A 134003-nucleotide genomic window follows, 5' to 3' on the forward strand; every position below is an offset into this window, starting at 1 on the left:
AAAAATGTTCTGCCTAGAATCTGTAAAATGGACAAATAACCATACTAACAACAGCTTTTAATTAAAATTGTAATGATTGATAACAACAATGTACTGCATTGTATGTGGTAAAACTTCTCTTCTCTTTTGGATTGAAAGCTGCCACAGGTTTTTCTTCTCCAAATAATTACATGAATGAAGAACAACTGAAAAACAGAAGTTAAGACATAAGATAAAATCATGAAAAAAGCAGGGAATTCAGAAGGCATGTGCATTTAAAGGAGATTATTTGGACTTTTATGGTTATGCTTTAAGTTGCAGCATACACACTAAATAACAAAACATAAATTGAAGTTAAAGCTAAATCGCATGTTTTTGCAGTTTATTCTACAGTATGTGTAGCTAGTCCTACAGCTCTCCCAACTGTAGAAAAATGGTATTCTCACCACCACAACTGTTTCAAAACACTGTCAGCATTCATTCAAGCTCATCAACAATGTTCATCCTCGTGCACATCTCACATTCTCCCTGGAAAGTGAAAGAAATTGTCTTGGCTTGCAATGGATCACATTTACATTTTGCAGATGGCAAAGAACTTTTACGGTTAATTATGTGTGTTGGTTACGTGTTTATAAGCATTTGTGTGAGCTTATAAAGCTCATCTTAGGATCAAAAACCTTTTCATACACATTGAAAATAAATAAGTGACTCTGAAACACGTCCGTGTTCTTATCAATATTTACAAGCACATTACTACAAAAAAAGAGTAAAAAGTGTAGTATCTCTTTTGATGATGTAATATAGCCTGGCATCCTCACAAGCAACATCTGGCTGTGTCCCCCAACCACAGCTGACCTTTGCAATAAACAGCAGCATGGTATCCAATACAACGAGAATAAAGTATAATGTAAATATATTTTATTAAACAAGTATTACTTAATTTCTTTTGCCGGTATCTAATGCATTGTGCCTTATGGTTCGGGATCCATTGTTGTAATATCATTTTTGGGTGATCTATCCCTTTAATAGAGCTTTTGAACTCTATACTTCTATAATTCTGTATATTTACTGGTGTATACCAAAATGACAAATGCTACAATATAAATTAAAACACTGTTAAGTTTCTGCATAAAACTAGTGCAAAATCTCTTTGTCTGAAATAACTTTGCCAGAAACTATCTATCAGAAAACACTTCTGTTTATTAATGTACAACTTCTCGTTGGAAACGTCTTACAGGTCTTTTAATTGTAAAAAAAAAAAACTGAAATCAGACCAGTAACTGCTGGAAAACAGAAGAAAGCATTATGCAGAAAATTCATTGGGTAGGCTATACACAGTTGGTAAATATGTCTATGAATTTATTTCACATACAAATACATTTACACCATGCAATTTTCAGCATCACAAAATATCTGTATGGCATACCGTGCCAACCGCAATTCAATATCTTACAAGAGTCCACTGAAATTATTTGAAGGGTTTTGAGATTTTCCAGAACCTTTATCATTCAACTTCGCCGTCCAACAAGTATGAACAGATATGCAGTTACAAATCTGACATAAGCTAACTCTCATTTGGTTTGTTTAAATCATCTAAGTCAAATAAGAAGGGTCGATCATACCCCATGAGGTGGTTGTAGTCATGAGGCAAAGCAAAAAGCATTGGGTTAACCAGCATGGAGCGTTTCTTAGCATAAAAGGTAGTGAACATCCGGCTCACATCAGGAATTTCAATATCACGCTGGTGGAATACAGTCCGTTTCTCCACTAGAAATACATTGTATGTGATGGCCGTGTACATGTCTGTGTCCTTGTTGTGGTACAAGCGTACTACATAGCCTTTGGTGATCAGATGGAGGAGAACAGGAGTCAGAAACGTGAAGACACCTATAAAACCACAAAAGGCCACTTGCAGTGCTAAACTGTTTACACCAATTCCTGTTTTCAAGAGGAGGTATGGCATCACGCAGAGACTGAACATACTGCTGGAATAAGAGAAAAACTTAACACCTAGAAGAAAAGAAGATATTGATTTAAATTAAAGGTTATTATTTTGGACTAATGTAAATAGTTATAAATAATATCTGATATCATATCTGATATGGCTATGCTTATGCATTACATGACATTTGTAAAATGGTAGAGTTATCTACCAATTACAGCCTTGCCCAGGTTGCCTGTGTAGATCAATTGTCCATCTTCAGAATGTACTGGTGTGGATGCATACCATCTAACTGCGCAATATGGTTGAATCTATAAGCAAAATAAATCGTTAATAGTCGTTTTTTTAAGTAAGATCATCCTCTATTCCAGTTGCATAGCAGTGTTATTATATTATATAAGAATATCTAAAGAAAAAGTAGTGTCAAACCTTTATTGTAGATGCATTTAAAAACGACCTTTGCATCCCATGCAGTGAATGACACTTGCTCTTCAAAGCTAACGTTACTGCGTGCGCGTGGGGATCTTTTTTCGTATTTTCATTGCAGTTTGACGTCGGGCGAAAACAGACATGGATGCTTCTAACGATCTGTTGCTGATTTTTTGATAGACGACGAAGTGCATGTAAAACTCCAACCTGATACATTTTTACTTCAGCCTGACACTCCGTTGAAGACCATTCAACCCGGAAACAATTTAGTCCTGCCTCCCACGTGAGGGATGCGAAAAATGTGTAATCTTATGGTTGCCTATAAAAATATTATATTATATTTGCAAGAAACATACATTTCACACACCGTGCTTAAAATAAACTGGAATGCGTTAATTAAAAATATGAATAACATTTTGACACAATTCTTAGATAATTTACGGGAAACGCTGACTTTTAATTTGTAAGATATGTTACGGAAGGGGATTCGCTGATGGACGACTGTTTCCTGTAGGCGACACTGACAACAGAACAGCAGTTGTTCACAGTTCGTCAGAGACAAAACTGGACTAGAAAAACCCAAAACACAACAGACTTGCTCAAGGTGAGTAATTATAGTGTTTAGTTCATTTTGTATATGTGTTTTTGTTCGCAAGAATAGTGTCAGGTGAGACATTTATGGAAGACCGATCTGACCAGAGTGCTTGAGCTAAATAATAGCAGGTAACAGTAACTAATTTTCTTATTTTTTTGTGATGCATCAGCATTACAGAGCTGTTTTCCTCCTGTGTCAAACACCAATTAACCCACTCGAAGATAATTTGTCGTTCCCATTATAATTTGTGTTCACTGCTAATTTTTCCTCTTAAATTACAGTGAGAAGCAGGAGAAATCAGTAAAAATGGGTAAGATCTTTGTGTACCTTGTCATCTAGCAATACGTAACGCACATGAATATGCAGAGTTCAAATAATCTGTATTAAATAATAACATTTGCAAAAATCTATGGTAGTGTTTTGTTAGATGCTACAGATTATTTGGTCTGTCAAAATAAAAAAAAATGTAATAACATAGTGCTTGTTGAAGTGTGACAGTAATACAGTTTCTAAGTGTATAATTCAATTAATTAGAAATGCTTTTCTAGACAGTGAAGAAAAGACCTACGGTGGCTGTGAAGGGCCAGATGCCATGTACGTGAAACTGATCTCCTCTGATGGCCATGAGTTTATCGTGAAGAGAGAACATGCATTGACATCAGGAACAATCAAAGCTATGCTTAGTGGTCCTGGTGAGTATCTGTTACAGAAATTCTGAATAGATGTAATCACATTTATAAATGCAATGTATTATACATTGTTTCCTGTGTTACGGCTGAAGATACTAAAATAATAATGTAGATTTTTTTATTAAAGTCTGGCATTGAGATGTTTTTTATGCCTGGCTCAGATTACAGGATTCTCTGAACGATTTTACCCTGATTTGACCCTCCTGAGAATCTGTGAAAAAATTTAAAGTATTTCGTAATGTGAGGCATTCACAGATCAAATCCTACACCTCCCGATCTGCTCTAAAACAAATTGGGATGGCCCCGATCATATCAAACATGTTTTATATGTACAATTTTCAATCGTGATGATGAAGTAGGTACTTTCACAACGGCCAATATGAGACAAGACGTTAAGGTGACTGACAGAACTTAAAAAATGTCAATCGCAACAGCTGCTGCAGTGCGCTGGATAGCGGAGATGAAGGAATAGTAAATAGATGAAATACGTCCATAATGCGTCCTTCGAGTTGTCATTTTACAATGTCCGTTGTGTTCTGTATTTTCCATAAACGTAAACAGGAGCTGCTGCTTCTTATTCTTGGTTTTAAGGCAGGTAGCACTAAATTCAAGGTGCATTATCGCCACCATATTCCAGCTGCTGCTACTTCTTCACACAATTTTATTAAACTAGTTTTAGAAACAAAATCCCTGCATGACCACCAGTTGACAGAACGCCATACTACCACTAGATGTCCTCATGTCACAAAATATACATTACTTCTTACACTACTTCTAGGTGAGCGGATCACGTTATATGTGACCACCCTTTTTTGAAACAGTCAGTAGAAGCCCTGCACCCGCTCTATTCCTCAATACCAGAAGTAAAGAGAGGTCATTTTGAGGGGAGGGGAGGAGATTAATGGTTTTGATTAAAGAAGATTACGTGCAAATGAATTTGAAAAAATAATTATGTGCATTGATAAATAATTTATAATATATACTGTACCACTTTGTAAAAAGATTAAAATTTACAATTTTTTATTTCATGCCAACTTTTAGATTTAAAAAAAGACAATATGTCAAGATTCCCCTTATGTGTGTGCTTCTACCAGATTTCTTAATCTGTCAGGATTTTTTTAATCCTGTAGTCTGAGCCCATTTTTAGTGTATTGATTAAATTGTATGTGGATTTATTAAAGCAAAGTTATCTCTTTTTTTCAGGCCAGTTTGCAGAGAATGAAACAAATGAAGTCAACTTTCGGGAGATACCATCACATGTTCTTTCTAAAGTGTGCATGTATTTTACTTACAAAGTTCGCTATACTAATAGTTCTACAGAAATCCCAGAATTTCCTATTGCCCCAGAGATAGCACTGGAGCTATTGATGGCTGCAAACTTCTTAGATTGTTGAAAATTCAAACACTTACAGTATTTGACTGCAGAATAAATATTAAGAGAAAACAAAATAGTATTGTTTTGTTGTTTTAAATTTAGGTTCGGCAACAGAAACATTGAACTTAAAAGCAGGGTTAAGTGCATTACCCACTTTAGTATCATGTATTCTGTTAAATTTGCGTATAGATTAAAAAAGATTACATCTGTATTTTTTGTTTGTGTGTTTGTTTATACGTTCAGATTTTTTTAAGCTTTGACCCAGTATTAAATTTATTTCTTATTAACAAAATAAAGGTGCCTGAAAAAAATTCTCCTGTTAACTTAGAGCGCATCAAATCAGACATGATAATTCATTTTATTGTTGATCTTTTTGTGTTAACTTTAAATTTAAATAAAGGTTGTTATAACAGACAGACGAATTGTTATTGTTCTTCACTGGTTAATTTTGCTTGTGATTTTTTCTTATTTGTAATTCAATCTGGATAAAAGTTTCTACCTAACGAATAAATGAAGATTCCAGATTCAAAATCCAAGTCACGAGTTTTCGTTTGAATTACAATTTTTCATCAGGCTCCTACACTTACTTTCAGCAATAGCAGATATTTCAGACCATGCGTAGTGAGGTATTTAGAGGGTTTTGAAGCAAAATCATTAGAGTAACGTGTGGAGAACATTCACTTACAATTTCGTAATTTTTGGAGGGATGTTTCATCTGAATGCAAATGGATTATAGAGCAGATTAGTGCACTGAAACCTCTTCATAACAGACACATTCTGGGTAAACTGTACCTCACACTTATATTGCATCTCGTAAAAATTTGCATAATAAATCCATTTTAACACTGGGCATAAACCCTTAAAAACAAGTCCCCAAATGATAATATCATAATGAAAATGAATAATGAAAATATTTCTCATTTTACTAGACTGGTAATATACATTGTCTAGCATCATTTGAGGCTTTTTGAAAGAATCACATTTATTGATAAAGTCATCTCATCTTTTATTATTTATGGCATGTTTTACTTTATAAATGTACTATCTTATGTTTATATTTCTAAAAAATTAATTATAATACATGTGATTTGCAGTAGGTTTTTATTTACATTTTCTCTCAAGTTAACATAAGCATGGTTTCAGTTTTGTTGGACTAAAATGAAAATCTGTGCATAAAAAAAGATGACAACTAATATATAAAAGTTTTTAACATGTTTAAGCCAAAAGACAAAGCACAAAACTATTAAAAATTCTCCGGTTTGTCAAAAGGACAAGATAAGCCTGGTCACCTATTTCATCTGCCCTTAAATGAAGTGCAAACTGTGCGAATGTTGTTGCATTGCGGCTCGCACAGGGAAGCGGATCAGACGTCACTCGGCCAATCGCCTCTCAGCAGAGGCTTTCCGTCATGGCGTCTATGCAGGTAAGTGTCTCTTAAAACAAAAGCAACTCGTTTAACATCACAGTAAAGATCAATTTAACATCGACTTATTATGACATATTTTGGTTAATCCCGTGTCTCTATTTCTATCTGAACACCAAGCGTTAGTTGTTTTATGCGTACGCACATTTGTTTACTCTGCAAGCTAACGTTCAGTCTGTCTGAAAGCCAACAACTCTGTCCTGTCATCACGTTACGTTACTGCTGTGACAAATAAAGACACGATATTATTATTATTATTATAAACCTGATGTGTCACAGGAACCACAAATAGTTCATATTATTAATGCTGCTCCCTAGTTTCAGCAACGTTATCATTGTAAGGTTAATACATTTGTTTACCAAGCTCGTTGTTAGCAGTCTGCTATGTGTCTGTCTACTTACTAGTTTTATACTGCAGTAAGTTAACGTTACTATTTAAATACGATACTTTAGTTTACGTAAGAGTTCAGATTTGTATCGTAATGCCTGATAACAAATAACCGAAATGTATACATTTAACGCTACTTGACATTGAAGTGCTGCGTTTTAACTTCAGTTACGCTTTTAACTTTTTTCATTTAACAGAAAAGATTACAAAAAGAACTGATGGCGTTGCAAAGTGACCCTCCACCTGGAATGACACTGAATGAAAAAAGCGTGCAGAACACAATCACAGAGTAAGTTGTCAGATGTGTAAATGTGTTTCACGACAGCATCCTTTGACAGAGCAGAACAGTCACTTCCGTAGTGACGGGTTAAGCTTCATTTTGACACGCTTGGCTGTCTGCATTCCGCAAACCTGTTTGCCTTTTGTATATCTTAATTGGGAGCAATTTTATTTATTTGAATAAGCAATGAGTGATGTTATCTCCAGTGCTCTTGTTCTTGTGCAGGTGGTTTATAGATATGGAAGGTGCTTCAGGTACTCTTTATGAGGGGGAGAAGTTTCAGCTGCTCTTCAAATTCAGTAGTAGATATCCTTTTGACTCACCTCAGGTAATTTTTAGGCTAGTTTGTGATTTCTTGATCTGTTTCTTTCTATCAAACCTGTTTTTGATTCAATGCATGATGTATTCACTGTGTTTACTTTTCATGTCAGCATCACAGTTGAAACGGATATACAACAAAGATAACTCAAAGCAATTAGTATAAATACATAATAAAAAATTTAATGTAAAGCATAAAGGCTATTTTAGTTACTTGCCAAATCCGTTATTAAAATGCTGCATGCCATCTGTAGAGGTTCATTGTCTCATATGTTCTGTTCTGCTAGTGATTTCTGTGACTTGATTGTTTCTACCTGTTTACAGGTGATGTTCACTGGAGAGAATATACCCATCCATCCACATGTCTATAGCAATGGTCACATCTGTTTATCTATATTAACGGAAGATTGGTCACCGGCTTTGTCTGTGCAGTCGGTTTGTTTAAGCATTATTAGCATGCTGTCAAGCTGCAAAGAAAAGGTAAACACTTTTTTACCTATTGGTAATTAATGTAATGTGTTTTTATATTGTTGTAATTAACTGTTTTTTTTTATTTCAGCGGCGTCCTCCAGATAATTCATTTTATGTAAAGACATGTAATAAAAATCCAAAGAAAACAAAATGGTGGTATCATGGTGAGTCTTATTCAATTACATTTTATTTTCAGTTTCACGTGAGTTGTCTGATGCTTTTTGTAATAATAGTTATTAGCAATCATAACCTACACAAATATTGTTTGCAACTCTTAATATGCGTATTTGTTTTGATTGTTCTATACAGATGATACATGCTAGTATCCAAGTGCATCATTGTGTTACAGTATATGGACAGACTTTTAAAGTACATCAAGTATTTTATATAAATTGTTGGATTAGAATTGAACCAGCAGACTGTGGCTATTTGTGTGTGGATTGGGCATGCTGACTGGAAAAGATGCATAAAAACTGCAGGAATGTAACCCACCCAGCAAGCATATTTTGATGGATGAAAGATGTGGAGCTCTTTTGTTTCAAATTTTGTAATGTTTGATTCATGTTGTATTATTTCTTTATAAGCCTTTAAGGGTTTTATTGTTTGTGCAATAATAACTTGAGCTTGGGTTTGAAATAAAAGGAAGGACGGTGCAAATCAGAGATCTAACTGCTGTAATGGATCCATCAGCAAAAGCAGAGACAAAAGTCGACCTTCGCCTTGCCTGGTTACGCACTGTGAACTTTAAACAGTGCAACATTTTGAATTAATATTGTAACATATACCCATAGTTTCTTTTATGAAATAAGCCATTTTTAGTTGAATATTGTTGTTGGATGTGGTGTACAGTACAGTATAGGACTATTTTGATAAATGCACAATTTACTGATATGTGCAGATTTGATGAGGGGTGATATATGACCTGAAATGTAATATGGAATTACAGAAAAATGCTTTATGGGATAAGATAAGCTCCGGTTTTATAGACAGACAACTTTTGCGTGGTTAAAACAAAGATAAATTTTAGACATAATCACTTGATCTTTTATGTAAAGCTATATCTAGCTATATTAAAATTGACCGTTTGATTTAATGGTTAAATATGTTGTGGTGGGAGTGTTTCTTTTAAAAAGATAACTTTTCCCTGCACCTAGTTTAGAAACCGTTATGTTTGTTTTCATGGTTTTGATAACTTTATTTATTCCTATTAAAGTAATATATTTTGAAATGCTGTCAATGTGTTTGTATTCTTTTGCTTAATGTACAGAGTGACTTTATGTAAATAATAATGTTATCATCCAAAATATTGACGTTTTAATGGTCTGCCCAATGTGTATGATACAACCCTGGTATTATGGTGATATGACCAAACCACATACTTTAATAGTGAAATGTTTCTGCAGATGACACACCATTAATGCTAGTTTGTGATTATTTTATGATCTGTCCACTAGAGGGAGGTACAGTAATGTCTTTTAAATGCACAATGCATATAGGCAGTGTTTGGATTAAATCGTGTTTATGATAAAAGATATGCATAAATATATATCACGTTTTTAAGGGTTTGCACAGAAAACATATTTTGAAAATTTATACTTTTCAGTCTAAACAATGTTCTATAAGAGAGAAATGTTATTCTTCTTTTAAATGAATTACAGTAGAACTACATAATGAGTGACAAAACAGCAGACCCAAAATGGCAACTAAAAGAAGCAGTTTTGAATATAGGGCCTACATACCTAAAATATACTTATTAAATAAAAAAAAGATTCATATTAAATATATTAATTTAAATATTTAGTTCACCTACGATATCAATCCGCTCAAATTTCAGATTTATCATTATTGTTTCCAAAATCTATTTATCTGAGGTACCCTAACGTCTATTTTATCTCTTAGAGGGGCTCTAAATTCCGTACCCCAGTCCCTCCTTACTTCAAGCACTGCGTATGGGTTTGTTTCAGGTACATTTTGAGTCATCTCAATCTAAAACAGTTACCAATATTCATAACATAATAAGTACTAAAATAGGGATAAAACTTGATAAAATTAGCTGCACTGCAGTTTTTATAGAATGTACAGCTGACATGCTAGACAAGCATTAAGATGACTAAGTAAACAATTTAATGGTATTCTCATAGCAAAATGACATTGTTGAAATTTCTAATGTTTCATTTGATGTGACTTTCCTCTGGTTTGGAGCAGACTGCCAGATAGTTGCCTGTGAGTTGCTTATTGCACAATTGATGGTGATTTTTCAATGTTACGTAACAAGAATTATAGGTTAAAAAACTAACCTTTTTATGCATTTAAGACGCAGGGTGTCTTAAACGCGTAAAGATGATTCTCATTGAATCATCTGTGAAAAGTGAGTTTGTAGCAAGCCTAAACAAAAAAAGTAGTCTGGAATGTTTGAGAAATGATTACACAGTCTGACTGATAATACATTTATCGGAATTGTATCTTCCGTCATGAAATGAATGCTTTAGGATCTTCCTCATGGGATATGTCCCCCTCATAAATGTGTCTGTGACATCATTAGTGTAATGGCATCATCCAACTGAGTGCAGTGGAGCTATAATTTTCCAAGAAATAGGATAACCTTTGTGTCAGAGATCTTCCTTATCTCTGGTATTTGGACATTTTCAAGACAGGCAGCCAAGTCTATCGCTTTTGGGGAGCCCCACAGAGGAAATGTTTGTCTTTCCATGTGTCATTGTTATGAGTTATAGACCAATCATGCTTATGTTAGCTCGGATATAATCTGAAACGCACTTGTTTTTCATTAAATAAAGCAATCATTTGCACATTTAGAGGTAGAAAAGTGTGCTTAAAAGCAAATTTTCTCTGGTGATGTTTCCAAATTCTTATAAAAACGAATTATTCCTGTTAAATAAGGTCAATCCCACTTAATATAATATATAGTAATTAGAAGCAGAACCATACTGACAATTTGTAAATGTCCTAATTTAGTAAAGGTAAAATATGAATGCTGCACAACCAATTGTCTGTCAAACTTAAAACCTCATAAAATTCTAAGTGAAACAAAATAATCTTCTGTTGCATAATGTATACCATGACACGTCATAAACAAATGAGCTGCTTCTCCTGGACCAAGCATTCTTTTACGCTGTTTTCTCTAATGAGGCTCATGCTTGCATACTTTTTGAGTTTGTAATACATGAAGTACTTTATTGTTCTTTTCTGTTTAGCCTGAAAGTGGGGTTATCTAATAAGTGGTCTGACATATTCTGTAGGCTTTTGTTCACTAATCTTACAGCTTTTGGTCTAGAGTTGTTAAGGTTGCGCCAGTTTTCATTATTTTTTTATTTTAGAGAGTAATAATCCTACCACAACTTTCTTAGTTAACATAAGATTAATGATTTAAACTTGTAAAACAAAGTGAGGGAAAAAATATGTACTTTTTATTGTTGCCCACTTCCAGTTAGCCATTATATTCTAATAATCAACAGCCTTATTTGCTACAATTAGCCATTGTCTAAAGCCATTTTCCACTTATTTGCACGCATGCACTCTAAAAGTGTTCATTCCTTATTTGACTATTACTTTTACAGTACTAATGAGATTCTCATTTTGCCTCGGAAAAGAAATAAGTGTGTGATTTTATAATCAATCTGATGGCATTTGAATGCGATTCCCCGTTTTCATTGATAGGAATGTCTGACATTTCAAACCATGATGATTTCCACATGGAATCTTAAAGAGATTACCAAAAACTTAATGTTCTGCCATTATCGTTTATTTAGGCTTTGTGATGTCATTAATGATCTAAACTGTAAAACTTTGCTGTAGTTTTGCAGCAGGTTTACCAGTAACTTACTGTAGATTTAATTACTTTCCTATTTGTCATCAATTTGAGTTAAACTTTAACCTAAATTAAAAAACTTTAACTTTTGAGATTCAAAATGAGACAGAAGAGCACAGCAACACTGTAGAAAAAAATGACATTCTTCCTAAGCATGTTTGTCTTGTTCTTTTAGTTAAATCTTTAACTTGAAACTTCTAAAATTAAAATACATTTACATAAAAGAAAAAAGTGACCTAAGATATTAAGTCTTTTTTCATGATAGAACATATAAGTAATGGGTAAGTTTAAGTTTAAAACAAAATTGTAAATTAAATCTACATTAAGTTACTGACAAAACTCCTACAAAATTACATTAAAGTTTTACAGTGTGTTTTATGACTCTTGTGGAACACAAAAGATGTTTGATGTTTTATTGGTTTTATGTCCATACATTGGAAATCTAGGGGGCAATATTGTTTGGTTTTCAAATATCTAAAATCGCTATTCAAAATATCTTTTTATCCTTATTATTTGTGTGTGTGTGTGAGAGAGGATATAACATTAAAAAATGCTAAAAAATTCAACCCAACATTAGTTAATAAAACAACCATTGCATTGTAAATTAACCTATGCTGGGTTGTTTAAACCCACTGCTAGGTCAACTATACATTTTCTGGAATAATTTAAACCAATGGCTAGGTTTGTCCCTTTTTGTGCCAGAATTTTTTAGAGCGTGCGTATTCTATGCTTGCAGTAGAGTCTAGAATCATCTTTTAATTCTGACATTAAAAGAGGTTATCAAATAAAAAACATTGTAAATAATTCATTTGAAAAGACTATTTATTTATCAATAAAAGCAATTGTGGTAGTTTCTTTTGACAGTCATTTGGACCAGGCAACCAGAATAACTCCGTACACATAGTGCATATCTTAGTGTTAAAAGGAGGACGAAACCTCTAAAGTGACATGGTCATGGAATGTTGACAGAAAAAAAACGATACATGACAAAATATGAACGCATATAAATAGGTGATTGGCCTTATTATGCAATCTTAAAGTAACATGCTGAACTTGTGAAGTTTCCAGCTATATGTTGTTTGGAAAAACGTTTGTAGTGTACAGCTTTCACCGTTCCAATGGAACTACACAGAAAATTAGCATTGTTGTTTGAAGTTGCCACCAGTTAGATCCCAGTCTTTGATTCATTGTTGTTTGTGGACTCCTTACGTTGAGCCAGAAAGGGGTACATACATTTATCAGCACCGATAAATCTGTACATGCATACAGTGGCATCAAATGGCAAAACTCTGTAAAATAGAAATAAAAAATGTTTAATATATAGCAACAAATACATTTTTTACAGAAATACCTGAAGATATTGTTCATGGCATATTATGCATACGTTTTCATGAAGGTGACCATGTACATGACACGTGGCGTGCAGATCATTGGTTGGTCTGTTAATATGGCTCTCATGGCTTGTTGTACACAGTACTCTGGCTTTAGTGGTGGAAAAAAGGGAGCCATTTCTTTCCTGTTTAAATCAACAAGACATCAGTTGAAAAACACAAAAATCGAGAATTCACATTCTTTGTAAAGAGATCATTTCATACACGAGTTATTGAGACCACGAACCTAATTTTACAGCCTTTGAACATATCAGTGTCCACCAAAAAGGGACAGACAAGAGTCATCTTAATTCCGTCCTTATCAGCTGCTTTCAGTTCATGACTCAAAGATTCATGGAAGCCTATGGCACCAAACTTGCTTGCACAATAATCCTACAATAAAGTGGAGAAAAGTTCAGTTCCAAGATACAAAACGTCACAGATCAGAAAGGACCATAAAAAGCTAAACTTACCTCCACACCGGCGGTGGTAAACAAACCCAGTGAGCTGGCTACAGTTACAATGTGTCCATGATTCAACTCCAGCATTGCAGGAAGAAAAGCCTTAGTTGTCTGTGAACACAAAGGCAACGATCAAAACTGAACTCTTCTTCTTAAACATGAATGTAAAAAGCAGAACGTGGAAAAAAATGTGGGAATGGAGCTGATGAAAGCATGTTATATACTGACCCAGAAGTGAGCATGGCAGTTGACCATCATGGTTCTTTCGATGAGCTCGTCTGGGCACTCGAGAAGATGATGTCCTGAGACAACTCCAGCATTATTGATCAATATGTCGATATTACCCACATCTCTGCGCACCTTCTCTGCAGTAGAATATACACTCTCACGTTTACTTACGTCGCAAACATACGCATACACTTTTGGCTGAAACAGGGGCAACTCTTGGGCAATGCCTGAAGACCCTGTGAGAAGAAAACATGTTTAACGTAATTACATACAAGTTAAGAAAAAAAACTGCAATACTAAAAAATACACGGAGTTTACCGTCACAGGGGCTCAACTTTCGGTAGATTTCACGCACCATCTCGGCCGTTTCATCGTTACCCTGCTTGTTGATGTCCCAAAGCACAAGAGTCGCTCGTCTACGAGCAAACTCCAGTGCAAACAGCCGCCCCAGACCACTTCCAGCACCGGTGACAACACACACCTGCCCCCCAACACTCTTCTCGCGCGGACGAACAAACCATTTAGCGCCAGCCAACACAAATGACCACATTATTTTAAAAGTGACCACAAACAATTCGGTAACGATATTCATAGCTGTTCGTGGCGCCTTTCCAACTTGCCAAACTAAACTATTCAGACTGATTTTTGGTGCATTAAGAAGAAAAGCACGCACTCAAAAACCCTCCTCGGACACTAAACACACGCTAGATCCCTTCCCTTCCACAACAAAACTAAATCGGTCCATACTGAGCTCTTTAAATATGATCGGACACACTTCGTAACTTTCCCCCCATGTGGGTCCGCCAGCATTGCAAAACACTAGTGACGTGTGCGTCATGTCCAGCTCCTTTGTTTTCATCCTTTGTTTCAACAAGCATATTTCTTTCATATAAAATATACGGCACAGTTTATGTTGCCAAAGAACGAATGAATAACGCGGAATTACAAAAATAGTTTAAAAGGCAAAAGAACTAGACACCTAACGTTTACCGGAAGTGTGAGGGACCCAACTCATAAGACGCCACTGCGCATGCGTACAAGCCTCTTTTACTGTAGGGATAATGGCGGGTGAAAAGTAAGTTGGATTCCGTGCTGTTTGAATCTTAATCCATCGGTTAAAATATCGCTCATTCAGTGTTGTTAACAGTCTTGATGAGCAGATAGTATGTGTTTACGTATTATGAAATGGATATTGGGACCAAACGAGTGAACGATGAATCAATAAAGTTGACGTCAATGTTTGGTTGCAGCGATATAACAACGTGTAAAGAGCAGTTCATGTAACCGAATGAAAATATGTCCAGACATAGAATTACGTGCGTTAATACAAGACACGGTCGCTAGATAATCATTTTGTTGCGCCCAGGTTTTTAAATTGTCAATAGTCAAGTGTTCGCGTTAGCTGGTTGTGGAAATGCTATCATGGTGCTATGCTAGCGTGGTGCAGTGTTTCTTGCCAGTGTGATTTTATGAACCATTTTTATGAATTATATCTGTAATGAGATTATGCTAGCAAATGTACAGGTTGTACTTACTTAATGTTACATGGTTGTCAAAACAGCCTGGTCTGTAGTCATAACGTGAAAGTGACATGTGCTTCTATGTGATTTCTCAGAGAAAAGGTGGCTCCCTCAGTCCCTGAAAGCCTCTTGAAGAGGCGAAAGCACTTTGCTGCCATCAAGGCCGTGCGTCTGAAGATGCAACAGGCTGAGAAGAAGGTTGGTGGTTTGTTTTCTTTGGCCGTTTTTCCCTTAAATGGATGTTATTGCATGTCTGATATGCCAGTTGCTACATGTTGAAGCATCAATATAATGAGTTCCATCTCCTCTCTCATCCATAGGGCCGCAAAGTCACCAGGAAGCTCATCTTCAAGCGTGCTGAAGCTTACCACAGGGAATACAGGCAGATGTACAGACGTGAGATCCGCATGGGCAGAATGGCTCGCAAGGCCGGCAACTACTATGTCCCAGCTGAGCCCAAACTTGCTTTTGTCATAAGGATCAGAGGGTAATTTTTTTTTAAAAGGGCTGGAGATGTCTTTGCATGTGGTTTATGATGTTGCTCTTTTTTCCCCATCATATCGACCATGGTGATTTCTTTCGAAATAAGCCAAATCTTCTGAAACCACAACCGAGCATTAATAAAATTAGTTTGAACAGTCATTTAAGAGTTTTGATGGGGTACCTCTTCTATCATCAGCATCAATGGTGTCAGCCCCAAAGTCCGCAAGGTGCTTCAGCTGCTTCGTCTCCGCCAGATCTTCAATGGTGTCTTTATCAAACTGAACAAGGCCTCCATCAACATGCTGCGAATTGCAGAGCCCTACATTGCTTGGGGGTATGTAAAGCAGTTATACATTTTGTAAACACGGGGGACCCATGGTCATGGTAAAGCTTTGCGTATGGAATTTAAGTTTGTTTTATCTCAGAACTAGTCATGAAATATCAAAAATTATATTGAGCTATATTCATTTGTTTTACCTTACCTGACCGTATCCATTTGTCTTACAGCTACCCCAACCTTAAATCTGTGCGCGAGCTCGCCTACAAGCGTGGATTTGGCAAGATCAACAAGCAGCGCATTGGTCTTACAGATAACTCCCTTATCGAGAAGTCCCTTGGTAGGCACTTATTCCACAATGCCAAGCAAGTTCAAATACTGATTTTAACAAAATTGTGTTCACTAGGATTCAAGCGAATTCATTTATATCTCTCCAGGTCGTTATGGCATCATCTGCATTGAGGATCTCATCCACGAGATCTACACTGTTGGAAAGAACTTCAAGGCCGCCAGCAACTTCCTCTGGCCATTCAAACTGTCCTCTCCCCGTGGAGGCATGAAGAAGAAGACCACCCACTTTGTAGAGGGAGGTGATGCAGGCAACAGGGAGGACCAGATCAACAGACTTATCAGGAGGATGAACTAAAAGTAATGGTGAGCACCTGACTGGGGTAGATCCCCAGATGTATTCACTTCCCTTTAAAGGCATAGTTCACCCAAAAATGAAATTCTTTCTTTTACCTTGAGTTGTTCCAAATTTGTATAAATGTATTTGTTCTGATGAACACAGTGAAAGATATATGGAAGAATGCTTATAGCCAAACAGTTCTTGGACCCCATTGAAAAAATACTTTTTTTTATCCTGTTGAACACAAAAGATATTTTGAGGCACTTTTGACTACCTCTAATTTTGCATACTATGGTAGTCTATTGTGATCAAGAACTGTTTTGTTTCAAGCATTTGTCCAAATATATTTATATGTTTAACCAAACAACTAGATTTATAATGTTTTGGAACAACTAGAGTAACAAATATTTGCATACTCCAATCTGACTGGGGTTTAATTGATGACAGAATTTTCACTTTTAGGTGAGCTATCCATTTATCTTGTGCCTGCAGGTTGAAATTGTAATTTCTGGTTTTATTTATGGTGTATGTGGTCTGAAATTGTGTTGTTGAATAATATTTGCATTAGTTATCGTACGTCAAGTATTGTTATATCAGCATAATGGGCTTTTGAGGTTCTATGATTTGTTTGTAAACGTTGAAACATGTTTTTACTCCCTTTGACTTAAATGAGGTCTAATTGCATCTCAGAATCATTATCTTTTGGTTTGACTTGGTAGTCGTGTTATTCATGGTTTTGCTGGTTAAAAGCATGTCAAGGAGACATTGAGGATTGTTTAAGGTCTTTTTATTAAATCTGAAATTAATATCTAGGCATCAACAATTCTCAAATTCTTGGACTTCATGAGTCTCACGCTAAATGAATGTATAACAAAGTGTAATTTTCCCCTATGGTTTAAGAAACCGTGTATACTATGTGTTCTGTTAGTGAGAAAATAAGTTTGTACTTTTAAGTGGAAATTACAGCTATTTAACAGATGTCATATGTTTTTGTCTCTACAGGTATTGGGAACGTTTCTGCTGTTGGTCTGAGAAAAAATAAAGTAATTTACACAAACACAGTTTGAGATGTGTTTCTTTGAACTTGGCATCCCTTTATTGAATTGTACACAAGCTGGTCAGCTTTCATGGCGTTTGACAATGCCACTTACTATTGCGTTAGTCCCTGATAATATGATGCATTGTGAAGCATTTCTACTGTAAGAGATGCAACAGCTGTTAAATGGCCCCCTTTCTTAACTAATGGTATCTTTAAGGTTGAGGGCTGCTGAACTTTTCACCTAAAGAATGCGCTCGGTGTTCTTTACAAACATTTATTTCTTTTATGGTCCTCCTAGGTATCTGGAACAATGCCGAAGACTATTTCAAAGTAAAGGATGTACAACTATAAACATCTAATGTCACATGCTGATGTACAAACTAAAAACTGAACTTAATGAAAAACACAAGATTGAGACTGAATGCAGAAATAACAGACATTTGTGTACATAGATGTATTTCTGATGAGTCTGCTTGTGCAAGTAGATGGGATGGTTGTGCGCGGTTATGTATTTTCCCACATCGTTGTTCCTTTGCAAATGTGGTGCGACATCTGCAAAAGATCTAAATATTCAGAAACTGGCATTTGGGCCGTTAAGATTGCATAAAAAACCTGAGAACTTAATTATATTTGCATATCTTACTCTATAAAAGTAGAATTTTCTGTAAAGAATTATAATTATTTGAATAAAATGCCTTAAAGCCTTCTCATAAATGACTGTTTATGAAAAGGCACAGATTTGAGTACTTGGAGCAGGCTGTGTGCTCCTGCCTAACCCATCTTCAAAAAGAAATGTAGGATTGACACCACACAAACGGGTATTTGTCTCTACACTTAATGGATGTAGCCTGTCAAATATACAGTTGATATACAAATCGTACAATTCATTGTGAAGCGCTAAAAGCTCGATTTCAAGCTGTTGACATCCATTGACCTTTTTTGTACAAGAGCCACTCCATTGCACATTACGAAAGGAATCCTATAATAACATTCATTAAATGTACAATATTTCCATCAAGTCCAGCTGATGTATCATAAAGTGCCATTTCCTTCATCCAACAGAGGGCGCAGTTGATTTACAATGGCTATCAGGTAGTGTCTTTCCCTCAGCTTATTCTGAAATAAAGGCAACATAAAACCATCAAAAAAGATCTTTCCATACAGTTTCACAAATTTACTGATGTGGGGTGTTGTCCACAGCAGTAAACATGCTAAACATTTTATACAAAGACTTAATGTATTAATTTACAACTAAAACTGATGCAATTGGAAACACTTACGGAACAGTGAAACCAGCATGCATTTACAGCGATTAAAATGAAATAGTTCTTTGTTGTATGTTTTCTTCTATTACTTGTCGTTTGTAATAAAAGCAGAATTTCATCCACATTTGCAGAGATGACATGTTGAATAACATGTATTGTCAATTACAGCTGCATAGCACTCAGCCAGAAATCATCAAATGAAGGCATGTTTTGGACAAGACAATTTACAGAACCATCAAATAAATCCAACACCTTTTTAAAATGTCCATGTGCTTGCTACATCTCAATAAGTTGTAAATGCTACAATGTGAACAATTTTTTATCTGGATGAGTTTATGCTTCAAAAGCTAAGACACAGCTAACTAATCTTTCACATTAGGGGTCATGCTGTTATTATTATTATTCGAGTACTGTGTGTATTGTTCATTCACGTCCACTTTCTGAATGAATGTCACTAAGCTCTTAAAGTCAGGAGCAGACCTCTTTCAAGATCATAAAGTCAATCTCTGCAAAAAAGCAGTCCCATTAATAATTAACATTGAGACAGAAGAAAATCTTCTTCACTACTTCAGTTTGCCCCTTTCCGTCCACATACATCAGTACATCACATGCTAGTTTCACAAGGCGGCGACCGTCCGCCGTCCCCCGACGACTTGAGAATATCAGGGGAAAGGAGGTGGTTGTCCACCTTTTGTCCACTTTGAATGGTGTCTTCTGCTTCAACAGCACCAACCGTGGGTGAAGTGCAGTTTCCTGCGCTTTTAGGAGAAGTGGGAGTAACACCTGCTCTGTCGACATGGTTTCTCCCTCTTTGGCTTCCAGAAGAGCCCAGGCTGTAACCTGGAGAGCTTGTTGCCGAGCCCCCTTCAAAGCCTTTCCCTGGGGACCTCGGGCTGTGCCGAGGAGAACCTGCCAGCAGCGATGTGTCGCACGCTGTTAGCTTGGGTGTCAGAGTCGCTGTGTCATCTGTCACGACTAAATTCAAGTTGGAAGCGCCCTCGTCTGGAGATTCAGTGAAGTTCACTTTGAGTCCCTTTGCTTTAACTCTCGGAGGGCTCCTCACGGTTTCACCGCTGGGATCAAAGCTTTGGTTCTCCTCGCCCTGTGATGTGGTCTCGGGTTTGCACTGGACGAACTCATATAGGCCTTCCTTGATGATTGTGGGCTGCTTTGCTTTCTTTGCCGAGGGGCTGCTTTGCTGCCACCTGTCCAGAGAGCTAATCTGACTTAGGTCGAGCGGAGGAGGCGCACGTGGATGTCTCACCTGCGTTCCTACAATATTGGGCAGCAGTGCGCTTTTTTCCACTTCGCTGATATCGGTGGCGCAGCTGGTGAAGCTGTCGACACTGGAGATGCTTCTGATGTCTTTCAGAATAGGGTCACTCTGAACCACCTTCATCTCCATCCCATCTTCTTTCTCAACGCTGGCCCCTTTAGAAGCCGAAGGGCCACCGCAGCTTACAGGTGCGGGAGTCGTCATCTGGTTATACATTTGTTCGAGGGATTTCGCGTTCAGGCGTTGAGGGCTTGGACTACGTTTGAATCCTCGATCTGGAGAACTAAGCTGGCCTATTTCTTGATATTTCGCTTCACACGGCTTGGAACTCAAGTCGGAGTTGGAGCTCTTTAAATAGTTCCACCTGCTGGGAGAAATGTGATTGTCTGAGCCTTTCTCCTCGTTCTTTTCTATCACAACATCTATTAGCTCCATGTTGCGAGCAAAGGCATCTTTCAGATTCATGGACACGATGCTTCCGTTCCTCTTGGCCCTCTCAAGCGCCTCTCTGCGTTTGATAGCCTTCTCCTGTCTCTTTTGTTCTTTGTAGAACTCTGAGAAGTTATTCACAATAATAGGGATAGGGAGAGCGATCACCAGCACGCCAGCAATACAACAGAGACCACCCACTATTTTGCCCAGGAGCGTTTGGGGATAGATGTCCCCATAACCCACAGTTGTCATAGTTATTGTTGCCCACCAGAACGAAGCGGGAATACTGGTGAATTTTGTAGCATCTTCATCTTTCTCAGCAAAGAATACCAGACTCGAGAAGATCATGATCCCCATAGCTAAAAACAATATCAACAGCCCGAGTTCATTATAGCTTCTTTTGAGGGTGAACCCAAGAGACTGAAGTCCCGTAGAGTGCCTCGCGAGTTTCAGAATTCGTAAAATTCTCATAATTCGGAAGATCTGAACGACCCTGCGCACGTTCTGGAACTGGAGGACGCTCTTGTTGGATTCAGTTAGGAATATTGTTACATAATAGGGAAGAATGGCCAATAGATCGATGACGTTCAGAGGCCCTTTGAAGAACTTCCACTTGTTGGGGGAAGACAAAAACCGAAGCAGATACTCCATAGTGAACCAGGCGATGCAAATGGCTTCCACGTGGGCTAGGTTTGGATTGTCGTTAGATTGTCCGAATTCATCAATCACTTGTAATTCGGGCAGGGTATTTAGTGACAGTGCAATGGTTGAGAGAACAATAAACAGAATTGATATTATGGCCAGAACCTGCAAAACAAAAGAGAGGAGAGGGGTTAGGCATGAATTGCTAAACGTAAATACAATAACAGCAATCAATATCAATTGAAAGGGCCTTAATTCTAAACCAGATCAGAAATATTATGCGTAGATGAGATCAGTATTTCCAATGAATAAAAATGATTTTTGTGCTGATTTCCTCAGCAGGTGGAAAAGAAAAAAATGTAGCCTCTAGCGCACTATAATCCCCCAGGGTTTGTTCTGTGAAAGTGTAAAAATAGCCCTCTCTTATATTTGAAGTGTAACACAGAAGTTAAAACTTAAAAAGTCAGATATTTCCTGGAATCTGGGCTGCAGAGTAAAGACCTCCTCCATCCCAGCCCTGGAATTAAACAAAAGGCACTTTCTTAACAAAAGTTGACAGACATAAATAAGAGGAAGGAAAAGAGCATGCCCTTATTAGGATAATGTGATCTGTATCGCCTCGCCTGTTGTCTTTTTGTCCTACATCACATTAATTCAAACATGACCTTGCAGTTATTGATCCATTATTCGGTTACAATATGGAATGGGTGTCCAGTGAGGATATCAAGATAATCAAATAATCCTAATCTGACTCTGTTACATACTGTATATCTGGACATCATAAAACAATAACCATTAAAACATTACAAGTGGAGTAAAGTTCAAACAAGAGAACAAACACTAAACAATGCAAATTTGTAATAACATGTTCAATACAAATGTTTGTGAGAACATGGCTTTTTATTAATGAGGACCTTGTAAATTAAGTCAAATGCAAGTTTCCACAACGTTTTCCAAGAGAATATTGACTCGAGTCGACCATGAGGTGCACTTTCTATTTTAAAAATGTGTTTTCAATCAAGGAAAAAGACAGCTTCTTTCAACTGCCTTCAGCAGTTTATCCATTCATTTTCTAGACATCCTCTTTATCTCTCTGTATAGAGAGCAAAAAGGTTTGTGTTTTATACTATCATAACTCCAGCCACCATATTCCAATTGCATCACTCATATACTTTCATTTCTTGTGTATATATGACTTCATTCACAAAATAAAAGAACATAAAAAAAGAATAATTTGCTAAAGAATAAAGAAAACCAAACAACATTGGTCCCGATTGACTTCCATTGAAAGAACATAAAACCATTGAGACAATTCTTGAAAAATACATTTTATGTGTTCCACAGAGGAAAGAGTCAAATACACTTCTCAACGAATAAATGATGACCGAATTTTATTCTTGAGTGAACAAAAAAGGAAAAGTTCTCCCCAAAATTGTTTCATCATTTAATCATAAGTTGTTTCAAATCTGTTTGAAATTCTTTGTTTTGATGAAGATATTTGGAAGAGCCTCCTAAACAAACAGTTCTTGGTCACCATTGACTACCAAAGTAGTAAAAATGAAATTGGTAGTCAAAAGTTTTTTTGGGTGAACTATCCCTTTAAGATTGGATTAATTGAGATCTAATGAAGAATCACACTACTGACCTTCACAAAGCTCTTCCATTCTGAAAAGCGCAAACAACCTTATGAAAAAGTGTTTTAATAATAAACATTCAGCATTTTTATTGTATTACACCTGAGCTGTTTTCACTCCAAGCTGTTATATGTACATCTGAACCGTTAGCTTGTTTTAAAAGTACACAATGTCTAACGTGAAATGAATGCTGTTAACGATAACACACAAATCACAACTGTGACAAAATTTGCCAGCTCACAGTCCTTTAATGAAGTGATTTATATATTTCAATGTTTAAGGAAGACTTAAAGATTACACGTTGATTCTTTCCTTGTGGGGGGAGGGGAAAGACTGACTAACTGCCCCTAACCTTTCCATATCCTTGCTATACATAGAAACTCAATCCTATTACAATTATCCCGAAATGTCCTGCCACACAGTCGGCAATGTGAACATTCTTATCAGGGCCCATACAGTTCTCCAATTTCAACAATAACACTGAAAGAGTAAAATGGGTGAATAACCCAAGGTCTTTGTGGGAAGAACCCTGGGACCACATTGGAGAAATCATCCAGTTTTGTTAGGAAAGCCTACAAACTGGGCAAAACTCTCCTGGATGTTCTTTAGCTCTGGACAACGGAGAAGAATTATAGGAAAATGATCTAACCAACAATAGCCTCACTTTGCTTATCACGCCAATATCATTTGAATAGTAAAACAGAGTCTGACATTGTTGTTGTCAGAGTGCTTTGGGTCACTGAGAACACATCTACAAAATAAAAAAATCAATGCGCTAAAATGACCTAACTAAGTTTAATTGATGCCTTAAATTTTTAGGTAAAATCAAAGTGGTGCCTTTAAGCACAACCTGCATTGATATGTTATATCCACCTTTAAGGTTTATTTTCCACTGTGAATATAATCACTGTCTAAGAAAATTGTGCATAGAATCAAGTAGAAAGTTCACACAAGTTCAAGACTTTTTATAGTGTGTAGTCAGACATTGGTCAAGCAAGCAAATTCAAATGTGACAAACAAATATGTTGGTCAATAGACAGGCACAACAGAAAGCATAAACGCAAGCTTCTTGGCATTATGCAAGGGTTAGGCAGCACAATGAAAGGGATTCTGAATCGCAGGGATTATTCTTGCCAGGTAAGAAAAACATCTGGATGTGACAAAGAGATCGAGCTATCCAACAAAGCTGAGCATAAAAACTGCAGATTTTGATCACTTTTTGGGAGAGGGTTCCTGAGGTAACTCCAAAGAAACGTTTTCTGTTAATGCTACATCTACATCCAAGTCGACAACTATCATATATTAGATATCCTGAAACAGTTTTTTGCTATGTTCATGCTATTACCTTATTACTTGTAATTGAATTACAACTTAACCATTAATAGCTTAACCCTAATGTTTCAGCCCGTCCCTCTACTATGGAGAACATACATGATTCAGTCCGACAAAATAAGTTCAACATTTTGACTTTAAAGTCTGAAGGACATGAATTCCCAGCCCAACGTGGGGCTGTGGCGAGCTCATTAATCACTCGAGGAGAAACATTTGTAGGTATGTCAAACAGGCCTCTGCTGACACAGCGAGTAGAGATCTGTTCTCAGTGCAATAGAGACGGGAACGATAAGTACCAAAGGAGAAAGACAGGAGGATTAGCTAACTGTCCTCATCTGTGGATCTGTACAAACGTGATTACATGCCAGTGATCTCAACACTGGGAGATTTCTGGCATTAGACCAGGGCTTGTGCGTACAGAAGCACCAAGAAAATCCTTCGCGTCACCTAACCCTATTTTAAACAGAGAGGACGGGTACTGTCTCACTGACGTCACTAAGAAATTTGTTTGAAATTTGTTTGTGATACATATTTTTTTTTTGTTAAATATTAAAACCATGCTATCTGAAATTTAGCATTTTGGGACAATTTTCTAATTTACACTTTTGCTTGAGGTTGGTAGTAAAACGGTGACGTGGGGGAGGGTAGAAAGATTGAGGCTGGTTTTAGATCTCTCCTTCAGCATGGGGTGAAGCTGCTCTTGGCTTCAGTCCTAGGGACATCTGGCTTTTAGACAATAACAAAAAGAGTTATTGTCTTGGCACCCACCTGACCTGAGGATCTGAAAATAATCATAAAAAATGTGTATGTAGAAGAACTGTTTCCAGAAGGCAATCTGGCCGAACATGAGGATTTGGCTTTTAATCTGCCCAGTGAGGTGGATTTACCTGTACTGCATAAAGTAGAAGGTTCAAGTGGGAGTCAATGACTAGAACAACCACTAAAACATTTTTCTGAGACGAAAAACCTTGATTTGAATGAATAATGAGTAAACGCTGTTTCATGCATGAAACCAGCACCACGGACAGCTCCTTAATACGGAACAGATCTTCCCAACTGCAATGCATCCTGGGCAGGAATGAAAGTGTTAAATCCATCCGCTTTTATCTGCAAACCTTCCGTGGTGCTCAGATGACTCGGTAATGTGTTCTTTAGAAAACAATTACAACAGGCCAAGCTTTCAGCTCCACTCAGAAAGTGAAGGGTGTTATGCTTTGCACAAACAATATTAGCATCTATTGCCAGACTGGCCATTTTCCTCTGTTTTCTCCTTTAGTAAAGCTATCTTGCTGACATGAAACTAACTGAAACTATAAAAACTATATTACATCATTTTAAAGGTTGAGCATTCAGAATGAATAAAATAGAGTGCTTTGAGGTGCTATCATTTAGTGCTGTGAATTTGCTATAAAATACAGTAGTAACTTTAAAAGTCCAGTCAGTGTATGAAATTTAGCGGCTTCTAGTGGTGAAGTTGTGAATTACAACCAACGGCTCACACCACCCCTTCTTTTTGAAGCACCTGGTGGCCGAAAGAGTTCTTAGATGTCACATTTTCACTTCTTCACCGAAGGAGATAATGTATTAATGAAATGTGCTCTGTAAAGCAGTTTGTCTGTTAGGGTTAGAAACAACATGGTGAATTCCATGTAAGGGGACCCGCGGTGTATGTACATAGAAATAGCTCATTCTAAGGTAATAAAAGAAAAGTCTTTATACACCTCTGAAGACATAGTTATGTAGATTATATTGCATTTCTGTCAAAAGATCCTACAAAAAAATACACACTGCCCCTTCATATGGAGCACTCAACAATCCTAGATCTTCACAAGTCAATGTTCTTCACAAGAGGAAGTGAAGGTTAAATTATTTTTGGAAAACATTGTTATTATGACTGCAAAAGAAGACAAAACTCTGCATGGAAACCCAAGAATGTCTTGATCAATATCGAAGGGTTATTTATATAATGGCGAGAGGAGATCTGTTACCATGTTTGTGTTTTTTATAGGACGGGTTTATGTGGCGCTAACCTCCCACATTTGTCTAGAGGTTTTTGCTGAGTAAGGGATATACTATCCAGTTCCTATATGATGGCTATAGACATTGAAATATCCATGAGCATTGGAAGCTATTGGAGGTTCCAACCAGCGTGAAACAAGCTGCGGCGAGATGTTGAGATGACTCTTTGGTGCCTGACAGTGTTTTTGCATGTGCGGGGGAGGAAGGAAGCGGGGGGTCGTGATTATAGTTATTAGTCAATAATGTAGCCCTGATGACTGCTTTTTGATTTACAGGCTTACCCTCAGGCTACCACTTACAGCCGCATCCTCACATGCAAAATATTCAGCCTCACAAGTGGGGCAGGCGGGCAGCCTCTACTTAAACACAGTGCACAGCCTGTTATTCTGTATGTCCAACTGGCAGTGACTATTTTTAACACATAATCTAAGAAATCTGCCCTCCTGCAAGACCCACCAAATCTGCCAGACATTTGTCCTTGTAAAAGCATTTTAGAGAACCGAAATCACAGCTGGGTTCAAGGTGAAGTTGAGTTCAGAGGATAAGGCTCTAAGTCTTATCCTGCAAGACTGGCAGTGCTCCTGCCCATGGCAAGGCTTTAGCACTTGTGGGTTGGGTAGCTAAAGCAAATAGCATGTATTTTGGTTATGCTGTATGAATAGCACACGGAGTGCTTAAGAAAGTGCAACATCAGCCCAACAGTCGGAAATTATTTTACAAAGCCTAGCTTCCCGCTTCCGGTACTGCTGATATCTTGATCACATTTTTATTTATTTACCAGACACATGCGAATCCATGATACTAGAAAAATGAAATCCCACTTCACGATCATTGTAAACCCTAAAGGTACCAAACGCAAGATGGATGGAATAAATTCTTCGTAAGAGCTTTGTATAGAGCTTTTAGGGCATATTAATATATTTACTACTTTATTAAAATGTCATTGTTCAAGGATTTTTTTTTGCATTGTCATAATCATAAAACTCTTCCAACTAACAAGTAACAATATGATCTTTTGTAGTAACTTCTAGCGTTTACTGAGCAGACATTGAAAACAATATTCGTAAATTGTCAAAAAAAGAAAAATGGCTTTTTCCCAAAAACTTTAAAGAAGCTTTCAGACACCTCATGACTATCACAAAACTAAAGAAATGCCTTATTTATACTTTTAGAAAAGAAAAACTGAGAAAGCAAGATTAAAAAAATATAAGAGACATGAATATGGATTTTATAGTTATAAATGATCAGTCTTATTATGTGACAAAATGTGTGAAACTCAATTAAGCTTCAATTTGAAGATAAGATCATGTCTATAACTCTACAACTCATGTCTATGACAGATTTCAACTAAATGCAATATAAGATTGAACTCTAGCTATTTGGTTTGTTCATTACTTAGATTAAAGTCAAATCCCTTTAGGTTTCTCAGGCTTAACATAATTGTGTGACATTGAGGGGGACAAAATCTTCTCTGAGTCGGCAAAGAGGCCATACGACTTGATCCAATGTCCAACGCCCACGCTGGGCCTATGTACAGCAATTTGCTCCCTTTGTGTCACAGGCTAAGCCCTTCCTTTTCAATGCACTGGATTACATAACAGAACAATTACTATCAATTTAGAGATGCCTATTCTCATCCGAGTACACGTCAACTTTAAATCTCATTGTTTTAACCAAGTTTTGTGTGCTTGCATGAATTTCTGAATTTTAAAATGTTTGACCTTTTCATATAAAAACTAAATACATTTTTTGAATATATCTCTCTTTAATAAACTGAGGTCCGCCACTATTTTGTAAAGTCTATTGTTATGTTTCTCGACACCATTAGATTTTCTTTGAAATACAATCATATCCAGTTTTGGGAAAGTATATATAGTCAAATAGCATATTAAAGGCTTATCTGAGTCCATACATCACATTATGCACATGACTCTTCAGAAAATAGTGCTGGCTAGTCCATAATCTTAAGAGGAGATCAATTTACCAACCGCTCTCTGAAAGTGCATTGAGAAATAACGGCTGTATTGAAGTGCGCGAAGGATGAATTATTCTAAAATGATTAATGTAGTCTCACTGTAGTTAATAAGATCTAACAGGCTCTTAAAGGAGCACTGAATGTAACCTTTACATTCGCTGCATCTGTTGACCTCCATGGCTCTAAAAGTGATGGCTGAGAGGGGAGCCAGGATTCACTCTTACCAGAATAATGTCACAGGTATCTCCTTCCACAGGCAGACCTAGTGTCTCAGCCAAAATCCAAAGCCTCTTTATTCAGTAACAGATCCTTCGCAAAGAAAGATCTTTTCCTCTCTTCTGCCCCTCCGCCATCACTGGGATATGTTAAGAGAGCATCCGCTCCATCCGCGGATATGAGAGTATCATGTCATGAGCAATTACTGTAAATTCACATAAATTATTCACACCTCAGACGCATCAGGAGAACAGCAGGCTCATCAAAACAATCTTCATACAACAAGACATCTGATATCGACACATCATGCATGACTGTTACGATTATGATGTATTTTTTATATTAAATTGAGTTTGAATGTCTTTTCGAATGTGATTCAAGGAATGATTCACTTCCTCTGTGAGCTACATAGAGAAAAATGAAAGGAAGCCTTTGTTGATGTTTCATTAAAAAGATGTTAGTTTCATTGAATTTTGATTAGCAAAAATAAAAAAATCCTATGATTAAGATTCGGAGTAAATTATAGAAGGAATTGTTATGTTTTCTATTTGGTCCGATTATGAAGTCAACACACAATTTCTAAAGATCTTCATCTATATATCCTAATATAATATGTAAATGCCAAAATCCCACACTTTACACTTCTGTGCTACAGTATCTCCGTACATATTTTACTGTTGACTCAGAACGTCGATACATGTAACACATAGATGGCTCTTTTCAATTTCATTGCCAAGAATCACGGTAATTTGAATATAAAGTAGCTCGGCCTGATCATGTTTGGGGTGTTAAAGATCTTTTCAGTTTAAACAAGAAGGAAAGTAAGGAAAAGCACTGGAAACCACACTCACTTCATACTCAGCCAAATTAAATTACTGAGATGTCAAAATTTTTTTTGCTGCGAGTCAGGAAATTGGCTTGTTTGAAAGGATTATATTCATCCTTACAGGCATGCTCGTATCTGTATTCAGAAACAGCAAAATCTCTTTGGGAAATTGTCAAATTGAACATACCTATTATTCAATATAAGTTTAAATAGTAAAAAATGTGTCCACCGATAAATGAACAGCTATGGTGAGCACGTGACCATATTACATAGTCATAAGCCACACAAGCTAGAGTCCTCAGCGGTCTATTTGTAGAAGCAGACTCGGTAAATCACCAAAGGAGATTAAGACTCCATTGCCTCACAGCGATGGCTAAACTGGGTCCTGTTGGTTTTATCTTTTCAACCACCTAGCAACTGTCCAGAGAAAAATATATTACCATATTGGAAAATGAGCAATAGCAGCTTATTTTCCAACACCTGAAATGTCAAACACATTTCAGTTTTACTCAACAAAGACATACTGCTGAAAAAGCAATTCTAGTGTAACAAAGTATAGAAAACTATTATTGGACTTCATATGACTATGCATTGGGGAATACCTCCTCAGTAGTCTGCAGTCATGATCCTGTCCATGTCTCAGATAACCAAACCACCAAACCCACAGAAGAAAAGGTCAAGGTCAAGGTTAGGAGTCATGCAACTGGACCCCTGTAATGTAAAGGGGCTTTGTCTGTTGTCCCTCAAAATCAATCTAAACAACCATAACATTGTTACCAAAATTGAGTTACTTCGTAATGTATTATTCTTCTTTATATGAAGAGTTCATTTGCAAAAACAGATACAAATTTTCCAAAATCATGTTTTTTTATTGTGCATTTCAATTATTATCAATCAATCTGCAGCTGGGTTGTTTTCATTAAGTAATAATAACAACAAAAAATACAGCTAATGAAGACATACATAATAATAATTAATAATTTATTACATTTATTTAACTCTTTTCTGCGCACTCAAAGCCCAGAACATTTATTATAAAATATAAAATTTAATAACATAATTATTATGTTTTTTTATCTGTTTTTGCAAACAAACTCTTCATACAGTATGTTTATCTGCCATACTGCTTAACTGTTGCAATTGTGCCAGATTTTTTGCATTGTCTTAACCTCTCAACATACTACTCCATGGAATAAAGTAGCGATATGATCAACTGAACTCAGGTGAAGGTGATTTCGGTCAATATAAAGCTGTTCCTGAGCTGAGATTATAGGTGTATGCTAAAAGTGAATATATGCTGTTGTTGTGCTGACTCACTCAAACCATTGACTGGCAACAAATCATCCTCTCTAAAGGCACAACGTGCTACTCCACCTGCCCAACAATAATGCTTAAGTAAATCTGTCACACACAATGATAAGAGAGAAATTCTCACATTTGTCGCCTTTTGTGTTTCATGTAGGAAAGCAAGCCTTACATCTTTCAGACAACATGAGGGTGAGTTAATGATAACACAATTTTCATTATTGGGGTGAACTATTCCTTTAAAGGGGTCATATGACGCAGCTTAAACAAATATTTTTGTTTTGGATTTAATGCAATGTGTATAGACGATTTACGGTTCAATAACACTGTATTTTCCAGATACCGTGCATGTTTGTATCTTCTCTTTGCTCAGCCTCTCCGAAATGGGCAGATTTCTTACAAACCTCATCGCTCTGAGCGAGGTTTACTAACATTGGCCAGTTAACCAGTGCGTAGTAATTGGTAGAACACTGCAAGCGTGTGATGGAAATGTAATGCCTCTTACCATATTTGAAGCATCAGGTTCCAAAGCAATTGCATTGACAGTACACCCATCTTACTTGCATTTACATTTGGGCAGTTTTAGTCAAATTATACCACGGACTGACATAGATTTATGGGGGTGTGGTTACACAAGGCTTTTTAGGCAGGTCTGGGTGAGCATTCGCTTTTAGATAGAACGCTTCTTTTGTTTCGACACTCTCATTTTTGCAATTTAACGTGTCTAATACATGCATGGCCAACTTACGTAGACGTACACACCAAAGACACAAGAAACACATATTCGCGCCATATGACCCCTTTAAATGTTTGTGTCTGGTTTATAAATCTAACCAAGGCACATGATCAATTCACAGAATTCCGTATGTTAGTTTTCATAATTGCAATACAGGCAAAACCGGAAGTAAGTGCTCCTCTGGTTTCCTCAACTGAAAGCCATTTTCCCATAGACTTTTGGAAGATCACAAAAAATAAGCTCTGTGATAAACAAAGGTTTAACACAACATTTGTTAAATTTGAAGGCAAAATAAAATCTGCAAAAGTAAAAAGATTACATCATGCTATAAACAGACTACACTTAAGGTCCCTCGATATCAACGTTACCACAACCAAGCCTCCGACAACTCTTACAAACTTTTTAAAAAATTTGTTCCCTGGTAAGTAATTACTCTGTGAATGAATCCCTATCTACGTTTTAAGACATTTGTGCCCATGTTGGACTTTTTGTAAGCTTTATATGCGCAGTGACGTCTAACATCCCCTCCCAAAGGATGTAGTCACTTTTAGCAACTTGTTAGCAACTGCCATTTTTAAGACACAATAAGGCTTTAAAAAATCTGTGTTAACCACAGACCGTATTTTGGAAGATTTACCAAAAAAAAAAAAATCCCATAGACTTTGGAGTCATGGAACCGGAAGTCCTTAAATGCTAACTCCGGGTTTTGCAAACAAAAATACGTCATCTCTGAGCCTCCCTATTAACAGGAGTCTAATCACTGTTGTAAATAATAGTTTTTCCGCTTTATTTATTCAAGATCCTTTACATTTCCTCCTCAGAAAGCTTCTTTTTTCTTAAGAGCCATTGGGTAGAAAAAAATAATGTACACTAAAGTATTTCACTAATGGATCTTCTGACCACTTTCTCTGTCTGTATTCTGGGAAGTTGGCGATCTGTGCCATTGGGACTGGGCACTGAGTGAAGCGAAGGCCTCCGAGGCTGTGAAAAAGCTTTTAAATTTTCTCAACAACCTTCCACCTAGGCATTCTACTAATGTGTAAGACAACACGATTCCTCAAAAACATCCCTAAATGAAAGTACTGATGTATAATAATCTCTTTATAGGTAAAATGATCGCCATGCTGTTATTCTATAAAATAATACTTAGTTAATTTAAATGTAAGCAACGTAGGTGAAAAGAAACGTTGCATATGCATATTGATCTTTCATATAGCATCTCAACACAATCGCAAAATAAAAAGCTCAAACATTTGTGATTGAATTGCCAGCCAGAATAGTTTCAAATGAGATGCCAAGACCATAAATCTTCCCTATAGTGTAGCCATGCAGTGAGCTATGTACCAATAAATAAAAATGCTTCTTCTTTTGTGGCAGAAACCCCTAGGCTAATATGTCAGTCACGACAGCTAAGGAAGTGCATATGGATTATGTTATATTTATAAATTCATCTCTGGGTTTTGGATTTCATCATATTGCTGCTAGCTGCTATTTTAATGTAAACATCGCCCTTCATAAATTGTTGTAGGAGGCTCAGAATCAAGAAAAAATGTGTTGGCATTATCCTTGTGGGATAAATGATTGTGTACATAATTGTGCATTGTGCGTTGTGTTTGGCTTACCTTGGCGGCCATAGAAGAACTTGGTTTCTCCAGCAAATCCCAGAGCTTCTGTCTTTTGTCTGCACAGCATCCCGTGTCCACCTCTTCTCCGTCCTTCTCTCTGAGAGTTTCAGCCTCCCTCCTCAGTTCTTCATTCATCTGTTCCTTCTTCTGATGGTAACGTGCCTGGCAGCATGACTCCAGATAGATCTCATCAATGCCCCAGTAGTCAAGCTCTTGACCAAAAGACAGAGCGCACATCTCTTCCATCATGTGCAGCTTTCCCGTCCGGTAAAAGTTTAAAATGGAGGAAAAAGCACCCGGGTGCCTATCAAAGAAATACTCATTGTCGTTCAGACTGTAGTCATCACAGATCTCCATTAAGGTTTCATGGGTGTTGCAGTCTCTAAGTTTCCCAAGACGGGTTCGTGGCAGTCGGTCCAGGGTTCTCCACAGAACCTCATGGACCAGCCCACCCACATTGATCCGGACTCTTCTGGATCTTGCTTTTGTCCGAATGATGTCGATGGGTTCTGGCGGGAGTGAGCCCTGTGGCCTCGAGACCTTCTGAGCCCCGAAGCTTGCCCTCTCAGCCATAACTGTGCTACTTGAATGTAATGCTAATTAAGATTCTAACAAATGGGTGCTAGGATGAATCCACCTCAGACAAGTCCCTTCATGGTGGCACCTGAAAGTAAATAACATGTAACTCATAACATGTAACTGAGAGCGATTCCAATAGTATTTTAAACAGCTTACTGAAAAAATCAAACAAGAAATTCACTTTTTGAGATCCAAGTGAGACCATACTTCAAAATGTAATAAACACATTTAGAAATCAAGCTTAAGACGTTTCTTGGCCGCACACGCCTGGGGCGAGGTTAAATTCCAGTCTGTGTTTGATTATAATAGAACAAATTATTTTATATTCAGTTGATTCGTTTTATTGCATAAGATTAAATTAAAACTACTCAACAGTTATTGATTTTTTGCAGGAAGTTAAAGCCCCACTGCAATGCTTCTGACATGTTGACGTAATTTCACATTTTCAACTGAAAAATGCATAGAGCGCGAGACATATCGAGAGACCCCGCCCCCTTGTAAAATATACAATAGTGTTTTGTTTACGGCACACATTGGTGTAAAAGTATATCGAAAAGAATACGAAGATCAGTGATACCAGTGATGTGTCATTTGAAGTTTTTATTTAGGATACTTTGGTGAGTGCCAGACAAAGTCAGTTTTAAACCCTTATATCTTCTAAATGGGAATAAATACTTTTGTCAGCTCGTAGGACCATATCAGTTTATAGACGTCCTAAAGGCCAAGTTATTTTTACAAAAATAAAAAACTTTCATTTTGATTTCACTGGGGCTTTAAGCTTGAGTCAAATTACAATTATTATTTTTCCGCTATAAATATCGTATTATGTTCAAAAATAATGTTTTAAAAAAAGGGGTAATTTGGAGGTTGTTATTTGGGACCCTTTAAAATATAGGCTACTGATTTTTCAAATCATGATGTATCTCAAATTAACAAAGTGATATCCAATAGAATGACCATTAGGCCTACAATGTGCCTCTCACGGAGCGTTTAAATGTCAAGCAGGCTATCCTTTTGGCTCTGAGGACAGACGATAATGCGATTGAGTATTTAAGAATGTCTTGATGATAAATCCCGGCAGGACTATTTAGCGGGCTTCTATTTCCTGCTCTTAAAAGTCTTCGGAACAGCCTGCTTTTTAAAACTTAAAACCAGAGACAAAACTATATAGGCCAACATTTCATAATGGTGCAGCAATACGATGATTCAAAAATGACGATTGTCCCGTCGTGAAGTTTCAACGCTTTAACACTGTCACATCCAATTTATCCGCAGCTTTACGCGTTATCCCCACAAGGTTAAGTTGCTGTGTCCTTATATTGCAACTTAGACAGAAATTCTCATTATCATTATAAAAATCTACTGAAATCGGTTCTCACAAGTTAAACGTGAGAAAGTGATTTAACAGAAACACCTGATGAGAACTGATCATTCTCGTTTTATGACTCCATTAGCTGCGCCAAAGGTCGTGGGTTCGGATCCCTCAGACCTCACACTTCTACCAAAATATGTGTGTATTCAAAAAAAGTGCATTCAAAAGTGCACCTCATACGTGCGAATGTATTTCTAAAACGATTTCCTCGTGACGTTCAATTTATTTAGGTAAAATCGTAACGACTCCTATTCCTTGACCAGTCAATCGCGCGCACCTGTTTCACGGCACCTGATGTAAGTCTGAAGTGCTGGAGTGCGTCGGCATGCGTGCGCGTGAAGTTTTATGAACCTCAAAACAACCATCTTACAAACAAATGTCCACATCCGGATGGCACAGTTTTCATATCGTTGAAAAAAGAAAAAGCCTTTTAAGCAAACAAAAAACATAATCTTACCTTCCCGCCGTTCTTCTTTCTCCTCACCCAAAACAACAAGTATATTAGCCCTAAACTTCCCCTCGCATCCGATCAGGGGAGAGAGGCGTCAGTAGTCGCCCTGTTGAAAGGGCAGTCGCTCTTCTTCATGTTCGTAGAGGATAAATCTCACAAACTGCACCCGCAAATTTAGAAGAATAAAAGGAAACTATTGATTATCCTCACGCGGTGCCATGATACCGTGTTATAAATCAGATGCTGTGTCACACAGAGCTCAGCGGAGCACGCGGAGCATCGACTGAGCGCGAGTGCTCTGCATCACAGCCCGGAGGTGAAGCCTAATTGGATTGAGCTGTACATCACCAAGGATAGCAGCAGCATCAGATCCCTCCGTCCCGTACAAGAATCAGTGTCGGTGATCTCTAGCTCTTTATCATATCCAGTTCTCACGAGATGGATACATGACACACACCGACATATATTTGGAACATGTAGAGGACAACTTTTATTTAATTTTCTGCACATGAAGAATAAAATCATACATTGTTGTGAAATCTTTAGGCTTTTCACACCTCCTCAAAAGTTTTGCATAAAAAAACTTTCGAATATCACAATCGGGTCATCTGATATGTAAGCACAGGCACACTATTATACAATGTTCTTGGGCTAGGCTATTAATTATAATGGTAAAGCAACATCACAGACAAAGTGCTCTGATTCTGTTGACCACTAGAGGGAGATGTGCTCATTTCATCCTCTGTTATCTTTTCATCGTCCTGTCAGCGATTTCCTATTCAACCTGTCTTTAATTGATTGGGACAATTGTTCCTTTGGAATCCAGTGGGCAAGACAAGTACATCTTGCTGTCAAGATGTAACGTTGTGTTTCTGCCATGCTGTTTTTCTCTCTATGCGTATGGACCTTAAAGTCGCAGTAGCGCCAAACTCATTAAATATATAAAGGATATGGTTTTTAAAAGCAAACCAGACACAGCTAAGTAAAGGTCAAGTGCAAAGCTTTGAGGAGTCACGTGCAGAGACCCATTGATTCCCCTCCTTCAATTTATGTAATAATGTCCTACTGCAATTGACATAAGGTTTCATTCTTAATATTATTTAATGTTTCTTAGTAGCTTTTAAATGAAATCATTGATCTTTTCTGTTAGAATATGTAGCTCAGTTAGAAGAGTAGAGTGTAATGCAAAGGTCGTGAGTTTGAGCCCAGCAAACACACACACTAATATGTATTTTAAACATGCTTTAAGTTGTTTAGGACAAAAACAAAAATGTGAAATATTATGTTTTGGTCCCTGAAATTATATGTTAAATGTTTTTATTGAGTGACTTTTCTATTGAAATAATGAACACTTTCACACTAAAGCATAGTTAGAGACTAAGTATCTGCAAGGTCAGATGTTGTTTCACTGATGTACTGGAAACCCAACGGTCACCATCTGTCTGGTCTGGGTTGTCCCCATCACTCTTAAACTGTACATCAAACCAAAATAAGAAGGATGCAAGAACAACATTATGTCCTGATTCAGGGGAAGCAGTGAAACCCCCTGGGGTGTTGGTGCGGTTTTGCCCAAAGCTATCAGACCACTGAGATTGAAAGAAAATCAGAGATTAATGAGAGTAATTCAAAACCACCCTGTCTCTGAAGAGTGCCTGGAATTTGTAAGCATAAGATGAGTCAGCACTAAGTACACATCATTTAACAAAAATATGCGGTATTTAAAGTTCTATAGTTTACATATATGAATAAATTGTAAAACGTTGCTGTTGTTTTGCAGCAGGTTTGCCAGTAACTTACTGATTTCATTTACAATTTTGTTTTAACCATAAACTTACATATTTCTTAAACAAGACTAAATCGGTCTTAGGTCACATTTCTTGCTATGGAAATGTATCGTAATTCAAGAAATTTCAAATATTTTGACCAAAAAACACACCAAAAATGCTTAGGAAGAATGTCTTTTTTTGCGGTGTTGCTGTGCTAATGCTAGTCTCTTCTTGCTCATTTTGAATCTCAAAAGTCAAAGTGTTTTAATTTTGATTAAAGTGAAGTTTAACTCTGAAAACAGTACTAATAGGAAAGTAATTAAGTCTACAGTAAGTTCATGGCAAACCTGCTGCAAAACAACAACAAAGTTGTAATGTATGTGCAGTTCTTTCATATTTTTCGTAATCATCACTTTTGATTTCTTTAAAAAAAAATTAATGCATCGTTTTTGTTACTTGAAGCGAAACTAAATACTTAAATGCTTTGTAGGGCATGCAGTCATGCCATTATAAATTAATTTATCAAAGTCACCCACATCAGCTATATTGAGTGATGCTACGTGAGAGGCTTGTTTTCCCATAGCACTGTCAAATTGTCTTCTCATCCTGATCCATATTAAATTTGCTAGTGTGGGAAACCAGGGAACATACATACTGATGTATTCTTAATGCATTGTAAGTTGCTTGGGATAAAAGTGACTAACGGGATTATGGCAAATGCATTTCTATAAATGTAAATGAAACAGTTATCCATTAGGGCCCACGTCTGATCATTTTATGCCTTTTGGTCCCTAAAGGGATCATTCACCCAAAAATAAAAAGGTTCTCGTCATTTACTCACACTCAAGTTGTTTCAAACCTGTTTACTTTTTTGTTCTGCTGGGCACAACATAAGATATTTAGAAGAATGTTTGTAATCAAATCGTTCTGGGGCACTGTTGACTATTATAGTAAGAAAGAAATCTACTATGGTACTCAACTGGAACTGTGTAACTTGCCACATCCTTTAAAATATCTTCTTTTGTGTTCAACAGAACAAAGTCATTTATTCATCGAGGGAGAGTAAAGATGAGATTTCCATTTTTGGTGAACTATCCGGTTAAATATCAGGTACTCCCTGAAACTAACATCTTTCTCTTGTTTTAGTTCCTATTTTTATCATTGATCCAATGTGCCTATTAGATTCCAAAGTTGATCTAGCTGTGTGAAGATGATGAACCTTGGTCTATGTCTACATTGATTTTTTTTACATGTTTATTTTGGTTGTAAAATCTTGGTCCTGTTGGGCCATCCGGTGACGTAATGTCAAAATGATCATATTTATGACATGAGGTCATACAACCAGAGGCTTGGCCAGCAAAACTACATTTCCCATCATTCTCTGTAGCAGTGTAAAACATTAATAGGTTACACACCTAATGTGCATTATTGGCTTTTCATTTTGTTGCAGAAGTCCTTATCTTGTAATTGTCAAAAACTAAAGACAACAATTACAAATCATTTTGAGTTGAACTGGCTAATCAATGTCTTCAGGATTACTTAAATTGATAAGTTACTTAACATCACTTCTTCAAATCAATAAAATGTAGATTGGGTTAATTGAAATATATAAAAGAAAGACTGATTAGTCATAACTAATTGCAAGTCAATGAGACTAATTGTTAAGATGCAGTCTTAACTTAGCGGTTAAATTTATGCAACTGGGTCCCAAAGTGCAAGTCCTGTTTGATTTGATATGCACCATTAGTACATAAGATTGAAAACAATAGTACCTACAGTATCTTGTTCCTTTTCACTCATCTGCAAATGTTTTAAACAAAGATAAGAAAAAGAACAAAACATAAAACTCTTTACAGTGACCTTATTATTATCATGAGCACAATAATGTAACTAAACTTTATTTTAATAGGGACTTTGGGCGATTATGAAGAGAAAATTGCATCACATGCAATCTGTCTGTTGCTAGAGAGGTGACTCTGCAATGTTAATTATGCTTCTAATTGATATAATCCTTGACCAATCAGTTGACCAAAAAATTATTTATTGCTTGGTTATTAAAGCAAACATCATAGGCTCATAATCAAGTTAGATAAGTTATGAGCTTCTTGTTAAAAAGGAAATCAAGACTCATGCAACATGTTACTTTGGCTCCACACCAAGTGATTGCAATGACCGCATGCCTAGTATGCATTAATTCATATGCTATTTAAATTTATATTCATGCATTTGGCAGACCCTTGTATCCAAAGTGACTTACAGTGCATTCAAGGAATATGTTTCTTTATTAGGTACATGTTTCCTGGGAATCGAGCTCAACACAAATTTAACATTAAGTTACCTTTATTAAAAAAGAGCAAAGTGAAATGCTACATAACAGCATTTTATTTGCAATTACTACAATTATTTGTGCTTTTGAGTGGAATTACCGATAAATAATATTGGGGGTTTTAGTTGAATACTAGCCTCTGTAGTAGCCACAGGAAATGAGTTTAGACCCCAAATGGATCACTCTGGTAATAATATGTTACCTTTTAACTGCAGCATCCTACACAGTAATGCTCTGGTTATCAAATTAACTGAAAGGAAAAACCCTAAAGTAAATAAAATATAATTACAGTAAATTATACAAAATCACAATTGTATAATTTCATAAATAAGTCATTGTAAAATGACAGCTAGATTTGAATTTGATTCGCAACATCTATGCGTCAGTGTTTTCTTATGTTTCTGTGTTGACGGTAAGAGTCATTAGATGAGGGGAGTCAGCTAGTTTCATCATTAGCAATTGGAAAAATCTTATGTTTATGGCCATCCCCCCCTCGTCTCTCTTTCTTTCTATCTGAGTGAAACAATGTAATCTGATAACCACACATCTCTCCACACTATAAAAACCCACTCGCTAATAGCAAAAAAAGCCACACATCAAGCCAATATAGAGGAGATCGCAAATGGGTGAGATTGAGCCAAAAATGTGAATTTGTTGCCTGTTTTAATGTGATTTGATCTGTTTCTTTAAAAAACTATTATCGTTTTTACAGCGTTTGGAAGCCATTCAAATGTTTAGTGGTATTTTAGGAACATGTAATAAGAAATGAAATATTTGTTGTTGTTTTTGTTTTCACATTTGCAGGATGACTTAAAAGTGCAGAAATGACCCACGTCAACAAGACTTCCAGACAGTCCTATGACAGTGTCATGGATGGGGATGACATACACACAGATGTGTTTGAGGTATTCCTCAAATCCACATACATTCATACATTCAAATCTACATTCATTCCAAACTTGCACATTGCACATATCATCTGGAAACTATATATTGTAAGAAATAATATAGGTTAAATCTGTAAATAACACATCTGTGTAATCTTTAAAGAAACTATATGTTGTTTTTGTCTATATTTTTTCACTTTTTGTATACAGTGCATTATTGTTTTTTCTTAATGTTTGCACCATGTGTACACTTTCATCTACACTACGCTCCTGTCGTCAAGTCAATTTCCGTGTGTTTTTGTACTTGGTAATAAAGCTCCTTCTCATTCTGCTTCTTCTGCTTCTTCAATCTATTCAGTATTCAATAGAAAAAAATCTAAATCTAAATTGTATCAGTCAATGTGATGGATTTCAATTGTGTTTGGTTCACCTATGTCTATGGTTTATTATGTTGTGGTCTACACACTGCTAAAATGGCTGTAAGATAAAAAAAATCATGTTTTCTTGAAAATTTGCAGTCTTTTCCTTTAATTTGATGGTTTTTTAGGCCTATATTTCAAAATAAGTGAAAACTCTGGATTTAAAAAAGAAGTGTAACGGTATGTGCAATTGGTTCAATAATCCTCATGGCTGTTTTGAACTCTATTTGGGATTAAGTGGGCAATGCAAGGAAATACAGACGCCCTGGAGAAGCACTCTGGGCACCTGGATATACGGGACCACAACGGTGCCAGCCCCCTGCACTATGCTGCATCCAAGGGACATCTGTGCACCATAAGATTTATTGTGATGATCACCGGACAACAAGGTGGCAGCACCACACATTTTACCTTGAAATACTGCTTTGTCAATTCTCAGATCAACAAAATGAAATTCAGAATGTGAACTTGTCGAGTTAGAACTAGCAAACATCTACTTAATCAATTTAATCCATTTCTAAGGTATATTCCAATGATGCATGACTACAAGCAAGCAAATAAGTGAACAAAGAATAAAAAAAGTTAGTTTTACGTGAGAGTGACATTTTTTACCTGCAGAGCTGAATATCAGGGATGAGGAGGGGAATACTCCTCTGCACTGGGCTGTACAGAGAGATCAGCCACAGGGTTGCTCTACGCTGCTGAGTCTGGGAGCGGATCCTAACATCCTCAACAACAGCCACCAGTCACCGCTGCATCTGGCTGTCAGCCTAGGAAATAATTCCCTGGTAGCGGTGAGTCCTGCGTTCTTTTCTCCAGCTTTCCATAGTTTTGTTTTTTCAATTTGAGATACAGTATATTTGCCTTCCCTGTAAAGATACAACAATTATTTTGTGTTTACACAGCAACTTGTCTCACATAAACTAACTGATGTGAATCTAGAAGGGGACTTGAGAAACACGCCTCTTATTTTAGCGGCTTGCTTGAATAACCATGAGGCTCTGGAGATTTTGGTAAGCTGGTGTGGGAAATATTAAACTTGAAGATAAACATGAAAAATCATGGCACATGTTCAATAAATAAAATGATTCAGTTTTTATTTATATATGGCATAGTTGTTATAAGATAGATAACTCTCTACAATAAGGTTGAATTTGTTAACATAAGTTACCTACGACAAACTCACAATGAATAATATTTCTACATCATTTATTTAATTTTAATTCATTGTATTTATTGTTCATTTTAACATTTACTAAAACATTTTTAAATCAAACATTATACCTCTTAACATTAGACAATGCAAAATGAACTATCATAAATACACACTGAATAACTGTATTTGTATATATAATACATTTTGAATATAAAAATCAATAAATGTCATAAAAATATGTTGCACAGTTTTTGGCTTATGTATTAAAAAATGGTTAAGAAATGTATCCAAGCTGTCACCAGGGCCGGGCGGACCCCTTAAAAAGGTCCTAATATGTAGAATTTAGGTAGTACAGATGTTTGCACTTCTGATGTAGACTTTTTGACCATTTCGTCGACATTGAATTGATGCAATAATTAACGTTATCGTAAAGTCTTACCAAAAAATGATTATAACTGAAAATGTGTTTGACCCTCTACTCCAGTTCACACATGGGGCAAAATTATGTCGTCAGAACAAACTTGGACATTTTCCTATTCATGCTGCTGCATTTTCCGGAGCGAAGAAATCCATGGAGGTAATTCTGAAGAAAGGTGAGATATCGTGTCACTTATTCCACTGTGCATTTTCAACCTTAAAGCAAGTGTGATCATATCTGCCTTGTATTTGTATTTCTTTTGTGTACAGGGGAAGAAGTCGGTCTATCTATTGACACCCACATAAACTATGTGGATAAAACATGCTCTAGTCCACTTCACCTGGCCGTGCGTGGAGGAAATCTTGAAGTCATTAAACTCTGCATCGCATACGGTGCAAATATTGATCAGCAGCAGGTAACAAAAGATCCTCTCATAACAGCGATGTTTAGTTCCACACTTCCATTGTCACACATTTTTCCTTTAACAGTGCGACAGGTCCACCGCTCTTCATTTTGCATGTAGTCAGGGTGCCATCGAGGCTGTTAAAGTCATGCTGTCAGCTTACCATAAAGTGTGTGACCTTATCAACATCACTGACGGGGCCAATCAGACACTTCTCCATAAGTACATCAGCTTTACATTTGCTTATCAAACAACGGAAATAAACAAACCAGAATATCTCACCTCTTTCTTATTCATCCACAGAGCGGCACTTTTTGATCATTTTGAACTCTCCGAGTACCTCATTTCACAGGTATAACCGATATACTGTTTTTATCAACTTGATATCATGACGGACATTGCAAACCCAGGCATTGTTCTTCCAGGGTGCTGATATTGACTTCGTTGACTGCAAAGGTCATTCACCGCTCCTTCTGGCGACCAATTGTGGAGCGTGGAGAACAGTTAATCTGCTCCTTTCTCATGGTGACTTGCTTGAATGAATTCCAATAAATTCCAATAAAAATAACTTTTTAGACAACTTAATAAATAGTGTTAAATTCTGTTTGCTTTTCAGGGGCCGACATGAAGACAAAAGATAAATCTGGATGTAATTTCTTGCATCTCGCAATTTTGCAGCCTAGGGGTCTAAAAAACCTGCCCACAGAGGTACTGCAGGTAAATTAGTATAGTGCTTCAAGTCTTAAAACCAAGCACTGCTGCCATCTGCTGTAAGGGCAGAGTAAACAGACTTAAGTTGGATGTTGGTTTCTCTACAGCAGGAGAGTGTGAGAGAGCTGCTGAACGAAGAGGATTTCGAGGGCTGTACTCCTCTTCATTATGCCTGCAGACTGGGAATACCAGAGTGTGTGAAAAATATTCTGGGGTTAGAAATCTCGCTCAACCAAAAGTGCAAACAGAATAAATCTGGACTACATTTTGCTGCCGAGTAAGTCATTTAATTGACTGACTATACCAGTGCTCGAGTTGAACCAAGTCTTATGACTATACCAGTCATACCTGGCTATACCAATATACCTGTCTTAAATATAATTGTATATAGTTATGCATATTATGTCATATATATTGTGTATTTTGTATCAATTGCATATTGCAAGACTAACCCCCAGCTTAAAAAGTCTTATGCCCGTCCCCCTCATAAGACTTTTTAAGGTGGGGGTTAGTCTTGCAATATACAATTGATACAAAATACTCAATATATATGACTATAATATGCATAACTATATACAATTATATTTAAAACAGGCTTGCATAGAAGAACATGCTTCTTTCACTGTCCTGCGCTTACCGGTCTTTAGACGTGGTAAGGGCGTTTAAATTTAAAGAGACCGGACAACTAGCCCATAAAAAAAATTAATATAAATGATTGTAAATAATTAATTCACAAAATTTACCACATCCATTGCATGAATATAATCACATTTGCCATTATAATTTTTACTCAAATACAAATATCTGAGGGACCCCCCAAAGTCCATTTTTTACTTCTTATGGGGGATCCCTCACGCCTTATGGATGGTCCCGGATCCCCCCAGCCCCCCTTCAATTCGAGCACTGGACAACTACAACAAATTCTACAACTACCTAAAATACTTATAGTCACGTGTATCGATGTTTGTTTTTGTGGAGATATGGAAGGATCAACACGTGCCACAGGCTTGTAGAGATGATGACAGACACCAGACTGTTGAATGAAGGGGATTGGAAGGGACTGACCCCGCTGCACCTGGCCTCCCGCGGCGGTCACGTTAAAGTTGTTGAGCTCCTCCTCCGCAAGGGGGCGTTGTTTCACAGGTAAATCGCACACTTAGTGAACTCTTGTCAGGCACCATTGCAAGTACAACTTGTACAGTAAAGTTCAACAATTTGCCATCCATACTTTCGTGCAATGCAAATTAACGTTTATTTACAATTATAAGGGTCGTTTAAAAGATAACACGTAGTAACATCTAGTTAAAAACATGTAGGCCTACACTTTCACTAATTTACAGCAGGGTAAAAACTTGATAATTAGAATATATATTTTAACCTAAAATAGCCGGTGAGAAATATTTGTCTGTGGAAAAAGTCAGGAGGACCAGACATGGTGTTCATTACACAAAATTATTGTTGGTTTTATACCAATAGACTACTCAAACGATGAGCCCATGCTATACACACAACATAACAGTTCATTGTCAAACTGCATCATGAAACCAAATATGAAATGCATATTTTATTTATGTCCTTTACCGTATGTGTAGTGACTACAGAGGATGGTCGTGTTTGCATCATGCTGCCTCTGAAGGATACACTCAGACAATGGACACATTACTGGCATCTAACATTAAGCTTCTGGATAAAACCGATGGAGATGGGGTAAGAGTTTGAATAATTTGCTCAAGGATTTTTGTGAGTCAATCATAAACCAGTTCAGCCAGTGAATTGGTTATTACAGTACAGTGGAATACAAAAGTCTATAGTGAAAATGCATTTATAATTAAAGGTTAACTGAAAGGTGCTCATGAATTGTAAAATACTTGCATCCCTAAGCCTTTTTAAAAGAGACATTTCATGGTTTCATCTAATATATACAATCTTTATATATGACTATATATGTTGCTCTGGATATTGATTATTTTATCAGAGCACAGCTTTACATCTAGCTGCTCGGGCAGGTCATGTGGCAGCAGTAAGACTGCTATTGTACAGAGGAGCTAAGATGACCCTGAACAAGTGCGATTCATCTTTCTTACATGAGGCCGTACACAACGGGATGACGGAGGTCACCAATGCTGTGATCGAGAGTGATAGGTCAGCTTAACCATTTTTTAGACTTTTGATGTCTGACTTGTTTTCCAGTGTCTTCATTTATTTCATCTTCGTTTAACACAGGTGCGAAGAGGCTATGACGACGTATAAACCAAACTCGGGAAAACGCTTCATTGTTATGGACATGATCGAGTTTCTTCCAGAATCCTTTAAAGTGAGAATTTTTACGGTTTCGTTTGCCCGTAAATAAATTTGATGTGTTAATACTCTGACTAACAGAGCGTTGCATTTATTTTTCTCAGCATCTTCTAGACACTTGCATAAAGGAATCAGAGGAAGATGTAAACTCCTGTAATTACTTTGTAAGTTTCCTGTGCTACCATTACTGCTACAGTTTTTGTGTTTAATTGTCCTTTGACTTCTGCACCTTTTTGCTCATTTATAAACAGATTGAGTACAATTTCCGGTGGCTTCAGTATCCACTGCAAGAGCTTAAAAAAGCAAGTGGGGAAAGAGACATCACCTACAAGCCTCTTCATGCACTAAATGTTGGCACTTTTTAATATACATTGAAGATATTTTAAAACGGTTTTCATTTTGAGTTTTGAATTGTTTAGAGACTTGTCTTTCTGCAGGCCATGGTACATTTTAATCGGATCAGTTTGCTGACCCATTCAGTCTGCAAGAAATATTTGGAAATGAAATGGTAAGTTTTTTACAAACAGGTACATCTCAAAAACGTGTCACACAGGCTGATTGCCTCCATGCCATGCCACATTGTCGCAGTAATTCACGCAAAAGAATGCCCAACCAAGTATTGAGTGCATAGAAATTTACATAATTTTCATTTCTGTTTAAAATATCGTTTTTTTTATTGATCTTATGTAATATTCTAATTTTCAGGGACACTGAATTTTGAGCCATAATCATCCAAATTTCAAAAAAATAAAGGCTTAAAATATTTTACTCAGTGTAATAAATCTATATAATTTATAGGTTTCACTTTCTGAAATGAGTGACAAAAAAATTAACCATTTTCACGATATTCAAATTTTTAGATGAACCTGCAGTGAAATTTCAATGAGACTGAATTAAACGTTCAGAGCTAATCATATGTGTTGTTCAATAGGAATACATATGGCATCAAGGCACATCTTCTGAATATGACTGTGTACGCGCTGGGGGTGTTTCCTTTAACATACCTCATTGTAAACCTGAAGCCCACCCTGAACATTGCCAACAATGTGACATCAGTCAAAATGGTCTGCACATCCTTATACAAGGTACATGGTCGTGTGGTTGAGTCCATATGTAAATTTAGAGAAAAATAAAGTACTGCATGTTGTGGAATAAAAAATCGGATTTTCTTTGATTCACACAGCAATCCTATTTAATCACAACATGCATGTTCCTGATTCTCGCTATGAATCTGTATGCAGTTGGGAAAGAGATCCTGCAAATGACTCAACAGGTTTGTTAACTCCACACTTTAACATTGCCACCACATTAGTAATAAATAAGAAATTATTTGTCAAGTAATCATTTTGACACTGTTTCTTGCCTCTGGAAGCGGTTGAACTATTTGCGAGATTTGTCTAACTACATGGACTGGGCCGCTGCCATCTGTGCCCTGCTGTTCGTGGTGCCCCTCCTGCTGAATGCGAAGAGCTCCTGGCACTGGCAGGCCGGAGCACTTGCCGCTCTGACCTCCTGGATCAATCTTCTCCTCTATCTCCAACGGTTTTGGATTATGTTTATATTTACAAATACATTTCATCATATATTTTAAGGACATAACATTTTTAAACACACAAAGTCTTTGAGATTTAAAAAATGATCTCGTCCTTGTACTGTAGGTTTGAGCGAATTGGTATATACGTGGTAATGTTTCGAGAGATCTCCCGCACACTTCTGAGCATTATAGTGCTGTTCTTTTGCTTGATTCTGGCATTTGCTTTGTCCTTCTATGCCTTGATGATCGAGCAGGTGAGTGTTAAAACAATGCTTAAACTAATATATTTCATCACAAAATAAAAGATGATTTACCATATGTTTCAATTTATTCTCCCTCTTTTTTTTACTATCCCCTTAATAAACAAATATAAGTATAATTTAATATATGATAATCTATATTACAAATATATGTTTTGAAATTGAATAGTGACGTAAAAGGACAATTCACCCTAAATTGAAAATTCTGTCATGAATTATTCACCCACAAGTTGTTCGAAACCTGTGTAAAAAAAAAATTCGGCTGAACACAAAGTTATTTGGAAGGATGTTAGATTCTGATATTTCTAGGACATCATTGACTTCCATACAAGAAAAATGATTGTATCGTTTTATTTTCTCTTAAATACAGAATAAGATACCGAGGTAGTCAATGGTTCCCCAGAAATCTCAGTTGCTAACATTCTTCTAAATATCTTTCCAATTCATGAGAAATTTTTCATTTTTGGGTGGACTGTCCCTTTAAAAACGGTAAGGTTCAAGCCATGTCTTAAAACAGGGTTTCGTTTTACAGCAACACTTTGGCAGGATGTTCCTTTCACTGATGCAGACCTTTGTCATGATGGTAGGAGAAATCAACTACCAAGACAATTTCCTGAAACCATTCCTGCAGGGAACCCTTCCGTTCCCCAACCTGACACTGGCGATGTTTGTTTGGTTTGTCTTACTCGTACCAATTCTTCTCATGAACCTTCTGGTAAGTCCTAGAGAAAAATGGGTCCGGTTTAGATGTTAAAGCACACTTTATCAGTAACACAACTCACGTATACAGTTGTTTATTTTAGATCGGATTGGCTGTTGGTGACATAGCAGAGATTCAGACGAATGCTTGCCTGAAGCGTATTGCAATGCAGGTAGTTCCACACGAAAATCATTATACTGTGCCCTGATAAATTTCTGAGAAACAGTGATGTGCTGAGCACTCTCGCTCCACAGATAGAACTTCACACAAATCTGGAGGAAAGGCTTCCGTATTGGTTTATGAAGAGGGTGGACCAGATCTCCGTTAAAGAATTCCCAAACAGATGCTTCAGAGGAAAGGTCAGCCAATTCAATTCCCACTTTAAATTGCAAGCCAACTCTAAATGACTGATGGGTGGTCAAATAAATGATTGTGCTTTTAAACAGAAAAAGTGGTTTTTCTTTGGGAATAAAGTGAAGAGGGTCCGGACCCGTCTCAGTCCCAGTACCCCTCAGTGCACTCCGCTAAAACGTGAGCTGACCAAACAGAAATACAGGTAACACAGAAGTGTATAACACTCCATTTGCCTTTACTGACGTTTATTTCCATTTTGAGTCACCCAACTGAAGCACGGGCATTAATCCCAGATAATCTCTGACCAAATGTTGTTTCTCATCAGGCTGAAGGAGATGTCAGATGTTATGGAAAAGCAACACAACCTACTGAAGCTCATAGTGCAGAAAATGGAGATCAGCTCGGAGGCTGAAGATCATGATGGACCTCCGGTCTTTCAGGAGCTGAAGGAGAAACTTCTCACTAGGAGCAAATGGGGGCCGCTGCTCAGGGCAGTGACTGCCAGAAAGAAATGAACTTGTTTTTTAAGCATCCTGGCAAGGTGGTCAAAGTTGTCGAGTTTTGAAGATGTCACGTGGAACGTTTCATTTATATGACATACAGCATTTACACATGAACTGTGATAACGTGGCTAATATTTCTCAGTATTAACTTGCTTCTGTAAAACATAAGGGTCAAAACAAATACTGTCACCTTGTCTTATACATATACCTTGTCTGCAAGCTTGTGTTCGGTTGTTATGTGTTATGCCCTCAAATGTTACCAAAGATATGATTTGGTCATTTTGCTCGAAACCGAAGACCTGCTTCATTACCAAATGAAGTCTGTTTCTGTGTTAATAAATCGATAAAATTGTTTAAATCATAAAATCGTTCAGCGCACATTTGCATGACAACTGTTCATTGCCTTTTTAAATGTAGGCAAGGTTCACTGCTTTTCAGAACAGTGATCATTTATTCGTTATAATTATCAATAATAAGTGGAAGAAATACATCTAAAACTAACTCTACATCTAAAAGAAAACAATGCTAGAATGTTCTTTTAACCTTAACTCAGAATGTCCCCCGCTACAGCACAGTTTATCAGTTCAGATGCAGAGACAATCTTAGGATTCTTTAGTCTTTTTGGTCTCTCCTTGTACTGTCATTCTCTTCCTCTTGACTCCAGTTTGCTCTGTTGGGATACACAACTTGTAAATATCACAAGCGTCAAGGCTCATTCTTCTCACACAAGATACAAAACTATCATCTGACCTTTGCCTGTGGATTTATTTTGTTCCTCTCTCTGAGCTGACTGTCTTGAGGGTTGTGAGGAGGTGGAGGAAGCATTGGGGAGCTCCTTCCTCTGTCTGTGATCCTCCAACATGCCTAAATCCTGGGCACTTCCTAGAGAAAGGGGTGTGGTTTAGTAAGAAGGGGGAAGAGCACCTGCCTTTTTCAGGTCAATGCTACAACTTCTATTACCAGTCAGTTTCTCTCGACAGGTCTGCATTATGCATACGTTACCTATGAAATCCAGAGATAAGCATTTAGAGAGCACAAACAAAATTGAAAGCTTGTTAGTTTAGAGCCATGCATTTAGGTAGTTCTGCAGCCAGATATACTTGGTATTTGAGTGGAATAGCATCAGAGACACTAAAAGGGAATAGAGAAGCAAATGTCATTCTACGTTAAGATACTTAAATGGTGTATTAATTTGATCTTTAAAATGCAGTTGATTCATAACGTTAATAAACAGTTGTTTTATAATGCTTAAAAGTTGATACCTAATTTTTGTGAACTAATCAGTTAAGCATCACAGAATGTTTGTTAATAGATTATTAATGAAAGTTCCCATGATTGAATCCTCGCCTATTTTCAGATATGTTAATACATTTAAAGTGTAAATGCACATAATGTAAAGCCAATTAAAATGGTATAAAAAATGCCTGTATTTAGAGTGTAACTGAGCAGAGATGTCAGATTATTTTACACCACGGATTTTGAGCTAAACAAAGCTATTTATTTTCCTACACACCGCTATAAAAAAAACGCATGATCTGAGCATTTTTTTAAAATCAAAAGAATTACTTGCAGTGTTCTAAAAGAGTACGAGCATTGTTAGTTTGAGCAACCAAGCGGCAACACGTTTCCCAATGATTGGATTTGGAAAACCAAACATCACTCTTTGTCAAAAGCAAAACTACACAGACTGCAGAGCTGCCACATCCCCAAAAAGGATGAAACTCATTTATTTAGGTTCAAATTCTTTTACAAAGTACACAAAGTTGCGTGAAATGTTCATATATCACTCATAGGATTAACTCTGATTCTCATCAGGTTATTTAGTAAAGATGTTACAACTATAAACAACATTTGTTTTCATGACATGCAACAATGAGGAACAAAACAATTGAATTATTCATAATAATAATAAAAAAAAATTGCATATCATTACAATGGATCTAGCACTCTACCAGCATTTACACAAGTAATATTTAACAAACGTATCAGACAAGATGCCATTAGGTTTGAACAGTAAGTTACTCCACTTGCACACTCAGTTAGGTAACTCATGCGCAATGCACAATTCTCAGTTCACTTTTACCTTTCAGCCCAAAAGCGCTATTGAAAAGGCATGTGCATTCATGAGGATACTGCAACACAACAACGTGCTTGCGGAAAGAAAAAGGAATCTCACATCATGGTCCCAAACACAAGTAAATTACACGTACCCTGCCCAAAATACTGACAGTCCGGTTTATAAATACAATAACAAAACTTGTTTCGAAATAATGACCTAAAAATAATAAGAGGGAAAAACCCCAAACAAATCAACAAACAAGAAGGGAAACGAAATGTACAGACCTCTGAACGACAGTACTAACATTGTTTGTTGAGCTAAAGTTTGTGCTGAAAGGGCTCCATTATCTTACTTGTGTTCCAATCGCAGGAGCTGTTCCTTACCATTTATGGTTACAGACTTTATCTGGCCATCTTCTTCCACTTCTACCCGTTCCTGTCCATTCTCAATGATTCTACAGACACAAACAAATAGTGTGTCAATGAAATATGATTGGGAATTGTGTGTTGTTTTACGTTGCTTTTGTATCTTAAGATTACAAACTTTGGGCTGTGGAAAGGTGCTTACCTTTTTGTAGTGACTTTTCTGCCGTTGATGAATTTAGTGGAAGACGACACTGAGCGGAAGCTACCCATGCCTCCGCCTCTGCCTCCGCCTACTACACCTACGCCTAATCCGCCTCCACCACTGAATGAGGATGAGGAAAAGGAGGTAAAACCACCTCCTCCCATAGGCCCGAAGGGTGTGAAACCTGCGATAAGAAAGGATCAAATTTTAGACAGTCCATCAGATGCACATGCCCGACTCAAAGTTATTTTTCAGTCTGTGTTTGTTGATCAGCCTAGCTAGTGGCTAATCATTTAATTTGTATGAATTTAATTACTATTTTATTGTATATTAATTTAATTAAATACATTTAAAGTACTCGAAAGTTATTGATTCTTTGCAGAGGTCTGCTGGAAGTTAAGTTTGGGTTTGATTATGTTTTTGCCGCTGAAACTGTCTATACCTTTATTTATTAATCATTTTCACTTTCTAAATTGAATCTTTTCTACCCACATGGAATACATTTTCATAGGTGAACATAACATCAGCGTAAAATGCTATAAAAAAATGTTAAATATCCCTAAATGACTTTGACAGACTAATGACTGAGCTATTCCTTTGAATACTCAGCAATGATTTTTAAAAAGAAAATAACCTTTGAAAATAACAAAAATGTAAAAATCTTAACTTCAAATGATCTATAAACGAGCAAGCAGCTGACCTGCATCAAAAGATGAAAACCCTCCTCCAAAAGGAGGGAATCCCCCAAAGCCTCCGAAAAAGGACCCTCCTGTCCGGCTACGGCTCATGCCCCGCTGGTGCCTTCGACCACCAACAAAAAAGTCATTGCCAAATGGATCTCCCCCTAAAATTCCAGAAGAAAGTGAGATGACTTCAATCCGTTTGCATGTTTGATTTAACTATAAATGAAAGACTTCCAAATGACACAGATTACAAAATAACAGCATTTCTAAAGCACAACACACACACAAAGACTTACCAAAGAAGTCTGCAAATGGATCTCGTCCACCGAAAAATTCCCTGAAGACATCATCTGGATTGCGGAATGTGAACCCAAAGTGGTCACCGTTGTAGTGTGTTCCCCCACCTCCTGTTCAAATGTAATACGTTCAAACTTAGCGGCCAATGACAGGAAACTGCTGCTTTGTGATCATCACAATTGACAATATACAATGTGATGAAACACAGTTTTAGTCAAATTTGTTGAAGCATATTAATTACCTCCGCCTCCTGATAAACCCTCTTTACCATATCGATCGTACATGTTCCTCTTGTTTGCTGTAAAAATGTAGGAAAAAATTAAGCAACTTAATTAAAGCTCAGACTCAAGACAGCCAGAAATACCCTTTCATGTCTTGTCTTTTTGATTCAAATGTTTCTTTATACAAACCCCAGCCACCCATAATCAAAATAATCTCCACAACTGAATCCCACCTGAAAAGCCCCAGGCATACTAACTCTGCACAGTGTGTGGGGCTGTAGATAATGATGCATGATTCATTTTAAAGGCTTACAGAAATACCAACAACCATATAGAGCCCTATATTTAACATCTAAACAAAACTCCTCCTTTGGAAAGAGTGTCTTAAAAGTGCATGGTCTGCATAGGGCTGATAAGTCTGATAGATGTACAATGACACAGAGGTTGTTATAGATAGCGTGTGCGTCATTAGACACATATATAGATGAGGAAAAAAGAAACATGATGATAAAGTTGAAGACACAGTTTGAGACTAACATGACTTACCATCTGAAAGGACTTCATACGCCTCCGAAAGTTCTTTAAATTTTTGTTCTGCCTCTTCCTTGTTATCTGGGTTTTTATCTGGATGCCACCTTAGAGCTAGTCTCCTGTAACTATACAAAAAGAGCAACCATAGTATGACGCAGTGAGAAATAGGTAAGGCTGGACAGGCCGAACAACGTTTATCACAACTGAAACCATTTTTAGTGTTTGTAGATCGTGTAACGTGATTTAAAGCACTGACATAATCTACAGTATGTTAAACCAAAAAACTTTGAAACTTACGATTTTTTGATGTCATCTGGAGATGCATTTTTCGGCACTCCTAGAATCTGGTAATACTCCACCATGACTTCAGAGGGACAACTTTAATGGCTGGCGACCAAAAGGAGAAAAAAATAAGCAAAACATATGATCTTGAAGTCCTCTTCTCTAGAGAGACCAGTTTAAGCAATTAATTCACACGTGACAAAGGACAATCTGCCCCTGAATAACAATAAAAACATATCTCAGTGCGTAACAGGGAAATCTAGTGTTCTGAGCCTATGCAAATAATAAAGAAGGACTCTGTGGCCCATAAAACCTCTCCTGAGGGTGGGTCACATTTCCCCACTGCAGAGCCGGATACTACCAGGCTGTTTCATTTCAGATCCAAGACAGCAGCATGCGATGCCACTATTTTGTCTTTCAATGATCTCATTCGTTTGTATGTGCCAAACACATTTAAGATACTAACAACATAGAAGATGGCTTTACTTTCTCACAGAAACATTTAGTGTTGTCAGTGCAAGTCAAATATGCAAATGCAAGATTGTGAGTTGTGGATGTGGCATACACGTAATAAGCTTGTGTGAGAACGACTCAACTTTTATTTTATTCCCATTGATACAACCATTTCATTTAACATAACGCACATAAATGCATTACAATAAGTATAAATGACGAGAGTAAGGTAAATACATTGTTGTAAACATCGCTTATTGGTAACCATGGTGAAATGAACTGCACACGACAAAAATATTACTTACGACAATTCACACTTACAAATAATGATGCACATTTAATACGTGCTAGAGCAATTTAAGCACCATCTTTTTTTGACCAAAAGCATCTTGATATTTCTATTTCGACCTGGCAACCTTGTCATCATCAAGATGATGAGCTAACGCTAGCCAGCTAGCAACAAGGCTATCAGATGGCCAGCGGGGATTATCGTTATCTCACAAAACAAACCTCGCACGTCCATCTGGGCAGCACACTGAACATTTTACATTACCTTGTTTGTTAACTGCCAAAGGCAGTCGTGATGTCTTTTGTCGACGAATCCTAAGCTGTGGGACGATGTGTGGAGCTGATGTGACAAGCAACGGAACGTCCGGAAATAACACGAATCTTCTGTTTTTGCGAGATTTGACGTCACATCCTGTTTAAGGTATTTGACGCATTCGCGCCTTCGGCTCGAATTAATCGGGTCAAATAAATCATTCAGCAGATTACACACCTCGTAGTTTGACAACCGCTTTATTTGGTCTTAAATAGTCAGCTCACTGTTTTTGGTTAACGTATCGTTAAAAGTACTGGTGGTTACATTATTGTGACACACATTACGACCAAATACTGTCCCGAGGGGGGAATTTCACACGCTTACAAATATACAGAACTACAAATGACAACTTCTGCTTTAGTCTTTCATTTACTAATTTACCTATTCCTCGATTTATAAAATTATTTATTTATTACAATATGTAAAATGGTTTTATTCGAATTTTTACACGATAGCTGTACTACAAATATCACGAATAAATTAAAACTACTGTAGTGAGACCATGGCACATTTGACTACAAATCCCAGAATTAACTATAGTTCGTGTAGTAAAACCACTCTTCATGTTCAAAAGGGTCTATTCGCGACATACTGGCGCCCCCTGCTGGCGTATTGTTTTTTAGCCAACAGTCTATCAGCCAACAGATTTTTTACTTTAATTGTCAGGAGCTTAAATTTGTTTCCCAGTTTATTTAAATTTAACATTCTTTTTTAGTTGTTTACTCTGTTCAGTTTAACACACAAGACTTATAACATGAGGGGTACTTCCGACATAAAAAAGGCCCTTAACTGACACGCATCTGTTTCCCATTAAGCTAAGCTTGTTAGCAGTTTACCAGGCAGCAAGTGCCTTTTCCAGACCCATAATTTATAGAGTCCAGATTTTGAAATGCAAATAATAAGTGGGAAGCTTCTCTAAAACCTGTTATGAAGTGCCAGAGAGACACTATTAGTATTAACTGCCGGCATTAATCATTCCATAAAATTGTATTATACTGTAACTGTTATATAATTTATAATTTATTGCCATTTTTTATTCAAAACTTTAGAAAACAAATTGATCATATAACATGTTGAATTTATTTTAATGCTGATATTTAGGCAATATTAGGCTTGGGGGTCATTCTGGGGGTGCAGTAGAGGAAGCTTAACTCCAGTCTCTTTTATGTGCATGGCTCTGTTTTTGGTTCTGGTAGCTGTTTCTGCAACTGACCATTCATCTGTAAATAAATGAGGTGGCGAAAGAGGAAGGCTGCTTCATGTTAGCTACACATCAGGTTTTAGGGGTAGGCTACTAAAGCTGTCCTGCTGTACTGGATCTCGATTTTATATTCCATATCGTGTTTTAAGTGTGTAACAATGTTTTTTTTGTTGCTTTAATTATTTTTTCAAAACCACATCAGACCGATTTCCCCTTTTATCCAATTTATACTCTTTGAATTTTTGGAATAGTTCAATTTTGCTGTATTTTATTTGGCACACTATTTTATCTAAAGTCAATCTACATTTTTTCAGTATGCGTTCCCTTGAGATTGAGTCCATGACTTTTGCACTCCTAACACAATGCTCTTCCGGTTGTGGTGCAAGAACATGTATATTTGTCTCTGTATATAATTTACGCATTTGCCCTATAGACAATTTTGTTGTTTAACCTGTTGAGACAATTCTACAAGAAAGCCTACCCCGTCGTCTATCCTTTTCCATCCTCTCATTTGTCCCTCAGGATGATTATGGTTAATGAGAAGGCAGAATCAGGTTGGGCAATCGATCACACAGCTCTCTACACTATAAATAGATGTGCTTCATCAGAGGTTGAAGAAATTCTGCAACTCCTCACAGTGATTTTTCATCACTATAGATAAGGCAGATCAGTCAAAGGCTATAGTAAGTATAGGGCTTGAGAGAGATTCGTTGAAAAAAGCATTAAACATACATTCAAATATCATTACGTATACATTCATTGCTGCTAAGGGTGTAAAGTCGATTTAATCTTAAGTGTTTATTGCACGGTGGAGGTTTAAGGCCGGTTTCATTGGCTTTGAAGCCATTTGCACCTCAACACCTGCACTACCTCGCCTCACCACTTGAGGGCTTCACAAGACTTCAGACATCAGACTGGCAGACGGCTGTAAATCAGAGCGCACCTATGGCTGGCTGGTCAGGGTGGCCAAATGGAAACTGTTTCGTTGACTTTTACAATCATTTTCAATAGTCACTAAATCATTTATAAATATATATATAAAAGCCATCACCACGTTAAAATGCATTGCTTGCTGATGTTGCCGCAACTGATAACAATGAGTTTAACAGCTCTTATTTCATTCAGCTCTTGGCCTAAAGTTAACTATATTATTTGTTAATATTCAAATTATAATTCTATTTAATTGTTCATTTTTTCAATTATTGTATAGGTGGTGTAACTTTGTCACATTTAAGTTAACTGGTAACCCAAAATAAACTGACTAGACTGGCCAGCCAATTTAATTTACTTGTTAGTTTTGCTTCATTGAGTGTGATCGGAAAAAAACGGCTTCAGATCTGCACAAATGTATTGAAAGAGATCTTTTATTTTTACACACAAAATTCCTTTCTGAATGATGCTGTTTGTCCTAATTCATGAAATTATGTTCAGGCTGAAGAGTTGAGATGTAGGGGAACTTATATGAGTGTCTTTCTACTAAGACATCCTCAGATATATGTGCGAATTATCTGTACAGTCACATTAAAATGATGACATTCACATCTCTAACTGTTCCAGTCAAGATCAGCTGTGCTCGGAGAGATAAGAATGACTTTTCTCTTTCTACTCCGGTGAGGAAAGTTCATTAGTTCATTTAAACACGTTCATAAAAACTGCATCTCTATTATTACTATTCCATATACCACTTATTCATTTTTTATGCTAATTTAAGTATACAGTGTTTATATCAATGACCTTTGTACACAGTGTGAGACAATATTGAGACAAAGACTGCAGCTGTGACTAAATGAAATGGATTAATCAACTATACACCAGATCTTGTGGTGTTCCACAGGAATCCCCTTTTATCTTCACCTGACAAGTCACTACAAGCATGATCCTTCCAGAGGGTTTACGAGAGAGCAGCAGACACAACTCACTCTTCTCTTCACTATAGCTGTTGGTAACATAATGATCTCTGTAGTGATTTCAATGGGAATCTGTTAAAGTGCTGACAAGTGCTAGAAAAGTCCCACTTTGTTTCACATGTGTGTAAACATGTAAAGAACAGAGATTGTTGAAATTTACGATGCCCGTAAAATCATCAAAGAGAGCAAACAGTCTCTGTAGATAATTAGGGATCCTGTCATTTTCATTGTATCCTCATTCTGGACTTTGGGCTGCTCGCTGTAGCTTTTGGGAAGAGGTGAGTAATTGATGGCTCAGTCTCACTGTGTGTTGCCTTTGCTTAGGGAAGGATACAGAGGCACTTAGGAAATTGCACTAGATGCAAACTTCATTCCACCAAACCTTTTAGTGATGTCATTAATTAAACTGCATTGTGAATATGGAGCGTGTTTGGCAGGAGACTGTGACAGCCATCGGCTGCTGGGACTGACTGCTTCAAACGGAGGCATTTAACACACACAAATGCTCAGAGTGATGTCATCCAAGAAACGCACTGCTGAGACTATTGGGAGAAGTAGTTTTTAGTCGCCCACGAATTACAAATTTTCTATTATATTGAAGTAATAAAACACACATTGATTGGAAATGCAAGTTGGGTTTACAATATTATGCACCACAATCTGTTCACAAAATGTTCAATTTAAACATGTTTTGTTTTTCCCAGGTGTGTTAAATAATAATTTCAAAATAATAATATAGAAAAAATCCAGCGTTATAAATATGACACCTTTAGTCAAGACTTGAATTTTTTATTACCAATATGTTGAATCATCAGTTTTTTATGTTTACTGAACCCCTGATAATAAAAAGAAAAATATTGCTTTATGGATGTGACAAAATTAATGAAGCATATTTTTGAGAGACAACATACTAGGATTTCTGTGAATTAAAATGCACAAATTAATACACAAGAAATGAAGTAAGAACTACTCTATAGACCCATTTAGGAGTACTGTTATGGATGTGACAATTCACTTACCAGACTCAACTTTTATTTAAGTATATACAGTATATAGCGCATTTTACAATTTTCATTGTTACAAAGAAGCAGTACATGAAAACATGTTAACTATAAGCAATGCATTAAATAGCATACACGCACTGACACACACACACACACACACACACTAACGCACACCAAAACATGCATGCACATGGACAAACTCCATGGATATGGATAAATTCCTATAGGGTGCTAAAAATTCACGCAAAATGTTATATTTACGTTATTATTATATTAACAAGTACAAATTTCAAAATTTGATGTCAGCAGCCCCCCGGAGAGCAAAACGAGTGTAGAAAGTGTGCAAACACTTGCGAGGAACCCAAAACTTAGAAAAGTAACCTCAGGGAACCAGTTCTCCACTGGTATTCCTGCTTTATCTCTACAAGCAAGACAGTGCTTGCACAACCAGGCTGATATAGATGACAGATTTAATATCATCTTCATATTCTAAAAGAACTACACTTTAAAACACAAAAATGCTTTAAAACCTTTTAGAGAGACGTCACATATGGATCTTAAGGTTGACATTTACATGGAATTGCCCGTAAACAGTGTTTATTGTAACACTACCATAAGGTGCGATTAGTAAACATTAGTAAATGCATTAGAGAAAAAGAACAATATAGTTTTTCATGCATTAATTAATCCTCAATGTCCTCAACTGTTATTCATGTTAGTTCATGGTTCATTAACCTATGTTAACAGAGACAGCGTTTGATTTTAAAAATGTATTAGCACATGCTGAAATTCACATGAATGAATAATAATAATTGCTTTAGAAGTATTATTCATTGAAATCTCATGTTAGCTACTGCATTAGCTACTGTTAACAAAATAAGTGGGGCCATTCCGGCATTATTATTTATATTTATATTATTATATATTACCAATATGTTGAATCTGCTTATATTTTACTAAACCCCAGACATAAAAGAATATCAGTTTATGCATGAGTTTATTTCATATTAGAAGAGAGAAATATCCTTACGTTATGGATATGACATAAAAATGATGTTTCTGAGGAACAACATAGGAGGAATAGCTTTTAGATCACAAAATAGTTATTTTCATGTGCCCATTTATGAGGAATATGGACCATTATGTAGCTGACTGTGGAATAGTACACATTAAAATAACTTTTAGGGGTATTTTAACCATAAAAATTTGACATTTGACCTATCATATACGGTGAAAACCATTGACATGTGCATGGAATTGCCCAGTTGAAGTTATTCTCAGGAGTTGAATCCTATTTGAGGATGCGCTTATTTTCCGCACAAAAATTGGTATCACTGTCAATCATAGTTATATGGGAAGGTGATTTCGCCGTAGCCTCGGGTGGCACTAAAGGTAATGGTTTGTTAACTCCCATAAAGCAAGTACCTGTTGGAGGTGTGCTGTTCTCCATCAACATGAACTTGTTTCTCTATATCATCAGTGTGACAGCAGAACTGACACCTTCATAAAAGCAGTGAGCTTGTGAATTGGCACTGCTGAGCTTGGGAGAGCTCACTTCTGTACCATCAATCCACTCTCGCCCTCCCCTTTCTCTCTGACCTTTCTTCAGTCTCTGAATGCCTCATTTGATCTGACCGATGTTTGTTTATAGTCTGCGCAAATACAAATTGAGTTTTCCCCCCTCTTTTTCACCAGAGATGTGAAAGAGCAGGAAAAGGATGTGCTCTGTTTGGTTTGCTTGGTGCCCCATTCATTTGTAAATGGCTGTGGATTGGAGAGGCTTGTCCAGGAGCTGTGACAGTTCAGTGAAAGGACTATCCACAAAGAAGAGATCCAACTAATAAGCAACTTCAGAAGGGGACTAATTGCATGAGGAATGCATTTGGCCAGACGAGGTGTGAGGAGGTTTGTGTGTGTTCATGTGTTCTTGAATTCAACTCCATCCATCAAGCTGCCTCGTGAAAAAAAAGGAGAAAACTGGATTACTCACACAATTTCAAGGGAATTCTTAACTATTTTATTAGGTGGCTTATTCGAATGAATTAGGACAATCTTATTTGTAATACGATTTGATTTTGTCCCAGAAACGTTTAGGGGCGGGATTAGGGGAGGGGCTTCAGAATTGTATTTTTTATAATCGTTTTTTTTTGCACAAAAATCCTTTGAATTCGGATTTAAGCATTCGAATTTTGAGAGGTAAATACCTGTTATGTTAATGCAAATACAGTTGATTATTATTATATTTTTTAATAAAGGCAAAGCCAACCAAACTGGCATCAATGTTTTATTCCTTTATTTTTATTGTAGTTTTACAGATTTACAGATTTTAGTTTTTTTCATGTTAATTTAAGTGCCTTAGTCATTTTTTTTTCTTTTATGTTGCTATATGACATTCTTTTATTTTGATTTATGTATATCATTATAATTTTAGTGCCAGTTTATTTTTGAGGCAACATTTAAATAATTTATTATATATTTATTTAGGCCAATCATTTATTTGATTTCAATAAACAAATATTTTCAAAGTTTCACATTCAGTAAACTATATTAACTTCATTCTGAATGCAGACAAGCTGCACCAGTGATAACTGCTTCTAATTTCTATTGATCTCATCTGATGGCATGCGAATCACAGAGACGTTCTCAAGTCAAGAAAGCAGAAGCTTGTGTGTTTCTCTCCACGCAAGAAACCGTCTAGTCGTCTGTTGGACATTTTTTGGTCGGTTTGTCAAGAGATTTCCGAACAAGAAGAGAAAGCACAGGCTGGCAGGATGACAATAGGCCTGATAAAAGTGTGGAGTGGAGATGCAGCTGTTCAAATAACAAGCGTGTTGCATCTAGGCTGCGATGAGTCATATAAGCCCCTTATGGGATATCAACAGGTTCTGCCTCCCAGGATTTGCCTGCTGCAGTTGAATAGATGAAAAAGGGCCAAATACCTTAAACAGTTTCGTAAAGCCTCTGTGAAAAGCCTACTTGAGAGAGGAGAGGGTGGTCGGCCGTGTTTTAAGTGTGATGGGAAAGATCCACAAGCCTTCACCGTCCGTCCACATGCATGTGAATTAACTTGTCAAAGGATAAACAGAGAGATATCATTGGTGACAGAAAACCTACCGAGAAAGGAATTCTGTGATAAATGAACACAGCAATGTCCTAACTGTTTTTCTGACATCGATAGGTCTGATAAAATGATAAATAACAGAAAAGTTTTGGTTTTAAAGGATTATACTTCCAAGGTGGAGCTGACACTGTAGATGTCAAAACAAATTGGAAGCTCTTAAATGGGATGTCATGTGCCTTTGGCCGTCTTCGAGGAAATATGAGCTTAAACAACACATAGATCATTATTATAAAGGTGCAACACATGTATTACAAACTCATTTAAATCTATGCGAACTATGTTCATTTTTTGTTTGTAAGGTTGTAACACACAAACTGTTTTAAATGGCTACAGAGAAACAAAAGCAAAAAAGCCCTTCAACTAATGACATGCAAACGTCTCAAACATCCCAAAAGCATGGATAAAGCTTAGAGCGCGGCCGGTTCAAATCCCCTACAGACTCCAATAAACATCTTTGGCTGGTAAAACAATTCAATCAACAACTGAAACATTTGTAAATCATTACAGGAGAAAGTTTCTATGGGAACTGATTGAACTTTTGACTGAATAGGAGTGCTAGACGAGTTTGTTTGAATCCGGCTGGGTGACCCTCTGTTTGCTGTGCAGCTTTACATTCCCACAATCCTTCCCATGCGCCATCCTCCACTTTGACACAGTGGCATAGCAACCAAGAGGACTGGCATGTTAGTGACACAAGAAAAGCCAATACTAGCTGTTAGAATCGGCTATAGTGACTAAAAGCATTCAATTTCTTTCTCTCCCTGCATGCTTACAGAGCATTTTTTATAACAATTTGTTAACTTTATTAAGATTCTTGCATTTCTCTAAACTATATCGAAATGTACACAGTCAGGCAAATGTTAACCACATCACTGAAACAGCCATTAATAGATGCAAATTAAATTTAGTTAAAGATCTATTGATTTCCCCCGTGCATAAAATACAGTGGTCATAAATGTTTTATTTGCTATTAATAGTTGTTTCGAAATCTATTAACACTCATTCTCGAGAGGTTAACTTGTCGTAAAAGCCAGATCGATGCCTTCTTCTCTAGCGCGAGGCCAAGGTAGCATTAAAACAGGCCTGACTGTTACTTTGTCATAAATCATCTTTACAACTGCCCATAACCTGGTTTCTTTTGCCTTCATTGATGACAAATAGTCATTGGCATGACAGAAAAAAATGGTATTGTCAAATGTTTATTATTTATGATGGCATTCCCCGTGGTAATTCAGCTCATGTTGGATCCATTTAGGTCTCACTGCAGACACATTGTGACTGCCTGCACCTGCTCTTGCTAAGATGTTATTGTCGAAAAGATATCGCAAAAATGCTACGTCATGAAAATGACCTTATTAGGACACCAATGAGCTCCATTAAAAAGCTTAAATATACATGTTCACCTCTCTGAAAACAGCCTGGGGAGGGTGATTCATAAAGAAGGTAACGTTGTGTTGACAGACAGCAGATCTAAGGAGAAGACACCTAATCCTCACATTCTTTTTTCTGTCTGTACACATTACTATAAGCAGAATGTAGAAATGTACACACTTGAATTAAAATGTAACAGAAAAATACAATATTAATAAAAGATTACAACGTGCAAAATTAATAGATTGGTAGTTGTAAAAAATAAACCATACACGTGTCCTGTGGTGTGCCAGCAAACGTTTAGAAAATAAACTTTGGTGACACTTTCCTTGAAGCATGTATGTATAATGCATTATGAAGAGATATTAAAGGGTAAAATGCATTATATTTAGTTGTACAGAAGTATAACCGATTTAAAATGTGTAGTGTAACAATGATTTGCTAAGTGTTATAATTTATTAGGTGTAATAACAATTATTTAAAAGACATTACAATGCATTAAAATGTGCATTACAATGCTTTAAAACTACTAATATAATGCATTATACATACATGCTTCAAGGAAAGTGTTACTGAAACTTTTAATATTGTTGTATATGATAACATACAATAGCATAGGGGAGATTTATCTTTATTGTGAATTATTTTGCTATGTCACACCATAGGACACTGTTTACTGTTTACTGTCACCATACTGTATAGAGAGATACCTAAACAACACTTTTTTGGTTTTAAGTGACCATATTATAACAGGTTGACTTGCATGGCTTTTGGAGCAATGATCTTGCTGTAAAATCATTGGAATTATAATCTTGCTGTAAATTGATACTCTTATCTGTTTTACTCTATTTAGCTGTTATCTTTTATTACTTTTACTGACGCTGACTTTGCTGAGCGTCTACAAGGTGACCCAGAGAAGGCAGGCACCTGAAATGCCCCCGTGATAGCTGAACTGTGCACAAGTGTTATGAGACACTTCAAATGAGTGATGGATCAAGTCAGTGACTGAGCAACGCGAGCAGGGTATTATGGGTAATTATCAAGATCCATAAAATGTTAAATATTACATCTGTCCGGGAGATATTAATCAGAGTTACATTTTGAACGCTTTTTATCTTAAGGAAAGAGTAAAGCAGAATCAATACTGGTGTATCTCGACTTGGTCAAATAAGTAGTAGCTATTGTGCTATTCATAAGCTATGTAAAGGACAGCAATGCCAGGCTCCGGGCCAAAGTCGAGCCTTCATTTCTGTTCAATACGATATAGCATATGACACTAATGGAAACAAAATTACATAATTGAATTCACAGTTGTTTCATGATGACACAGTGACAGGACGAAGAGTGAAATATACCGCATAAGAAAAAAACACATGCATTTAAATCAGATGCATGCCTGAGAGTGAGCAGGCCAGGTTGAAGGAGTTCAAATGAACAGATGTGATGCGACTTTTGTAAATTAAATACAAATCATAAATTTTAACAGTGGACTTTGGTTTTACTTCATTTACTAAGTGCTGCATTACCTCATGCTCTCGTCTTCACAATGGATTTTCGATAAATCTCGGCACGCTCGCAATGATGGAGAGCTCCACATATCACAAAAATATGACAGCGCTTATTAGCCTTTGAGAAGTTATTGATTGGACAGTTCGGATTAATATTTTATAGGCCGTTGTAGTACTAGTGCCCACAGACAGTGGTGAGGACTAGGCAATGTTTCCAGTCCGCATATATCCTATTGACTCCAAAATTTATTGAAGAATATACTGCTTCTTTACATCACATTTGTCCAGTCATAGAATATCCAAAAGCAGAAGTATCTATTAGTTGTCAACAGAGATTCAGTTATTGATGATATAGCCCATTACCCCCCATACAGTCTCACAATTGACCATAGAATAATATTGGCACTGTATACTGTAATATGTATATGCTTTAGGCCCGGTTTCACAGACAAGGCTTAAGGGTAGTCTCAGACTAAAAGGAATGTTTGATCTGTTTTAACTGAATTTAATTTGCCAAGAAATATCTTAAAATATATCAGTGCCATTGTTTTGTCTCAAGATGCTCACCAGTAATGTATTTTCCAGGCATTTTCATAAAAGTGACATAAATATCTGAATTCAAATAAGGCATAGTCCTGTCTTAAACCAAGCCGTGTCTGTGAAACCGGGCCTATATGTTGTACCATATTTTTTAAACTGTGGGCGCTGAACATCCACCGCATTCTGGAGGTGAGAGGTCAGTCAGTTTAGAGCATTTTCCTGCATAGTGATCCATGGAAATGTGGCTGGGAAAAAGATTACGAAATAGAAACAAAATCTTATTAGTGAGCAGTAAGCAAGAATTACAGCTAATTCCTGTACATGTTTCCCACAAAATCCTTTTTGTCAGTTGTTCATGGGCCTCATCCTGTTCCTCTTTACGTACACGATTTAAAATTTCCCTGAATATTACACAGCATGCATTTTAACATGCAAATAATCATAGTAAACGTATTCTTTTTAAAATAAAGTAATAGTTTCCCCAAAATGAAAAATTCTATCATCATTTACTCACCCTCATGTCATTTAGATTAGTTTTAGTTAAGTTTATCCACCTAAGTAAACAAAATTACATTTACATTTATATTTAGTCATTTGGCAGACGCTTTTATCCAAAGCGACATACAAAGAGTTTAGGGAGCAATAAGCGATATATCATACAGGAGCAATAATACAGTAGGTGCCAATATAAAGTTACTGGTTTCAACAAAAGCTAGACCAATACCTGTTGAGAGAAAGGTTTTTTTTTGTCTGTCAAGTATTCGCAGAAGAAGTGGGTTTTAAGAAGTTTTTTGAATGTTTTGAGAGATGTGGTTGACAACCAATCCGTACCGTAATTCTGAGATGTACACACTTCTTAAGCACAGCAGGTCTTCACATCAGTGAGTTTGTTTACCGCATTTTAAGATAAAATTAAGCCTAATTACATTATAGATTATATCAAAACCCCAAAAATAATATACACCAGAAAACAAAACAAACAAAAAACACCCAGAATGTACAAAACTAAAAAACAATTTTACAAAACATTTATAAATGCCCCTTTAAACATTTTGCTCACTTAATACCAAAACCCCCAAAAACAATATGTATGAGAAATCAAACAAAAACATTTTTTTACAGAGCATCCAAAAGGTAATCCTTTAAATATTTTTTGTCACGTGATGAAGATTTTTTTAGCAAAATGGGATAAACCATTCCATAATGTAATACCCCTAAATCTAATACAGTATTGTCCTCTACAATAAACATATTTAGGAATATGAAAATATGAAAATTGACGAGTGAAATGACCGTGAACCTGTGAGTTTACTTAAAAATAAATATTTTTGTTCCAAACCTGTGTGACTTTCTACTGCAGAACACAAAAAATATATTTTAAAGAATGCTGGTAACCAAACAACACTGACCCCCATTGACTTCCATTGTAAGGACACAAAACCAGACATATTCTCTTTTTTTTTGTTCCACAGTCATACTGTATACAGGTTTTGAATGACAGGATTAATAAAGGAATGTTCATTTTTAGTTAACCCATCATAACATAAAAGACCAGTCATATCAGCGTCATAAAGTCCAGTTGATAATGGAAAATTCAATAGAAGATGTAGAGCAAAGAAAATGTTTTAACAGCTTGTCTCACCGCTTCAGCTAAGTCACCGTGAGCATGTTGCAACTATAGCAGCGTCTGTGAATGAGGCCTTGTCTAATCACGTTTTAAGTAGCTTTGTCCAAAATGTGATCCAACTAAGCATTTACTTTAACAATTCTCCATTGTAACATGTTTTAATGTCATGCTTAGACCCTTTTCTAACAGGCTGGGACAAATCGTGCAAATATTACAAAACATTAATAAGCTTCCATGCGTAGTATTTAAAAGATTGGCCTGCTACTCATGTTGACTTTGTGCATTGTGCGCTGGCAATTCTCATTGCTCAGATGCTTTAGAATGGCATTCTTAATCATTTACTACTGTACATTCATGTTTTGTAGCCCTGAGGTCACGTCTCTAAAAACCGCAGCCTAGTGTAACCATCGATGACCTGAACTGCCCTTTTAACATTAAAGACGATTTATCTTTTTCCTCTTAAGAAATGTATTCTGTAGTTTAAACATTAGACACTTGGTGAGAATGGAAGCATATAGTTTGATTAATATTAGCATCTGCATTGCACCGGGTGCTGCAGAACATCACCTAGACAATAATATAATATATCAGACAAATGTTTCTAATGCACAAGGTACATCAAACTACTTTCCATCACATACTAAAGATGTATAACAGGAACGTTTAATGTCCCTGACAAACCCACACTTTTTCTCAATTGTCCTTGTCAACTCACAGAATTAAGTATGCACTTTGCAAGTTTTGTGTTGCTGTTATAGTTTGCTTGACATTGCAAAACAACAAGCAGGTCATAACCACATGGATATATTGCAGATTTTTAACTGGGAAAATAAAAACTCGGAGGCACAGTGAGCTTAAACATGCCTAAGATGATTGAAACAAAAACATGCGTTTAAATACACATCTGCATGCATAGTGTCACATGGTTGCATCTAACCTGTCACATTTTCTGAAATATAAACAGTAGCCCATGTGACAGTAGATTTTCATTTAACTGTCATTGGAGCAGAACAACAGTTACAGGAAATGTACCTTATACTGTATATATTAGGCCAAAGGTGTTCAAGAGTACAGCATGTACAGTTCTGCCCCAGTGAAAAGCACAGGTACAAATTTTAATATGGTTCTGACAGTGAAGTGCCAATGAAAACCTAACAAAAGCGGCATTTAAAACATCACCGGTTAATACTAAAGTCATAGCGGAGAAAGTTGTTTGTCCCTTTGGCTTCCTTCCTTTCCCCTTTGTTTTCATTATAGTTTGAATGCATTTTCTAGGTTCCCCTATTGGCGTCTGCCCCAGGTTCTGTAGACAAAGACAAGACTCAACATGGCTTTGTGTTGTTGTGTATGACTCTGCTGAAAGATCTTAATGTTTAATGATTAAAAGGATGCATTAGTTGCCTGGTAGAGTTAAATTTCAAAGTGTTTTACTTATTGTACATTAATAATGAAAGACCTTATTAAAGATATTATCTAAACAAACTGATACAGTTATAACATGAAATAAATGAATGTCATTTAGTTGAACTGCTGCTTTGTAGATTTTTCAGCAAAATAAACACTGCCCTACAGATGTATCTGCTTGTCTTTAACTTGTAACAGTAACAGTATGAGGCAGGTGAGATTCAATCAAACTGTAAGTGGACAGTTAGGTATGGAATAACATTAGCATCTAACAAGCCTCTGGTGAATTCACTATGGAGGTAAAAAATTAAAAGCATCACACCATAACAGCTTAACACGCTGGTTTAACCTCACACTGGAGCATTTTTAGCATTCCTCCTTTAGTTGTAATCTTCTTTCCTTGTTTCTTGTAATTGGACTGAAAATACCATATTAATCTGGAGAGGTCAGGAGATCTGTGGCTCGTTTTTTAGCCGAAACTAAGAAAGGTTGACTTCAGAACACAGGAGGAACAAAGTATGAAACTGCCTTCCTGTAATGTTGGAAAAATGAGATGCTCATAAATCTTTTTGCATGTGGTCTTAATGAAGCTTATGGGATCACACGTACTGATATGTATATAAAAATGCATTAATGTATGAAACAACAGGTTGTTACACATCTCTGCAACCATTGTCTCTGGGTGGACCCTTCAAGTTTTTGTTCAAACACTACAAAAAACGTTATATTACCTTATTAATTAGTTCAAAATACACATTGGAAATATTATTATAAGAGAACTCGAATCAATCAACTTTTGCATTTGCAGTTTTATCGTTCACAATTTCCTGCAGCTATCCTGAGAGAAAAAGACCTGACTTAAGGCAGACAGGGTATTCACATTTATTATCTCAGGCATTATCGATCTTGTCTCTCTTTGCCATCTCACGGGATCTTTCCCCTCACCTTGCAGATTCACCCATCACTTTCCTCTGGTTGCCATAGCGACAGACCATTGATCCACTCCACAACCTGAGGAACTGATTGATAAAAAATTGCAGCTAATGGAAAGTCCGTTCTTCTTTAAAAGAAACAACATGCCGTATTTACTTGTCTATGCATTTCGCCTCTATTTCCTCTATCAATACTTAAAATACAGTTGAGGCCAAAGTCATCTCAAATTTGTGTATATACCAAAAATTGTAGACCAAAAGAAGAATTTCAACTTCTCTGTAACTTTACTACAAGCACTAAGCCAGATTTTACGAAGCACCCCTGTCTCCACTTCATAAGAAGGGATCGTCTGAGCAAATGCTGTACAGTACACACTGAACGAGAAGGACACTGCGGTCAAGATTATTTAATATAAAGTCCCGATATTTATTGCAGGAAAGCATATCCACCGGAGCAAAATCTCTGTTCATTGTCGAGTGAAAACCGATGGCATTCATGGGAGAGAGGCCTAGTGTTTTTTGAGGTTTTTATTCATTCAAGTATAGATTGCTCGATGTCTCACCAAATAATTAGGGAGTATTGGACACATTTGTCTAAGAGGCCACTATGGGCTGCCAAACAGTGTTCTCAGTTACTGAGACATGTGAATATAGTGACTACTTTCCTGTACTAACCTCAACTCCAGGATCCATCAGGCCTGAGGGGTGGGAGAGGAAATTCTCATATAGCACCTCAATCCTATTAGTGTTTGATTATATTCTTCATTTAATAAAACCTGGCTGGGATTGAAACAGGAAAAGGATGTTATTTTTTCCACTAGTAGAAACATTTAATTGTTACTGGACATAACATACTAATAACGTTGATCCATAAGATGGTGGTTAACTTACAACATCTTTTACCATTTAAAGGTGTTGGGTCTAGGTCATGGGTCTGATTCCCAGGAAACAAACTAACTTGTTTTGGAAAAGAAAAAATATTGTTGGCTATTGACAATACACATTGATATATTGTTTCGTGTCACATTTGTTAAAAAGCCTGTCAAAAGGATGCAGTATCCACAGTGTTTTTTCTTGCGTTTCATGAAAATAAGCAAATTGAGCCATTTTAAAACAGAAAACAAGACAAATGTAAGGACAATGACAGGATAATGCAGCACTTTCAATCTCTGTCCTTTATGGCAGTGATGCTGGTAGAAGGATGAGTGAATTAGACGGCTTTATTGGCATCAGAGCGTTCATTAGTGGTGAGACTCGCTTTGGCAGGAAAACAGTAAGCTTGCGTGCCAGGTGAATAAATAAATTGATATGGTATGTATGCTGATTCACCAACACAACTTCAGTCTCAATGCTTTCTGTTCACAAAAAATTGAATAAATATATCTGTAAGAATAAGTGCACATGATGTGAAAAAGTGTGGATTTTTATTCATCCTCCCAGTGTTTTAATGGCCCGAACAAAAAAATATAAATGAATTTAATGTCAAGCATTCTGAAAAAACATATTTTTATTCATTTTCCATAACTGCATAAAATTATACATCTTAGAGCTTCCCAAGCTTCAGAGAGGGTGGGCCCCTTTTTTGCCTTTGATATTTTATTATATTTATTAATAGATATAACATATATTGAGATTACAGTATTAGTTTAATAGCATATATAGTTTAAACATTACCATACTTTATTATACTATACCAAAGTATTCATGTAAGATAAACAATTCCCTAATGATATTCTGGTAAAGATAAAATGAACATAAATATATTGTATTTGCAATCCGTAACATTTACAAATGACATCAAAGTGTGGGACAGAATCTAGTTCACATTTGTGCAGCAAAATGTTTTTATAATATTTGAAAAGTCTGATTTATCAGATTTTAGTTTGACCACATAAAACCACAGTTATCTTCCTATATGCTGGTCTATTGTCAGTGGAACTACTGAAGGTCCTGTTGTGATTTGTGGGGGTGCCACTCTCATGTGAAAAGACCTTTATTTAGTATGTTTTGTAATTTAGGCACACAAGTGTTCACCATTAGATAATTTACAAAATAGATAAAAAAATTGAATACCTGCTTCCCTATTTAAATTTCCACCCACAATATAGAGCAGACCCTACGTCTAACTTTGAGCCCACCCAAACCCTGGCCAGGGCACACTGGTTTCTGAACACACTAAACTATGCACAGGTAGTTGCTAATCCCACCCAGAGCGCCGCACCAGAGTTAGCAAACAAGTGAAAGGGCGAACAACTCAGATGAAAGTGACAAATTGCGTTCAGGGTGGATTTGCTATGAAACGATTTGAGTGTGTTGCTCTTTTTTCTTTCCTATTTTACATCGAGGAGTTTTACATATTCTCCAACATCTACAATAAGTTGTTTTTCAAGTCGTACATTTCCCTGATTATTAAAGTAAAAAGATTATTGAGTTAATCTTCATTACAGAATAAATTCATTAACACAATTTGGTAAGAAATACCATTTATGTCCCGCATAGTTTAAAAGTTTCATCCCAATGCTATTACATATGATAAAAATTAAGTTTTGACAACCACTAATGTACATAAGCCAGCTTCACATTACTTTACCTTAATAACATATTTAAATGAGCACCACTCGCATTAATGTTGAATACACATCACAAAACACACCAATGTCAGAAACCACTAGGTCATACCGCAAGATATTGGAAGGCCAGAACTTTTACGAGAGTCAGTCAAAACATAAAAAGGAGGCCTCCCATTAGAAAAGGCAGGTATTTCCTGTGGATGCGAATGGTTTTTTGGCTTTGTGACAGACTAGAATAAACCATACCTATCTGAAAGCTTAACTGGTCCAGTGACCCATCTGTCCACAGGTATTTTAAAGGACTAATGAGAGTGGTTGAAGTAGACCTTTCAAGACTTGACCAGATGAATGGTCACCACTGAGCATTCCAATAAACCATGAAGTAAGTTTGTCTTTACGTCCCTGTATCCTCTGAGCAGAGTTGAATGAACTCGATATCAAAAACCAAATCAGTTAATATAACAGCAATGTGTCATTTTAAATTCCTGCGCACTGTTAATTCTGACTATACTGTTTCTCTGAAACTATACAAGATTACAGTATCATTAACTTGTCATTAATCGTATAAGTATTTGTATTTAGTAAAAGTTTGCTGAAATTAAATTAAACAAAAAATCAGGAACTACAGCGCTAGGTAATTGTTCAAGAAAGAAGACTAATCCAGTGATAATTCCTGTTTAGTTATGTCAATTCATCTTCCTGCCTTTATTGAACTAGTTAAAAATCACAAAAGAATGACTCCACATATTGTGATGATCAATTCTAAACACCGAAAAGAAAAGTTCTCAGGCATCCGAAAATTCGGTCATAACTTAAAAAGAACAGAAACGTTGTGTCCACTCCCTAAAAGCATGTCGTACTCTGTGTTGACAGGATTGATGTAAGAGCATCATGTTCACCATCTAAATCAAATGCAAGAATGGTTTCATCTCGCAAATTGGGCTTTTGTAAAATTAAGGCCACCTCATCCTTTTAAGACTGATTGTGAGACTAAATATTCTGCGAGAAGAGGTCATGGAAGTTTAATAATGAAGAATGTTTGTGGATTTAAAGACAAACATTTCAGAAGCAACATACAGTGAAGTTAAGCGACTCCATGGGAATCAAACCCAAGTGCTACAATCTTCATTTTCACATACAGAAATGTTTCAATTGAAAAAAAAACATTTTTGTAGGATTGTAATTTCTTTACAAACGAACTGTGGGATACATTTAGAAGTGGTTTCAAGTGTAAGTGAGTCATCTGTGGGTCAAACACCAGAGTGGCAGGAGGGTGAGTTTTTGCTCACTCACTTGCCAATTTTCAGAAGCCTGTGAAAGTCCAAACCAGGTGGGTGTTATAAATTCAGAGATGCGCAATTCATTCATTTTGCCACCAAAAGAAACCCCTCCAAAAAATATGATAAAATGGGACACATTTCTAAACAGATGTGAGGCAAACAACAGCAACCAACTCGAGGAACACACAGAATATGTTTTTAAGGTTTTTCATATGTTCAGCTTGATCATGATGTCCTTATAACCGATATGAGGCCGATCTATTTTGCTCAAGTTTAAAAAAAAAAAAACATAAATTGAGTGTTGTTAATTTCCCCTTCACCGTTATATTTGTATCATGATCTCCATTACACTAGATCTGCGATGACTTGACTTTGAATTACCCAATAATGGCCCAACCAAAGACAATTGCGAAAAGCATTGCCTCACACCTACCTAAAAATACCCCCAAATCACTCTGTAAGGAACATTATGAGCTTATCAAAGCTTCAGATGTCCCGAAACAAGTGCAGCTTTCAGATCCTGCGGTTCAGTAAGTAACTAATGATTAGTTTTCTAGAAACTCTGTGTGGGCTATACAACAGAACTGAAGAAAGATCTCTGACTAATAAACATTAAACATGATTAGTCATTAGGAGGGAATGAAGAGACAGCCTTTAGGGACTTATTTCTGAGCCACTAAAGTGCTCATCTGTGCTTTCATTAATAAACTACAATTATTTCATCCTCTTTTCATTACTGATCATTGAGCACTGTTTTTACATTGAATTCAAACAAAACATTTAATTTTCCTATAGTTTACCATGACAACGTGATGCATTTGTGTAATTTCTGTAACAAACAGGGAGGTATGGAGAACCTTTGCTTGGATGGCATCATAGCACTCCGTCGAGTCAACAGACTCCCTCCCCCTTGCCAAAGATTTGCTCTGTAATTCATATGGATAGACTGCCTCCACTCATAAGCGTCTGACCCTACCTCCCGTCGAAACTAAATCGCTTTCGTCTCCCACTTAGCTGTGACAGCCAGCCTCCAATGTGCTCACTCAGTGGTTATCGAGAGCGGTCGTTATTGCACCTGCTTGGGTAGTAGTGGTCGTTGGGTAGCATCCATCCGCTACGCGCGAGAAGAAACTGTGGACCGTCAGAAGCACAAGTGAGCAACTTTATACATCAGAAAAGCTCATTTAACGTCATGGATGTAAGGCTGCATCTGAAGCAAATTGCTTTTCTGTCTTTTATCTGCATTTTCCTGACGCCTTGTGGATTAGCCTGTGGTCCTGGTAGAGGTTATGGAAAACGAAGACACCCAAAGAAATTAACGCCGTTGGCTTACAAGCAATTCATTCCCAACGTTGCCGAGAAAACCCTTGGGGCCAGCGGCAAATACGAAGGCAAAATTACAAGGAATTCTGAGAGATTTAAGGAATTGATTCCCAACTATAATCCTGACATCATCTTCAAAGACGAGGAAAACACAAATGCTGACAGACTGATGACACAGGTATGGACCCATGAGTGCGTAACCGCGCAGCCCTAATCTTGCGGACACTTGGAGACGCTGACAGCGCGCCATAGAACTAAGTTTAAGATGTCTTAAACCGGCGTTCAACTTCATGACAGCATATCCAAATATGAACGATGCTTTGTAAAATTTATGAAAATGATAGTTTGTAGCACTGGGAATGGGTACGATCTTATTTTTTATCATTTGCGCAAATTACGCACCCTGTTAACAACATACGGGCTCCGCATTGATTTGGCTTATTCACACAGACATCTGGCAGTTAATTACATAATTAATACATGAAACACCTCCTTCTCCAAACATATAGGTTGAGACTTAGACTGTAGGGTAATATTTTTGTCTCTGGTATGCCCCATTGGTTAACATTTCTTAATTGTGATCACATCTGTGTTTAAACAGATCTCCTTTATATGGCTTCTTGCATTGAGGACTTAATGATAATGTGGGTCAGGGATGATCTTTGACACTGATGTTGCGCGTCTGTTATTGCAAATAACCGGCTGTCGCAGTGAGCGCGTTTTTTTTTGCGTTTCTGTCAGCTGCTAAACTGTTTAAATGTGCTCAAGAAATGATGTTCGTTGAGACTTTTCCAATAACACATCAGACACTCCGGTGAACCTTTACAAACTAAAGCAATAAATTAATACCCAGAAGGAGTCGTTAGAGAAAACGTCTTTGCAGTTGCCCCGCCTGAGAGCAAGAACTTAAATTTTCAGCTCTGTTTAATCTGTTATCGATCGATCAGTCTGGAGTCTGTGATATGGGCCAATGAAACGAGCTCCACGTCTCCCAAATCACTTAAAGCTCTATCTACAACCTGATGCATGATATTGAACGTGAACGCAATAATCACAAGCTTACATGATTTGGCTTTTGTACTAGAATAACGATTTTTTTCAAGGGTTAGGTTCAGCACTTTTCTGACACTTAAAGGAAAGGTCGGTATTTATATTTTTGACAGACTGTCTCTCTCGCCCATCCAGCGTTGTAAGGACAAGCTGAATTCTTTGGCGATATCCGTCATGAACCAGTGGCCCGGTGTGAAATTGCGCGTCACGGAGGGCTGGGATGAGGACGGTCACCATTTCGATGAATCTTTGCACTACGAGGGACGGGCGGTGGACATAACTACCTCAGACAGGGATAAGAGCAAGTATGGGATGCTGTCAAGGCTTGCGGTGGAGGCTGGATTTGACTGGGTCTATTACGAGTCCAAAGCCCACATACATTGCTCTGTCAAAGCAGGTGAGAGCAACACCATCACTTTTACTCTCTAACAGCTCCTAAAGTTCTGGATGCATAATTTAGACTTCGGTCTTGGCTGTTTTTATTTGAGGAGTCCAAAATGGTCATAAAAAGTCCAAAAGTGGTTGGAGCGTAATAGAAAAATATTATTAAAAAAATTATCTAAAAAACTAAACACAAGACAAACCATTCAGAATGTTTGGCAGCATGTCGAGTCGCAATAAATTAGGAGCATTCTAATCAAAGCAAACACGCACACACAGAGGGTATTGAAAACGACAAATCTTTACAAGAAATGTTCACTAAAGCAAGTTGTTTTTGCTCTATATGGTATGTGAAGAGTAATGCGGTATGTGAATTGGCACTTTGGGTTGCTGCACCTGTGCAAACAGTTACGCAGGGATCAGGGAAAGTCTAGGCTTCATTTAAATAACAATGCCTGATCACTTTATGTTAATTCAGAAGCCAGACTCAACAGACTGGGTCATGACAGTCTCAACACAAGTTCACAAGACCTTTTGTCTGCTGAAGGCTATACATTTATACCTTAATAAATCTTTCTCTTTTTTTATTTATTTAGAAAATTCAGTCGCTGCTAAATCAGGGGGATGCTTTCCTGGATCTGGCACGGTGACACTCGCCGATGGGAGGAGGAAACATATCGAAGATCTCCAAGTTGGCGACCGGGTTATGGCTGCGGACGATACGGGAAATATCTCATTCAGCGACTTTATAATGTTCATGGACCACGACCCGCATACCAGAAGGCAATTCCTTGTCATCGAGACGTCAAATCCCTCTATAAAGCTCGCCCTTACAGCAGCGCACCTGGTCTTCGTTGTAAACGGTTCGCCTGTTTCAGGTATGATAGCGAAATTTGCCAGCAACGTGAAGCGTGGAGACAAAGTTCTAGTTTCTGATGGCACGCACGGGACTTTCAAGAGCGTCACAGTGAAGAGGATTTACACTGAAGAGTACCAGGGCTCTTACGCGCCCGTCACCGCGCACGGAACCATTATTGTGGATCAGGTGCTGGTGTCTTGCTACGCGGTTATTGAAAATCACAGATGGGCGCATTGGGCTTTTGCACCGGTCCGATTAGGTCACAGCTTGATGACGTGGCTTTTCCCGACTCGTGCTTCAAACGTCACCTTGCAGGAGGACGGCATCCACTGGTACTCAAACGCGCTCGTTTACATCGGCTCTTGGCTGCTGGACAGAGACTCCTTCCATCCCCTTGGGATTTCACACTTGAGCTGAGACTGCAGCTACAGTAGCCTATAACATCAAATGAACAGACTCTAATGTATCTTTATTTTCTGTAAGAGAAGCCTTAAAGTGTTCATTGAATAATTTATTTGCATTGGATCATTAAGTCTCTGGAAATGTTACACTTATTCAAGCATGATGTGACCGTTTTTGCGCATTTGGGTAAACCTACGAGAGATTATATGTCGGAAAAATAGGCTTACTTTTAGAGAAAGCACCGAGTTTATAGTGCTGTGCGATGTGCAACCGACGGATCTATTTTATTGGATAAGCATAGGATGGCGCTCAAAAATTATATTTTTATACACAGATTTGTATATTAGATTTTTGACGGATCTAAAGTATTTCCAGAAGTGTATTTCGTTATTTGAAATAGTTAAAGTACGGAAGCGTGTTACGTTTATTTAAAAAGTCGCGATGAATCGACGAACTGTTCATGTCATTGTGTCAAGTATGTCAAGTGTCATTCTTTCAACGTTTGTGTGTTTGCTACACTAACAGTTTTTGTTCAAGTGTACCTTGACAAAAGTACTCAAAATAAATTCATGGTACGGCAAAAGTGCCCAAACACAGTGATTTCCCTTCGACTTCTTCATGAATCAAGATTAAGCATTAAATCATATGTTTATATTTTTCAAGTTTTATTTCAAGGTTTTATTCCATAGAGAACAGTTCAAATGCCTAAACGCATGTAGCAAAATCCAATTAAATTATTTTTTGTATCATGATCCAGTCGCATATTGCAATATGTTATATATTTGCACTGTTCATACTATAACTATAACTTGATAATTTGATGAGAGCAAATAATGCATTTCGCACACTTTTAAGCTTAAATCGCCAAGACGAGGTCAACTGATGCCGTGTAAGGTGCAGATAGTGCGACATCTGGTGGCTCTTTACGGCTTTATCGAATGATGTATTGACGCCTATTCTATATAAAGAGAGACGGCTACACTTTATGCTTTTTTCATGAAAAACGTGTGGTGACAATTTGATATTTGACCGCATTATTCAACTTGACTGATAGTTTAATATGTCAGTCCCTCACATATCTGTCCCAATAAATCGTGAATTAGGCTACTTTTCTCTTATTTACCTCATATTATTAACATTTCATAGAATCTGTATATTTGGACAACACAAAAATCCAATTTATAGGTCGAATCCAAATAGCAAATCAATTATTCACAGTTAAAATTGTATCATATAAAAGCATATAGCTGCAGTCCTTCTTGGATCTCAAGATTTCTTGAGTTAATTTTTTTGCCAAATATTATTATTATTAGTCATCCTTTACATTATGTGGCATTTGCAAACATCTAAACATAAACAACATTAACGAGTGATTAACAACAAAGTTTTTAATCATTTAAAAAGTTTCAGGCAAATTTAGACATCTGAGGTTTCGGAAAGACAGCTAAAATGAGATTTATAGTAACATTAATTTACTTGAGCATCAGCCCTCAAATGCAAAGAAAATGTTGAGTGTGTTACAAGAATAAAGCACTTTAACATTCTCCCATATGTAACATATATGGTAAACGAATGTTAGGGGAAAAGGTAATACACTCGGCACAAGCTTCATAATCAAAATATTGTTGCAAGTTCCGCATTTTCATACTTTAAAACATTAAAATGAACAAGACATATTTCTAAAAGACCAGAACAGTTTTAACACTAGAACTCTTAAGTCAAACGAGATAAATTCAAAATAGCTACATAAAGGTTTAGTAAAAACTGATCTTAAGTCATTTATGTTTCAGAAATGGAGATGATTCAACTCTCAACCCATTCATCATACATGAGCTTAAAAAGAGGCCTATTCAAGCAAAGATCTGAAATAATTGAAAGCGATAATGCTAAAGTGTGGCACAAGTTGAAGCAGTGACTAATAACACTGCCTACCTGAGTCAGTTAATCCATCAGACTTCAATCAGACACCAGGCACAAAACCTCTGATGAATGATGCAGACAGGCTGAGAGATACACTGGAATGCTGATCTTTTTTTCCTCTCAACATTTAAGTCAAACACAACATCAGCCGGGGGAAGGAGGGGCACTCAAATTGCTTAATGAGAAAACTAAGTAACATTTAGCGAGTGTTGCGACAAGGATTGAAATTCCACTCACATTCTGCTTTTGAGGAGGGAGCCGTGTTGACTCTGTGCGGTTGAGACTTGCTAGAAGACACAAAAGGAGCTGCGTGGAGACAGAAGGATGACCTTGGGCCTGGCCCAGGTACAAAAGCGCTGCTAAGGGAACATTCCAAGAGACCAGGAAAACAAACTAGCCCCTAATCCTCCCTCTATTCCACAGTCTGCCGGATTAGAGAAGGACCACTCTCTGCAAATGTTGACATTCCCAAACACAAGATGTCGGAGTCTTGGAAAATATTTTAGAATGAAACGTCTGTTGCGGGCAAATGAATGGAGCACAATAGATGAGGCGGTCTGGTTATATTTAAGAAGCAGTGAACCACATACTCTTTCAGTGGTCTGTGTGAATCAGTTTTTTTTTGGGGGGGGGGGGGTGGTGGGAGTTTAATCAACAATGCTGACAGAATTTGAAAACGGTCCACATTACAACTTGGTGCAAATTCTAAAATGACCCGAATAAATATGATTATACAAAAAATGTAAACCTTTCCCTTCTTAATCACTTCATAAATTATGATCTTTATGATTTTCATGTATGATGTGCTTTATGTTGCGTGCAATTATTAAAGTAGTTATTAACAGTCTGTATTAACAATTAAAAACGAATGTTTTAATTTATTCTGTCCTTCAAAACACCCAAAAGTATTTTGGAAAAAGTCGAAAATAAAATGCAAAACACATCACATTGATTAATTGAAAAAGTGCCAATTGGCCACTAGGTGGTGCTGAACAGCTACAGTGTATGAACTTGTATGAGTGCTCATCTCAAATACAGGGCCTGATGATACAGTGCAATGATGTTGGACGGAAAGAAAGTGATGCACCATCAGCCAAGCACCATTATTGATCATTTTCACACCAGGCCAAATGTGATGTCACGGAGCTATATTTGCTTTACATTCCCACCCAGGTCAGTTTAAGCCTTAAACCATTAAAACATGTGGCCGAAAAACAGCAGATGTAATTTAGCTTTGTAGTAATAAAGACCACTTCGGAAAACGTAAGCAACACTTATCCAACTATGGTCCAGAAGAACTTCCTTTATCAGTTTCTGTACCACTACACAAACGTTTGAACAAAATACAACTAACATAATATTTATAACTTGATCAAATTGTTAAACAAATATCTTTAATTATATATCGTCACTGTCCTTCAGACACCTTGTAGGTCCAAATTGGCTGTTTTTTGTTTTTAAATTGATTTTTGATTCAACACTGTACTGTCAAAGTTGACAAGCACTTTTTAATACTTAATAATTATACTTTAGGTTAGATATTTGCAAAACCCATTGACAAACAAAGGGTGATACTTATGATTAATGACAAAATAAATTACGAAATATGGAGATATTAGGTTTCAGAAGGACTGGAACGACATTTAAATAAAATAAATAAAATGAAACCAGAAATGGTTCTTAACCATTGTTTACATCTTGGGAATTTGTCTATTGTCCCAGTTAAATTCATTTTTTTTATAAAAAAAATATGGGTTTATTTTAATTAAAAGACGTAGAAAAAAGGATAATTTTAGCCAATATTTCCTAAAGCTGTGCTTCAGTTTTCACTTCAAATACAACATCTAACGTGAATAATAATGTAAATTATTAAAATAATAGCAAAGCTATACATCTTTAGAGTTGGACATCACTGTTGACCACTTATGTATTTTCTCTATGCACTCTGTGTAAATTGGTAAATTAGTAAGCAGAGGAAACCATACATTTTGGTATAAAACGGACTTAAAATGAGTACATTAATAAATAAATAAATAATAGTGTAAGGATTTCCAGATTGAAAACATGTACAGCCGCAAGTCACATTCAGCCAGTGTATTTAATGAAACCAAGGAGCAAAATGTCAACCTTTTTAACAATGGGGAAAAGACACTTTCAAGACCAAATGTCAATCAAACTTTGTTCATAACAAAAATATTGCCAAAACAAGCAAACATTACTTTTTCTTCTCAGCATGTTGTCAAACAAACAAAAAAGTTTGAGCACGGATACTCTCATTGATCAAGTCTTACTATGAAGTTGACATTGCTTTGAGCAGCAACAGACTCTGTTCTCAGGCCGGAACTGAAGGGTCTGTAATAGCCAGAACAGAAAAAAGAGGCCTTGATTGAGCGACACGGTATATGGTCCACCATACCGCATAAACAAATATGAATGAAACGGAGGCGTGCTGAGAAATGATGGTTCTGAAGTGGAGTCTACTTACATGAAAGCACAGCCTTGGTTTTCCCCGACTGGCACCTGTGTCAAAAGAAGGTTATAAAGGTCAGATCAAAGGTATGACCCGAGAGGGACGCTCATTAAAAAGTAATGATGTCGAGCTGGCGACCATTATCACGTTCCTGTATTGTACTCTGTCTGTTTTTATAGGGTGATAGTGGGCCTGGTGCCTATGAGGGTCAGCGGTATTTTTGTAATGCTGGTGACATCATAAAACTGCCAGCTCATTATAGGCCACTCAGAAGCGATGTTGCATGTAATGGCCAATACTTTAACATTCCAGGGAGCTACTTGGTCATTGTAGGACGCTGTGTGTGGTACAGATCTCGATACATCTACATCATAGATCCCATCCTGTCACCACTGACCTGCTCGTGCACAAACATGTGTTGTTTAACTAACAGAGAATTACTGCACAATGCCACCGCTGGAATAAGATAATGTGTATGTTTCAATCACTTTGCATCATTTTTATACCAAAAGTGGTTTCAGTTTGTAGGGTGTAAACTATCTGAAGGTCACTGCAAATAACATAAGGAAGAGGCGAGCATACACTTCACAGAAAGGAAGTAGATACCCATATGTCGGTGCGTCACCTCTTGATTGCTTTTGAAAGTTTGGCTATAATAAACATAAGATTTGAGAGAACAGAAGTTTAAATCAACCTAATTCATCTCAGTAGAAGTTTCTGGGTTGTTTTGCACAAATATTTATAATGGGACAGATAACACTTAAAGGCAAAGTAGGTGATTCTTTCTACAAACAGTGTATGTTATGCTGGCTGAAAATCTCTTCCTAATATCAATCGCTAGGTGGACTTAACAACTGTATACAGTACATCCGTAAAGGAAAAAAAAAACTGCCTACCCTTCCTTTAAGACGCATACATATTTTAAATAAATCAAGTTCGTTTCAATTGTTTTTATGCTAAACATTCATTGATCACTCATTATAATAAGGTTTCTTAGTATGATAAATGATATACTGTTTTATGTTAAAATGTATATTAATCATATTTAGGCCTAGATAAAAACACAGATGTATATACAGCCGCAGAAAACTTTTTCATTTAATCAGCATTTCTAGATGTACTGTGGCCAGTCCAGTCCAGTGTCTGTTAAATTTCAACAAAATCAAAAAAAGACTGACAGCATGACAAAACATAAAAACTGTGATAAAATCCAGGTTATCACATAAAAAATATACTTTTGAACTTTTCCTAAATACATATTCCTGTTCTATAACTTAAAGTGAATATGAATTTGAATATTTCGAATGTTTGCAGTATTACAGCATTTATTTTTTCCACAGCTGTACATTGTACACATAGGATATGTATAAATTGTTTTTGTTTGATGACACTGCAGGGCATTTACAATCAATGAATTGGGTCAAGTAAAGGGAATTTGTTTAGAAAACCTCTTTCCTGATTGGTGTGTGGGGAGCAGTAAACGCCACATAAACCGAACAGCATCTAAGGCCTTGCATGACACACTAAGTATACAAATGCAGAAACAAGCAATTATATATTTATGCAATTATAAATTATTTTTATTGCTCAAACTACTTTAAAAGTAATAGAAGGCTCCTGAACAAACATAGAATTCAAATAAATACAGATCAATGTTGGTAAAATTGAAATTATACAGAAGGCCATAACATCCATATACATAAAATATCAACATTATAATTCCTGCTTAAAAAGTGAAAAAATAACTGCATTCACAATATGCATTACCCAGAGCTCAACAATTCAACCAAGACCGCCCTCTAGTGTACCTTTCAGATTACTTCCTTTTATAAGAATGCAGAAGCCTCAGGGAATCTCAGATTCAAGATTCTCACAAAACAAGAATGAAATTAATAAAGGAACTCAAAATCCTTGTGATAACAGGATGAGCATCTCACTAAATACCACCACCACGATAATGTAATTACTTCCTTCATTCATAATTAATTATCTTATAATTACTTCAGAATCATATTTAGTATCTTTTTCAAATTAGCCAAGCAAATTAGTTCATTCCATATGAACTGTGACAGCGGATACATTTCTACATTGTTTAATGTGAAAAACAGTGAGAAAACACACACACGCACAGCTGAGTGGCGTGCAAACATTGCTCAAGGCAGTGCTATGATGCCTCTGAGTCAGTGAGTGAACGCTCACCTCTCGCTCTCTGTGCAGTAATGCGCGACATGACAGCCGAACGCATCTCAACCCCGTCAAGGCTTTAGATCTGCGCACACCAGGGATAGAGTCGTACTGTGCCGACAGGCACATCAACAGACTAGGCAACAGCAGGTGATTGGCTGCAGTCGGGATGAGGAACTATGGGGGAATACTCCATCATCTAAGCTTCCTACTTCCTGCTCAGTCATCTGAGAGGCATGTGTTTAACAAGTTATTACATATCAAAACCTAACAATGGATCTTATGACAATCTCTCAAAACAGGTAAGCTAGAAACCCAGGTGAAACGATGCTTTTACATTGAGAAGCTAAAGCGTTTTCCTCAGAAAGACAAGTAAAAGGAGAAATAATACAAAACAATAATGAAGACAAGTCATACAGGGTTTCAGGATGTAAGGATGAATAAATAGGGGCAGAATTAATATTTTTGGGTGAACTATTTCCTTAAACAGTTATTACTTTGAATGCATTTTCTGCATAACTGCGCTGCAATATTAACTGGACAGGACAGGTGTCATTAATTGAACAACTGGGCATTACGTCCACAGAGCGGTTAAGCTGTTTCACAGTAAATTGCACTGATCGTATCAGCTTTCCAGGGTGAAAGACGAGTCTGACAGTGAGTTGTGGAGTTGGAAGGGGGGCAAGGATTTGACCTACCTGAACTGAGTCTTACTGACATCAGCAGGTTTTTCAGATGGACCCCAGCGGTTGATAAAGAAAGCCCTTCAACTGACACCGGGACTGCATCCTTACCCATCCTCCCGCCTCCCCTCCCGCTCGTCTGTTTGCCTGGCACCAAGTGGGCACTGCCCATCTGGCCCTTTTCGACTCTACTGCAGCCCTGAACAACAACCTGCAGCGAGCGCCAGGCGCACACCGAGACGAGCGATTTAGTTTGCCCTTCTGGCGTGTGCTGATGTTTCAATACTGACAGGATGCCGCAATGTTTTTTTTTCTTTACTGACCAAAAATATACAACAATAACACTCTCATGCATTCAACTGTCAGACACATTCATTTACTATCCCTCCAAACTAGTCCCTCCAAGCAGTGCAAATATATATTTATAATACTGCATATACATATATTGATGCAGGAGACTGTAGTTCCTTTATGTAAGTGAGGATAGCAAACTTAAAAAAACGTATTTTTACAGACACATTACACTCAAAATTCTTCATATAAGGGGATTGCCAGAAAAATTGATAAAAATTTAGGACAAAATTATTCAGACAGTTTGACCTGACCATGTTTGCTTAAGTGTTTTTTCTGAAATGATCTTTTTACACCACAGACTGAACAAAATAAACATTGATTGGTAATTGGTTGTTACCTTTCTATTAAAGTTATCTAACATCATCAAGATGAATTTGTTCTGAGAAAGTCTAACGCTTGTCATATTTTATTACCATTTTCTAAACTATAGGTTACAAACTGTGATAATGTGAGAAATGTTGAACGTGTCTGAAAATTGTTGGTTTGACTCTATTTGATCTGTCAGCTACACTATGAGAATTGTGAAGCCATACGATATCAGTGTTAAGAGCATACCAAACTGTAAGCTTTTATTCTCAGTCAAATTAAAAAATTCATAGTGATCATTATGCAGTTCATGAATAAAAAACATGCCATCTGTGATGCAGGTTGGGCATCAAATCAAATGTGACTGGTTCTTACATGCCTCATGACAACAAACTTGCAATAGAGGTGGCATATTTCATCTTAGATCTACATGATTTGCATAAATGATGTGGTCAGATAGTTCTCAAAAACCTATTAAAGACACACTTTGTAAAATCTGCCGCAAGAGGACGCACTTTCAAAACAACAACAACACCGGTGTAGCTTGATAATGCTGTAAAGGGGCATGGAATCGTGGGAACTGTCCTCTTCAACTCCACCACTGGCTCCATCAGACGTGGATGAGAAATCACGTTTGTCGATGATGTAGTTGAGGAACCTGATGTAAGTAATAACATTTTTATGATTAACATGATTTAAGTTCATTATAACAAACTAGACGCGATTCATCAAATTAAGTTATTATTATTAAGTCTGATGATCTAAAAACAATTACTGCTTGTTCAGTAAATATATATATGACACTCATGCATCAAAAAAGAAATAGACATTCAAACAATAAAACTAACCTTGTTGATCGACATAAAAAGTATACGTTTTCTGTCAGTAAAGGAATCTAAACAGTTGCTTGCCTGTCTAGAAAAAAAACACAAGCAGGATCAGTGTCTCTATCTAGTAACAATTTCTCTGATGACAGATCCGGCTGCAAACAGTAATGAATAATTGTGCTCCAGAACCACTGCGTGCGTAAAACAAGATCGTTTCTTCATAGAAGCTACAAACTAATACTTTCACATTTGTCCACGAGACTGTGTCGTCATTTGTTTCCGCTTTTACTGGCATAAAAACAAAGGTAACGCCAGAGACTGTGTTATTAGGGAGATGTAAGGTCTGGAGAAAGTGAAAACACGAATCATGATAGGCTTTCCATCAATTGTCTGTGGTAATGCATATATGATTCCACTGAAAGGCGACAGATAGACTCGGCCCGTGTCACTGGGTAAAATTAAAATTTTCTCACGATTTACAAATAGTTGGAAACAGTGAGAAAATTTTTATAACACTGGTCTAATGGTTTTTGGATATTTTATGGCAAGAAAGTTACAAACTGCACCTTTAAAGCAAACTTCTAAATAAACCATACAAGTAGTATTGACTACTTTGGTTTTCATTTTTTTATGGCGCTCTTTTTCTCTTTTTGGAAACTTTATAGGAAAAGACCAATATGAACATTCTTTAATAATAATGAACTTTTTTTCAGGTGAACTTCTCTTTCAACATAAAGTGTTCATCAATGATAAACAGAACGAGGTAGGAGGAAGAGTTCAAGCACTTGCCCACGTTCACACCAGTCTATAGACAGAGACACATTTACCTTGTGCTGGGACTGGTTTGGGATGGCTACTCTACTGTGATTGGGGCAGAGCAGTCTTGGGCTGTGTTGTTGAAATGAATCAAGTGTTGTTAAGATGACAATTCTGGGCTCAGTTTCAATCACATTCCTGAACTCTTCACTCATCTGGCGTCTAAGATTAGAGCTTGTGCTTTCTTGTCTATCCTGTAAAAAAAGCAGAAAAATGGAAACATTTTATAACGTTTTAGTTAATGTTGTGACTACCTCCCATACATAGTTAAAAGTCAGTATGCAGATATACCAACAAACATACTACATCCTCAATTACCAGTCCTCACGGCCTCATTTCAGTTATTTTGTACTATACAGTATAAATATGCACATTATATTCATCCGTATTCATCTCTAAATTATGTTTTTAGTTCTCAGTATATTTTTAGTCCACCATGTGTCCTCTTGACCTTCCCATGCTGTATCCACCTTCCTGTCCTCCTGCAGAGAGTGTCCCATCTCACACATTAATGAGCACAAACAAATCAGGAGTCCCCATGACTGTCTCTGCTACACCACCAGCACTTCTCTCTGGCGGCCGGGGCTCAATGTCACACCAGACCACTACACTGCTGTGAAAGCAGTGGGCACCCCCAGGCCTGAAGTCAAAACAACTGGCCAACAGTGTTCTACAACAATGTCACTCCCACAGACTATGTTATGATGTCAGACAGCATCACAACATTACCAGTGAGAGAACAGACTTGGAGCTAATTGATTCTTCCTGCATTGTCTTTTGAAGGTATACAGAGCCACGAAAAATGAAGAGACCAAATTTCATTTCACAGTTTCATTTCATTTCAAAACTCGAGGTTATCACATATTTATTGAATTTTTTCCTAAATAAATGTAGAAATATTAATCTTGTATTGCTTAAGTGAATATGAACTTGTTTGGAGTATTTGAGGTCTAAAAAAATACAGAGCATCTTTTCTGTGATTTGACCGGTTTCTCCATTTTCTGCAAATAAAAACAATATTTTGGGGGGAATTTGAAGGAAATATTGTTAGTTGTTCACAAAATGATCATTTTACCAAAGACATACCTTTAAATAGTCAAATCTGAAAAGCTAAAAATAATTTTGAGACTGGTCTCTTAATTTTTTCTGCGGCTGTATATATACACATTTCTATTTACATTCATGCATTTGACAGACTCTTTTATCCAAAGCGACTTACATTGCATTGTATTATTCATTTGCTTCTGACCATGTGCAATCCCCTGGGATCGAACCCATGACCTTGGCGTTTCCATCCCCATGCTCTAGCCCTTGAGCCACAGAAAAGCTACATATATTCTTTACTTCTCTATTCTATATTTACAATGATGCATAAGCTTTAACCCTATTCTGTATTCCTCTGCTCTCAGCGCAGTGTAAAGTGAATACGCCCCCTCTGCTCTCCATTACACCAATCACACTTTAAGCTGTATTATCCCGGGGTGACAACACTTGACAAATTCCCTGTTCACCCACACTACCGCTTTGTGTTCCCCGTCGGTGCTCCCGCTATTATTCCTGATGAAAAATTAATTTCCCTTATCTATGGCTAAGCTCCTCAATCCAAATCCGCCACACTAGCAACTCTTTATTTACAAGTATTAGAAGAACGTGTCCACACTCTCTCTCTCTCCTTCAAACGCTCAAAGATTAATTGCATGTCTTCAGGGGGTGACATCCAATTCTGAACACCTGAAAGATACTTGATACTGGAGAGAGGCAACGAGATAACATTGTCAGTACGGATGAGAATGACAGCAGAACAATGTCCCTGGGTAGCATCCTGCTGATCTGTCTTTCAACAGGGACGCACCACTCAAACGCAACCTCATCGATTCAGCAGTCTGCCGACGTTTCTCCGCAAAGACAGCCCACCCAACACCACAACCTCTATTAAGACTGACACCCTGTTATCTTCATCTCCCTGCAAAGGCAGCATGCCTTCGTCTCAGGACAGGTTATGGAGAGAAGTGAAAGGAGGACGCCCTGTGCTATATTGAAAAGACTTGGGGTTAATAACAGGTTAGGTACTAGGAAATTTATGGATGTTGCGGCCCTGTGAAAACAATAATACATGGATTTATTGTTGTTCGCAAAAAAGGTTAAAAGTTAAAGCTTGTGTTTTTGTAAAAGAACAGTACTTACACTTGTGTTGAAGTGTTTGACCACTCTAATTTTGATAGGTACAGACGTATCGGAATCTCCCAACTCTAGCTTTCTCTTCCTAACTTCCCACGCTTGTGACGCCAATGCAGTGCTGCAGTGTAGGTTCCTGTGACCTGGGAATACCACCCTATCCGTGCCCACCTGATGAGGGCAATAAAACGGCATCTCTTTCGCCCGGCCTGAATAAGCATGAGGTGTGGCCACTAAATGATGGTACTGATGCTCCTGAGGTACTGGCTGGCATTCTGAATGGCAATTCAAGACAGAACAAAGAGTAGGTTTTTGTTGGTTGTTTTTCTTGCATCTATTGGAACCTCTCCGGTGGCGCTTCTTTAGCCGGCGCTTCTTCTTCAAGGCCTGCTTACGCCTCCTTCGTTCCTTATGCTCCAAGATCTCCTTCCTCAGTTGTATCTGCTCCATCAGTCTCTGCCTATACAACTCGCTATCATCACCACACTGAGGAATAAAAAACACACCAGTTACACTAAGGGCTTCATCACATAGGACTGGATTCATTTGTTACACAAAAATGTATTTGAATTCCTTTTATAATCATTACGAGGTGAAACTGCATCATCTTCTTCCATTTTATTGCTTAAGGCACAAACATTCAACCAAGTATAATCAAAGAGCAAGATGTGTTTTTTAATCCTTGATGATATTGGCAAATATGTGTTGATGGTTTGCTGTCTATGCTCAAACATGACTGCAGAAGAAGAATGCAGAGTGAAGCTTGATGGATGGATTGATTTTCAGAGCAAGCCTTTGAAAAGGCCTTGACAGCGCCTATTGATTTCCTCCTGACTGCATTGTTAGAGGTAATAATTGGGTCTAATGAACAGCTTTCAGTCAGTCTGCTTGACCTTGAGCTCATTGAGCATGAGGTGAAAGGCTCTATTACCACACACTTTAATATCAACGCCCAAAAAGAGAGAGAGACAGACGAAGACTCAAAATACAGACAAAATGAAAGCTTGAATTTCTTTCAAAGTTAAATTCCACGACATTATTAATGACGTCTTCATTAACAAGGTTTTACTTTAATAAAGTTGTGATTGCCGAAGGCATCATACTGACCCCTTCATTGTTTTGCGGCTTCATGGGGAGTTTTTGAGGAGCTGGAGGAGTTTGAGGCTCCTCCTTGACCTTCTGACCCGCATTCCTTCCCACCGTCCCCTGCGCTGGTGGAGTTTTGGCAGAGATGGTAGACTTGGCACTTGCTGGCTGCTTGGTAGCAATGGGTATCCCCCTGGCAACAGCCATCGGCTTGGCACTCGATCCCATCCTTGCAACGGCTCTAACCAGCACAGCAGGTTTCTGTTTGGGATGGAGTTTTTTTTTGTTGAGATAGTTACGTGCTGCAGTTGGTTTATGCAAGTTTTTCAATTTCACTAAAAGATCACTGAAGTCTGTTGGATTTGAGGGGTATAAAAATAGATGACACTTTAAGAATATGGATAAGCAAAATAAAGTTAAGGCAATTTTTTTAATTCCTATTTTAGGAATAAAAAAAGTATGCAAGAATCTGTCTTACAGTAACTTATAAAAATTTATTTCTACTGTAGACATAAAAAAGTGACTAACTAAACAGGTTACAGCTTTAACCAATGAAATTCCTCATCCCTCCTGACTGACATTGTGGTTTGCTCTGTGATTGGCCACACTGGGGATGTGGGATGTGGCATGGGGGGGTTTCGGGGATAGAAACTCATTCATCCATTAATTATCTAATGTGTTTCATAACTGAATAAATGTTGATGGATATAGTAGATTATAATAAATGAAAAGAAATCTTTCATCTTCATATGATTGTATGAGAAGCCATATGGGACAAAAACATTTAAACATTGTCTGCCCCCAAACAAAGTTGTTTGTAAATCTGTGAAATAGGCATATACAAAACAACAATGATGATATCTTGAAAGTCTGTTTCAGGAAAACATAATCAGAAACAAAATACAATGAAAATGCAATAACAATATAATAATATTGGAGTAAATAAACATAAAATTGCTCCAATTCAGCCCCTGGAAAAAGGGATAGTTTACACCAAAATTTCAATTTTGTCATCATTTACTCACCCTCACTGTCATTTAAAACCTATATGAGTTTCTTTCTTCTGCAGTAAACAAAAGAAGATATTTTAAAGATTGTTTTAAACAGTCACTTGTGCCCGTACAACAGAAGTGCTGTTCGGTTACCAGATTTCTTCAAAACGTTGCGAAAAAGAAATTACTACAGGTTTGAAATGACAAGAGGGTGAGTAAATGATGACCGAATTTTCATTTTTTGGTGAACAATGCCCGAAAGCAGCATTATTGCCCAAAGCTACTTTAAACACTAGAGGGCAGCGTAGCCTATGTGTCCATCTGTCCTTGAGAACAGGCCTGTCATTGCTCATCCAATTAGAATATTACCTGGAATACATTAAAATACATTCATGCATTTTTAATACATGATATTAAAAGTACTTAAACACTTTTTTTAAAGGACAATAGGAAAAGAAAATAATGTGGTTAAGATCTGATTTATGTTCATGTCACCATAATAAGCACCACTGCTCAATCCAACTAACCACTAGGAAACAGCTTCATCAAACAAAAAAGAATTAGACACATGGGATAAAATTCTGATTCTACATTACAAAGAAGGATAGGTTAAACATCCCAATGACAATATATGGGGTTATACACATTGAGCATTGTCACAGGACACAAATGAATGTATCAGTTCCAAGTGCCTCAATATACATTACCCGTGCCCGGGATCCAGAGGGATCGGGAAAGTGGGGGACAGTCCGAGGTGATGGATAATTCCGAAGAGGGTCCTGTGTGGGTTTGGGTCTTCCAGACTTTGATGGACTCATGGGTCCCTGTAGAGCTGGACTGGGCCTCCGGGGGTCGCTCTCACGTCCTGGAGGTAGAAGAAAGCCCTTGGGAGTCTGTCCAGCCAGGAGCGGATTAGTGTCCAGAACTGAAGCAGGGTGTTGTTGATCTAACATATGCTGTCCTGGGAACCTTGTCTCTTTGAAGGAGGGGTGAAACAAAGACAAAAGAAGAGGGGAAGTGAACATGCGGCTGCCATATTGCCGCATTTCCGCTGATCTAATGTGACATCTCTACTTCTGTTTGCATGTTGTGTGTCTGGCTGAATACAGCAGGTGCTGAGGATTGAGCAAAGGTCAAACAGTCAAATGGACACTTTCTCTCCATTTCAAGCACTGTAAATTCATTATGTTAACTTGCAGCTCATTGTTTGTCTAATATATGTTAAACAACATAAGTAATGTAATACATACTGTATACAGCTGAAGGAAAATGAAGACTCCAACATTGTTTCAGTTTATCTGAATTTACTATTTATAGGTATGTGTTTAAGTCAAATCAAAATGTGTGTTTTATTTAGTGAACTAGCAAGATTTTACAGAATCAAACAAAATTTGCTAAAAATGAACATGACAAACTATTATGAAAACAAAAAGATGCAATGTTTGCAAATCTTCTATTCTGCAAAGAAAACAAGTTCAATGATATGCTTAAACAATGGAATAAGCTGAATTTTTTCACAACTTCCATGCGTTTTTGCTTTCTCTCAATCTTTCACATTGTGAAAATTTGTAACTGTATACTGTTTGTAAACAAGTAAGAGCGTTAATGATATGGCACAACATAAATGTAGCTATGGAAATTTATGTTGTAACTAAAAAATCCACAGAAATTAAAGGCATATTTATTTTAGAAAAAAGTTATTAAAAATAAAAATTTCAAAAGAAAGACATCGAACATGTCTGATGATATATGTGACCCTGGACGACAAAGCCAGTCTTAAGGGTAAATTTTTTGAAATTCAGATTTTTACATCATCTGAAAGCTGAAGAAATAAGCTTTCTATTGATATATGGTTTGTTAGGATAGGCACTATCTGGTGGAACAACAACTGTTTACAAAGCTGGAATCTGAGGGTGCAAAAAAAGCTAAATATTGAGAAAATCGCCTTTGATGTTGTTAATCTGAAGCACTGTAGCAGGCCATCCACTCACAAAAAGAAAGTTTTATACATCTACGGTAGGAAATGTATTAATTATCTTCATTGGACATGATCTTTAGTTAATATCCAAATGATTTTTGGCAAAAATAAAAATGGTTAATTTTTACCCATACAATGTATTTTTGCCGATTACTAAAAATGATGCCCTGCTACTTAAGACTGGTTTTGTTGTCCAGGGTCACATATATACCTAAATATATATATATATATATTATTTAATTTTTTTTGTTGTTTTGTTTTTAATAGAAAAAGTGACCCTAAACTTTTGACCACCATTGTATCTGTGTGTGTATAAATATACAGAGCACAGTGTCCTAACTATAGAGAATAACTGTAACAGATGGCTCATAGGGAAAAAAGCAAGAGCATGTGGATCTAAACATCCACCTTCTGAGACCGGATGTGTATGCAACCCTATTTGCTCAACCGTCTGGAGTGCATTGTATGCCACTGGGATATGTGGTCTCACCAGGACTGCAGCAGGTTCGAGTGAAGGTCTTCTTTGGGGCAGGCTGTTCCCTGCAGGAGGAGTGCATGTGAGGAGAACAGAGTCCCCCTCGTAACTCTGCTCCACTCTAACCAACACAAACACACAGACAAATGAGCATGACTTCACATCCGATACATGAAGTTCAAAAGTTATAGCAATACATCAGTGTCTGACATTGACTTTAAAGAACAATTATGATTAACTTGCTAGTGCTATTGCTTGTAACTGTAACACCATAAAATTAAATAATAACAAATGAAGATTTAAATAATACTAAAAAATATAAAAATGAACTTATCTGTTATTTAGGAAGCAGTTAAAAATCAGTGTCCAAATATTTCTCCTCATCTTCTAACAGTCATCTTATAGTAATGATTTATTGACATTTCATGGGATGCATGCATCCAGCCTGAAGTTACCTTCAGGTCTGTGTTTGTTGATCGGTCTGGCTAGTGGCTGACATAACAATTTAATTTTAATTTATTTTATATAAATATGAATTTATATATATGTAAATATTAATTTATATTTTTATAAATATTAAATTATATTTATATAACTATTAATTTATAGTTATATACATATGAATTTATAGTTAAATAAATATTAATTTATACTTATATTGATATTTTATTGTATAATAATTGTATAACAAACAATTTGTTGAATTTGATTGTATATGAAATTCATTAAACAAACAATTTGTTAAATGGGTCGTGTAACTTCAAGTTTAAGTTTAGTCAAGTAATGATTCTTCTACTGGTAACGTAAAATAATACTGGCTAGACATATTTGACTTATTATTGATTTAGCTTGTTATCAGAAATAATCCACAGGGACACAATTCTTTGGGAATGTTACCTGAAGTTAAGTTCGGGCCACAAAAGCGTTCAAGCGTATTAACATTTGTTTCTGTTGTTGCTTTGAAACTGTCTAAAAGCTCATTTAATTTCAACCCACGTCAAGATAAGTATGTAAGGTAACCTGCAATATTGTATCACAAAAGTGTGGGCGATATAGAGGCAAAAATAAAAAAAATGGCGGCTTAAAATCCATTAATGTCATGCAAAAAAATCACAGTACTGCAAAATGATATGGTAACACATGATGATCACACATTAGAAGAGATTTTAAGTGCTGGCGGAAACTTTGCTGATGCTCTGCCCATTATAATCGCACCCATCAGACGTAATTGTACTTGACTTTTCACAGAAAGCACGATAACAATCCACTAATCCTTCCAAAGAAATCCTAACCATCCTGATTTCACCTTTATCCTCTTAAATATCCAATTCAGCTCTCCAAAAAAGAACCTTTTCACTGTACTTCGCTTAAAAACGCCACCCCTACCTCTGTTAATTACCCGATGCTATCGCTCCTAATCTGCATTCTAAACCAGAATTGATCACTCTTCTTCTTTCCCCGGTCTTGGTCTGTGCGCGAATAAGATTCGAGCCAAGTCATCCTAAACAGAAAGTTAATCAGCGGCTCTATGCAACAGCCTGTGGTTCAGAAATAACTGGCCATTGTGCACTTAATCAGTTCTCCACTCAAAAGGTCACTTCCAGCCCCCAGTAGGATTTAATTAAAAGCACTACACAAAAGCAAAAGCTGCTTGTATGAATTTGATAACCAAGCACGCTCCTTCAATGGCTAATCCCGCATTTACAGAGAGAGCGAGCGAGACGGGAAGGGAGGGAGTGCGAGAGAGATAGAGGGCTGCCGGAGCTCTCCAGGGCTGGAGCCAGGTGTGGATTGCACCTCATTCAATAACCGAGATGATTTGGAGGACAATGGGAGGGTGTTTCATTAGAATCATGCTCGGCCTGTTGTCTTTCACTCTCGGTATTACGACCGCCATTGAGACCGCCATTGAGACGGCGCTGACACGACGGTCACGCCATTGGGTCTTTATACTGAAGGAGAGATGCTGTTGTGGAATCAGAGAGCCATAAGAGTTGTTTATATTCAGTTCACTTTAAATTAGATGATAATGTGCTGCAGAGAAAGGTCAAATAAGAGCGACATAAAAAACAAATAATTTATTTCCAAAATGAACCTATAATATCCGTGATGCGTTTTATGTAAGAAAACCGCTTGATGTTTTCTTTTCACCAACACCCACCGGAGCGATTTGTGACAAAACGGAATTAAAAACTTGCAGGCAATCCACTGATCCATAGCAAAGAGGCTTTATCTGCCTCACTCACTATCAGAGCTGTCATTCAGCCAGCGCAAACAAACAGAAGCCGGCCCATTCTCTGCCGCAATTAATGGAATTAATGAGATCTTTCACTGGAGGCGATTCATCCATTTCAATACAATGGAATACTCCATCCACTTGTAAAATGAAGTTTAAAATGATAGACAGGATTAATATTTAAATACCTTTCTTCATAAAAAATACTGCATACACACACACACACACATTGACTCACACGCTAACACACACACATGCCACAGATGGGACCCTCCATGTACGATTAGTGTGTGATTGTATGATAATGGTATGATAATCGTGATTAATCAGATGCCCACTGGCAAATGGAAGTTTCCGGGGGGCATTCTGTCACCTGCATTCTAAACGGCATCTTACCAAGCCTTGATCTGACGGCACTGCTGATTGGCTGAGGCTTAGATGTTTCGGTGATGTACACCATTCTTATGAAATGCACATTTGAGAGTGGAAAAACACAGCCACCACATCACGGGCATCGAGAGCGTACGAACCTAACCGGCATTGTACAGAAAAGAAACATGTACTGGGTCAAATGCCCATGATCATGTAATTGGTGCACTGAATTAAACAGCCATTTTTTGACTCGAGAAGAGTAAACTTTATAAACCGTTACGCAAAAACACATACAAGACTGCACCGTTATGATTTACACCTCATCTAATGCTTACAACACAACAAATCGAAGCAGATTATTCAGAGTTGATATTTGGAGATCTTTGATTACGACTTGAATTGTACGGAACTTGAGAAAATGATGTTTGGCTGGGCTCTATATACCGAACCCGTGACCTTACATCCCATCTAGCATTAAATCCCCCTCCTCCCTAGAAATGAAATAAACATGTGCCTAAAGCCCATATCAAACCTTTCCAGTTGCAGGGGGACGCCTATCAATGTTTACAGATTCAACTCAAACAGTGTTTAGCCAGGGCACTCATGATTAAAAGCAGTAGAAAACATTTACACACAGGCACGTCTGCAAGCGTGAATGTGAACACACATGCAAACACACACAAACGTACGCGCACGTACACACAAACACACTGAGCGAGCAGCTGCTACTCTCTCGGATGCTCTAGGGATCCACAGCAGGCCTGGCCTGGCTTTGTGTAGACATCAAGGGCACAGCAATGAAAAAGGATAATGCTTATTTGACACTAATTTCTGGGCGGACACCTCAACTTCCTCCAAAAACAGGAAATGGAATTATCCCGAGTTCTAAATTACAATTTTTAGACATAAACGTGTGTGACAGAAATCTAAGTTGCCCTATATTTGCATTTAAATGAAGTACTTGTGGTTAAACAATAACGTTGGTTATTGAATAACTAATACCTCATTTTTAAAAGCAGAAAAGGTTAAAAAAATGTTAAACTGACTAACATATCAAACAATGTCCAACCAACAAACTCATGCAATATTGATCAGCTCATCATCTCATTCACAGCAATAACATCTTGATGAAATGAAGTAACATTGAAAGGCCTTAGGCAGAGAGTAAATCCAAGCCTGAATCTGACCTTGCCGGAAGAGGGCTCATGTGGTCACGGAGAGGATGTGTGCTGATTGTGTGGCGGGGCGGAGAGAGACCTGGGGTGTGACTTGGGGCTCTGGGGGTGAATTGCACTTGCCCGAGGGGTGCGATTAAAGGGGAAAGGCTATGTTCGCTATGAAGCGTTTACTTTTTAACGCTACTGTATGCCTTCAACAATCAGATCTTTATGATTTCTCATCTTCTTCTAGAAAGATGACTTCATCAGATGCAGAATCATTTGAATATAGCCGAGCGATTCAGCATTTTACTCCGAGGCTGGCAGACAATGAACCTGCCACTCGTTCTGCAGAGAAGAGGGAGGGGCTGTGATACCTCTCCTCCGCCTGTCTGTGTCTATTAATGCCATGATCACAGATTAGCGTGACTTCAGGAGAGAACGAGACGGGGACTGAGGGGAACATGGGAAGAGAGAAAGGAAGGTGAAAAGAGGGCAGGACAAAGAGAAAAAAACTATATAGTGCATATAATAATTGAAGAAACCATTTTATCGTCAAAAATAAGGTTCCCACACTTTTAAAGACTTTCATTGATCATCTATGACATTTTAATTATTTAGGTATTTTTTTATATACAATTACATATAATTAAAATGTTCACATATATATTTTATGGACTTGGGTTGATAAAATTAACAGTTCTGTATAATTAAATTGGACCAAAAACATAATGGGATGTACATGTAGCTCTGAATATCAAGCCAATTAAATATCTAACATCCAATTTTTTTCAGAACATTTAAATTTTACGCTGTATCATGAGCTCATTTTCAGCAAAAATACGACCCAAAAACAATTCATTCCTAACACAGTTATCTTCATTTTGATTATTTTTTTTGTGAAACTGAATTGTGTTATATTTAAAATCATTACAGCCATGATGTTTGCTTTTCGTAAGAATAACCCAACTAGAAAGACCACTTTCTAAAAAAAATGATTTACGAATGATTGAGTAAAATATGTCCAAACCCATTGGCTGATTTATATGTATCTAGAAAAAGACCATATTTGACACAACTCTGGGTTGAAACAACCCTGCAGGTTAATTTAAACCAATGATTGGATTTAATATTTTTTTGGGGGGGGTGGCAGGATCAAGAAAGTACCACAAGTCAGGATTCAAACTTGGGTCGCTTGAAGCGCAAAATAAGAACAAACCATCCGAGCCGATAGCTTCGCGAGAAAGTGCTCTGAAGGTTTGTCTATATTTTTCATGACTTAAGCCGGTACAAACTAAAAATACTTAAATAAATAAATATAATGTAATTACTCAAATTTCCCAAAAAAGAATAAAAAAATGAATACTATACCTGCCAATTTAATCAAATAAAGCACGCTTAGTGTAAATGGTATTGTATCATGAGACATCTATTTAAATTACAGCAGATGAAGACGTCCACAACTCCAGTCAGCTTCTTACATCTGACATAATGCTAATGTAGAGCTTATGCATAATTTACACTCACTCTACCCGCTCCTGACATGTTGACCGAGCAGTTTCAGCCAATCCTAAACCCGCACTACTCCATGAAATCGTGATGAAGAGGGCGATGTTTTCTTCATCGTCAACGAAACAATCATGGAATGTGTTAACAGGAATACTGAAGTGCTATAGGGATGTAAAACGAGGCTCTTTTACATTCATTAAATACTGTTGAGGACTTTACAGTAATCTCCCAATGCAAAAGATTTTTACCACACGAGAGATGTTAAATCCAAAGCAAAACACAAAGCTAATTTCGCCTGATTGCCCTAATGTGGAAAACTGCCAAGTTATTTTGCATAATCTAAATATCAACAGCAGTCGGAGGAGCAATAAACCTTGATAATTGAAATTATTTTGTAAAATGAAACCCGCCATGCTCATGTGCCAACATGGCAAAAACCTTTTTAACATGCATTTGTAAATCTCTTCATGAAGCTGAAACTCCACATTTATATGTTAATGGTTAAAGTCATATTTTAAAATATATGCTAATAGTTTAAAAGATAAGCATTTTGTTGAATACATTCATAATGTCCCACTGAGTGTTGGCCTGTAGTGGGGTTTGCGTCTATGAATCACTACTCTTGTCTATCCACAAATTTCCTACTCCCCATGACCCTTTGCCCTAAAGATGGGAGAAACTTCCGGTTCAACGTAAACAAACGCATTTCTGCCTTATTTCAAGTCAATCGTTAGTTGCAGAACGTGAATTTCCACACTAACAGCTCTTATAAACTACATCAGCATTCTGTCCACTACTTTATAGAGGAATGGATGATGATTTTAATACTTGACCGTGGATATTTAGCAACTTTATTGATTCAGTTGTGTTGACAGTAAACCAATGAGCAATTTGAAAATTATTGAAAATATTAATTTCTTTACATGATGTTGATTGTGTGCTATTTAGAGATGTGGTAAATATAAATATTAGTGGTGGGCCGTTAACGCCGTTAACGCAGTGAGACTCTTATCGCGCGATAAAAAAAATGTCGCCGTTAATCTATTCTCAAAGTTGGGTTGGGAGCTGGGTCTATACTACGCAAGCTATGATGACTTTCACCTTGATATTTTAGCGCGGATGTATACCAGCTTAACTGCACTGTACCGGGCGAGAACGAGATTTTTCAACTCGCGTGATTCGCGTCATTCGCGGAAGCAGAAGCCGCCTCATCATCTCATAACCAGGGCTTCATTCGCGCGATTCGCGCAGCAAGTAGGTCTATTGGCTCTTTGCATTAACATATAAATCACTCGCGCTTGACACGCCATTCGCGTTTGGTCTGAACACAACATAACGTTACTGTGAAATTACCGCATCAAACGTGACGTGCTAACATGGATTCAGCTATGAAGCCGCCGGGTTTGCTTCAGGGAATATTAATTTTTAAGAAGCTTCCCAATAGAAACATGGACAAGACTAAGGTTGTTTGCACCTTGTGCAATGCGGAATTGGTTTAAAAAAAACACTTTCTCTCAACAGGTAGTGGTCTAGCTTTAGTTGAAACCAGTAAATTTGTATTGGCACCTAACTGGCTCCTGTATGACATATCGCTTGTTGCTCCCTCACTCTTTGTAAGTCGCTTTGGATAAAAGCGTCTGCTAAATGACTAAATGTAAATGTACTGTAGGAGCTCTTCCAGTCTCAAGTACCACCTAAACGCAAATCATCCCTTAGCTAATGCGGAAGTAAACACAAGTTCATCTTATTGAACATAATTTAATTTTCATCACCAATTATCATAGTAGAACAGCTTTCTCAAGCAGTTTGTGATGCATTTTGGAAACAGGAGATGAGCCCCTGGTCTAATGCGCCACCTGGCTTGAGAAACCCGTTCTCAAAGACTTACTTTTAGTCATTATTTGGGTAGCACACATATTCTGAATGCCTTCGGCAGAATTCAACTGAGCCATTTTAATCTAGATTAAACTTGGAATTAATCTAGATTAATCTAGATTAAAAAAAAAAAATCTATGCCCACCACTAATAAATATATATTTTTTGTATCTAAAAGCGAACTGCCTTTTTACACCTTTAAACATTCTCTCTACGTTCTGTTTATAAGACGATAAATGGAAGAAATACCTACTTTACATCAAGCATATCAGATGAGAAATGTAGTTTACAGGATGTGATGTATTCCAACAGATTTTTTAAATATCTTTTAGCAAATTTTTACCGAATGCAGACCTTCTGCAAGGAAAAGCTGTTTATTTTTGGAAGAAACAGTGTTCAAATGTCATGAACAGGCAATTTGGTTGAATTAAAAGCTGTATTTATTTAATTTGTCAAAAAACCGGTCAAAAAGAATTTTGAGAGGTTGTTATCTGGGAATAACAAACCTGCGGATGTCACGCATGGCCAATCAGAATCCAACATTCCAATGAGCTGTGTAATAATTAAGGTGCAATACCGCTTCTCCGGAAGTTGTACCCATATTAGTTTTCACAGCAGCGCCCTCTGGATCCTGTGGCCCAAAGCCTTTCAATTCCAAAGCAGATAGTTCTTGCTCTTTATACATCTCAGAACACTCACCCTCAAAAACTCTTACCCTGAAACAACTCCAGAAAAACCCAGATTTCTCCACAGATCAGTGTAGACCTGCACACACGTTAAATGCTAATCTAAAATGAAAACTTTATATTCATTGCTAAACAGCATATAACCGATGCTTAAAACTGAGGAAGTGTTCCACTAATGGTTAGTGACTCGGTTGTGAAATCTATACATCAAACATCATATCAAATCCTCCATTTTAACCTGTCTTCTCCCAACAGGCTATGAATCAGCAATTATTTCCTTCACACTACTTGTCAGAATCAATTTCTCTGCTCTGTGTAACAGAATGGTTTCACGTGACATCTCCAATCAGTAGGTAGGGAGCACATCCTTTCAATGGAAATAGAATGCTGCACAGGGTCGTAACTTCTGACAAAATGCAAATTACATTTGTAACATAAACTGAAATGTCAATTGAGCTTTGCTTCCCCTAAAGGACCCATCCAGGGTTGTTCCTTGGTTTTTGAGATTTACAATGCATTGTGTGCCCTGGATAAGAAATCCAAAGTTGTTTGGTAGCATGATTCGGAAATGCTCCTATACAACTGACTGCTTTTGTTATATTGTATCTAGCTCAGTAGAAGCTCTCTGTAACACTATGAGGCTATGAGACACCATCACCATCTACAGGTGTATGTAAGGTTCTCTACCGTCTAGACCAGGGGTTTTCAAACACTGTGATGCTAAGCACCCACAAATATGAGGGACCCACTTCTCATATCCATCAATATACAAACTGTACATTTAAAATATGTTAAATAAATAGTAAGAGTGATATAAAACAACAACACATTGTTTCTAAAGTTCAATAATTGGCTACACTTGTTGGATGAATCAACCTAAACCATTTTCAATTCAAAAGTATTTGCATTGTAAATTTTAATAAATCTTGTTTCATGACAGCTTTACAAAGAATGGTGCCTGCCTAACAAACCTCAGTGAACCCCAAACTCACTCCAAAGAAAGAAAACAAATAAATAATCCTGGAAAGTATGTAGGTAGCAGGAAATGATAGATAAACACTTATCTCTCACAAAATAATATGAACACTTAGAAACGAAAATGTTCATTAGACTTCTACATTTTTAGATTTTTTGTCTCTCTAATTTTAAGTGGACCTCCATCTGGAGGCCCCCTGGGGGTCCCCAGACTCCAGATTGAAAACCCCTGATCTAGATCTAACCTTTTTTTAAATAGAGGTACATTTATGCATCCATTCAGCAAACTGAATAATTGGCCCAGAAGGTTATAAATTATTGGTGGCCAAGAGTGTGAAACCATTTGAGATACATTAAGAAACCAAAATCATAACTTTTTCAGTCCAGCATTATTTCATGAATAGCTAAGTGATAGGTTTTGTAAATATTAACGCATTTAAATGTTTGATTGATAGACTTTTGGTTTACTGTTGCATGATAAACAATTCTGTAAAGTGTTGGATGTTCACTTGATGTCCAAAATACAATTTGGGTCCTGAAGCAAAAACACTTTTTTGGGGGGGCCGAGAACCACTTTCAGAAACAGCTCTTAAGTGAACATTGTTTCACATCAGTCAAGCAGGAGACTGAAATACAGTACCTCACTTGACTCCTGCATGGATGACTTGGGCATCACTTCTAAATCAAAATCTTTCATTATGTCAGCCTTCTGATCGTCACTGTAGTCATCAACTTCCTGTCAAATATAAGCAGTGTTTCTAACTCTGAGGTTTTCCTGATCAAACATCTAACCAGTTGACATTTGGATAGAGCTGTCCTTGCATCTCATTAACATATCCAATAGCACCTCTGAATACAGCCATTGAGTACTGAATTATTCGATCTGGGTTATCGGTGACAGCTTATTTGATCCAGTTTTGTTCTCAATCACTCGTGAAAAGGTTGTGTCTTTATCCAAACGAACTAACCGCTATTCAGGAATGTCCTTCAAATAACGATGCATTGACCTTACGAAACAAATCAGACCCATATTAGGGAAAATCTCTTTCTCTGGTGGACAGGACAACAAGAGAGAAGAATCAGTTATGTTCACCATATCTAAGGCAAATAGATATCTTTTAAAGGGTCAATAATCTTTTCGACTACACAGGCCGTTATCAGATTTGGTTTACGGCTTGACAGAAGCCTATGCATTATCTGCCGCTGATAATTGGCGGGGAGTCTCTCCAACAACACAAAGAGTTCTTTTCCGCTGGGATGCGGGCCTCAAGGTCAGATCTCAATTCTGCCACGGAGACAACAGGGGGGCATTACCTTCCACCAAACAAGCTGTCAGCACTAACTTTGTCAGGACACAGACAAATAAACTGCTAGAGAGTGATAATAGATCTAATTTCACCTCCCTGTCACTCGCTCTGTCTGCCCCCTCAAGGGACCTGATTCCAAAGCATGGAAAGAGCTTACGGAGAAAAAAATCCCCAATGCTATCTAAACAGATAAAGCGGAAACTCACTTGAAATTCATCTCCAGACGGAGCATTGATTTCGATGTCTAAAACTTCGTCAGGGTCCACCTCTATTTCGGTCCGCTCTTCTTCAGCGCACGTGGCTTGGTCTTTGGCAAGGTGTGAGGTCCTGCACACAATGAAAGGCATTGCAATTGCCTTCAGTTTTGGTTGGGAAATGCTTTCATAGTGATATCTGAAAACACAAAATTCGACATGATTTGCAATACAAACTCAAAACGTAATTGTTCAAAAATAAATAAAATGAGGAAGCAAATCGTGTCTTTATTAATCAACTATTACACATGCAGATATAAATGGTACACAATGTTTAATATTTATCTCATACACTCACATTGGATAAGGACTATATCAGTGGTATATCAACTGTTTAATTTTACATTAAGCCTCCTTGGGCGGCCTTGTTAAGATTATAACCAGCTGAATACTACTACTCTCACCCCCTATTCTCTTCGATTTCAGTTGCAAATTAAGGCTCCACTATACCATCAATAACAGTTTCATCTACACTGTTAGGTGTCAATATGAATCCAAGACGATTACTATATCCGCCCAGGCAACAAAAACAAACATTACAGAGCGCACCATTAAAGTGGTAGCAAAACTCTTGCGGTGTCAGGTAATCTGTATTCTCTTCGCTGAGCAATTCTTGTTTGGAAATTTGCCAGAACAAGATAAGGTCATTTTGAAGCAACATTCTCATTATGTGTGATGTGCTTCTGCAGTGTTTGTTCGAGGTGGGACTTACTCGAAACAAAGGCTCTGGGTAACATCCAGAATCAACCTTTATCTAACCGTTCACCTACAGGCTGCTGAAGGAGGAGGAAAAGTTCACCCTACCTCATAGTTTCGTTCTCATCATCGCTGCACAAAAGGTCATCATTCAGCTCTTCATCTGATGTGTCGAAGAGATCCTAACAAACATACCATCAATTAAAGCATAACATTCCAACAGAACTTAAAACCGTTCATGATTTGAGAAGACGTTAATCTTTGCTGAAATAGACTGCTTAACACGGAACCTTCATAACTGTTCATGCTGCAATCACAGGAAGAACTTCTTTACAAATGTATTTTTACCATATTGCTTGTGGATATAATTTTACAACTATAAATATGAAATAAGAATTGGACTTCTGTGTCCTGGATTTAAATTATCCAAAATGAAAAGTGGCCTTTTTAAATAAATCACAGCTTGGTTGAATATACCATGTTCTGTTCTTTATAAAAAAAAGACATTTGTCAAGTCAACATAAAACGCCAATAAAAATGTTTTCAAAATGTGCATGCAAAAAAAAAAGTTTTATCTTTTATTCTTTAAGCAAGAGAGTAGGTTTTTATGTTTCTACTAACCTATGTTTTTTTTATTACCATCAACAATGTGTCAGATATAAAGGTCCTGAAATTGTGCAGTATCTAGCAGTGGATTATTCCACCCCTCCCTTTCAATGAAAGCACTATGGCAGATGACACAGAACTAAGATATCGTCGTCGCTTCTTTGCAAAAATAGACAACGTATTCCCAAAACAAGCTCTGTAGAGCAGTTTGTCCATTTAGGGCTACTGTAGATAGAACATGGTGAATACCATGTGTGTAGACCCGCTGTGTATGTAGATAGAAATAGCTCATTCTAAGGTAGTAAAAACAAAAGGTCTTTATACACATCTGATAGTTGTCTATATTATTTTGCATTTCTGTCCAGTGATCCTCCAAAAAATGACACATTGGACCTTTAAAAAACTTGGCTGAAGTGAAAGTTTATACAGTGGTTTCCCTCACTCAAAGTCTGGCCGGTCCTCATGAGACCTCAAACCTCAGAAAGAGTTATTTCTACTACGTCCTTTATGTGCAGAACACCTTGTATTTCTGCCATAGGACACATTTATCAGATAATATACCATTAGTTAAAAAAAAAGGACAGCTGGCCCTGTGAAGAAACCACCTGTCACAATCCTGAGGCAGAATGTGACACCCTCACCTCAGACCGGGGATCTTAAAAGACATTTACTTTCATTTATCAGCACACAGAACACTTCACATGCTCAAGATCCAACAATATCGAAGCTAGGAAACCTGCCAAAATCTATGAAAATATGTTAGCAGTGTGTTCTGGGTTAAGCACACATATACTCACTTGTTTGGCTGTTAGCCAGTCATCCACCATCATGTCTTCCTCTAAATCACTATGGAAAGAAAATAAATAAGTGTCTAGGTCTTGCAACCACCAGCAGTCTTGATCACACAGATTTAATGTAATTTACTGGTGAAGTACAATGTTAAACCAATGAAAAATATGAGACCATAGTAAACCGGGATCTAATGTTACTCTTCCAAACATGGACAGTGTTTCACATTTTACTTCTACTTTAATTTGTTTAATTTGTGTAGGTATGACAAGAAACACAATTATATGGTGATACAGGATATTTATTATATAACCAATAGCACGCAGGTCAGCATTACCTGTTCATATCTCGACGCTGCTTTCTGAAGGACCTTTCTCTGCCAGGCTTGTCATTATTCTCTGTGAACAGAGCTAACGTTACATGTTTATTTGTTTGTGTTTGGATGAACTGAGGTTGAAAACATGCACAAACGCTGGTAACTTTAACAATTTCTTGCGGTTTTTGTACCGCACTGATGCGGCACCACTACTATCTACGTTGCGTGCGTAATCACGACTACACGTTTTTGACGCGCCATTTTTTCCTTTGCACATGCGCAGTAGACTTCTGGGCAGTTTTTCAATTCCAACTACGCAAAGAACGGACTTGTGTTCTCGTGGAGAGAGGTGTCTTTTGAGGCAACCTCTTAAGAACGAACTTGGTTGGACGCGCCGAAGTGACTTCTGGGACTCCAAGCGGATCGCATAGGCGCGCAAGGCCGCATCTTGGGGTGCTTTTCAATTTTATTTGTGCATCCTAGTTTCCTTTCCTCGCCTACTTTCCTCGCGTCTTAGCTCCACCCCTTCAGTGTGCGAGGGAAGGGAACAAGGATAAGAAGCGAGGACGGAGGAATTAAAAGGAGGGAAATGGCATATCCTCGCTCTCTTTAGCGTCACTTCAAAACGTCGTCAATTAATGACATTGCACATTGCAAATATAAAAAAAAAGTTAAACACATCGATTAAGTAGATTTCACAATCCCCACTACAATAAAATACGTTGAAAACATGCTTAAAAGTGGTGTCAAATATATGTTATACATAAATATGAAGAATATTAACTATATTGTCTGAAATAGGTATTCATTTACCAAAAAAGCGTAATTATCACATTTATGCATGTTTGAATATGATCTAAAGATGTGACGACGTGCAGGGGGAGGAGAATAATACGCGCGTCAGGTTTCGTGGATAAAACACTTCCGCAAAGGAAACACGTGTGTATCCTCGCTCAAAACCTCCGCTCTTCTCGATCCTCGCCTCCTCCCGGTGCAATTAGTGAATTGGGACGTCTTTAAAGATGGCTGTACTAGATCGGTTTCCGGGTCATGGGTTGGAGGACGGAGGAGCGAGGAAACAAGGAGGCATATTGAGATGCACCCCTTGTGTTCGTGAGTATTGGAACCGGTTATTGATGACGTAGAGCGAGAACACGAGGACACAAGACCACTGAAGACACATATTGAGAAACGGCCCTGAACGGAATGGTTAGACATTAGTTAAGTAAACTGGAACAATATAGTTAAAGGGTCATTTAAGGTAAAGCAAGACATTATCTCTTATATAATAAGCCAGTGCCAGCGTACGATAATGCAATAATAAACAAAACGGAAAATGAATAAAAAGAAAAGAGCGAGATTGCTTGCTACAATTTAGTTGCTATATTAAGCTTCAGATTACTTTACTTGTGCAGTTGCGCGCAACAGAACTAGTCTGACTTTAATGTAATAATGTTAGTTGTTTTTACCTTGAGACTGTTCCCCTTGATTGTTTCCCATTATACAGTAAGGTTAAACAGCCTATACGTTTGTAAAGATTTGCTTGGTGGGTAATTCCAAAACTGTTTAAACACCAATTACTTTAAAAAATAAACATTGCATCTTGCTGGATCCGAATAACAACACACAAAAAAACGTATGTATAAAAATAGTGTATTGCTGTTACTGCTTTCAGTATAGCTCAGGCCTGAATCTTTGTAGCTTCTAAACATTACAGCTTTCATTAAATTATTAAGAAAAGCAACATATTTGACGTTGTCTGTTACATTGCCAAATTGAATGACAGATCACTTCTATTGCATGATTGCACCAGACTCCACTTTTTACCTTATTTACAAGAGCCAGTTCTATAATCATGTAATATTTTTCATTATTTGCATATTATATAACTATAATGTTAAATATGAGCAAGATTCAGATCAATGGTGAAAAATTAATAACATTACCATTCCACTTGACACAGTTTATTGTATAGGAATAAATGTTATATTTCGCTTTTAATTATCAACTGCAATAAATAAATAAATAAATAAAATAAACAGTTGCATTTGAGTCACGCTATTCTCATTTACATTATTTATTTGGTTTCTCTGTAAGTTTACACTATATTCACGTTAATTTTTGTATATATTTATTTATTCATTCATTTATGTGGAACGATTTTTGACGCTGGCTGGGAAACATCCGGGTTATTTCATGTCTAGGTCTTCGCTGCTCTCATTGGATAACAGGCAGAATTCTGTTATTTCATTGGACGCCGCGCCTGTCAGTTTTCAGCGTGGCAAGCAAGTTTGCTAGTCGTGGCATCACAGCAGACCGGCACGTAGAGAGTTGTTGCTTTTTTGTACCCGTAGAGGTTGTGTTAGTCATTTTCAGACCGATACTGGGGAGTTTTTGTGTAAACTGCCTGGTATCGAGCTACAAGTCTGTTTCGTCGTGGTCATTTTATGCAACGAAAACTTTAAAAGGTCCATTACCCACCTCTTGTTGTTCTCACGCATCGTCTCAGGTAAGACAGTGAACACCTTATCGATTTCATTATGAACTCCTTTAATAAAAGTTAGATGAAAGTTTGGCCAAAGAGTGTCTATCTATTTATATCTGTTTCTTAGTTATTTATTGTAAGCGTCACTATAATAAGAGATTAGTAGTTTAGTTTATTTGAGTGCAGGTGTAGCAGGTGTGACGTTACTGTGATCCAGAAGTTTTACACACGTCAACTTGTAGTTCTGAGCCGGATAGTGAGGGCACATTTACGTTGATATGAAAGGCTAAAAATGACGAAAACATGTCCTAGCCATGATGTTTTCTACCTGAAACAAAGTGCATATGTTATGACCGAGAGTTAAGAACCACGTTAACATCGTAACTGTCTGAAGCATGTGGCATTTAAGATATGTAAGAAAAAAATGGCACAACGTGATTTGTAGACATATGGAAAAGTGAACACGAATAAAATAGATCAACTGGGGGCGCCAGTTCATTCAAAACTTTATTAACAGTCATTAAATGTATCAAAAAGATGAGCTGAGTGTAAAGAGTAAAGCCATGTCCTACAAACATCAAATGCAAGGTCTGTGATTACAAAACGTCTCTTAAACGCAAAATTATTAAGAGAGAAGCAGAGCTGTAGCACAACTCTACCTGTGAGAATAATGGCAGGATGTTTTGGGTGTTCACTGTTCCATCTGTTACTAAAATCTCACTTGAGAGAGATAACAAATACTTTTCACGGGAACCTCACATTAAATATTATTGACTTTCTATTGTTATTTTTATTATGCCAAAGAATCATATCTTCATGTCAAATCTCTGCATAAATAATTTTGAAAGGGTTAGAATTTATTTACTTGCACACAAATTGTTCAGAACCTGTTTACATTTAGTTTTTCTGCTGAACACAAAGAAAGATTGTTTGAAGAAGGTGTGTAACCACACATTTGATCCTACTATGTAGGATAAAATGGTACTGTACTAGTCAGTGGTGCCCCAAAATTGTTCAGTTTCCCACATTCTTTTATATCTTTCATGTAGCTCAGTGAACGAGCATTGCGTTAACAACGCAAGGTTGTGGGTTCGATCCCAGGGGATTGCACACACCTAAGTATAAATGTCTAGGATAATGCAATGTAAGTTGCTTGTAAAGCGTCTGCCCAATGTAAATGTAAATCTTCTTTTGTGGTCAACAGAACAAAACATACAGTTTTGGAACATCCTGAGGGTGACTAAATGATGAGAGATTTTCATTTTTGGACTATCCCTTTTAGGACATGATTCTTAATATTCCCTATAATATTTATTCCCTATAAATATCATATTTCTATCCAAAACCAAGTTTTTCGTGGATTTGAACATGCAGATGACTTAGACATTGCAAATTTAGTGTGTGCTAATTTGAATATATTTGCTTATCTGTTGAATGTTTATTTAAATGATATAACTGTTATTCACTTTGTCTAAAGATATGGCCACAATAATGGACTGTTGGGTACTTGTATCTTATCAACTGGAATAAAACAATATTACTCTTATATGCTTTGTATATACAGGAGACTATGTCACCATGGATAAAACAAGCTGGCCTTTTTCTTTTGGCACTGGTTATTTTGCCCAAAACAACTGAGTCAAAGAAAGATGAAGTGCTCTACTGTTCAGGTGAGTAAAAGTGTTTGCAGCCTATGCAGAGAAAAAATGCTGACATTTTACAATGTGCTTAGCATGCATCTCCTGCAAAGTTAAAACTGCTCTGTTTTGTTTTGAGTGACTAATTGAAAATATCTCCTGATCGGCTACACCATCTTTTTTCTAACTTAAGTCTAGATGCATATTTAATTTTCAAATTTTTGTATGGCAAGTTTGGCAATATGTATTCTACCAAAGGACATTACAAATGTGGTTATTGTTTAGGAGCTATTTTTATATGGTTCTTCATTTGTTAAATATGGGGTAAGATGATATTACATGAATCCTGACACTGTTAAACGTGCTGGCTTTTCATGCTTAACATGGTCAACTTGTTAAAAAACGAGTTGGACGTATGACTTTGTATTCCTGTGCTCGATACACTCCCCCAGCACTCCAACTTGCTTCGGAGAGTTTTTTATAACACCCTGTGTGTCCTATTTCTGTTATTGGCCATTCTTGGAAAAGCAGGCCTACGCGTCACCCAATGAGCGAAAGACCACGCCCACTTGCTAACATGAGAGAAAGACCACGCCCACGCTCCAACCAACCAGCTTGAGAAAGAGCAGCATGCCCATCAAGGCCTCTCCACTTGGCTGAGGGAAGTTGAACTGTGTTTGTTTTCGGTAATGATTGTTATATAAATGGTGGTTATAAGACTCGATTTGGAGATCGTTTGAAACGGATAGATGACACCTTCCCAAGCGCTAAAAGATGTCAAACTAACTCTGTGTCATGTTGGCATTTGGCGCGTACGTACATAATGTAAACAACACAAAGGGATAATGCAATGAAATATTGTGTGGTCTCGTGCTGTAGTTCCATCCCCCTGCCCTCCTCCAGCAGCCTGTCTTTTTCCGGAAATAATCGTACAACTGTATCGTCCTGTAGGCATGCAGAGGGGTTGGAATTACAGCACTAGAACACAAAACATCATCGCATTATCCCTGCATAACTGTTGATTGACTATAAGTTCATTTGCTTTACCTTATGCACGTACGCACCGATTGGCAACAAAACGGGTATCTGGCATCTATCAGTTTCGAACAATCTACAAATCCAGCCTTATATCCACCGTTTACATAAAATTCATCCGTCAGCCGAGTAAAGTGGCATTGATGGGCATGCTCTTTCTCACACTGGCTGGTTGACGAGTGGGCGTGCTCTTTCGCTCACTGAATGACACGTGGGCGTGCTTTTCCGGGAGAATTGTCCGAAAATTGTTACGAAACAGGAATCCATGTTTGAAAATAACTTTCTGAAACCTGTTCCAACCCTGGGCGGAGTGAATCTGGCACATATACGTTTAACTCGCTTTTTTAACAAGTTCACCCTTGAGAAGCCAGTTTGTTTAACAGTGTGAAGAAGTCAGAATGCATGAAATAGCATGTTACCTCCGCTTTAAAATAAAAATTTGAGGTTGTGAATTGATATTATATGTCTAAATATTTGATTGTCTTCGTGTGATCTGATATTGAAATGATGTAGCATCCTAACTGAAATGTTTTGTGTGATTTAGTGTAAAATTGTTCTTATGAACAGTCCAGCGTTAATAGAGGCAAAACATTGCATGCTTGCCTGTCGAAAAGCAACCCAAGTACAGCTTTAGACATGTAATGCTCGTGTCTTATATCAGCAGCTCAACTGACAAGTTAAATTGGGTTGGGTGGGGTTATATTGAGATAGTGGTGCTTCCAATACCGGTTGAGTATAACAAAAGGTCATGGGCCGGTTACATAAACCTCTTGAACTAGTCTAACAAGTCAACTTTTTCCTTTATAACTTTATTGAGTTAGATACTTTGAATTTGAATGTAAAATGTAAAACTGATAATGAGTGCGTGTGTGTGCCCTGCGATGGGTTGGCACTCCATCCAGGGTGTATCCTGCCTTGATGCCCGATGACCCCTGAGATAGGCGCAGGCTCCCCATGACCCGAGGTAGTTCGGATAAGCGGTAGAAAATGGAATGGAATGTAAAACTGATTAGCCTTAACTAATTACTAGTATGTCAAACTTCTTAAGACAGTGTTAACTTAAAAATAAAAATAGTTGTCATGACATGTCGTTGTTTAGCGTAGAAACATTTTCTCTGCCTCCTATCAAAAAACTAGCAGAAATACAGAGAATAACAAGTCAGACAGCATTATTCAAACACTATTAGTATCTCATTATATTTAAATATTTCACTTCAGTAAATATTAGTCAATCACATGGTGATATGATGATGTAGTTTTAATGGGTTTTTAAATGAATAACGCATTTTTTCATTAGCGGTATCAGTATTGGTATCTAGTATTGATTTTTACGGTGCTTCGTATGAGAATCACTCATTCTAATTTATGGGTCTCTCAGGCCCATATCTTTGTTTTAGATATCCTATGTCAGATGCATATTCCATTTTTTTTCATGCATTTTCAAAAATAAACTGTTGTATAGCATGATGAAGTGGTAATGCATTATCTTGCCATTGCCATCGTAGTTTAGTAATGGGCTGTTTTTACAATCAATCTTAGTTAGTGAAAGGCATTGCCATCTTTGCTTTTTGCCAAAACCAAGTATTTGCTTGTGAAAGCCATAGCATGGAATTGCTAGTAGCATGTTGGTGTTTAAAAAGAAGCGGCTGTGATTTTAATTCATTTATTTATTTGCAAGCACAATATTGGATTTAAATATGTATTCTGATCGGAATTTTCCAACCCATATATTTTACCTGTTAACATTTCATGATTGTTATTGCTTCCACTGCACCATTTTTTTAAAAAGGGAAGCATGCACAGTAAATGCTGAATTGTTTATGAATCATGAATCATAATCTACAAAGAGCAAGCCAAGCATCTATATGGCTAATAATTCTTATTAGATTTTCTTGTTCCACAGTCGAATGCATACGCTGAATAATTCTAACAGTTTAAACATTGATCTCGTATTCACTACAGCTTGACATTTACTAAAACAACAGCAGATAACGAAGCCATTTGTGCTGATGGATTCTGTTCTTTAAAGTTTTTAAAAGATCGTTACCAAAAGTGCCCTCTATTTTGAAATAAACTTTTTTCTTGTTATCTTTGCGACATTGAACTCAATTTATCCATATGTTGAGTATCTTCAGTTTAACATTTGTTTCTAAAGCAGTCTCAAAGATGTTCTGTTTTTTTCTTCAATATAATCTATGAGGGGAAATTATATTTATTTAAACATTAGATTGTTTGGTTTGAATATTTGCAATGCTCATCTTTGTTTAAAAATGTGTTTACTAATTGGTGATTAGCAGTTTTGCATGGTTTATTAAATCAAAATGGTGATTATTTGAATGTTTATTCCTTTAGTTTTATAGTCTTAATTTCAACATAGTAGGCAAAGTTTGCTTTTCTATCATTTGAAAGACTAAATGTTGTTTTTAATATCAAAAGTTAATACACAGGTCTGTTCCATAATATTGAATTTTTTTTTAATAACAAAGTTTATCGAAGCAGTCGAAGAGTTGGACTGCTTAGTAATTTTTTGAAAACTTAAATTAAAAACTTTTTTAATTTTTTGATTAAAGTTTATCATTATAAACAAGATGCACTCTAATAGCAAAAATCCTTGTTTGACTAGTAGCTGATGTTAAAAATAAAAACAATGAAATCCATAAACTAGTAAGAAATAAGTTAAAGATTATAGAGTTAAAGAGGGAAAAGAGTCCAGGTCTGCAACATACCACAGTGCCATTTTGTTTGAAGGAGTTTATAAATTAAGTTAACTTTCTTCCCAGTGTACTGTTGTGTATTTTACATTGTGTATTTGCATATTCAGTGGAGATACATGTACAATATATAAACTACTTAAAATAAAAGTCTTAAATTGAAATACATGAAAATGTCACTTATTTTAATTTAATTTATTGACTTAAATCATGAATATGTTGAGTTCTGTTAAAGTTAAGCTTTAAATAGATTTTCCAAAAAAGACAGATAACAATTTTTACACCGATTATCAGTTAATGTTTCGAAAACCTTTGAAAGGCCAATATCACACTAAAACTTAAATTAACTATTTGTAATGTCATGAATAGATTTCATTTCTTACTTCTTTCAGAAGCTTCCGAGGTTAATTTGTATGGTAAATGTACAATTTTGAAGTGTACTCCTTTCTGGTCATACTGCAGCACTAAGATATGTTTTCTGTCAAAAAGCCTTGTGAAATGACAATTAAGTTGCTTTCTGATATGAAATGACAATACTTGGATATAAATGCAAAATAAAATTTTAAACTTGTGAAACTAATGCTGAGACCAAGCCTTTTTGAAAATTCACGGGATGAAAAGCTTGGCTGAGATAAAACCTTCTTTTAGCTCCGCCCAGGCTTGGCAGTTGCCATGGAAATATAGCAAGCATGACTAAGCACCAGAAAACTAAAGGTTTTACCAGAAGCTAGCACTTTTGTATATTTTTTAAAAAGGCTGTTAAAATGTCCAATTTGTATCATTCCGCATGCAGCAAAAAGTACAATCTTGAAAATGTATCTGAGGGTTATTTACTGCTTATTTCTGTTCTAAAAATTGTAGCTCATAATATTAGACTTCAGTACACATGATCAACATTGATATAAGCGACCAGACCTTCACACTTCTGTCCTGAAGTGTCAGGCCATTTTTAAACCTGCAGTTGTTTTGTTTTTTTAATGTAATTTGCATCATGGAGGGTTCGCATTTTTTTTTATAACATTGAATTATTATTATTTTTTATTTCTAGCCTGCTTAGCAATCGCAGATGAATTGAACTATTCAATCAGCCAAACTGATCCAAAAAAGATGATCCATGTTGGTGGATTCAGACTCAAACCTGATGGAAGTCTTACTGATAAAAAGGTATGTAGTTCAGTTACAGGTGCATAAACAATCTTTATCTTTTCCTGTGTTTTTATAATAAATGAACTTAATTATGCTATATTGTAATGTGTGTGAATATTAGACTACTTAAGATTTGTGACATTTGAGAGGTTAACATGTTACCAACCTCTTATTCATTTTATTTAAATAAAATAAATATTCAGCTTTTGTCTCTTTTGTAGTTAACTTTTAAAAGATGTTGCTAACTCTTGATGAGGTCTTCTACTCTAAATGAGTTTGCTTTGATTTTTTGTGTGTATTGTTTGTTTGTGCTTTTGAACCCTATTCAGCACTTTAATATTTCCTGGTGATTTCAAGCTTGTACTGTTTGCTTGGGTAAAGGGAGCCATTTTCACAGTTTCCTTTTCAGCAGTGGTGTCAATGTGTAAAGGTCAGACCAAATGAACTCAAAGCCCCGACCCCTGGTATCCTGGGACTGTCATTAGGTTCCTGACTCCTCTATTGATTAGGGGTTAATCCCCTTTTGATTGTAACTGTTGCCTAATAACAAGTGTTTGTTCAGGTTTGACTTTTCCCCTCCTCTCTCAGGCTGTTTTAACTGTGGGTTAAAGATGTTTGTCTACCTTTTTGATGGGAAATGTACTGTTAGTAAGACTCTGAGTACTGTTGTCTTAAGCCTGAATATATTCTGTTATAAAACAGATTGCTTTTCATTCCTAACAATACCTGTAAAATCTGCTGTCTTGCATCACTGCGGATGAAACAGTTGATTAATGAACTACTAAATGTTTGTTTGATGCACACAGTACATCTGTTTTTTGTCATTTATCAGCTCATTGAGGTGAAGTCAGATATGTATTTTTTAATCACATATTATGTTTTTTAAGACGCCTCAGTAAGCCATAACAAATCACGCTTTTGACCGATATTACATCAAGTACAGTTTGACCGAGTGTAAATGATAAGCATGAGATAGATAGCCTGTTTTTAATCAGAACAGAATCGTGTAACCAAGTTCATAGAGAGTGACAGCTGACACTATAGATGCCACAGCAAGTTATAAATACAAAGAGTGGAAAAACAACAACACAAGCAGAGCCCTTGTGTGTGGGTTTGCAATATGTTGGTTACACGAAGTCTATTGTATCTATGAAATTCCAAAAAATTCTGCCATTTACTCGCCCTTAAATTGTTCCGAATCGGTATAAATGTCTTTGTTCTGATGAACACAGAGAAAGATATTTTGAAGAATGCTTGTAACCAAACAGTCCATAGTAGGAAAATTGCTTTATAATTTTTTTGTTCTGTTAATATATTTTGAAGAATATAGGAAAGCAGTTCTGTGGCACTTTTAAGTACCATTGTCATTTATTCTACTGCAAACTGTTTGGTTACAAGCATTCTTCAAAATATAATTTTCTGCCTGACCCCCAGTTAACTTCCGGTTTGTGTTTGGCTAGTTTGTAATATAATATAACCATTTATATTTTATTTAATATATGTTAATATAAAAATTGTCCGTAGGGTGTGAGTGCGTGAGTGAGTGAATGAGTGAGTGTGTGTGCCCTGCGATGGGTTGGCACTCCATCCAGGGTGTATCCTGCCTTGATGCCCGATGACTCCTGAGATAGGCGCAGGCTCCCCGTGACCCGAGGTAGTTCGGATAAGCGGTAGAAAATGGAATGGAATGGAATATGTTAATATTAAATGTTATTTTATTGTATAATAATTGTATTGAATAAGAAATTTGTTGAATTTTCATTTTATTAAATAAACAATTTGTACAAGGGGTCCTGCAGTTCGGTCGCATTTAAACAAACCGTATGGTAGCGGTTCCAAGCTCAGTCTAGCGGTTGAGCTTCGTATCGCAGTCTAATTTCAAAATAATGGAGAGACCAGTTTAGCCAAGGGTTCTTGTCGGTTTCTTTTGATTGTTATCAGATCATCTACAGGCACGCTATTGCTTGTGAATGTTTTCTGGAAGTTCAGTTGGGGTCACAAAAGTGTGCATGCGCAGTAACGTTTGTTTATGTTGTTAAGATGAAGCCGTCTATACAGATTTCGAACAACTCGACGGTGAGTTAATAATGACACAGTTTTTATTTTTGGGTGAACTGTCCCTTTTAAGCTCCCGAAGTCCTTTCCTGTATCTATTTTCATGTGTGGCTTGGTTAACTTTTCAAGAAGCTGCAGGTAAACATTTGGCAACGCAGTTAACCTTGAATCACAAACGTCTTTTCTGATTGGTCAATATAACAATTTTATGCTTTTTTATTTTCTTTTTAAGTTATGTATTCAAATCTTTTCTTTCATTTTTTTGTTTCTAATGTTTTTAGACAGTTTTGGGAAAGTTAAGGGAGTTGAAATGAAATGCGCTGTGTCCCAACATCACAATGATGCCTGGCTTTCCAATAGGAATTCAGTGAAGGATGGCATCCCTGAGAAGCCTTTTCTCTAGCTGGGCCGCCTAGACCCCCCCCCCCCTTATTCCTACAGAAATTCTTTATTGACAGCTTCTATTCAAACCCTTCAGACTGTTACGGGGAGGAATTAAATTCCCCACCATTTTCAGGATTGCATGATAAGGACTCGGCAGAGGATGCAGCCATCCTCTGTTTGATCTAAGGGGGAGATTTGATTGCTTTTGGACTTTTGTGCAAGACGGATCCTCTTCTGTTGTTTTCAGATGGCTAGTTGAAAGTACCTTGAAGTGTATTGAGTTGAATTTACTTTACTTCACTTTAATTGGTGAAGTTTTCGAATATGATATTCAAATTTTTGTGCTTGGATTTCATTATGTACGAAATGTTTAATGCTGAGAGGGTTTATTAGTCTGGGGAATAATATTTTGTTATTTTTCTATATCGTAGACAGTGAGGCAATTGGGTCCATGGCTCACAGATTTTTTAAAGACCGTAGATGATCATATGTTGTCTTATCTATCGCTCAATCCGACCACATTCAGCCTTTTAATTAAAAAGATGGGGGATGTGTGACTAGGTTGCTGTCCTTCCATGGGACCTTTTATGTTATTTGTGACCAGATGGCAGTGAGCCACGGAAGCTTCTTTATGTCACCAAACCTCACGAGAGAGGAGGGGGTAGAGACGCCGCCCTCATAATGTAATCGGTGAGACCGGAAGGGTCCATACTGTGTCTGAAAGGGGACAATGGGGTCAGGGATATATCTACATCGCAAGGCAAATCCAGCTCATCTGCAACCTGTCCTCTTTCCAATAACCCCCCCATTGCACCCCTGCCACCCCCATCACCAACCCCGCCACATCTTTTGACCAGCCTGACAAGGAAAACTTCCTGCTTTGATCATCGGAGGGTGGAGGAGATGAGCTGCCCAAGAGAACCAAAGGATGGGACACCACTGTTTACCCTGCACTTGGCTGCTGTTGACAACTCCCCTCCCCACCGCTTACCCCCCGCTCTCCAGCTCTTTCACTCACTCCGCCCCCCGTCACCCTTTCCCCTTTCTCCTTCCGGGGGAGGCCAGAGGGGCAGGAGCAGGGTGCACCTTGACCTGTCTAGACACCACAGTGTGTTTTTGTTCTGTTGCCAAGGCAAGGGGATCTACTTTTCCAACTTTGGAGATGCAGGTTAAAAGTCAGCGTCGTGGCACAGGGGATGTGTTTAGATGGGAAAGGAAGAAAGAGGTCATCTAAGTGACCTCGCTGCCCTCCTATTTAGCAAAGTGTTTTGTTTTGTTTTTTTAAAGGGAAAGGATAGCTTGTTGTGGTAGGATTTGATCACTTTGTCTCAAGTTATTCATAAAAAATGTAACGTTATTTTTTTCGATAGGTTCCCCTTGTTAGGTCAGAGACTCATTTAACCGAACTGCTGGAAGGAGTTTGTAATAGCATGAGTGATTATGCTCTCTATGAGGACCCGGTCTCCAAAGAAAAGAGGTACAAGAGATTTGCACCCAGAGAAAATGATGGCGGGAATTTTCCAGATTTTAAAAATTTTAAGTTTGATGGACCAGAGAGTTCCAGTGCTTTGAAGTTTGCCGTGAGTAGAACTTTTATATATTTCAATATTTTAAAAAATGGAGGTTCTTATTGTTTATATTTATTAATGTTTTGAGCAATACCGGCTTGTACAGTGCCGTCCAAGTGTATCCACGTTATTATATTTTTTCTGGAAGCGTACGACCATCGGGTAAAGTTGCATAAATTATAAAATGTCTAATTGTATAAAGATTTGCTTTGAATTAAAGGTATGTTTCTAAATTCCTCTGAATTGATATATGCTTGATTACACAACCACTGAAATTGCAAGAATCAACATCAGTTTTTTGCATCCAAATTTGATTTTTATCATTATAGTGACAATAGGCTTTATCATCAAATTATTATGATAATAGGATTAAATAAAATCAGAAAATACTTTAATAATATGTTTACTGTACTGTACTGTAATATATATAGCACATTTTGATCAGACTAGCTATTTGCTCTTTCCTTTAATTTTTCTGTTTGTGATTCTTATTTTATATGGTTATGGGATTTGTTGCTATTTAACTTAATAACATAAGTTGGTTCGTAAACTATCCAAGATGGCAGACCTCTCAACAGTACAACACTAAAGATGGCTGCCTGTTACCTTTAAAATGTGTTTTCTCAGTTTTTTTTACTTCTGCTACTTCAGCTATTTTCTATCAACCTTACATGCTCAGGATGTTAACTATATATCAAAATATGAATTGCAGTGTGAAAGCGTTGTGGAAGAGCTGGAAGATGATATTATCTCTCTCTTCGCCAATGAGTCAGACCATGTGGCCAAGACGCTGTGCAGTGAAGTATCAGGTATTTATTTACCCAGGCATTACTTTATGTTCAATAAGCATGCTTATGCTGGAAAATCACCATACTGTAGACCTAATTGATAAATCATCAATAATAAGGACTTTATTTTTTTCTTTAAACTTTTGTAACACTTTTATTCTTTTTAAATTGCAATGTAGGTTTTATTTTTTTATTATTTTATGATGTTTAGCGTTACAGTTTTCTTTTTTTTCTATTGCATGTAATATTCAATTTGCTTACATTTTTTATTACTATGACAACATTCACTACAATCTTGTGACATCTGTGTTCAGCATTTAATGCTTTCTTAATGGTGTACAGTTTAGTATTAGGAACTTAAAAATGGATACAAAATATATATATATATTTAAATACTTATAAAGCAGGATACCTATTGCAAGAATGAATACGTATGATCAGGGGACAGGACATATGAAGCATAGTGTTACAGCTAGAATTTTAAGGGATCCAATTGCATTGTTGCGTTTCATCCTTAAGCATTGTTGTTTTAAGCATTGTTTATTATATCAGCTGCTGTAGGCAATTTTCAAGCAATTAAACTAAGTGATTAATCAAAGCATCACTATTGTTTTTAGCGAACAATTGGAAAAGCTTACAGCAAAATTGTATATGCTTAATTTACATGCACTACACCACAATGATGACAGCATTTAATACACATTATTCAGGTGTATTTCTATGTTGATGAAATTCACAATTACAAAAAATAGCAGATAAAGCTTAATGATTTAGACATTGTTTTTCAATAATTTATTTAATTTGGTTAGTTTTGAACCCTGCAGGCGAGAAAGATAAGATATTTTGTCTTGTATTGTATCTAGAGTATACCTAGGGAAGGTCAGAACCTAGGGTATAGGTTAGGGAAGGTCAGTAATACTGATATAAAGACACAACAACTTTTGAATATTTAGAAACGCAATTACCAAAAATACAATTATGGGGGTTTTAAATATGAAATATTTTATGGTTGAATTCTTTGTTCATGGTGCCTTTCTGTTTTTTGGAGCGCGTTAATAATTTTGCTATTTTTCTGTTTTCTTGTCTGTCCAGGTCACTGTACGAGCTCTGTTTTCCAGCACAGTGAACTTTAGTTTCATATTCACATTTGGTGGGAATCAACCAAAAAACTTGACCAAAACATGGAGACTTTATTTCCTATATTTTTTTTAAGATTAAGCATATAATAAATTGGTAAGGGTTTTTCACTGCTGAGTAGTGGACACCCTCTTCTTTTGTTTTTCATACTCCTTTTTATGCTGCCTTTTTAATTAGAGAAACTGTATTATCACTATGAACCTGTCAACATCATTCAATGTTTTCTATATTTACAGGATCAACATTTAATGCACAATGTTCGTATTTTGAAAAATCAGTTTATTTCCTTAAAAAGATTCTTAATAAAACCTCAATTTATTAAAAGACTGTGTGGCTTTTGTAAAGTTTCCAAGCAATTCAAATGGTCAAATATGTCAAATACGATGGTGAAATATACATATTTTTTATCCATGGCACATCTTTTTTATTTAGAACTGCTTGTAATAATAAATAACTGTTAGATGCCGTTAAGACAGGCTTTACTGTCCCAAATCATTTCACAGCACATTCTTCTTGTTTTGTTCCGATGTCCCATGTCTGTCCAAGTCGGCTTTTGAACATGGCCGCTGGGTAAGCATGATGGGATGTCTTTCGCACCCTTCCCTCACGGCTCCCTCCATGCAGAACTACGCATGCGCCACTGTGTCAGCAGCACAGGGGCAGGTCCTGTTTTAGGAGAGTGAAGGAGCAAGCGACGCCATGATTGCTGAGCTCGGTGTCAGCCAAATCACTGAAGGGGAAAATGACAATACTCGCTGCTTTCTATGATACTGTTCCATTGTTTAACACAAGCCTGCTCCATGTGTGCAGAGGAAAAACTGTAGATATCACAAGGAATTATTCAGGAATTCACATGATGCCTGTATCAAATGGGAAACGTAATACTTGGTTGTTTACTAGTTTTAGTACAGAAATAATGAGGACCACAGTTTTCTTTCCTTTCTGTTTAGTTGTTATTAGTCCATCAGGGTTTTTGTAAAAAGGTAACATGTTGATCTTAAGAAAATATTTAATAACTTATTAACTCCTGAAAGAAATAAACAGCAAGTCAAAGGAAAACTAATCAAAATTGTGCTATGGAGTGATCCTATTTTTTTTACAATGGTGTCAGAAAGGTCCAGAAGTACTAGAACACAAAAACACATTAAATAGCAGTTTTCAAATAACACTTTTTGACTTTGTGTTTACATATTGAAGTGAGTCTTGCACCCCAATATTCTTTCAACTTTCTTTTCAGATTCCAGGAAACTGTTGGTTTGCATGTTGCTCTATTGTGTTTACTTTATTTGTGCTTGGAGCTTAAGTACATGACTCATCGATTGTTACCGAAGAGAACCGGACAGCTAAGCATTAATTTCCTCTGCATACTAAATGCTTTAGTAAGCTTAGATGGCAGTAGAGAGATCCCCAGTAATAGTTATGCTTTTTTCTCTGATCATGAGAGCCGGATGAATGACCGTTTTGAGAAATTGACTCAAACCTCGAAATAGATCAGAATCGCTTAAATATAAGTGAAATTTGATCGCTCCCTTAAATTTAGTATAAAGTTTTGCCACTGAGCTGTGGCGTTAACTTGTATTCTAACAAGATTAAAATATATTTGTCCTGGAGATTAGCATACTTAAATCCTTTTTTTGCTTTTTCTGAACTGGCAGTGCGCTTTGATCTGTGTTGCGTGGCAAGAGCCTGGCTTTGGCTCGGCCATCCGAGTGCCAAGTGTGAAATTGGCCTGATGTCATCCCCATTCTTCACCCTCTACATCTTTCACTGCCTTAATTATATTTCCGCCACAAAGCCCAGCTCTTCATTGCATATTCAAGTTTGACTAGGAAGCATTCAAAAACTATAGATAAATGACTCAGTTGGAATGGGGACAAGATAGGCCTTTCTGCCATACGCAGACAAGGGAGATCAACACCGCTCTGATGTGTATTTTCTTTTCTAGACTGACTGGCCTTAGGAACCTCAGCCATTCAGATTTTGGTAAGACGGTTTAGGGAGAGGAAAATATGAATGTGATCATGAGGTAAGGTGAACCATTGAAGAACTTTGTTGCAGGCCATCTGAGGTAACTTCCCTCATCATCTGATGTAAGCCAAATTGGGAGTGAACTTTTAAAGGGATAGTTCAGCAAAAAATAAAAATGATAATCCTGTATTTGACTCAAAACACAAAAGATATTTTGAGAAATGTCTCAATGGAGTTCATACAATGGAAGTCAACGGGGGCTAGTGCTGTTTGGTTACCAACGTTCTTCTAAATATCTTATGCAAAAGAAATATGGTTTCAATGACATGAGGGTAAGTGATTTTTGGGTGAACCTTCTTTCTTTAGAACTTCACATTTTGTCAACCCATGATTTGGACAAAACATCTTGATGTCAAGTTTCATAGGCCTTTAAAAGTTAGACTTTAATCTCCCAGAGCTGAATATCTTGAGGTTGCAGAATGTTCAGCTCCTGTTTAAAGTGGCAGCAATTAATGAGATGCTTGAAGATCAGTGTTGAATTCGGAGGTGATGAAATGTGGACGAAAAGAAACGAGCCACCTGCAGCTGTGACAGGAGGCTTTGACCTTCAACGGGGTCTCCCGGCCACAGACTTTGTTCAGGAGCCTCGCTGCGCGTCTGAGCTGCAACTGCTTTTCTCTTCTTCGTGAAGCTCATCGAGTCAGTGGCCGTTGGGCGTTACTTCCACATACAAGCTTGGCAAGAATAGAAATGCAGATGAGACTCTCTGGCATTGAGGAACAGGTCAATGCTGGGAATGGTTCTCAGAGATAGCTCGCCTTTTGTGTTGGACCTATTCAGTAACGCGACTTTTCTAGAAATGTTTGCATGGCATCAGGTAACACTTAAGAATGTGTAAAGTTTTTCTGGTTAGGTTTTTGAGTGCAGCTGAAAACGACGTTATAATGAATCCCAATCTAAAATACATAACAGCATTGTTTACAAAAAATTAAATGTTTGTAATTCTTTACTTTAAAAAAATTGTTTCCACTATTTCTTGGATCGAATTAAACGCCAAGTCGAGAGATGAAGAAGTGTGCCACGACTCCTCAGTTGTTATAATTCTTAAACAAAACGTAATTAAGCCAAAATCTGACACACGTTTGCGGTTTGTGGTAAAAAAGTGTTGCTGTTAGCGTTTTTCCGTTCTTAGATATTTAGATTGAACTTGAAGCAGTTTTTTGACTGCACCAAGTTGATGGTTGGGCTTAATTTGACTACATTATAATAATTAATGTCCAATCTCAGACCAAATGCATAACATGTCCCATAATGCTCTATTGTTTATTGCTCGGGTGTCTCTTCACCCACTGAAGACTTGGGGTTTGGGCTCGTGCTTGGCAACTTGAGAGCACCTGCCTGTCAACGCGTCAAATCATGTGCAAGGCTACTTCACAAACTTTTGTGCCATTCAAGCACTTTTTAAAATAAATTTTCGTTTTAATTTCGCATGTAATATCATTTTAAGTTGACACCGCTAAATTATTTCGATGACTGTTTTTGTCCGCTGCATGGCAACGACTGTTTTGAGTAGCTATAGGGTCCCTATTAAGGCAACAGACACCAACATTATAATTTAGAATTATAAATTGGTTTGTTAGATTTTAACTTGATCCTATCTATCTATTTATTTTTTGCTCAACCCATAGTCTATGCCCCGCCATCTCTTAGCAGCTTTGAATTCAGCGTTGAACCACATTTAGTTATTGTGTTTTATTAGACTTAAAGACTCAATTTAAGAACATTATTATCAGCCCTGGTATTATCAGAGGTACAATATGTTGTAATCCAGTTCTCATTTTCAATTTTTACTCAAATAAAAGCTGTCGAAAATATGTACATAAAACAAACAACAATAACAAGAGCACAGTGTCGTATAATCTGTATTTAAAATAATATTTTAATCTTTGTTTTGATTTATGCAACATGCGTCTTAGTTTTGACAGTCTAAACTTTGCTTTTGTTTGTGTGTGGAGGTCTTGAGGAAAAAAGTTGTCTTGGAACTGTTTAAATTATTATATATTTTTTAATCCGTTTGTTTAGGACTTTCACAAACATAAACATCTATATACAAATGTTTTTGTAGTGTTTATTGGAGCTGGTGGTGATGAGGCTACTTTGTTGTCACAATATGTAAATGTCAAAGTTTTAAATAAAGAAAAAAAAACGAACAACACTGCTACTGGGGAACTTTTCTTAATATCTACTGGTGCAAAATACTAAGTTGAAATATAAACTTTTGTACACGTGGTACTTTCTGAATAAGAGCTTTTCAGTTAAATAAGAAATACAATTCCATTTTGAAGTTATTTTAAAATTGGGTAACCGAAAAAAAGTCAAGCATTCGAAGTCAAACAGCAAAATCTCTTTGTAAAAACTTTGCCAGATGTCCACTTGAAAAATGAGGAGGAAACATTTATTGTACATTCCCATCGAAGTTCAACCGACAACAAATAAAGTGGAGTGTTTGCATTAAGTCTAGATCTGTAATTCGGAGGATTACTGCCACGTGCATTCAAAATGTCTCATCTGTTTCCTGAAAATGTTAAGACGAATAATCGTCATCCATCATAGACCATTTTAAATACAATATACTGCAGTCTACTGAATTTTCTGTAACACAATTCAAGTAAAAGTAAAACATTCATCCGGACTCGGAGTAATAAAATAATGCTTGAAAACAATCAAACAAACGTAAAAATAAGATAAAACATTTGACCATTTATTATTTAAATCACAGTTGCCTGAATGCAGCAGAAAAATCTTTGGACTTCAGCGAGGATTAAACTGGTCACATGTGGCTCAACGTCAAGTGTCAATCAAAGAGCTTCTTAAAGCGAGAAGCGTCCCTTTCCTCACGCTCTGTCTGAAGTTTCAGTGCACAGCAGTGATACTAACTGAAAAAGTTTTACACCACCGCACACATAAAGTATATATACATATAATATTGCAGAATCATATCTCATACATAAAGTTTTTTCATCCGTTCAATGCTGGTATTTTGTACACTGGCCCTTTTTTTAAAATTATTGCATTTTAGATGTCCTCTTTCTCTCGTTAATCACTGTCTGATTTGTCGTCCTTTGAGGTTGTGGCGTGATTGTATAGTCCCTGTGCCATCAGGTGTAATGCAAGCGTGTTTTTATTTCCCGAAGCTTTTTTGATCTTCGCTCTCTTGTTCTGAAACCAGATTTTGATTTGAGACTCGTTAAGGCCGAGTTCCTGGGCCAAAGCTTGCCTCCTTTGCTCTGTCAGGTAACGATTATTCTGGAATTCAGTCTTGAGTCTCTGAAGTTGCTCCGCTGTAAAAGCTGTTCTTGGACGCTTGTCTTCTTTGCTTGGACTTTTCTTCTTTGGTTTGCGGGATCTTGGTCCTACATTTCAGAAAACAATAAAAGGGATTACGATTTGCCACAACGCCACAAACGGTATATTATTTATTCATCTTTAAACATTAAACGAAAAATTACAGCCTGACAAGTAAAGTTATTTGTACTGTAGATTGGTAAAAAAATCATAATAAAACTAAAGCAAAGATTTATTCAAATGATATGTTTTTGGGTGTCTGCTCTAGTTTTGACTGGAAACATGATGTATGCTTGATATAGTGGTGATGATGGGGGTGGGGGTCACTGCTATAAGGGAGGGGTGAAAGAGCTTTCCTCCTCTGTGTTACCATAGGAACTACATTTAGAAGGTTTTTGGTAAACTTATTATAACTGTAACACCTGACGTTTATCGCCATGGGCCCACCTCACTTCATATATTTAATAGGTTTAATAGGTTGATCTGTAGCCTATGAAACGAGCACCCTATTTCTACACCTTTTATTTAACTTAGCCTTATTTCTGTTGCGTATATTCTCCTTTAAGACTGCACTTGTTTAATTTTTTTTCACCTTGTACAATCGCAACATTAGTAAAGGCAAACATTAAACTCACCCAGACAATGAGAAGCGGGTTCTAAGTTAGTGTGACCTATCCAATATTAACCCCTAATTATAAGTATCGATATGTTGTAATATGTCAAATGTTTTTGACTCATTACGCTTGCAGATTGCCTGATAAAAATAGTTTAGGATTTTTGCGCCAAATTGCTTGGGAATACGTCCACAATAGAAGTTCCAACTTAACAAAAAAAACTTACCTTCCCACTTCATGCCCCATTTGAACTTCATTTGAAATTAATTCATCTAGAATTCGCTTTTTGTTATCGAAAATTATCCTTAGACTACTTTTTTCTTACGCTGCTCTGTGTGTTGATAGCATATTTATTTCAGGAGATACTTTTGAAATGCGTCTAATTTAGCATTTAGCCTCCATGGTGCGCCCAACTCCATTGTTGATAAAAAAATTAGCATATTTTTGACAAAGACGTCGAAGTAACAATGGCGCAAAACTGCCCATTTCTTTTGCTTAAAAAAATAAAAGCAAAAAATATATTTTAACTAGCAATCTCAAAATGTAACATTTAATTAAATTTGTCTTTTCTTGAACAACTTACGAAATGTCAAGTGGAATAATAACGGAGGGTTATATATTGCACCATATGATACTAACATTTCTTTGCCTTTTAGGTTGATCTACTTAGATTACATACAAGCCTACATTGCATAATACTAATAATAATAATAATAATAATTATTATTATTATTATAATGTTAATTACTTTATCTTTTATTGCATCGAATAAATGTGTGTTTTATAATACATATAAATGTTTTTAAAATATCAAATGTGGCGAATATTTGTAGTTTTTAAATTCTAAAAATAAACAATGATAATATATATATTTTTGTTATTCATATTAATATAAAAAAACGACTGATTGAGCCACAAAAGAGAACTCTTGGCGGGCCATTTCACATCCGAATATTTTTATTTTTTCGTCAATTTAATTTTAATAGACTTTCTCCGTAATATTTGTTTACATTCATACCAGAAGGCATGTGCGCAAAAATAATTGTATAAAGAATAGTGTTCATACCTGATGATGGCCTGTCGGAATATCTTGTGCAATAAACCCAGGCTGGCCACAGAATCGGCTGTTTTGCCTGCCCAGTGTTACTTTGCGAGCTGTCCGAATCTGAGCTTGAGCACTGATCTCCGGTCTCTGCACGGGTTTTCAGAGGTGCGTCCGCGGTTATATCAGTTTTTTTGGAGGCGCTTACTGTCTGAGGGCTCGAGGTTCCTTCCCCTGACACTGGAGCTCCCACCTGCCCTGATCCGGGAGCCGATGGGCAGCGATTCTCTCTTTCAACTATGTTAATTTCATTACGCCTTGTTCCTTCTTTCCTTCGACCAAAGTCTGGCCTTAAAATGTTGTCGATGTAAAAGTTAGTTATTCTGTGAGGGAGTATGTTTCCAGGAGCCTGCAGCAAGGGTAGAATAGCCCGATTAGACTCGTCGCCCGAATCTTGACGCTCCACTTCTCTGTTGCTGTGATCATTTTCTTCCATAGTGAAACTCTCCAAATGTCCTTTTTAACCCCTTTCTCTCTCGCACACACTTGTACGCTTGAGTTCCAGCTTTTGTAGTATATTTTCTTGATTTTTTTCTTGCTTCCCAGCAAAGAGAAATAATCGGGCAAGAATGAACAAATCCGTGTTCTGTTTCTTTTGTTGGTTATGTGCTACGAAACCGCCACGCAAAATGAAAAACCATAGTTGTAGAAATTAATTCCACAGTGTGCCTCTTGCAATTGTTTTTGCATCTACTTTGTACAACACACAGGCAAATATTCACCTATGCGATAGCAAAGCAACAGACCTGCTCTAGTAAATAAGGAAGCGCAAACTGGCTCTGGAATACTTTCACTACGGATTTTTGTTCTTATTTTTAATAGGAGTCCCCCGGGTGACGTCGCAGTCCGGTATCCTAGACACGTGCCTTTGACCAATAAACAGAGAGAAATTGTATCACATGACCCAGTGACTCTGGAGTAAATGACAGCACCCCACCTCTCCTTATTCTCAATATTTAATAGCGTAAAAGTGCTCAACATGACAATATTTTCTATTTTACTAACACAAAAAACGATTTACGGATAGACAGAGAAATTTATTAAGTTGAATGAACCGTTTTGACTTTATATCGTATCAAGATTTCAGTCTTTTAAAGCAGGCTAGTGAAAATAGCGTTATTTAATCATATTGGGGGAGGGGTGTGTTCAGTTTTACTAGTAATTTAGTGTTGGGTCACACGCTGTCCAAATTCTTGATTTTGTGCGTTCCTCGTTTTACAGCATTCCACGCCATTTTCATTACATAGCCTAACGCACGATAACTCTTAATGCAACATCAATGACATACAAATTCAGCAAAATAAATCCAGGACGCCTTAATACATTGAATCTTTTGGATGTGATAGTGCGTGTTTCGTTAATAAGAAACCGCTATCGGTTAAAATCGAGTGTGCCAATTTCTTATACGAGCCTTGATTGCGTCCCGTGTTAAAGGACGTGTACAGTGTGAGGTGATGTTATATATCCTTAAATTGTGTTTCCATTCCTACACAAAATATTTCGTTGAACAAATAGCTTTGTTTCATCAAGAAAAAGGCTCGCACTGAGTCGTCACGTATCTTCGAAGAGCAATTCACTCCAGTAATCCTAAACAGAGGCAGGTGACGTAGCCTATAAGACTTGGGCGCTTTAAAAAGAAACCAGCGAAGCAAACCATCAGTGGTCCTTGAAGCGTACTGTCCTGGAGCGCCAAAGTGAAACAAAACGGACACTTTAGAAGCGATATCATTGAGAACATTCACTACAGGTTTTGGTCTTGTTGCAAATCGACTTGGCAAGTTAAGGGGGATCGCATGGCCCATATCGTGTCCTTTAGCAACACTGCTAATATAACTCGAGCTTACTTTTTCACAACAGGAAATTCGCGGATAAATAAAGTCTTTTCAACTTTTTCTCGCTTTACTGAGGGACTTCATCTTAATTTAATGACCGTAAGTTTAGATAAACTTATATCTGTTCATACGAAGACGTTGTTTGATGTTCATAGACTAGGCTACTACACGCCTGCAAGAAATTGAAGTTGTTATGAATATGTTTACGCAAATACTTACAAAACGACGACTTCTTGTTTAAGATTAATTGTGCATCGGTAGAAGTTATTTGGGACTTGTTTTGTGGTTCGAGTTGTTACGTAGGTGGGGTCAGCCGTTACCAGAAAAGAAAAAAATGGTTATCCTGAATTTAGCATATCACATTAAATGTTTATTTTTTATATGTCATTTGGATTTGGGTACTCATGGGGATTTGGGTAGAGCCTTTTGGAGTACCTGAGTGGTCATTGCTGCAACTTTGTTACCCTCATTTTGCTTGGGCCATAAGAATAAGTCAGTTAACCTATGTCATGTTTCTTGTATAGCCTACCTATACAATTTTACAACTTAAATTTTACAAAGTATGTTAGACCTTTAGTAAAAACACACTGTGTCTCTGATGTAATTCCAAGTTTCAGATTTAACTTTGGAAATAGTTTTTATTAAACTGAGAATCTGGTTATAGATTTTGTACACAGACCCAATCAGTGTTTTTAAAATAAAATCTCTGTTCCTTCAATGCTTTTAAAAAAAAGTTTGTGTTTCTATTGATAATACCATAGTTGACAAATTATGCTAAAATAACAGCCAATTTATCAAAACATGTAAATTGTTATTTTACGTTTGTTGCATTCTACATTATTTTAACACATTGAAAAGTTATGATTATTTCGTTAACCCATAAATGTTATGAGTGGCTAAAACTAGTTCTTATTGCAGTCAGACATCTCATTATATCTCTCATTCCTGAATGCATCAAACATCATATAATATCTGCAATTCCTGAATGCATCAAACGCATGGAAAGTAAAACTTATGATCAGTTTGTTACAGTTGCATTTTAATTAAACCCATTTATTGATATTGTCTTTTGATCATTTTAATGGAAATGCACCATTCAGTAATAAATTATCTGAAGTGTATTAACATGCACATAGATGCCTAAAGTAGACAGATACAGACAGTATCTCTTTAAACAAAAACAAAACGAACACTTTCATTCAAGTGAACATCCGAAAATCTCTTTGAAGAATATATTAGTGAAATCCAGGCTAAAGTCTCAAAATCTAGACATCAAAGTTTGATCTCAAGAATTAATTTCAATAGTAATATTAAAGATGTAAACTATTATATTTTCAGAATGTTCTTTACATTATTAAGATGATTTTTTGTAGATACAGGGTATTCGAAGCCAGTGTCACATGTTAAAAACTCTTAAATCGTGTTTAAATTAAGAGCAAACACACACATCCAATGCTGATTATGGCTTTTCTTGAATGAAAGATCTTAGATGTTTAGAACAACGTTCATGATGTGTCACCTACGGTCCCGTGTGCATTTAATATGTGTTTGTAAAAAGATAATTGTTAAATGTAACACGAGACCAATATTTGTTTCATAAAGAACTAATTAAACACATTTTAAAGAAGTTCAAGAAGAAAATTAACTGTTCACATATGACTTTCCCCCTTTTCCAGTCATAACAAAGATTGTCACAGAAACCCAAAACTTTTCAAATCTGGCAGTGTCAGGGTAATTAGATACACTTGTTTTTACACTTGACATTCTTTAGGATTATCACTTAAATTAAAACGCTTCAAAAGTGCTGCTTCCTTGTGATAAACAATCCGTTAACATTCACGAGTCAAAAAAAAGATGGCTATTACTCCATAGCCACGATTGGTGTAAATCAGTCCATCCTTGTCACAGTGAATACACCATATTATGTGTTATACATTATTAAAACAATCTCATAGAATAAACTAATTGTTTACGACTTTATTTCAAAGTTGAAACGCTTTTGAAAAAAATGAACTTAAGGGTAAATGTGTTTGCACTGTGTTGTGTTTTAGAAACTTTTAGATTTAATGTCTGCTTTTCTCTTGCAAAATCTCGCGCGCCGAAGCAAAGAGGGATTTGTGAATGCGCGCTCGGGCTTTTGCCAGCTCACCGATCATAGAGCTCAGATCAGCACAGATGTGACCCAGTCAATGGATGTGATATCGGGCCTATAACAATGCTGGGGTCACACGGGATCTCCCAGCTTCCTGTTGCCCTTTGAAAACAAACTGAAGAAATAGAAAAAACCTTGAGGGACTCAGAGGATGAGGATAAAGGTTACTGACCATTTCCTATTTCTGACTGTGGAGTATGAACTGATACACACTCCTCTATCATCACCCTGATCATAGGATGTGATATTCTAACTGGTTTGATATTCGTGCTTAAGTTTAACCTTAAATCTGTTCATTATTGCAAATATTTCTTACAAAAATACAAAGACAAGAACAAATCTCTGTTTCACAGCAATTGTGGCTGGTCAATATTACATAATTAGGTCTCTTCTTATCTTTTAAGTAGGCTAATATTGTGAAATCTGAATATTTTTCAGAACACCACGTTGTCACTTCCTAAATTTGAATGATTTATAGCGCGTAATAAACAAATAAGAATATGGCACAGAATTCATACTTGCAATTTTCGCAATACAATGTATCGTTGTATGTTTAAAATCTATTTTAAGTTAAAGTCAATTCTCGGTTTGATAGCTACAAACTATGTTACAAGCATGGCTGGAACGACGCGGAAAGAGACAGCTGTCTTTTAAATAAAGGACTTGCAACAGGTGTACATCACTTGCGGTCCATTCAGTTCTCTGACTTAATTTCGAAAAAACAATCCTATTCAATGCAAGTCTATGCCTAACACATGAACTTCAGTCTTTTCGCCGTTTTGTTTTCAATCAATATGTTTAGCAACGAAAGAAAATCAAACAAAGACTTTAAAGGCATCTGTTTTTTACATTAAAGCTACTCTCCCTAAAGTGACTATACATGAACATCGTTTGCCAATAAGAAACTCAAAGCTTTTTCAGATTTTACATTTAAAATAAGAACCATCATTTTCTTCAATTCATAATAACGGGGTCATTTGCATTAGATATGACAATAGTCTGTCAATCTTTTAGTCAATGCTCTTCTCAGACTAGACAACACAAGCACAAGTAGCCTACCTTTCTGTTACAAGACACGTCTTTCCCGTGGACCTGCTAAGCCGTCAATCACCGATCAATTGAAAGATACTGCATGTTTAACTAATTGTTCACCACATTATAGTTTAAGAGGTCAACTTTAAACAAGCTCCAATGCTTTTCATTTTCTTTAAAACATTTCTAAAGCAATAATAATTGGGGTTTATTAAAGCATTTTTTGCACGTAAAGAAAACTCCCCGAAAGAAAAAATAAAAAAGGATTTCTGCGTGATATTTCAACTGATATTGTTTCAACATAAGTTAGTCTTATCGGTTTTCTCTTTGTAGGCTACAGCACTCAATACACGTTTGATTCAAAATAAGTTTAATTTAAACAAGTTTTTAAAATCGTTTTTTCCCCATAGGATCTATTTACACAAAAGAAAACACAATATTAATACATACTTAATAAAAGTATGGAAAATCGTGTGGTGAGGCTTTTTTGCCATTTAAAAATGCATGATTACTCAAAGTCAAATGTTTTTGACTGTGCTTTATATGTAGATATTGAACGACAAATAAATAAAACACAAACGCTACCCCAAATAGTGCGTTAAACATACAGCCTATGCAATGTTTTTCACTGTTTTATGTTTCTAGTGTGCCGG

At 36.9% G+C, this 134003-nt stretch overlaps 12 protein-coding genes and 1 non-coding gene across 17 annotated transcripts; 7 read left to right on the forward strand and 6 right to left on the reverse strand.

Annotated features, from left to right (window-relative positions):
* Positions 1 to 1159: 1159 nt before the first annotated feature.
* Positions 1160 to 2594, reverse strand: tmem70 (transmembrane protein 70). The gene is made up of 3 exons (XM_056743836.1): positions 2351 to 2594; positions 2133 to 2232; positions 1160 to 1989 (listed from the first exon to the last, which is right to left on the reverse strand). The coding sequence occupies exons 1-3, from the start codon at positions 2564 to 2566 to the stop codon at positions 1544 to 1546; spliced, it is 762 nt and encodes a 253-aa protein (XP_056599814.1). The 5' UTR covers positions 2567 to 2594; the 3' UTR covers positions 1160 to 1543.
* A 220-nt stretch (positions 2595 to 2814) lies between these two features.
* Positions 2815 to 5423, forward strand: elocb (elongin C paralog b). The gene is made up of 4 exons (XM_056743604.1): positions 2815 to 2954; positions 3227 to 3255; positions 3494 to 3637; positions 4838 to 5423. The coding sequence occupies exons 2-4, from the start codon at positions 3252 to 3254 to the stop codon at positions 5026 to 5028; spliced, it is 339 nt and encodes a 112-aa protein (XP_056599582.1). The 5' UTR covers positions 2815 to 2954; positions 3227 to 3251; the 3' UTR covers positions 5029 to 5423.
* Positions 5424 to 6362: 939 nt separating this feature from the next.
* Positions 6363 to 9117, forward strand: ube2wa (ubiquitin conjugating enzyme E2 Wa). Its single transcript, XM_056743595.1, has 6 exons — positions 6363 to 6432; positions 7018 to 7109; positions 7326 to 7428; positions 7743 to 7898; positions 7978 to 8053; positions 8199 to 9117. Exons 1-6 carry the CDS (start codon positions 6418 to 6420, stop codon positions 8210 to 8212), a joined length of 456 nt encoding a protein of 151 aa, XP_056599573.1. The 5' UTR covers positions 6363 to 6417; the 3' UTR covers positions 8213 to 9117.
* A 3402-nt stretch (positions 9118 to 12519) lies between these two features.
* Positions 12520 to 14697, reverse strand: rdh10b (retinol dehydrogenase 10b). The gene is made up of 6 exons (XM_056744085.1): positions 14093 to 14697; positions 13775 to 14010; positions 13559 to 13657; positions 13333 to 13478; positions 13100 to 13231; positions 12520 to 13004 (listed from the first exon to the last, which is right to left on the reverse strand). Exons 1-6 carry the CDS (start codon positions 14364 to 14366, stop codon positions 12881 to 12883), a joined length of 1011 nt encoding a protein of 336 aa, XP_056600063.1. The 5' UTR covers positions 14367 to 14697; the 3' UTR covers positions 12520 to 12880.
* An 86-nt stretch (positions 14698 to 14783) lies between these two features.
* On the forward strand, positions 14784 to 17743 carry rpl7 (ribosomal protein L7). Of its 2 annotated transcripts, none has more exons than XM_056744088.1 (7): positions 14784 to 14849; positions 15390 to 15492; positions 15615 to 15781; positions 15974 to 16111; positions 16285 to 16394; positions 16492 to 16702; positions 17685 to 17743. In XM_056744088.1, the coding sequence occupies exons 1-6, from the start codon at positions 14836 to 14838 to the stop codon at positions 16698 to 16700; spliced, it is 741 nt and encodes a 246-aa protein (XP_056600066.1). In that variant the 5' UTR covers positions 14784 to 14835; the 3' UTR covers positions 16701 to 16702; positions 17685 to 17743. The 2 variants fall into 2 exon arrangements, with proteins under 2 accessions (XP_056600066.1, XP_056600065.1); XM_056744087.1 differs by having other exon boundaries at positions 14785 to 14849; positions 16492 to 16708.
* LOC130418562 (small nucleolar SNORD12/SNORD106) lies at positions 15817 to 15905 on the forward strand. Its single transcript, XR_008906371.1, has one exon. It is a non-coding gene; the product is annotated as a small nucleolar SNORD12/SNORD106 (small nucleolar RNA).
* A 1658-nt stretch (positions 17744 to 19401) lies between the features above and the next one.
* kcnb2a (potassium voltage-gated channel subfamily B member 2a) lies at positions 19402 to 33577 on the reverse strand. The gene is made up of 2 exons (XM_056744037.1): positions 33002 to 33577; positions 19402 to 21501 (listed from the first exon to the last, which is right to left on the reverse strand). Exons 1-2 carry the CDS (start codon positions 33575 to 33577, stop codon positions 19591 to 19593), a joined length of 2487 nt encoding a protein of 828 aa, XP_056600015.1. The 3' UTR covers positions 19402 to 19590.
* A 6745-nt stretch (positions 33578 to 40322) lies between these two features.
* On the forward strand, positions 40323 to 49366 carry trpa1a (transient receptor potential cation channel, subfamily A, member 1a). Its single transcript, XM_056744027.1, has 27 exons — positions 40323 to 40403; positions 41043 to 41193; positions 41423 to 41598; positions 41710 to 41817; positions 42445 to 42553; positions 42648 to 42793; positions 42867 to 43003; positions 43085 to 43133; positions 43207 to 43306; positions 43398 to 43498; positions 43600 to 43769; positions 44471 to 44635; positions 45085 to 45199; positions 45468 to 45634; positions 45716 to 45806; positions 45895 to 45954; positions 46042 to 46140; positions 46228 to 46298; positions 46722 to 46875; positions 46974 to 47063; positions 47163 to 47332; positions 47449 to 47578; positions 48117 to 48299; positions 48388 to 48456; positions 48539 to 48643; positions 48731 to 48840; positions 48964 to 49366. Exons 1-27 carry the CDS (start codon positions 40323 to 40325, stop codon positions 49151 to 49153), a joined length of 3297 nt encoding a protein of 1098 aa, XP_056600005.1. The 3' UTR covers positions 49154 to 49366.
* Positions 49367 to 49517: 151 nt separating this feature from the next.
* On the reverse strand, positions 49518 to 54945 carry dnajb6a (DnaJ heat shock protein family (Hsp40) member B6a). The gene is made up of 10 exons (XM_056744028.1): positions 54788 to 54945; positions 53797 to 53886; positions 53515 to 53624; positions 52989 to 53045; positions 52747 to 52857; positions 52468 to 52611; positions 51768 to 51951; positions 51584 to 51654; positions 49892 to 50023; positions 49518 to 49811 (listed from the first exon to the last, which is right to left on the reverse strand). The coding sequence occupies exons 2-10, from the start codon at positions 53859 to 53861 to the stop codon at positions 49744 to 49746; spliced, it is 942 nt and encodes a 313-aa protein (XP_056600006.1). The 5' UTR covers positions 53862 to 53886; positions 54788 to 54945; the 3' UTR covers positions 49518 to 49743.
* Positions 54946 to 74370: 19425 nt separating this feature from the next.
* On the forward strand, positions 74371 to 77613 carry shhb (sonic hedgehog signaling molecule b). The gene is made up of 3 exons (XM_056743803.1): positions 74371 to 74801; positions 75809 to 76070; positions 76651 to 77613. The coding sequence occupies exons 1-3, from the start codon at positions 74493 to 74495 to the stop codon at positions 77328 to 77330; spliced, it is 1251 nt and encodes a 416-aa protein (XP_056599781.1). The 5' UTR covers positions 74371 to 74492; the 3' UTR covers positions 77331 to 77613.
* Positions 77614 to 81319: 3706 nt separating this feature from the next.
* Positions 81320 to 106807, reverse strand: rbm33b (RNA binding motif protein 33b). 4 transcript variants are annotated; one of them, XM_056743786.1, is made up of 11 exons: positions 106381 to 106807; positions 106052 to 106100; positions 104757 to 104830; positions 103905 to 104091; positions 93597 to 93702; positions 91836 to 92104; positions 90158 to 90397; positions 89060 to 89536; positions 86887 to 87069; positions 81721 to 81755; positions 81320 to 81587 (listed from the first exon to the last, which is right to left on the reverse strand). In XM_056743786.1, exons 1-11 carry the CDS (start codon positions 106386 to 106388, stop codon positions 81509 to 81511), a joined length of 1707 nt encoding a protein of 568 aa, XP_056599764.1. In that variant the 5' UTR covers positions 106389 to 106807; the 3' UTR covers positions 81320 to 81508. The 4 variants fall into 4 exon arrangements, with proteins under 4 accessions (XP_056599764.1, XP_056599765.1, XP_056599766.1 ...); XM_056743787.1 differs by having other exon boundaries at positions 103905 to 104025; positions 106381 to 106800; XM_056743788.1 differs by lacking the exons at positions 106052 to 106100; positions 106381 to 106807 and having other exon boundaries at positions 91836 to 92102; positions 103905 to 104025.
* A 1855-nt stretch (positions 106808 to 108662) lies between these two features.
* Positions 108663 to 121629, forward strand: cnpy1 (canopy FGF signaling regulator 1). Its single transcript, XM_056744220.1, has 6 exons — positions 108663 to 108868; positions 110409 to 110514; positions 115276 to 115391; positions 119183 to 119392; positions 120093 to 120189; positions 121261 to 121629. Exons 2-6 carry the CDS (start codon positions 110415 to 110417, stop codon positions 121299 to 121301), a joined length of 564 nt encoding a protein of 187 aa, XP_056600198.1. The 5' UTR covers positions 108663 to 108868; positions 110409 to 110414; the 3' UTR covers positions 121302 to 121629.
* A 3689-nt stretch (positions 121630 to 125318) lies between these two features.
* Positions 125319 to 129105, reverse strand: en2b (engrailed homeobox 2b). The gene is made up of 2 exons (XM_056743669.1): positions 128299 to 129105; positions 125319 to 126686 (listed from the first exon to the last, which is right to left on the reverse strand). The coding sequence occupies exons 1-2, from the start codon at positions 128768 to 128770 to the stop codon at positions 126370 to 126372; spliced, it is 789 nt and encodes a 262-aa protein (XP_056599647.1). The 5' UTR covers positions 128771 to 129105; the 3' UTR covers positions 125319 to 126369.
* Positions 129106 to 134003: the final 4898 nt, after the last annotated feature.

The sequence above is a fragment of the Triplophysa dalaica genome, chromosome 3 (assembly GCF_015846415.1).
Source record: "Triplophysa dalaica isolate WHDGS20190420 chromosome 3, ASM1584641v1, whole genome shotgun sequence".
In the NCBI taxonomy this organism is placed as follows: Eukaryota; Metazoa; Chordata; class Actinopteri; order Cypriniformes; family Nemacheilidae; genus Triplophysa; species Triplophysa dalaica.

What these genes read in the sequence shown, in the direction of transcription:
- kcnb2a (XM_056744037.1), bottom strand. Translation starts at nt 33,577, where the DNA reads ATGGCTGAGAGGGCAAGCTTCGGGGCTCAGAAGGTCTCGAGGCCACAG. An exon ending in GTTCTTCTATGGCCGCCAAG is followed by an intron (nt 21,502 to 33,001) that starts GTAAGCCAAACA and finishes TTTGTTTTGCAG; the next exon opens with GTTCTGGCCATAATATCAAT.
- rdh10b (XM_056744085.1), bottom strand. Translation starts at nt 14,366, where the DNA reads ATGAATATCGTTACCGAATTGTTTGTGGTCACTTTTAAAATAATGTGG. An exon ending in ACTGCCATGCTCACTTCTGG is followed by an intron (nt 13,658 to 13,774) that starts GTCAGTATATAA and finishes TTGTGTTCACAG; the next exon opens with ACAACTAAGGCTTTTCTTCC. An exon ending in ATGGTCACCTTCATGAAAAC is followed by an intron (nt 13,005 to 13,099) that starts GTATGCATAATA and finishes TCTATTTTACAG; the next exon opens with AGTTTTGCCATTTGATGCCA.
- ube2wa (XM_056743595.1), top strand. An exon ending in GTGCAGAACACAATCACAGA is followed by an intron (nt 7,110 to 7,325) that starts GTAAGTTGTCAG and finishes GTTCTTGTGCAG; the next exon opens with GTGGTTTATAGATATGGAAG. An exon ending in ATCCTTTTGACTCACCTCAG is followed by an intron (nt 7,429 to 7,742) that starts GTAATTTTTAGG and finishes ACCTGTTTACAG; the next exon opens with GTGATGTTCACTGGAGAGAA.
- en2b (XM_056743669.1), bottom strand. Translation starts at nt 128,770, where the DNA reads ATGGAAGAAAATGATCACAGCAACAGAGAAGTGGAGCGTCAAGATTCG. An exon ending in TTCCGACAGGCCATCATCAG is followed by an intron (nt 126,687 to 128,298) that starts GTATGAACACTA and finishes TCTGAAATGTAG; the next exon opens with GACCAAGATCCCGCAAACCA.
- elocb (XM_056743604.1), top strand. An exon ending in AGCTATGCTTAGTGGTCCTG is followed by an intron (nt 3,638 to 4,837) that starts GTGAGTATCTGT and finishes TCTTTTTTTCAG; the next exon opens with GCCAGTTTGCAGAGAATGAA.
- dnajb6a (XM_056744028.1), bottom strand. Translation starts at nt 53,861, where the DNA reads ATGGTGGAGTATTACCAGATTCTAGGAGTGCCGAAAAATGCATCTCCA. An exon ending in CCAGATGACATCAAAAAATC is followed by an intron (nt 53,625 to 53,796) that starts GTAAGTTTCAAA and finishes CTTTTTGTATAG; the next exon opens with TTACAGGAGACTAGCTCTAA. An exon ending in TCCATTTGCAGACTTCTTTG is followed by an intron (nt 52,612 to 52,746) that starts GTAAGTCTTTGT and finishes CTGGAATTTTAG; the next exon opens with GGGGAGATCCATTTGGCAAT.
- shhb (XM_056743803.1), top strand. Translation starts at nt 74,493, where the DNA reads ATGGATGTAAGGCTGCATCTGAAGCAAATTGCTTTTCTGTCTTTTATC. An exon ending in CTGACAGACTGATGACACAG is followed by an intron (nt 74,802 to 75,808) that starts GTATGGACCCAT and finishes TCGCCCATCCAG; the next exon opens with CGTTGTAAGGACAAGCTGAA. An exon ending in ACATTGCTCTGTCAAAGCAG is followed by an intron (nt 76,071 to 76,650) that starts GTGAGAGCAACA and finishes TTATTTATTTAG; the next exon opens with AAAATTCAGTCGCTGCTAAA.
- tmem70 (XM_056743836.1), bottom strand. Translation starts at nt 2,566, where the DNA reads ATGTATCAGGTTGGAGTTTTACATGCACTTCGTCGTCTATCAAAAAAT. An exon ending in TAAATGCATCTACAATAAAG is followed by an intron (nt 2,233 to 2,350) that starts GTTTGACACTAC and finishes TTTTGCTTATAG; the next exon opens with ATTCAACCATATTGCGCAGT. An exon ending in CCTGGGCAAGGCTGTAATTG is followed by an intron (nt 1,990 to 2,132) that starts GTAGATAACTCT and finishes CTTTTCTTCTAG; the next exon opens with GTGTTAAGTTTTTCTCTTAT.
- cnpy1 (XM_056744220.1), top strand. Translation starts at nt 110,415, where the DNA reads ATGTCACCATGGATAAAACAAGCTGGCCTTTTTCTTTTGGCACTGGTT. An exon ending in TGAAGTGCTCTACTGTTCAG is followed by an intron (nt 110,515 to 115,275) that starts GTGAGTAAAAGT and finishes TTTTATTTCTAG; the next exon opens with CCTGCTTAGCAATCGCAGAT. An exon ending in GCTGTGCAGTGAAGTATCAG is followed by an intron (nt 120,190 to 121,260) that starts GTATTTATTTAC and finishes TTGTCTGTCCAG; the next exon opens with GTCACTGTACGAGCTCTGTT.
- rbm33b (XM_056743786.1), bottom strand. An exon ending in ACTGGCTAACAGCCAAACAA is followed by an intron (nt 104,831 to 106,051) that starts GTGAGTATATGT and finishes TATGTTTGTTAG; the next exon opens with GATCTCTTCGACACATCAGA. An exon ending in TCAAACACTTCAACACAAGT is followed by an intron (nt 87,070 to 89,059) that starts GTAAGTACTGTT and finishes CTTTTTTTACAG; the next exon opens with GATAGACAAGAAAGCACAAG.
- trpa1a (XM_056744027.1), top strand. Translation starts at nt 40,323, where the DNA reads ATGACCCACGTCAACAAGACTTCCAGACAGTCCTATGACAGTGTCATG. An exon ending in ATGAGGCTCTGGAGATTTTG is followed by an intron (nt 41,818 to 42,444) that starts GTAAGCTGGTGT and finishes CCTCTACTCCAG; the next exon opens with TTCACACATGGGGCAAAATT. An exon ending in CCGAGTACCTCATTTCACAG is followed by an intron (nt 43,134 to 43,206) that starts GTATAACCGATA and finishes TTGTTCTTCCAG; the next exon opens with GGTGCTGATATTGACTTCGT.
- rpl7 (XM_056744088.1), top strand. An exon ending in TGCAACAGGCTGAGAAGAAG is followed by an intron (nt 15,493 to 15,614) that starts GTTGGTGGTTTG and finishes TCTCATCCATAG; the next exon opens with GGCCGCAAAGTCACCAGGAA. An exon ending in GAGCCCTACATTGCTTGGGG is followed by an intron (nt 16,112 to 16,284) that starts GTATGTAAAGCA and finishes TTTGTCTTACAG; the next exon opens with CTACCCCAACCTTAAATCTG.